This window comes from Mesocricetus auratus, unplaced genomic scaffold (genome assembly GCF_017639785.1).
Source record: "Mesocricetus auratus isolate SY011 unplaced genomic scaffold, BCM_Maur_2.0 Super-Scaffold_6731, whole genome shotgun sequence".
Taxonomy (NCBI): Eukaryota; Metazoa; Chordata; class Mammalia; order Rodentia; family Cricetidae; genus Mesocricetus; species Mesocricetus auratus.
In genome coordinates, this window is record NW_024429185.1 from 7,061,771 (window position 1) to 7,205,949 (window position 144,179).

The 144,179-nt window shown below is 39.7% G+C and overlaps 1 protein-coding gene across 1 annotated transcript; it reads right to left on the reverse strand.

Annotated features, from left to right (window-relative positions):
- Positions 1-55,807: 55,807 nt before the first annotated feature.
- On the reverse strand, positions 55,808-87,776 carry Naf1 (nuclear assembly factor 1 ribonucleoprotein). Its single transcript, XM_021230184.2, has 8 exons — positions 87,374-87,776; positions 83,038-83,203; positions 66,934-67,027; positions 64,948-65,030; positions 62,176-62,336; positions 59,891-59,942; positions 57,910-58,012; positions 55,808-56,683 (listed from the first exon to the last, which is right to left on the reverse strand). Exons 1-8 carry the CDS (start codon positions 87,652-87,654, stop codon positions 56,247-56,249), a joined length of 1,377 nt encoding a protein of 458 aa, XP_021085843.1. The 5' UTR covers positions 87,655-87,776; the 3' UTR covers positions 55,808-56,246.
- Between the last annotated feature and the right edge of the window lie 56,403 nt (positions 87,777-144,179).

Genomic DNA, 144,179 nt, shown 5'->3' on the forward strand with positions numbered 1-144,179 from the left:
CAAATACAGAGACCCACAGCCAAGCATCATGAAGAGTGAGAGAGCTCAGAACACTCAACCCTTAATTGTCTTTCTCCATCAAATACCTCCCCTGTGGGCTCAGGGAACCCTGGAGAAAAGGAGACAGAAAGAGTGGAAAAGATGAAAGACACCAAGAAAACAAAGCCCCCTAAATCAACGCTCATATGAACTCACAGACACTGAGGCAGCATGCAGAGGCATGCGTGGGGTTCATTGTGAATACATTATGTCTTCCAGCTCAGTGTTTGTATGTGATTGCTGAGTGTGCCAACAAATGGGCCTTCTACTGGGCTCTTTTCCTTCTGTTTGTTTGTTTTGTCCAATTCCTATATGTTAGTTTTTGTTTTATCTTGTATTTTATTATTAATCCTTCAGTGCCTGTTTTTTGTTGTTGTTGTTGCTATTCTTACTGTTTTTCTAACAAGAGACTGAAAGGAAATAGATTCCCCACACCATATGGGAGGAGATATGGGGAGAAACTGGGAGAAGTGGAGTGAGGGGAAACTGCAATGGGGATATATTATTCAAGAGAAAAAAAATCTTTTTTTCAATAAAAGGAAAATAATAAAGTACACGTAAAGAAAGAAAAAACAAAGTGGAGAGGCAGCCCACACAATGGGAGCAAATGTCTACAAACAATTCCTATACCAAGAAGTTTGTATCTGGACTGCATAAGGAACTCAAAGTAGTTAATAAATAATAATAATATTAATGATACTTTAATTTTGAATGTGAAAGGAACATTTCTCCAATGTAATTAGCCATTAATAATGTGAAAAAATATGCTTGACTGTATATTTCCTTGATTAGTTTTAATTGTCAATGTCACAATCTAGAATCAGCTGGAAAGGGTGTCTGAGTGAGGGATTGTCTAGATTATGTTGTCCTGTGGTCATGTCTGAGACAGGAAGATAACAAGGTACCACGCCAGCCTGGGTTTCAAGACTTGTTTCAAATCAGAAAAATCCTACAAATGAAGTTCAAATTTACCTTAAACGCATATTAGTAAAGGAAAGAAACTGTTTTCAAAGACTATATTCATTAAGGGTGTAGCTCAGTGTGTAGAGTGCTTTCCAGGAATACACAAAGGCCTGCTGGGGCTCAAGCCTGAGCAGCCCAGAAACTGGCTATCATGATCCATGTCTGTAATCCCAAACACTGGGGATGTGGAGACAGGAAGATCAGAAGGGCAGTCACTCTTATCTCATAGTGAGTTCAAAGCCGGCCTGGGCTATGAGAGAATTTGTACAAAAAACAAAAACAACTGTTGCTGCTCACCATATGACTCCAACCATGTGACAGTCTGGAAAATGGTAAGGTATGAAGACTATAAAAATACCAGTGACTTTCAGGAGTTAGATGGAGGATGGAATAAATAGAAGACCAGAGGTTTGCCCCAACCAGTTAAAATACTGTTTTAAACTATAGTGGTAGGTTTATGGCATCCCATCTTTGTCTACACTGACTTCGCAGTTTGCTTGAATGAGTATAACAAAATACTTTAAAATTACTAATTTACAAAGGGAAATATATTGCTTAGAGTTTTAGAGGCTGAGAAGTTCATGGTCAAGGTGTTAGCTGATTCCTTGTATGGTTAAGAACTTCATAGGTGGTGATTTTTGGAAAAAATATTTATTTATCTTATTATACATTTAAAATAATATATACATGAGTGTTTTGTCTACATGTATGTCTGTGTGTGTGTATGTGTGCGTGTGTGTGTGTATGTGTGTGTGTGTTTGTGTGTGTGTGTGTGTATGTGTGTGTGTGTGTGTGTGTGTGTGTGTCTAGTGCCAATAGAAGCCAGAAGAGGGAATCAGATCCCCTGGAATTTGAGTTACAGATAATTGTGAACCACTATGTAGATACTGGGAACCAAACCAAGGGTCCTCCGCAAGAGCCCCAAGTATTCTAAACTGCCAAGCTATCTCTGCAGACTAGTGGTGACTTTTTGTTATCACATGCTGGAAGAGATAGCCTCTTTTTTTTCTTTTTTCTTCTTGTGGCTCCAGGAATTGAACCTAGGACTCCATGTGTGCCAGAAAAGTGCTCCACCACTGAATCACTCTGCAGCTGCTCTGCCTTCTTTTCAAGGGCACTAACTCCATACATGAAGGCACATCACTTGTGAAGCCATTCTTCACAAATGTCCACCACCACCACCACTACACTAGAGAAAATGTGTATCTGCATTTGATTTCAGGGAAATGCAAACATCAAACCTTAGAATGCATTTTACGCATAAGAATAGAGGGGACTTCAGTAGGAACTAAGCTAGTGAGTGATTATGATGTGTCTGGACAAGGTCATCGCTTGTCACAAGTGGCACCTGATATGATGGCACATGCCTGTTATCCCAGTCCAATTGAAGGCTGGCCTGAGTAAGATCCTGTGTAAAGTACAATTATAAGAAATGTACCACTTTGGTGAGAGCAAAACCTGCTGAGAGAGTAAAGACTATATGATGGTTTGGTCCAAAATGTAGCCAAAAGGTTGTATGGTAAAGACATGGTCACCAGAATATAGCATACTTGGCTGTGGCAGAACTCTGGAGTGGGGCCCACTTGAGGAAATAGCTGCTTTGAATCATTCCTTTCAATCTGTGATTTGTCCTGAAGTTCTCCCATTCCTTTATTCTTCTCTCCTACTTATGGAACTTTATTCCACCATGCCCTCCATGATGCTGAGTCTTGCCACTAGCTTAGAAACAACAGAATCAAGCAACCACTCACAACACCTTTGAAAACCACAAGCTAAATTAACTCTTTCTTTCCCTATGCTGCTTTTCTCAGGTATTTTGTCACTGTGATATGAAATTATACCCAGGAAGGAACAGGAGGTAGAAAAGGCCACTAGGTAATTTTTTTTCCTCTTGAAAAGAAAAGTGAGAGCGAGGGAGTAAGTCTGGTATGGGTTTTTTAAGCCTGATAATACAGAGTCACTTTGTCAAGCATTGTATAAATAGTAATGTGTTGGTGGAATGGGACTCTAGCCAACAAAAATATCTAGGAACAAGTACAGTATATCCACCAAGACTGACTAAAACTTTAATACAACAGGAGAAAGAGCAGACTCTTTAGCAAGAGGTGACCGGTAGTAGAACTTGCATAAGCAAGAGGTCTTGGTAATTTCCTGAATGTGGTGGTGGAGACAAAGGACTGAAGGACATCATCTCCTGGGCCTACCCCCCTCTATTTGTACCCTGGATCTGAATATCATCACATGAAGCTGTTAGGTCAAAGGACTTGAACTTACTCAAGTTCAATGAGCTATGGGTGAAACATCAAATCTAGCCACATGAACAGGCAAGATAATTATCTGGGCACTTGTTTTCAGCTTAAATCCTTTTCACCCATGAACAAAACCAGTATCTTGGGGTTCTGATGTATCCAGCACTAGCTCCCTTCCTTGGGTCTTGTGAGGAATCAAGGAAGGAAAACTCTAGAATAATCCTCCTCCTAGAGAAACAAAACAATGACTTGAAAGTCAGGCCCCTGGCATCAGACTTAAACACAGCTCCCCAAAGATGCCTGGAGAGGATGTCACAGGAAAGTTCAAAACTCTCTTTTCTCCTTCTCTCCATCTACTGTCCTGTCCTGTGTGGAAGACCATGAGTGTACCACCAGCGCTGGTCTGTTTTGTCTTCCAGTTCGTTCAGCCTTACTAGCAATCAAAGACAATTATATACAAAGCAAATCAGCACTTTGAGCACTTTTTTGGTAGCTTATTCAATTTGATCATTTTAACTTCATTATTCCTATGCTGGTATTGATCATAATCTGTACTCAAACACAGGTCAAAAATTAGAATTAAGACCTTTTATGTTAAAGGAAAACAGAGTTTGCTACTTTGAACATATGAAATGTTTTATTTCTTCTTGGAACTCTCTTTTGTCAGTGTGATAGCTTGAATGTGATTGGCTCCCAGAAGCCCAAAGGGAGTGGCACTATTAGGAAGTGTGGCTTTGTTGGAGTAGGTGTGCCCTTGTTGGAGGAAGAGTGTCAGTGTTGGGGTGAGCTCTGAGGTCTCTTTTGCTCAAGCTTCACTTGGTGTGACACTCAGACCACATCTTGTTGCCTGCAGGTCAACATGTAGAATTCTCAGGTCCTTCTCCAGTATGATGTCTGCCTGTATGCCAACATGCCACACCATTATGACAATGAGCTAAGTCTCTGAAAATGTAAGCTACCCCAATTACACGTTTTCCTTTGTAAGAGTTATGGTAACGGTGTCTCTTCATAGCAATAGAACCCTAACTAAAACAGTCATTCTTCTTTTATTCAATAATGAGTTGAGTGCTTCTCTCTCTCTCTCTCTCTCTCTCTCTCTCTCTCTCTCTCTCTCTCTCTCTCTCTCTCAAACAAACAAACAAAACAGGGTCTTTCTGTGCAGATCTGACCTGGAAATCACTATGAAGACTAGGTTGACCTGAAACTAATAGAAATACATGGTCTCTGCCTTTTGAGTGCTGGGTTTAAAGGTGTGCACATCTATGCCTGGTTTGGATTAATTATTTTATTAATCAGGTTTACATAAGGCCATTTTGATGAATATATAATGTATTTTGAGTATATCCACCCTCCACCTTGCCCTTCTACCCATTAGTCATTTACTCCTTAGACAGTTTCCCCTACACTTTTTTAAAAATGTTATCAGACTCAAGCAATACATATCCACTAACCCAGCCCTACAGAAAGTTCTGGAACAAAAACTCCAACCCAAGGAAGTTAACTACAACCAGAAAACCATAGGCATTACATAATCCCATTTTACCAACAGCCAAAAAGAAAAAAGGGGTGGAATTCCACACATAATTCCACCACCACCAAACATTCCAAATCAAAGAAGAATGAGCAATCAATGGTCATAAATATCCCTCAATATTAATGGTCTTAACTCACCCATAAAAATACACAGGCTACCAGAATGGATTCGAAGACAGAACCTATCCTTTTGCTGCACACAAGAAACACACCTCACCCTCAAAGACAAGCATTACCTGAGAGTTAAAGGTTGGGAAAAGATTTCCCAATCAAATGGACCCAAGAAACAAGCAGGGGTAGCAATCCTAGTATCTAACGAATTAGACTTTAAACTAAAATCAATCAAAAGAGATGAAGGAGGTCATTATGTACTCATCAAAGGAGAAATCCACCAAGATGAAGTTTCAATTCTGAACATCTATGCCCCAAATACAAAGGCATCCATGTTCGTAAAAGAAACATTACTAAAACTCAAAACACATATAAAGCCACACACACTTATAGTGGGAGACTTCATCACCCCACTCTCACTACTAGACAGGAATGCCAGACAGAAACTTAACTAAGAAGCAAAGGGTCTAATAGAAGTTATGACCCAATTGGGATTAACAGACATCTATAGAACATTCCATCCACATAAAAAAGAATATAGCTTCTTCTTACCACCACATGGAACCTTCTCAAAAATCAACCAAATACTTGGCAACATATTAAAACTCAGCAGGTACAAAAAATAACTCCATGGATCTTATCAGACCACCATGTATTAAAATTAGAATTCAACAACAACACAAATTGCAGAAACCCCACAAATTCATGGAAATTGAATAATGCACAATTGCAACTTTCCTGAGTGAGTCAAAGAAGAAATAAAAAAAAAGAAATTAAAGAATTCCTAGAATTCAATGAGAATGAAGATACAACATACCCAAACCTATGGGACACTTTGATTTGAAATCAGTGCTACGGGGGAAGTTCATAGCACTAAGTACCCACATGAAGAAACTGGAGAATAGTTATACTAGAGAATTAACAGCACAGCTGAAAGCCCTTAGAATACAAAGAAGCAAACTCCCCCAGGAGGAGTAGACACCAGGAAATAATCAAACTAAGGGCTGAAATCAATAATGTAGAAACTAGGAAAACAATACAAAGAATCAATGCAACGAAGAGTTGGTTCTTTGAGAAAATCAAAAAGATGGGCAAATCTTTGTCCAAACTTACCAAACAGCAGAGTGTGAACATGTAAATTAACAAAATCAGAAATGAAAAGGGAGACATAACAACTGATTCTGAGGAAATTCAGAGAATCATCAGGTCATACTTTGAAAGCCTGTACTGCACAAACTTTGAAAATCTAAAGGAAATGGACGACTTCCTGGATAGCTGTCACTTGCCAAAATTAAATCAAGAACAGATAAACAATTTAAAGAGACCTATAACCCCTATGGAAACAGAAGCAGTCATCAAAAGTCTCTTAGCCAAAAAAAGCCCAGGTCCAGATGGCCTCAGTGAAGAATTCTACCACAAATTCAAAGAGCAGCTTATACCAATACTTCTCAAAGTATTCCATATAATAGAAGCAGAAGGGTCTTTGCCAAACTCTTTCTATGAGGCTTCAATAACCTTGATCCCCAAGCCACACAAAGACACAACTAAGAAAGAGAACTTCAGACCAATATCCCTCATGAACATTGATGCAAAAATACTCAATAAAATACTGGCAAATCAGATTCAAGAACACATCAAAACAATCATTCACCACGAACAAATAGGTTTCATCCCAGGGATGCAGGGATGATTCAACATACGAAAATCCATCAACGTAATCCACCATATAAACAAGCTGAGAAACAAAAATCACATGATCATCTCACTAGATGCTGAAAAAGCCTTTGACAAAATCCAGCACCCCTTCATGATAAAGATCTTGGACAGATCTGGGATAACAGGAACATAACTAAACATAATAAAAGCTATATACAGCAAACCAACAGCCAACATCAAACTACATGGACAGAAACTCAAAAGAATTCCTCTAAAATCAGGAACAAGACAAGGCTGTCCACTCTCTCCATACGTTTTCAATATTGTATTTGAAGTTCCAGCTAGAGCCATACGACAACAAAGGGAGATCAAGGGGATACAAATTGGGAATGAAGAGGTCAAACTTTCACTATTTGCAGATGATATGATAGCTTACATAAAAGACCCAAAGAACTCTGCCAGGGAACTCTTACAGCTGATTAACACCTTCAACAACGTGACAGGCTACAATATCAACTCAAGAAAATCAGTAGCCCTACTATACACAGATGATAAAAGGGCTGAGAAAGAAATCAGAGAAACATCACCCTTTACAATTGCCACAAACAACATAAAATACCTTGGGGTAACGCTAACCAAACAAGTGAAAGACATTTATCGCAAGAACTTTGAGTCTTTAAAGAAAGAAATTAAAGTAGCCCTCAAAAAAAAAATGGAAAGATCTCCCATGCTCTTGGATAGGTAGGATCAATGTAGTAAAAATGGAAATCTTGCCAAAAGCAATCTACAGTTTCAATGCAGTCCCCATTAAAATACCATCACAACTCTTCACAGACCTTGAAAGAACAATAATCAATTTTGTATAGAAAACCAAAAGACTCAGGATAGGCAAAACAACCTTACTCAACAAAGCAACATCTGGAGGCATCACCATCCCTGACTTCAAGCTCTATTGTAGCGCTGTAGTCCTGAAAACAGTTTGGTATTGGCACAAAAATAGACAGGAAGACCAATGGAATCGAATTGAACACCCTGATATTAACCTATACATGTATGAACATCTGATCTTCAACAAAGAAGCTAAAAATATGCAATGGAAAAAAGAAGCATATTCAACAAATGGTGCTGGAATAACTGGGCAGCTAACCTGACAAGGGTTAGCTCTTGAATCCCAGACTGATGGCTGGGAACCCAGCATGAGAGTGATCAAGACCCCCTGAATGTGGGTATCAGTGAGGAGGCCTAGGTAATCTATCTGGCCTTGGGTAGTAGATCATTATTTATCCCGCATATACAAATGGATTTCGGGCACCCATCCAACAATGAGAGATACACTCTTACCCTGGACTCTTGGGGGAGGGTCTAGGCCCTTCCCTGTATGAAATGACAGACTATGGACACTCCCATGGAGGGCCTTACCCTCACTGGGGAAAAGAGGTGATATTGTAGGGGTTGATGGTAGGGTGTGGGAGGAGGGGAGGGAAAGGGAGAGTGACCTGGAATTGACATGTGAAGCAACATTTTAAAAAAGTCATCAGGATTTTATCTCAATTATTGTGCATGTGTATGTGGAATGCTTACGGAGGTCAGAGACCAACTTTCAGGAGTTGGATCCCTCCTTTCACAAGTGGTACCTGGGGCTGAACTCAGACTGTAAAGCACATTTAACTGCTGTCTTCCTGGCCTTTGTTTCTACTTTCAGGTCATCTGTACATATATGATTTTATGTGTGTCCCTGTAAAATCTAGGGCACATAAATGAGAGAAAACACAAAGTTTGTCTCTTTTGAGACTGACTTCAGTTAATGTGATCTCTAACTACATCCATTTTCTTGCATATGACATAACATTAGTGTATGAAAACAATCCCGTTGTGTATGTAAACTCCATTCCTTTGTCCTCAATTGTCTGTCTGTTAAGAGACGATGAAGTTGGTTCTATAACGTAGATATTGTGAATAGTGCCACTCATACAAAATGATGAAAATACTTTTAATGTTTTTAAAACTTCTTATTTTAAAAACAAATTAAAAGGTTTTTATTTCATTCACCTAATAAAACTCAAATTTGTTATGTCCAAATAGGGTCAAAGTTCCAGGTGATAATCCAACTGATAGACGCAAGAGAAGACTTTAAAATTAGTATGTCTTCCCTCTAGTGTATTAGCAACCAATTTTGAAGGAGCAAGTACACAGAAAAGTTTATGTTACACAGACTTGACTACCGGGTATCATTAGTCAGCAGAACCCCTGGAAGCCTCACAGCCTTTAGGAGGATGATCCAAAAAAGGAGGTGAACAATGAAATCGAGACAGTATCTTCTTTGCAAGCACTGAGGCAAAATCAGCCAGAGACCGACCTTTCCTTAGACATTTCAATGTAGTAGAAGTTGTGACCCATGACCCTACAATAAGAGCAAATTTTATTGGCTTACAAACACAGATCAGGATTAGAGCCTAAGGATCTGTGTGATATATTCTATCCCTATAGGATTGGGGCCTGGAAAACTCTCAGAATACTAGGGGATTCAAATGGAGGCTGGCTCCTAATAGAAAAGCAAAGAATCACCAGGATTACTGACCACTTTTCACTCTGGCATTCCAGGGGACTAAGTGTCATTTATTTCTTCCCATTGAAGAAAACAGGCCCACCTGATTGACAGTCCTGGTTTCTCTCATGTCTATTCTAAGCTGTGCATCCTACAAATTAATTAGTGAGAGCCAGAAGAATGGGGCAGAGTCAGAAGGAACCCTTAAAGACAATTTGACTACAAAGGGGTGGGCTAGGAGGAGGAAAGAGCAAGTAAAAACAAAGGTGGAAAAAAATGTACTAACGCATTTGAATCTATGTCATGTATTAGTGAAAGTAGTAATATTAAAACTGCTACAAAATAGGGGGAAAAGCAATACACCCACCTGCACACACGTGCAAGACGGAAATCACTTTCTTTCTCTCCTTGTTCTCTACCCAGGCCCGGCTGTGCCAAAATGAACTCAGCAGCTTGACATTTAAGGCTCATGAGTCACTCAGTACTAGTTTTTAAGAGATTTTGCTTAAGAAAAACTTTATATTTTGGAGGTACTTTCAGTACAACTAAAGAATGATGATTGACAAGCAGGACCTTGGATCTAAGCCCAGGAAAGGGACAAAATAGACATATGAGGCTACAGTGCCTTGTCTAGGTGATAGGTAAGCTGACTTCTCTATTGTTCTTTTGTAAATTATAGACATTTTAAAGCTATATAAATACATGGAATTCAAAGTAGCACTATGATATTGGAATACAATGTGAACAAATTAATCAAGCTAACATACCAATCACCTCAAATCTTCAACAATTTTGATATAAGAACATTTGAAATTTACTTTTGGTAGTTTGGAAATGTACAATTCTCTTATGATTAGCTCCATACACCATGCTGTGAAACTTTTCCTCACTGAGACTTTTTGCCCTTAAATCATCTTTGCCCACTTCCTTAATTCTCTCACTCTGTAATCACCATTCTACCCTCTGTATCTGTCAGTTTGATTATTTGAGACACCACAAATGAGAGACAGGTTATAGTGCTTGGCTCTCTGTGTTGAGCTTATATAACTTACAATAATATTTTGTACTTCCATCCACATTATGTCTTTTTATGGTTGACCTGTACTCCACATCATATGCATACATTTTGTTTATCTATTCATATATTTCAGGACACTTATACTGATGTTGATCCCATAAGTTAGGCTGTGTGAGCACTTCCAAAATGAATGTAACACTTCAGCACATCCCCATTGTGTGTATGTGTGTGTGTGTGTGCATGTGTGTGTGTCTGTGTCTTTGTGTCTGCGTGTGTGGTGTGTGTGTGTGTGTGTGTGTGTGTGTGTGTGTGTGTGTGTGTATACCTTTATCCAATGAACCTTTTCACTAGCCCATTAATCCAATTTTTCAGGTATTGTTTGGTGGGTAATGCTCAGGACCGATCCTAAGACCTTTCTCATGTCAGGTACGTCTGTGCCATGGACTTAAACTCCTACCTATAACTTTTAGTTTCAAGGATGCTATACAGTTGCTAATAATAATGTTCTTGATTTGCATTCCTACCCACAGTATGCAAGCCTTCTCTTCTCCCCACATCCTCAACATTTATCTTCCACTTTCCAATAATGGCTTCAGTGACTGGAGATTATGACACATCTCATTACAGCTTGAATTTACATAACAAATAGTTACTTCCAAAGAACTGTTGTTCACTCTTGGTCATTCAGGTATCTTTGTAAAGGAAAATGTCTATTCAAAGGGTTCTTTTCCCTTCTCTTCTTCCTCACTTCTCTGCTTTTCTGCAAAGTGCTGTAGTCTGTGGTAATTAACCCTTTAGTGACTATATACCTTGCCAATATTTTGTTCCAACTGCAAGCTGTCTCTGAGCAATTTTGTTCTGTGAAGTTTTTATTTATATGTTGTCACATTTCCCTGTGCTTACTTTTGCTTACTTACTGTATATTTGGAGTCAAATTTTAATGAAAGAAAAGAATACCTTGTCCAGATCAATAACATATAATAATTCCACTATGGTTTCTTCTAATAGGTTCACAGTGTTTAACCTTCTGTTTAAACATTTAATTGACTTTGTTTCCACTGTGGGATAGAGTCTAATTTCATTATTCTGCATGGGAACAATATAATGCTTTGAAGAGTGGGCCTGTTTCTGGCCCATTTTCTGGTGCCCAGCTTGCAGCTGCCTGAGGCCTGGGAACTGAGCACTGGGGATCCCATCCTAGCAGTCCAGCACACTCAGAGACTGCCATCATCCTAGTCCCTTTCTCCATCCACTGGATGAGGTAAATGTAGACCTGTTTCCAGCCCACCTTCTGCTGCTCCTTCTCAGAGCCACCTGAAGCCTGGGGACTGTACACTGAGGATCCTGTCCTGGTGGTCCAACCCACACAGAGACTGCCAAGGCCACAGTATTAGTCCCGCTTCTACCCATAATAAGGTGTGAGCCATCAGAGCATTGGATCTGCTTGCACCCACTGGAAGGGAACCCTGGTACCATACCCACCAGGAAAGGAAGGACTCCTCCTGCATCCACTGGAAGGAGGATATGAAGAAGACAATATAAAAACATATTCAACAACAGAAAAACCAGTATGACACCACCAGAGCCAAGGGACTCTACACCAGCAAGACCTGAAGACAGACCTGCATGACCTTAAAAACAACTTCATGAAAATGATAGAGGTCCTCAAAGAGGATATTAGAAAATCACTTAAAGAAAAGGAAAAAAACAAACCAAAAATTACAATAAATCAACAAATATTTTAGAGAAAGCCAAGGTAAAACAATCAAATAGATGAAGGAAACAGTTAAAGACCTAAAAACTGAAATTGAGATAATAAAGAAAGCACAAACTGAGGGAATGCTGGAAATTGAAAAGCTGGATAAATGATCAAGAACTACAGATGCAAGCATATCCAACAGAATACAAGAGATGGAAGAGAGGATCTCAGGTGTTGAAAATATACTAGGAGAAATAGATTCATCAACCAAAGAAAATCTTAAGTCCAACAAATCCCTAACACAAAATATCCAGGAAATATGGGACACCTTGAAAAGACCAAACATAAGAATAACAGGTATAGAAGAAGGTGAAGAAACCACATCAAAGGGGCAGAAAACATATTCAACAAAATCATAGAAGAAAAATTTCCCAACATAAAGAAAGACATGCCAATGAAAGTGCAAGAAGCCTACAGAACATCAAATAGAACAGACCACAAAAAAGTTCTCTTGCCACATAATAACCAAAACCACAGACATACAGAATAAAGAACAAATATTAAGAGCAGCAAAGGAAAACGTCCAAGTAACATATAAAGGCAAACCTATCAGAATCACACTTGACTTCTCCATGGAAACTCTGAAAGCTAGAAGGTCCTGGAGAGATATTCCAGGATGCCATCCCAGACTACTATACACAGTGAAGTTTTCAATCACTATAGATGGAGAAAACATGATATTCCATAATAAAACCAGATTTAAGCAATACCTATCCACTAATCTAGCCCAGCAGAAAGTTCTGGAAGGAAAACTCCAACCCAAGGAAGTTAACTACACCCACAGAAACATAGACAATAGATAATCTCACTTCACCAACAGCCAAAAGCAAAAAGGGTGAAACCCACACAATTCTGCCAATAACAACAAATCCAAAACACATAAGAATGAACAATATCTGTCAATATTAAGGGTATTAACTCACCTATAAAAAGACACAGGCTAACAGAAGGAATACAAAGACAGAATCCATCCTTGTGCTGCATACAAGAAATACACCTCAAGTTCAAAGACAGATGGTACCTCAGAGTTAAGGGTTGGGAAAAGATTTTCCAATCAAATGAACCCAAGAAACAAGCTGGTGTAGCAATCCTAATATCTAACAAATTAGACTTTAAACTAAAATCAATCAAAAGATATGAAAAAGGTAATTTCATATTCATCACAGGAGAAATCCATCAAGATGAAGCCTGAATTCTGAATATCTATGCCCCAAAAGCAAAGGCATCCACATTTGTAAAAGGAGCATTCTAAAATTCAAATCACACATAAAACCTCACACACTTAATATTGGAGACTTTAAAACCCCACTCTCAACAATAGACAGGACTACCAGACAGAAACTTAACAAAGAAACAAAGGAAATAATAGAAGTTATGGCCCAATTGGATTTAACAGACATCTATAGAATATTCCATCCAAACACAAAAGAACATACCTTCTTTTCAGCGCTACATGGAACCTCCTCTAAAATTGACCACATAGCAACATAGCAAACCCCAACAGATACAAAAAAAATTGGAATAATCCCCTGTATCCTATCAGATCACCATGGTTTAAAGTTAGAATTCAGCAACAACACAAATTGCAGAAACCCCACAAACTCATAGAATTGAACAATGTACAATTGCACCTTTCCTGGGTCAAGAAAGAAGTAAAAATGAAATTAAAGACTGCCTAGAATTCAATGAAAATAAAGAAACAACATACCCAAACCTATGGGACACTTTGAAAGCAGTGCTAAGAGGAAAGTTCATAGCACTAAGTGTCCACATGAAGAAACTAGAAAATAGTCACACTAGAAACCTCTGGAACAAAAAGAAGCAAACTCACCACTTTGAAGTAGACACCAGGAAATAATCAAATTGAGGGCTGAAATCAATAAAGTAGAAAGTAGGAAAAAATGCAAAGAATCAATGTAACTAAGAGTTGATTCTTTGAGAAAATTAATATGATAGGCAAACCTTTATCCAAACTTACCAAACACCAGAGAGTGAACATGCAAATTAACAAAATCAGAAATGAAAAGTGGGCTTTAACAATGGACATTGAGGAAATCCACAAAATCATCAGGTCATACTTAGAAACATGTATTCCTCAAAATTAGAAAATCTAAAGGAAATGGAAATTTTTCTGGATAGATATCACTTGCCAAAATTAAATCAAGAACAGATAAGCGATTTAAATAAACCTATAACCCCTAATGAAATAGAAGCAGTCATCAAAAGGCTCCCAACCAAAAAAAAAAGCCCAAAGCCACATGGCTTCAGGGCAGAATTCTTCCAGAAATTCAAAGAACAGCTAATACCAATTCTCCTCAAACTATTCTACACAATAGAAGCAGAAGGGTCATTGCCAAACTCTTTTTACAAGGCTTCAATAACCTTGGTACAAAAGTCACACAAAGATATAACTAAGAAAGAGAACTACAGATCAATAATTCTCATGAACATTGGTGCAAAAATACTCAATAAAATACTGGGAAATTGAATCTCAGAAAACTAATCCACCATGATGAAGGTGATGATTCCATGATTCCAGGGATGCACGGATGGTTCAACATACGAAAATCCATCAATGTAATCCACTATATAGAAAAACTGAGAAACAAAAATCACATGATCATTTCACTAGATGCTGAAAAAGCCTTTGACAAAATCCAACACCACTTCATGGTAAAGGTCTTGGACAGATCTGGGATAACAGGAACATACCTAAACATAATAAAAGCTATATACAGCAAACTGACAGTCAACGTCAAAGTAAATGGAGAGAAACTCAATGTGATTCCTCTAAAATCAGGAACAAGACAATGCTGTCCCCTGTCTCCATATCTCTTCAGTATTGTACTTGAAGTTCTAGCTAGAGAAATAAAACAATAAGAACATCAAGGGCATAGAAATTGGAAAAGAAGTCAAACTTTCGCTGTTTGCAGATAATATGATAGTTTACGTAAGTGATCCAAAAAACTCTACCAGGGAATGCCTACAGCTGATAAACACCTTCAGCAAAGTGGCAGTATACAAGATTAACTCAAAAAAATCAGTAGCCCTACTATATACAGAAGATAAATGGGCTGAGTAAGAAATCAGAGAAACATCACCCTTTAAAATTGCCACTAGATACATAAAATACCTTGGGCTAACGCTGGCCAAACATGTGAAGGAACTGGATAGCAGAATGTGATGTTATTCGGGGTCGGTGGGGGGCAGGGAGGAGGTAAGGGAGAGGGAATTGGGATTGGCATGTGAAACAAGCTTGTTTCTCCTTTAAATAGAAAAAAGAAGAAGAATGTTTTGAAGAAGCTGCTTTTCTGTTGTATATTATTGGCTATCCACGAGGATTCGCTCCTGCACTTCATTGTTTTCTATCTGTTGGTGTGTCTGTTTTATCAGGGTTCAGATATCTTGATTACTATAGTTGCTATTCAATGACATTTTGGTTATTTTGAAATCACTTAATATAGCTTTGAAACCAACTGTTAGTATTCAGGCATCTGCACTGGCCTGTCCTTGGGGTTCTGACAGGATACATCCTCCACTGCAGCCACTAAGAGCACCACCTGTGCACATTCACTATGTTCCCTTTTAAAAGTGCCCTGCCCATCTTTCTCCCTTTCTCTCTGCTTCTCTGCCTGTCTCTCTGTCTCTGTCTCTGTCTCTCTGTCTCTGTCTCTCTCTGCGTGTATGTGAATGTGTGTGTGTGTGTGTGTGTGTGTGTGTGTGTGTGTGTGTGTGTGTGTGTGTGTTCCCTTCTGCTGCTCCGGTCCACAGAGACCAGTCCCCCTTCTCCCCTGGCCCCCTTTCCCATTGACTTTCCCCCAATAAAAGACCCTCCACCCAAGCTCTGTCACATGGTGTCTTTCTCTCATGTTTAAATTACAATGTCAGCATTGTTTTTGTTTGTTGTCTGTGTTCTTGATTGCCTTGGACATTTAGGAATTATCTTTATTTGTGATTTCCTATGAATTTTATGGTCTTTTCATTTCTATGAATATTTATAACATGGTTTTAACTGAGGTGACATTTAATCTGTAGCTACTTTGGATGATGTGGACATTTTGATATTCATTCTTTGAATTCACAAGCATGGGATAGCTTGCCATTTCCCTTCAGTTTCTCTTCAAGAACAAGCTTCCATTTCCCTTAACTTCACCACTAAATTGTTTCATTCTACAGTTATTTCAAATTGAATTTCTGTCTTTAGAAAGTTCATTTTCACTGTTTAGAAATCCTACCAGCTTTTGTGTGTTTATTTTGTGTCCTAAAACTTTTTTTCATTTGTGTATTATTTCTATGAGGTTTACATTTAGATACCCAGGGCTTTCTACACATAAGGTTATATTATTAGCCAACATGCTCAACTTCACTTTTTCGATTTTTATGTGGATGTGCTTCATTTGTTTCCTTCCCTGCTTGGGTGCTGCCACAGGAACTTACATTATGACTCATGGAAGTCCTATAGTTCCTGTGGAAGCACTTTAATCAATTGCAGATTGTACATATGATGCTGGCCCAATCAGCTAGACCTATTAGTGACTTTGTCGCCATCTTTGTGTAGGCACATTCAATAATGGCCACTCAATGACAAAGTCACTCTGTGGGGCTTTTCTCAATACACCTTGACCAGTAGCATGCACTTATATTAACACTGTGCTGAATAAAAATGGCAAAACGGGGCATCCTTGATGAGATCTTCAGTTTTTCAACATTGAGTATAATGTTAACCTACGATTTCTTATATCTTGTCTCCCTTTTGTTGAGACACATTGTTTCTATATACAATTTTTATGAGAATTTTCATTGTAAAAGAATGCTGAATTTTGCCAAAAGCTTGGTCTTTTGGGATTTTGTTGTTGTTATTTATTTTGTCTGATTTTCTTTTGGTTTGTTGCTGTTGTTGTTTATCTGTATACAATGAAATGATCCTATGGGAGTTTTCTCTTTTTTGTGTTAAGGGTTAAATAATGTTGATTAATTTGCTTACATTGAGCCATCCTTGTACCTCAGAGATAAACATACCACTGAATTTAATTATTTTAGTATTTCTCGTTGAGGAGTTTTACAACTGTTTTCATCAACACTGGCCTATACTTTTCTTTTTCTGAAATATTCTTGTTTGCCTTTCATATCAAATTCATACTGGCTTTGGAAAAGAGTAGAAATGTTTCTTCCTCTTTAATTTTTGAAAGTCTAAAAATGTGGACTTTAAGGCAATTTCAGGGCCTTTCTTTGATGGGAGAATATTACTTTTTTGTTGTTTTGTTTTGTTGGAGACAAGGTACCTAAACTGAACTCAGACTCACTCAGTCATTCTGTCTTCAAACCTACAACTCATCAGTCTCAACCTCTTTAATGCTGGGATGGCAGAGGTGTTGATGTCACACCACAAACAGCAACTTCAACTCCTGCTCAGTCTTCTGTTTACATTTTCTATTCCTTCATGTTTCCAAGAATCAGCCCATTTTTTTTTCAAGGTGTCTGTCCAATTTATTGGTGTGTAATTGCTCAGACTACTCTAGTATAGTCTTTCTTTCCTTGGCATAAATGATGTCTCCTTTATTTGTTTGAGTCCTTGCTTAGTTTCTAATTCAAGGTCAAAGTTTGATGGGTTTTTTCCTCATAAATTCCACTTTTCATTAGATTGATCTTCTCCAATACCTTTCTAGTCTCCACTTGGTGTCTAATCACAAATGATGTTCCTACATTCGGCTACCTTCAGACTTAGTTCTACTTTCTTCTGGTACCTTAGTGTATAAAGTTGGGACGTATCTATGACCTTTCCTATTCGCTTTTGTTGGCTGAGCATATGGGAGCTCACACTCTACAACCAGCACTCAAGAGAATGAGGAAAGAGGTTTCCAAGTTTGAGGTTATGCTGAGCTGCACAGTTCCAAGGAAACCTGGACTATATAGCAGGACAGAGACAAAGATAGAGGGAGGAAGAGGAAGAAGAATGGAGATGGATGGGATCGTTTGCATATCCGTAATTTCACTTGTGTTTCTGTTTTCATTTTTCTGGCTTTCAAGTTTCCTCGGTAACACATTAAAACCATAGTTCCAGGGAATCTTCCATATCTGAGGTTGTGCCAGCTCAGGAGCTGGTGAGGCGCCTCCTGGCTCTACTTATCCCTCTAATCCGGACCTCAGTGACTTCACAGCCCATCTGAAGTCTTGAGAGCAGGCCGGTTTCTGCAGGTGTTCCCACCTGGAGCTGGCTGCTGCTGGAGTTGGGGACTTACTCTTCACTTGTGTCACATTGTGTGCCTGAAATCTCTTACGTTTTCAGAGATAAATAAATAAATAAAGAGCCTTCACTGAACCTAGCCTGTTTAAATACAAGTCACCTTCCAAGGAAAACAAACTAAGAAACCTCAAAATCCACCTTTATGGGCTAGAGAGGTGGTTCAGCACTTAGGAACAAACACTGCTCCGGCGGAAGACCTTAATTGGGTCCCCAGGACCCACATCAGATTACATGACCTTTGACTCCAGCACCAAGAGGTACAATGCCCACTTCCGCCCCCTGAGGGCATTGCACAAAAACATTAAAAACAAATCCTTAAAAACAAATAGAAAGGGTGTCTTCCCTTAGCTTTTGTTTGTGTTTCTCATTGTAAACCACATTTCTTTTCAGCTTCCAAGAAACGATTCCTGGCAGATCTGCAGTTCTGACCTGTCTGGCTCAGCAGGAGCTGGAGACTCCTTCCAGAGGGAATCCATTCCTCAGGGCTTCATTCACAATGCAGGCTATGACTTGAAACTCCATTTCTTCCTCATCTGTAACAGGGTGACCCTGCGAAGAAAATGACTTGGATCTTCCTGATTATTTCTCTCTAGAGTATTGCCTCCAGTGTATTATGAAGAAGAGTGACATGAATGGGTAAGTGATGTAACCCGAGTCAGTGAGACGGTGCAGTGGGTAAGGGTTCGGGCCACAAAGCCTGGCAGCCTCAGTTCTGAGCCCAGAACACTCTGGAAGTGAAAGGAGAGAAGAGACTGCCTAGCCTTGTCCTCTGACCTCCATGTGTGCACCGTGGTGCACGTGGTCACACTCAGCGTGCACTCCCGCATGATAATAACAAACAATGAAAGGTTTTAAATGAAAGAAGCTACATGGCTTCTATACTAAAAGGTCCAACCATTGCAAGCCTAACCTGCAATAATCTAAATTTTAAATGGCTCGTGTATTCACAACTTTGTATTTTTTTTTTCTTTGTCAAAATTCTACCTCACTGAAGTCTTTGTCATCGATTCTGCCAACAAAACAACAGGCTTTCTTCTTTGACCAAACTCTGGAAGTTGAGACTTTTATAACCTTTGTATGTTTACTTCCAGTTTTCCTCTAATCATTTTTTTAGCTATTTGTTTACAAAGAGATTGAAACTTAAGGACTCTGGATTTTGTCAAGCATTTGCTCACGACAATAATTTAATAAGCTCCTTTGACATATGAATAAACACCATGTGGTTTAGACTGTGGCTTCTGTTGCTGCTGTATTTTGTGTGCTTAGCATTGTGCAGAGGCGTATTTTTAATGAAACTGATACTGTTGGAGGGTCTGGGGAAATGGCTCACTGGTAAAGTGCCTCCATGCTCGTGTGAGGACCTGAGTTCACATACACTGCACCCACATACACAAATCTGGGTGTGGTAGCACGTACCTGTAAGTCCAGTGCTGGGAAGGCAGATGGAGGAGGCTACCAGTCTGGCAAACAAGTTCAATGAGAGAGACCCTATTTTTAAAAATAGAAAGATGGAGAATTGCTAAAGAAGACTCCAGCCATCTACCTTCTGCTTCCACATATGTGCTCACGCACACGTATATGCATCTACATGTACTTGCGAACACAGTCATGAATATGTCCATATACTGAAAACATACACTAAAGAAAGATTGTAAAGACATCTGTGGTAGCTAATTGTCCAGAATTTTGTTGTATTTCATGTATGTGGTTTCATTTTGTTACATAAAAGATACTGATATTTTTATTCCTACAGTTATTCACCTGCGTTTCAGTGGCAAGGATGGACATTTTTATTTAAGGAGATTTATTCATCCTACATTCCAACTCATTGATTTATTAGCCAGTGTTATAATGAAAGACCACTAAGAACAATAAATGGTCCCTGAGCAGAACCACCAGAGACCTGGGGACGGAGAAAGGCAGATCCCATCCCGACAGGATTCAACCCGCCTAGAGACTGACAGTGTCCAAGTCCCATTCTCCACCCATGGGACAGGCGAGGGTCCAGCCTACCCAGAGATTGCCAAGGCCCTAATACTAAGACGGCCTCCATCCACACAAGAGGAAAGCCACCAGGGTATTGGACCTGCTCCAACCCACTGGAAAGTAACCATAGTCACATACCCACCATGAGAGGGAGAGACTCATTTTGCACCCACAGAAAGAAATGAGTAGAAGGAGATAATATAAAAACACACCCAGCAACAGAAAAACCAATATGATACCGCCAGAGTCCAGAGACCCTACACCAACAAGACTGGAACACCCCAACACAAATGAACTAGAAGAGAATGACCAAAAAAAAAAAAAAAAAACAACCTCATGGAAATGATAGAGGCCCTCAAAGAGTATATGAGAAAATCGCTTAAAGAGATGGAAGAAAAAACAATCCAGAAAATGCAAGAAATGGAGCAAAGGACAAAACAAAAATTGCAAGAAACAATTCAAACAGTGCAAGGGCTGAAATCTGAAATAGAAACAATTAAAAAAAAAACAAGTCTAAAGGAATGCTGGAAATAGAAAAGCTGGGAAAACGGTCAGGTACTACAGATGCAAGCATAACCAACAGAATAAAAGAGATGGAAGAAAGAGGCTCAGGTGTTGAAGATACAGTAGGAGAATTAGATTCATCGACCAAAGGAAATTTTAAGTCCAACAAATCCTTAACACAAACTATGCAGGAAATATGGGACACCGTGAAAAGACCAAACCTAAGAATAATAGGCATAGAAGAAGGTGGAGAAAACCACTTCAAAGGAGAAGAAAACATATTCAGCAAAATCATAGAAGAAAACTTTCCCAACCTAAAGAAAGACATGCCAATGAAGGTACAAGAAGCCGACAGAACACCAAATATAGTGGACCCCCCAAAAAAAACATCCCCGCAATACATAATAATCAAAACCCCAAACATACAGAATAAAGAAAGAATACTAAGAGCACCTAGGGAGAAAAGGTCAAGCTATATATAAAGGTAAATCTATCAGAACTACACATGACTTCTCCATGGAAATTATGAAAGATAGAAGGTCCTGGATAGATATTCTACCAACATTAAGAGTCCATGGATGCAAGCCAAGACTGCTATACCCAGAAAAGCTTTCAATCAATATAGATGGAGAAAACACGATATTTCATGACAAAAAAAAAAAACAGATTTAAACAATACATATCCACTAACCCAGCCCTACAGAAAATTCTGGAAGGAAAACTACAACCAAAGGAAGGTACTACAACCAGAAAAACATAGGCAATAGATAATCCCACTTTAGCAACAGGCAAAAGAAAAAGTAGTGGAAATCCACATAAAATTCCACCAACAACAACCATTCCAAAACAAACAAGAATGAGCTACCAATGGTCATTAATTTCCCTCAATATTAATGGTCTTAACTCACCCATAAAAATACACAGGCTACCAGAATGGATTTGAAGAGAGAACCCATCCTTCTGCCGCATACAAGAAACACACCTCACCCTCAAAGACAGTAAAGGGTTGGGAAAGGTTTTTTCCAATCAAATGGACCCAAGAAACAAGCGGGGGTAGCAATCTTAGTATCTAACAAATTAGACTTTAAACTAATCAAAAGAGATGAAGGAGGTTACTTCATACTCATCACAGGAGAAATCAATGAAGATGAAGTCTCAGTTCTGAACATCTTTGCCCCAAATACAAAGGCATCCACGTTCGTAAAAGAAACATTACTAAAACTCAAAGCACATATAAAACCTCACACACTTGTAGTAGGAGACTTCAACACCTCACTCTCACCACTAGACAGGACCACAAGACAGAAACTTAACAAGGACCTAATAGAAGTTATGACCCAATTGGGTTTAACAGACATCTATAGAACACTCCATCCAAACACAAAAGAATATACCTTCTTCTCAGCTCCATACAGAACCTTCTCAAAAATCGACCAATACTTGGCAACATATCAAACCTCAACAGGTACAAAAAAATTGGAGTGACTCTGTGTATTTTATCAGACCATCATGCCTTAAAGATAGAATTCAACAATAACACAAACTGCAGAAATCCTGCAAACTCATGGAAATTGAATAATACACTATTGCACCACTCCTGTGTCAAAGAAGAAATAAAAAAAGAAATTAAAGATTTCCTAGAATTCAATTAGAATGAAGACACAACATACCCAAACCTATGGGACACTTTGAAAGCAGTGCTAAGAGGAAAGTACATAGCACTAAGTTCCCACATGAAGAAACTGGAAAATAATCACACTAGTGAAGTAACAGCACAATTGAAAGCTCTAGAACAAAAGGAAGCAAACTCACCCCAGAGGAGCAGAAGCCAAGAAATAATTAAATTGAGGGCTGAAATCAATACAGTAGAAACTAGGAAAATGATACAAAGAATCAATGTAACAAAGAGTTGGTTCTTTGAGAAAATCAACTAGATAGACATACCTTTACCCAAATTTACCAAAAGACAGAGTATGAAAATGTAAATTAACAAAATCAGAAATGAAAACGGAGACATAACAACGGACACTGAGGAAATCCAGAGAATCATCAGGTCAGATTTTGAAAAGCTGTACTCCACAAAATTTGAAAATTTGAAGGAAATGAACAATTTTCTAGATAAATATCACTTACCAAAATTAAATCAAGAACAGATAACCAATTTAAATAGTCCTATAACACCTATGGAAATAGAAGCAGCCATCAAAAGTTTCCCAACCAAAGAAAGCCAGGGCCAGATGGCTTCAGTGCAGAATTTTACCAGAAATTCAAAGAATAGGTTATACCAATTCTTCTCAAATTATTCAATGCAATAGAAGCAGAAGGGTCTTTGCCAAACTCTTTTTACAAGACTTCAATAACATTGATCCCCAAGCCACACAAAGACACAACTAAGAAAGAGAACTTCAGACCAATATCCCTCATGAACATTGATGCAAAAATACTCAATAAAATGATGGCAAATCAGATCCAAGAACACATCAGAAACCTCATCCACCATGGTCAAGTAGGCTTCATTCCAGGGATGCAGGGATGGTTCAACATATGAAAATCCATCAATGTAATCCACCATATAAACAAACTGAGAAACAAAAATCACATGATCATCTCACTAGATGCTGAAAAAGCCTTTGACAAAATCCAACACCCATTCATGATAAAGGTCTTGGAGATATCTGGGATAAGAGGTACATACCTTGACATCATAAAAGCTATATACAGAAAAACAAAAGCCAACATCACACTGAATGGAGAGAAACTCAAGGCAATTCTGCTAAAATCAGGAACAAGGGAAGGCTGTCCTCTCTCCCCATATCTCTTCAATATTGTACTGGAAGTTCTAGCTAGAGCAATAAGACAGCAAAAGGAGATCAACGGGATACAAAGTGGAAAGAAAGAAGTAAAATGTTCACTATTTGCAGATGATAAGATAGTTTATATAAGTGACCCAAAAATCTCTACCAGGGAACTCTTGCAGCTGATAAACACCTTTAGCAACATGGCAGGATACAAGATCAACTCAAGAAAACCAGTAGCCCTACTATATGCAGATGATAAAAGGACTGAGAAAGAAATCAGAGGAGCATCACCCTTTACAATAGCCACAAACAACATAAAATACCTGGGGGTAACCCTAACCAAACAAGGGAAAGACCTGTATCACAAGAAATTTGAGTCTTTAAAGAAAGAAATTAAAGACACCAGGAAATGGAAAGATCTCCCATGCTCTTGGATAGGTAGAATCAATGTAATAAAAATGGAAATCCTGTCAAAAGCAATCTACAGACTCAATAAAATCCCCATCAAAATTCCAGCACAATTCTTCACAGAAAGAATAATTCTCACCTTTATATGAAAAAACAGAACACTCAGCATAGCCAAGACAACCCTGCTCAACAAAGCAATGTCTGGAGGCATCACCATCCCTAACTTCAAGCTCTATTATAGAGCTATAATCCTGAAAACAGCTTCGGATTGGCACAAAAATAGACAAGAAGACCAATGGAATCAAATTGAACACCATGAGATTAATCCACAAATCTGTGAACACTTGATTTTTGACAAAGAAGCTAAAATTATACAATGGCAAAAAGAAGCATCTTCAACAAATTGTGCTGGAATAACTGGATATTGGCATGTAGAAGACTGGAGATAGATCCATGTCTATCACCATGCACAAAACTTAAGTCTAAATGGATGAAAGACCTCAACATAAACCCAGCCAAACTGAACCTCTTAAAAGAGAAAGTGGGTGGTACCCTTGAATGAATTGGTATAGCAGACAGCTTCCTGAACATAACATGAGTAGCACAAACACTGATATTGACAATTAATAAATGGGACCTCCTGAAATGGAGAAGCTTCTGTAAGGCAAGACAAAAAGGCACCGCACAGATTGGGAAAAGATATTCACTAACCCCACATCTGACAGAGGACTGATATCCAAAATTTACAAAGAACTCAAGAAGCAAATCTCCATAATACCAAAGGATCCAGTTAAACAGTGGGGGACTGAACTAAATAGAGAAATCTCAATTGAGGAATATAAAATGGCTGAGAGACACTTGAGAAAGTGCTCAACATCACTAGCCACCAAGGAAATGCAAATCAAAACAACTCTGAGATATCATCTTACTCCAGTCATAATGGCTAAAATCAAAAACACCAATGACATATTGTGCTGGAGAGGATGTGGAGAAAGGGATACACTCATCCACTGCTGGTGGGAGTGCCAACTCATATAGCCACTATGGAAATCAGTATGGAGATTCCTCAGGAAAATGGGACTCAGTCTACCACAAGACCCAGCAATTCCACGCTTAGGCATATACCCAAAAGATGCCCATTCATACAACAAGGATGTCTGCTCCACTATGTTCATAGCAGCATTATTTGTAATAGCTGGAAGCAACCTAGATGCCCCACAACGGAAGAGTAGATAGAGAAAATGTGATACATTTACACAATGGAGTACTACTCAGTGGAGAAAAACAATGGAATCTTTAAATTTGCAGGCAAGTGGATGGTACTAGAGGAAACCATCCTGAATGAGGTAACACAGACACAAAAAGACAAACATGATATGTACTCACTCATATATGGATTTTAGATATGGATCAGGGGAGTGTTAGCCTACAATCCCAGTGCCAGTGAGTCTGGGAAACAAGAAGGTTCCCAAAGGGATGCATCCACCCTAGAGAAATGGAATGAGGCAAGATATCCTGAGCAGATTGGGAACATCAGGAGAGAGGAGAGGGAACTTTGAAAAAGAGGGGGATAAGAGGAGGGGAGAAGAAGGCATGGGGGAGCAGAAGGTTGAGTTGAGTTAAGAATAGAAGAGAGCAGGATGAGTGATACCATAATAGATCAAGTCATTATAGGCTTGAGGAGAGAGCTGACACTAGTGATATCTCCAGAGATCTACCAGGATAACACCAACTGGAAAACTAAGCAATAGTGGAGAGACGACACTAATAGCTCCTCCTTGATGATAGGGTTGATGACTACCTTATATGCCATCCTAGAACCTTCATCCAGGGACTGATGGAAGCAGAGACAGATATCCATGGCTAAACACTGAAAAAACTCTTGGAATCTAGTGACAGAGATGGAGGAGTGATTTGCAAAGGGGTCAAGACCATGATGTTGAAACCCACAAAGACAGCTGACCAGATAAAGGGGAGCTCTTGAATTCTAGACTGATGGCTGAGAGGCCAACAGTGGATTGATCCAGACATCATGAATGTAGTGTCAGGGAAGAGGTCACAGAAATCACTGGGGCCTTAGATAGTAGATCAGTGTTTACCATGGTTTATGAATGAGCTTTGGGGGCCCATTCCAAATAGAGGAATGCTCTCTTAGCCTGGACACATGGGGAAGGGCCTAGGTCCAGCCCTGGATGAAATGACAGACTTTAGAGATTCCCCCCAAGGAGGGCCTCACTCCCCCTGGGGAATGATGTCAGGATTGGGTAGGGAGCTCGGGGACTGGTGGAAGGAAAAGGAAGGAGGGGGGCAGAGGGAGCTGGGATTGACATGTGGAGCATTCATGTTTCTAATTTAAATAAAAACATATATTGAGAAAAAAAACAACTTCCTGAAAATGATAGAGGCCCTCAAAGAAGATACAAGAAAATCCCATAAAGAAATGGAGGAAAAACAAACCAAAAAATATAAAAAATAAAAGAAATAGAAAAAGCAACATACCAAAAGAAATGGAAGAAAAGACAAACCAAAAAATCCAACAAAGGTAAGAAAGAGAGGAATGACAAAGCAAAAATTTCAAGAAACAATTCAAACAGTGCAAGGGTTAAAAGCTGAAACAGAGACAATAAAACAAACAGTCTGGAGGAATGCTGGAAATAGAAAAGCTGGGCAAATGGTCAGGTATTACATATGCAAGCATAACCAACACAATATAAGAGATGGAAGAGAGAATCTCAGGTGTTGAAGATACACTCGGGGAAATAGATTCATAGACCAAAGAAAATCTTAAGTCCAACAAATCCCTAACACAAAACATCAAGGAAATATGGGACACCGTGAAAAGACCAAACTTAAGAATAATAGGTATAAAAGAAGGTGAAGAAAAACACTTCAAAGAGGCAGAAAACATATTCAGCAAAATCATAGAAGAAAACTTTCCCAAATGAAAGAAAGACACGCCAATCAATGTACAAGAAGCCTACAGAACATCAAAAAGAGTGGGCCACAAAAGGAAGTCCCCTTGCCACATAATAGTAAAAATCCTGAACATACAGAATGAAGAAAGAATATTAAGAGCAGCTAGGGAAAAACGCCAAGTTACATATAAAGGCAAACCTTTTCAAATAACACCTGACTTCTCCATGCAAATTATGAAAGCCAGAAGGTCTTGAATAGATATTCTACCAACATTAAGAGTTCACGGATGCCAGCCAAGACTGCTATACCCAGAAAAGCTTTCAATCAATATAGCTGGAGAAAACACGATATTTCATGACAAAAAAAACAGATTTAAACAATATGTAATCACTAACCCAGCACTACAGAAAGTGCTGGAAGGAAAACTCCAACCCAAGGAAGTTAACTACAACCAGGAAAACATAGGCAATAGATAATCCCACTTTACCAACAGCCAAAAAAAAAAAAAAAAAAAGAGGTGGAAATCCACCATCACCATTCCATTCCAGAAGAAACAAGAATGGTCATTAATATCCCTCAATATTAATGGTATTATTTCACCCATAAAAAGACACAGGCTAACAGAATGGATTCAAAGACAGAACCCATCCTTCTGCTGCATACAAGTAACACACCTCAGCCTCAAAGAAAAACACTACCTCAGAGTTAAGGGATGGGAAAAGATTTTCCAATCAAATTGACCCAAGAAACAAGCAGGGGTATCAATCCTAATATCTAACAAATTAGATTTTAAAATAAAATAATTTTAAAATAAAACCAATAAAAAGAGATGAAGGAGGTTACTTCATACCCATCAGAGAAGAAATCCACCAAGATGAAATTTCAATTCTGATTATCTAAACCCCAAATACAAAGGCATCCATGTTCGTAAAAGAAAAATTACTAAAACTCAAATCACATATAAATGCCCACACACTTATAGTGGGAGACTTTAACATCCCACTCTCACCACTAGACAGGAAAACCAGACAGAAACTTAACAAAGAAGCAAAGGAAATAAAGAAGTTATGGCCCAATTGAGATGAACAGACATCTATAGAATATTCCATCCAATAAAAAAAGAATATACCTTCTTCTCAGAGCTCAAAAATTGAGCACATACTTGCCCACATATCAAACCTCAACAAGTACAAAAAAATTGGAATGACTCTATGCACCTTATCAAACTATACCATGTGTTAAAATTAGAATTCATCAACAACCCAAATTTCAGAAACCCTACAAACTCATGGAAATTGAATAATGCACAATTGCACCATTCCAGGGTCAAAGAAGAAATAAAAAAAGAAATAAAGACTTCCCAGAATTAAATGAGAATGAAGACACAACACACCCAATCTTAGAGGATATTTTGAAAGCAGTGCTACGAGGGAAGTGCATAGCACTAAGTGACCACATGAAGAAACTGGTGAGTAGTTACACTAAAATATTAACAGCACAGCTGAAAGCTCTAGAACACAAAGAAGCAAACTCACCCAGGGGGAGCAGACGACAGGAAATAATCAACTTGAGGGCTGAAATCAATAAAGTAGAAACTAGGTAAACAATACAAAGAATTAATGTAACAAAGAGTTGGTCCTTTGAGAAAATCAACAAGATAGACAAACCTTTATCGAAACTTACAAACCAGCAGAGTGTGAACATGCAAATTAACAAAATCATCAGGTCATACTTTGAAAATCTGTACTCCAAGAACTTTGAAAATGTAAAGGAAATGGACCATTTTCTGGATAGATATCACTTGCCATAATTACATTAAGAACAGATAAGAAATTTAAATAGACTTATAACACTTAAGGAAATAGAAGCAGTCATTAAAAGTCTCCCAACCAAGAAAAAGCCCCAGGGCCAGATAGCCTCAGTGCAGAATTCTATCAGAAATTCAAAGAACAGCTTATACCAATTCTTCTCAAATTATTCCATGCAATAGAAGCAGAAGGGTCTTTGCCAAACTCTTTCTACAAGGCTTCAATAACCTTGATCCCCAAGCCACACAAAGACACAACTAAGAAAGAGAACTTCAAACCAATATCACTCATTAACATTGATGCAAAAATACTGGCAAATCAGATCCAAGAACACATCAGAAAACTCATCCACCATGATGAAGTAGGCTTCATTCCAGGAATGCAGGAATGGTTCAACATACTAAAATCGATCAATGTAATCCACCATATAAACAAGCTGAGAAACAAAAATCACATGATCACCTCACTAGATGGAGAAAAAGTCTTTGACAAAGAGAGATCCAGGATAATAGGAACTTACCTTAACATAATAAAACCTACATACAGCAAACCAACAGTCAACATCAAATTGAATGAACAGAAACTCAACGTGATTTCTCTAAAATCAGGAACAAGACAAGGCTGTCCATTCTCTCCATACCTTTTCAATATTGTACTTGAAGTTCTAGCTAGAGCAATAAGACAACAAAAGGGGATCAAAGGGATACAAATTGTAAGGGAAGAGGTCAAACTTTCACTTTGCAGATGATAATTGACCCAAAAAACTCTACCAGGGAATTACTACAGCTGATGAATACCTTCAGCAACGTGGCAGGCTACAAGATCAACTCAAGAAAACCAGTAGCCCTACTATATACAGATGATAAAAGGGCTGAGAAAGAAATCAGAGAAACATCGCTCTTTACAATAGCCACCAACAACATAAAATACCTTGGGGTAAGGCTAACCAAACAAGTGAAAGACCTGTATACAAAGAACTTTGTGTCTTTAAAGGAAGAAATTAAAGAAGACACCAGAAAATTGAAAGATGTCCCATACTTTTGGAAAGGTAGGATCAACATAATAAAAATGCCAATTATTTTTCAGGGCATTTGTCATCTTGATTTATTTTTTTTCTTTTTTTAATTTTAAATAGCTTGTTTTACATGTAAATCCCAGTTCCCTCTCCCTCCCCTCCTCCCGCACCCCCACCATCCCCCCATCCTCCCACCCTATTGCCAATTCCTTCAGCATAGGGGATATCTAGAGTCTATCATTTCATTCAGGGAAGGTTCCAGGCACTTCCCTAAGAGTCCAGGCAGAGAGAGCAACCCTCTTTGTGTTACGGACACACGATGTCTGTTAGTATTCGAGGGATAAACACTGATCCACTGCTCAGGACCCCATAGGTAGCTCAGGCCTCCTCATTGACTCTCACATTCAGGGGATATGGATCGATCCCATGCTGGCCTCCCAGCTGTCGGTCTGGGGTCCAAGAGCTCTCCCCTGTTCGGATCAGCTGTCTCTGCTGGTTTTGCCAGCCCATTCTTTGCCAATTTGCTCTTTGCTCCTCTCTCTCTGTCGCTGGGTTCCTTGGGGTCTGTTCAGTATTTAACTGTGGGTGCTTGCCTCTGCTTCCATCAGTCACTGGATGAAAGCTCCAGGATGGTTATAGACATCAAGTTCCTTTCAGGAATAGGCATTCGAAGTGGTCTCTACACTATTGCTTAGCTTGCCAATTGGTGTCATCCGTTTAGATCACTAGAGGTCACAATGGTGCCTGATCTGTCTTCTAACCTATGATTCCCTCTTCCCCCATCCTACCCCCCCCCAGTCGACCTTCCTGTTCCTCCAAGTCCTACTCTCTCTTCCACTTCTCCCCCTCTCTATTTCCCAGGTCCCCCTCCCCCCACCCCATCTGTTCAGAGGATTTTGCCTCATTTCTCTTCTCTTGGGTACCATGTATATCCTTTAGGTTGTTTCCTGTTTCCCAGACTCTCTGTCAGTGGAAGTGCAGACTGGCACTCTCCTGATCCATGTTTAAAATCCATATATGAGTGAGTATATACCATGTTTGTCTTTTTGTGACTGGGTTATCTCTCTCAGGATGGTTTCTTCCAGTGCTATCCATTTACATGCGAATTTCAAGATTCCATTGTTTTTTTTTTCTGCTGAGTAATACTCCATTGTGTAAATGTACCACATTTTCTCTATCCACTCTTCAGTTAAGGGACATCTATGTTGCTTCCAAGTTCTGGCTATTACAAATAATGCTGCTATGAACATAGTGGAAGAGATGTCCTTGTATGAATGTGTATCTTTTGGGTATATGCCTAAGAGTGGAATTGCTGGGTCTTGTGGTAGATTGATTCCCATTTTCCTGAGGAATCTCCATACTGCTTTCCAAAGTGGCTGTATGAGTTGGCACTCCCACCAGCAGTGGAGGAGTGTTCCCCTCTCTCCTCATCCTCTCCAGCATAAATTGTCTTTGGTGTTTTTGATTTTAGCCATTCTGACAGGAGTAACATGGTATCTCAGAGTTGTTTTGATTTGCATTTCCCTGATGGCTAAGGATGTTGAGCACTTTCTTAGGTGCCTCTTGGCCATTTTAGCCTCCTCTATTGAGAATTCTCTGTTTAGTTCTGTACCTCACCTTTTAATTGGATCCTTTGGTGTTTTGGAGACTTGCTTCTTGAGTTCTTTGTAAATTTTGGAGATAGCCGTCTGTCAGATGTGGGATTAGTGAATATCTTTTCCCATTCTGTGGAATGCCTTTCCGTCTTGTTGACTGTGTCCTTTGCCTTACAGAAGCTTTTTAGTTTCATGAGGTCCCATTTGTTAATTGTCGATCTCAGTGTCTGTGCCACTGGTGTTATGTTCAGGAAGTGGTCTCCTGAACCAACTCGTTGAAGAGTATCTCCCACTTTCTCTTCTAAAAGTTTCAGTGTAGCTGGATTTATGTTGAGATCTTTGATCCATTTGGACTTAAGTTTTGTACAAGGCGATAAACATGGATCTATCTGCAGTCTTCTGCAAACCAGTACCCAGTTATGCCAGCACCATTTGTTGAAGATGCTTTCTTTTTTTCATTGTATAGTTTTAGCTACTTTGTCAAAAATCAAGTGTTCATAGGTGTGTGGGTTAAAATCAGGGTTTTTAATTTGGTTCCATTGGTCTACCTGCCTATTTTTGTGCCAATACCAAGCTGTTTTCAGGACTAGAGCTCTATAATAGAGCTTGAAGTCAGGTATGGTGATGCCTCCTGAAGTTCCTTTATTGTATAGGGTTGTTTTGGCTATCCTGGGCCTTTTGTTTTTCCATATAAAGTTGATTAATGTTCTTTCCAGGTCTGTGAAGAATTGTGCCGGAATTTTGATAAGGATTGCATTGAATCTGTAGACTGCTTTTGGCAAGATTGACATTTTTATTATGTTGATCCTACCAATCCAAGAGCATGGGAGATCTTTCCATTTTCTGGTATCCTCTTTGATTTCTTTCTTTAAAGAGTTAAAGTTCTTGATATGCAGGTCTTTCACTTCCTTGGTTAACATTATCCCCAGATATTTGATGCTGTTTAGGGCTATTGTAAAGGGTGAGGTTTCTCTGATTTCTTTCTCAGACACTTCATCATCTGTATATAATAGGGCCACTGATTTTTTGAGTTTACCTTGTATCCTGCCTCTTTGTTGAAGGTGTTCATCAGCTCTAGGAGTTCCCTTGCAGAGTTTTTCGGGTCACTTAAGTAAACTATCATATCATCTGCAAATAGTGAAAGCTTGACTTCTTCTTTTCCTATTTGTATCCCCTTTATCTCCTTTTGTTGTCTTATTGCTGTAGCTAGAACTTCAAGTACAATGTTGAAGAGATATGGAGAGAGTGGACAGCCTTGTCTTGTTCCTGATTTTAGAGGAATTGCTTTGAGTTTCTCTCCATTTAGTTTGATGTTAGCTGTTGGTTTACTGTATATTTCTTTTCTTATGTTCAGGTATGTTCCTGTTAACCCTGATCTCTCTAGGACCTTTATCATGAAGGGATGCTGGATTTTGTTAAAGGCTTTTTCAGCATCTAGTGAGATGATCATGTGGTTTTTCTTTCGCAGTTTGTTAATATGATGGATTACATTGATAGATTTTCTAATGTTGAACCATCCCTGCGTTCCTGGGATGAAGCCTACTTGATCATGGTGGGTGATTTTTCTGATGTGTTCTTGAATCTGGATTGCTAGTATTTTATTGAGTATTTTCGCATCGATGTTCATGAGGGAAATTGCTCTATACTTTTCTTTCTTGGTTGTGTCTTTGTGTGGCTTGGGTATCAAGGAAATTGTAGCCTCGTAAAAAGAGTTTGGCAGTGAGCCTCCTGCTTCTATTGTGTGGAATACTTTGAGGAGTATTAGAGTTAACTCTTCTTTGAATTTCTGGTAGAATTCTGCACTGAAGCCATCTGGGCCTGGGCTTTTTTTTGTTTGGGAGACTTTTGATGACTGCTTCTATTTCATTAAGGGTCATAGGTCTGTTTAGATTGTTTATCTGCTCTTAGTTTTGTCAAGTGATACCTATCCAGGAAATTGTCCATTTCCTTTAAATTTTCAAATTTTGTGGAGTACAGATATTCAAATTATGCCCTGATGATTCTCTGGATTTCCTCAGAATCCATTGTTATGTCCTCTTTTTCATTTCTGATTTTGTTAATTAGCATGCTCTCTCTCTGTCTTTTGGTTACTGGAGAACAGACATATTAGAGAATTAATAGCACAGCTGAACATTCTAGAACAAAAAGAAGCAAACTCACCCAGGAGGAGCAGACGCCAGGAAATAATCAAATTGAAGGCTGAAATCAATCAAGTAGAAACCAGGAGAACATTGAGAAGAATCAATGGAACAAAGAGTTGGTTCTTGGAGAAAATCAACAAAATAGAGAAACCTCTGTCCAAACTAAAAATGCCAATCTTACTGAAAGCAATATACAGATTTAATTCAATCCCCATTAAAATTCCAGCACAACTCTTCACAGACCTTGAAAGAATAATACTCAACTTTATACAGAAAAACAGAAAACCTAGGACAGCCAAAATAACCCTGTTCAACACGGCAACATCCAGAGACATCACCATCCCTGACTTCAAGCTGTGTTACAGAGCTATAGCCCTGAAAACAGCTTGATATTGGAACAAAAATAGACAGGAAGACCAATGGAATCGAATTCATCTCCCTGGCATTAACCCATACATGTATGAACATCTGAGCTTTAACAAAGAAGCTAAAATTATACAATGGAAAAAAGAAGCAACTTCAACAAATGGTGCTGGCATAACTGGAGGCTGATTTGTAGAAGACTGCAGATAGATCCATGTCTATCACCATGCACAAAACTTAAATCCAAATGGACCAAAGACCTCGACATAAACCCAGCCACACTGGGTTCAAAGAGAGAGTGGGAGGTACTCTCGAACAAATTGGTACAGGAAACCACTTCATGAACATGACTCCAATAGCACAAGCACTGAGATTGACAATTAATAAATGGGACCTCCTGAAACTTAGAAGCTTTTGTAAGGCAAAGGACACAGTCAGCAAGACAAAAAGGCACCCCACAGATTGGGAAAAGGTATTCACTTACTCCACATCTGATAGAGGGCTGATCTCCAATATTTACAAAGAACTCAATAAGCAAGTCTCCAAAACACCAAAAGAGCCAATTAAAAAGTGGGGTACAGAACTAAATAGAGAGTTCTCGGTAGAGGAGTATAAAACAGCTGAGAGACACTTGAGAAAGTGCTCAACATTCCTAGCCATCAGGGAAATGCAAATCAAAACAACTCTGAGATATTATCTTACTCCTATCAGAATGGCTAAAATCAAAAACTCCAATGACAGTTTATGCTGGAAAGGATGTGGGGAAAGGGGAACACTCCTCCACTGCTGGTGGGAGTGCTGACTCGTATAGCCACTTTGGAAATCAGTATGAAGATTTCTCAGGAGAATATGAATCAGTCTACCACAAGACCCAGCAATTCCACACTTAGGCATATACCCAAAAGATTCCCATTCATACAACAAGGATGTCTGTTCCACTATGTTCATAGCAGCATTATTTGTAATAGCTAGAACCCAGAAGCAACCTAGATGCCCCTCAACCGAAGAGTGGATAAAGAAAATGTACATTTACATAATGGAGTATTACTCAGTGGAGAAAAACAATGGAATCTTGAAATTTGCAGGCAAATGGATGGCACTCAAGGAAACCATCCTGAATGAGGTAACTCAGTCACAAAAAGACAAACATGGTATGTACTCACTCATATATGGATTTTAGACATGAATCAGAGGAGTACCAGTATACAATCCCACTACCAGAGAATGAGAAACAGAACCTTCATCCAGCGATATATGGAGGCAGAGGCAGACCCCCACAGCTAAACACTGAACTGAACTCCTGGAATCCAGTGACAGAAAGGGAGAACTGATGAGCAAAGGAGCTAAGACTGGGTTGGTTTAACCCACAGAAACAGTTGACCTGAACAAGGGTCAACTTGGACCCCAGATTGATGGCTGTGTGGAAAGCATTGGACTGACCCAGACCCCATGAATATGGCTGTCAGTGAGGAGGTCTAGGTAATCTATGGGGTTTGCGTAGTATTTATCACTGGCGTACAAATAGACTTTGAGTGCTCATCCCACAATGAGGGATGCTCTCTCAGCCTGGACTCTTGTGGGAGTGCATAGGCCCTGCCCTGGATGAAATGACTGTCACTGGAGACCCAATATAGAGGGCCTCACCCTCCCTGGGGATCAGAGTGGAGATTGGGTGGGGAACTGGGGGGCCTGGTGGGGAGGTTGGGAGAGGAGGTGAGGGAGAGGGAGCTAGGATTGGCATGTGAAACAAGCTTGTTTCTAAATTACATTTAGAAAATCAAAAAAAGAATAATCAATGTAATGAGATTAAGTGTTTCTATTTCTGAATGATGTCAGTATGAGGGCTCCTATCAGAATACTCGTAGAGTGTACTTTCCAGTTTACATAGTGACCACTTGGGACTTGTGAAAATTCTAGTGATTTGGTATAAATAACCAGGAAATCTTTTGTATATAAAATAAATCCACTTTAATTATATCTTCAGCTCAACAAATTGTTGAGCATTTTTGTTGGGAAATTCCATGTCTCAGAGAACCAAATAACACAAAAGGCAGCAGTTGAAATTTTCATTAGGCTCAATAAAAATCTTGCTTTATTCTGATATTATTAAAAGTTACATTCTTGCAGTGCTATAGGATGATTCCTCAGAGGCATTGCTACCCCTCCCTTTTAATCACTGGTTTGCATAGTCCCCATGGCTATTCCTGGTATGTACTGTTGCATAATGGGAAGCTCTTCAGGGTTGTTGCTCCTGAGGTTCAGATTTGAGCCATGGGATCTGGAATGAGATAAAAGCTTATGTAGGTCTCAACTCTGCAATTTGCTAGCTGTGCGAGCACTGGAAAATTATTCACTATGAGCCACAGCTAAGAATAGCTCTTTGATATTAGCATTCTAATAAGTATTGAGAAACTCTCTATTAAATTGCAGTTAGAAGAATACCCAATGTATAGCCTTGAATGCTTACTAAATGTTACCAATAATTAAACTACTGAGTAGAAATTGGAGCAAAGCAAGAAGAATACTTACGAACTGAAATTTATAGCTTTTGAACCTGTTCTGTTATTCTTAACTATGTGCTCAATATTTAGTATTAAACATATACTCTGAATATTCTTTCTCATGCTATCTCTGGACTTTAGAAAACAGCCTTTTATATTGCTACAAAGTTCTGTCAGAAATAATTATTTTTCTTTTTAACTTTTTTTGATTTGCAGACAGAATTTAGTAAGGCAACTAATACACTGCCTGGCAATTTTGTTTTATCATTCCCACAAAATGAAATACTAAAAGGAAAGTAAAAATAAGATGTTCTCCTTTGTCTAGAGTTAGGCATGGCTGAGCCCCAAAGTGGAAACCATTGTGTTCACTTGCTATGGTCAGACTGTGCCCAGAGCTGGCTGCTTGAACCTGTGCCTTCGGTCTAGGAGTCCAGGTACACCAAGCTCTCACTGCAATTTTCCATTGAGGACACAGATTTCTTCTTTCTGCCTTGGATTTAGATAGTCCTGCAGAAATGAGTGGACTTCAATTCCAGGAAATAATCAAATTGAGGGCTGAAATCAATAAAGTAGAAACCAGGAAAACAATACAAAGAATCAATGCAATGAAGAGTTGGTTCTTTGAGAAAATCAACAAGATAGACAAACCTTTGTCCAAACTTACCAAACAGCAGAGAGTGAACACGCAAATTAACAAAATCAGAAATGAAAGGGGGGACATAACAACAGACTCTGAGGAAATCCAGAGAATCATTAGGTCATACTTTGAAAACCTGTACTCCACAAAATTCGAAAATTTAAAGGAAATGGATGACTTCCTGGACAGCTACCATTTGCCAAAACTAAATCAAGAACAGATAAGCAATTTAAATGACCTATAACCCCTATGGAAATAGAAGCTGTCATCAAAAGTCTCCCAACCAAAAAAAGTCCAGGTCCAGATGGCCTCAGTGCAGAATTCTACCAGAAATTCAAAGAACAGCTTATACCAATTCTTCTCAAAGTGTTCCACACAATAGAAGCAGAAGGGTCTTTGCCAAACTCTTTCTATGAGGCTTCAATAACCTTGATCCCCAAGCCACACAAAGATACAACCAAGAAAGAGAACTTCAGACCAATATCCCTCATGAACATTGATGCAAAAATACTCAATAAAATACTGGCAAATCGGATCCAAGAACACATCAAAACAATCATTCACCACGATCAAGTAGGTTTCATCCCAGGGATGCAGGGATGGTTCAACATACGAAAATCCATCAACGTAATCCACCATATAAACAAGCTGAAAAACAAAAATCACATGATCATCTCACTAGATGCTGAAAAAGCCTTTGACAAAATCCAACACCCCTTCATGATAAAGATCTTGGAGAGATCTGGGATAACAGGAACATACTTAAACATAATAAAAGCTATATGCAGTAAACCAACAGCCAACATCAAACTAAATGGACAGAAACTCAATGCAATTCCTCTAAAATCAGGAACAAAACAAGGCTGTCCACTCTCTCCATACCTTTTCAACATGGTACTTGAAGTTCTAGCTATTGCCATACGACAACCAAGGGGGATCAAGAGGATACAAATTGGGAAGGAAGAGGTCAGACTTTCACTGTTTGCAGACGATATGATAGTTTACATCAATGACCCAAAGAACTCTACCAGGGAACTCTTACAGCTGATTGACACCTTCAGCAAAGTGGCAGGCTACAAGATCAACTCAAGAAAATCAGTAGCCCTACTATATACAGATGATAAAAGGGCTGAAAGAGAAATCAGAGAAACATCACCCTTTACAATTGCCACAAACAACATAAAATACCTTGGGGTAACGCTAACCAAACAAGTGAAAGACCTGTATCGTAAGAACTTTGAATTTTTAAAGAAAGAAATTAAAGAAGCCCTCAGAAAATGGAAAGATCTCCCATGCTCTTGGATAGGTAGGATCAATGTAGTAAAAATGGCAATCCTGCCAAAAGCAATCTCAGATTCAATGCAATCCCCATTAAAATCCCAGCACAATTCTTCACAGACCTTGAAAGAACAATAATCAATTTTGTATGGAAAAACAAAAGACCCAGGATAGCCAAAACAACCCTGTTCAACAAGGCAACGTCTGGAGGCATCACCATCCCTGACCTCAAGCTCTACTATAGAGCTATAGTCCTGAAAACAGCTTGGTATTGGCACAAAAATAGACAGGTAGACCAACGGAATTGAATTGAAAACCCGGGTATTAACCCACACACGTACGAACATCTGATCTTTGACAAAGAAGCTAAAAATATACAATGGAATAAAGAAAGCATCTTCAACAAATGGTGCTGGCATAACTGGAGACTGGCATGTAGAAGAATGCGGATTGATACATGTTTATCTCCATGCACAAAACTTAAGTCCAAATGGATCAAAGACCTCAACATAAATCCAGACACACTGAACCTCTTAGAAGAGAAAGTGGGAGGTACCCTTGAACGAATTGGTACAGGAGACAGCTTCCTGAACATAACACCAGTAGCACAGACAGTGAGATCAGCAATTAATAAATGGGACCTACTGAAACTGAGAAACTTCTGTAAGGCAAAGGACACAGTCAGCAAGACAAAAAGGCAGCCCACAGAATGGGAAAAAATATTCACTAATCCCACATCTGACAGAGGGTTGATCTCCAAAATTTACAAAGAACTCAAGAAGCAAGTCTCCAAAACACCAAAGGACCCCATTAAAAAGTGGGCTGCAGAACTAAATAGAGAGTTTTCAATAGAGGAGTCTAAAATGGCTGAGAGGCACTTGAGAAAGTGCTCAACATCCTTAGCCATCCGGGAAATGCAAATCAAAACAACTCTGAGATACCATCTCACTCCTGTCAGAATGGCTAAAATCAAAAATACCAATGACAATTTATGCTGGAGAGGATGTGGTGAAAGGGGGGATACTCCTCCATTGCTGGTGGGAGTGCCAACTGGTTCAGCCACTTTGGAAAGCAGTATGGAGATTCCTCAGAAAAATGGCAATAAACCTACCACAAGACCCAGCAACTCCACTCTTAGGCATATATCCAAAAGATGCCCATTCATACAACAAAGATGTCTGTTCCACTATGTTCATAGCAGCTTTATTTGTAATAGCCAGAACTTGGAAGCAACCTAGATGTCCCTCACCCAAAGAGTGGATAGAGAAAATGTGGTACATCTACACAATGGAGTACTATTCAGCAGAAAAAAATAATGGAATCATGAGATTCGCAGGCAAATGGATGACACTAAAAGAAACCATCCTGAGTGAGGTAACCCAGTCACAAAAAGAGAAACATGGCATGTACTCTCTCATATATGGATTTTAGACATAGATCTGGGGAGTGCCAGCCTACAATCCTATGGCCAGAGAGTCTGGGAAACAGAAACTTCATTTAGTGGCTGATCGAAGAAGAGGCAGACTCCCTTGGTTAAGTACTGAGCTGAGCTCAAGAAAGCCAGTAACAGAGAGGGAGGACTGATGATCAAAGGGATTAAGACTGGGCTGGTTTAACCCCCAGAAACAGCTGACCAGACAAAGGTTAACTCATGAATCCCAGGCATCAGCCCAGGAATCCAGCATGGGACTGATCAAGACCCCCCTGAATCTGGGTGTCAGTGAGGAGGCCTAGGTAATCTATTGAGCCTTGGGCAGCAGATCAGCACCCATCCCAGGTATACACACGGACTTTGGACTCCCATAGAACAATGTGAGGTGCACTCTCACCCTGAACTCTTGGGGAAGGGTCTAGGCCCTGCCCTATATGAAATGACAGACTATGGACACCCCCATGGAGGGCCTCACCCTCCCTGGGGGAATGAGGGGATAACGGGGGGGTGGGGGGAGGGCACAGGAGGAGGGGAGGGAATGAGAGCGGGACCTGGAACTGACTTGTGAAGCAACCTCGTTTCTTATCTAAATTTAAACTGGAAAATAAAATATTAAAAAAAAAAAGACTGGGCACAAATCCTCATATCAAAGCGGATGAGGCAACACAAGAGGAGGAAAAGGGTCCCAAGAGCAGGCAAAAGAGTCAGAGATAGCAGTGCGTTAGTGACTCATGCCTTTAATCCCAGAACTGGGAAGGCAAAGGCAGGTGGATCTCTGTGAGTTCGTGGTCAGTCTTGTCTACAGATAGAGTTCCAGGACAACCACCAAAGAAATACAGGAAAGCCCTGTCTCAAAAACAAAAACAACAAAAAAATAGAAAAGAAACAAAAGAGTTAGAGCTATCCCCACTCCGACTATTACGAGTCCCATAGAAACACCAAACTAAACAACCATCACATCACATCACATGACCTAGCACAGTCCCATGCAGTCTCCATGGTTATTCATTCCTTCTCTGTGAGCCCCTATCAGCTCTGCTTAGTTGATTCTGTGGGCCAGTGTTCTCATGGTACTCTCAAAACCTTTGGTTCCTAAAATCTTTCCTCACCTGGTCCCGACTAGTGTTTGACAGTGGGTCTCTGCATCTACTCCCATCAGCTGCTGGGATTATGGGTGTATTTGAATTGTTTATATGACCTTCATTTAACTTTGGTAAATCGTATGTGTTTAGAGAATGAGTTATTTGTTTTAGATTTTTCAATTTTGTGGAGTACAGGTTTTTAAAGTATGACCTAATGAGTCTCCAGATTTCCTTGGTGTCTGTTGTTATATCCCTCTTTTTATTTCTGATTTTGTTAGTTTGAATGTTCTCTCTTCTTCTTTTATTTAGTTTGGATAATGATTTGTCCATCTTGTTGATTTCCTCAAAAACCAATTCTTTCTTGTATCAATTCCTTGCATTGTTTTCTTTGTTTTTCTTTTATTAATTTCAGCCCTCAGTTTGATTATTTCCTGACATCTACTCCTATTGGGTGAACTTGCTTCTTTTTGTTCTAGAGCTTTCAAGTGCTCTGTTAAGTTGCTAGTATAATATCTCTTAGCATTGGTTTCTCTGTGACCCATAAGTTAGGGCATATTGTGTATTGATCTTCATTGAATTTTATAGTCTTTAATTTCTTTATTGATTTCTGCCTTGACCAAGTGGTAACTCAGTAGAAAGTTGTTCAGTTTTCATGATTTTGTATGCTTTCTGTTTCTGTTGTTGTTGAAACACAGCTTTAATCCGTGTTGCTCTGGCAGGATGTAGGGGGTTATTTTAATTTTATTTTATCTGTGAGACTTGCTTTGTGACTGAGTATGTAGTCAGTTTTGGAGAAGATTCTATGAGGTACTGAGAGGAAGGTGTATTCTTTTGTGTTTTGTAGATATGTAAGGTCCATTTGAGTTATAGCACATGTTAGCTCTGTTAGTTTCTGTCTGAATGACCTGCCCATTGTTGAGAGTGGGGTATTAAAGTCTCCCACTTAATTTAAGGTTTAGTAATGTTTCCTTTGCAAGCGTGGGAGCCCTTACATTTGGGGCACAGATGTTAAGATCAAAAGATCATTTTCTGTATTTTCTTCTTTGATGAGTATGAGTTGTCTTTCACCATCTCTTTTGGTAAATTTTGGGTTGGTATCTAGTTTGCTAGATATTAAAACAGATATATGAGCTTGTTTCTTTGGTCCATTTGCTTGGAAAAAAATTTTTACAACCCTTTACTCTAAGGTAATGTCTGTCATTGATGTTGAAGTGTGTTTCTTACATGTAATAGAAGGATGGATCCTGTTTTCACATTAATTCTGTTAGTCTGTGTCTTTTTATTGGGGAAATGAGTTCATTGAGATTATGAAATTTCAATGACCAATAATTGTTAATTCCTGTTATTTTGTTGTTGTTGTTGGTGATAGTGTGTGTGTGTGTGTGTGTGTGTGTGTGTGTGTGTGTGCATGTGTGCATGTGTTTCCCTTCTTTTGGTTTTGCTGGTGTGAGATTATTCATTTCCTGTGAATTCCGGTTGGAATTCTCTTTCTAATACCTTCAATAGGGCTAGATTTGTGGATAATTATTGTTCAGTTTTACTGTATTATGGAATTGTTTTGTTCATCTACAGAGATTGACAGTTTTACTGAATATACTAGTCTGGGCTGGCATCTATGGTCTCTTAGAGTCTATAGAATATCTGTCCAGGCCCTTCCGGCTTTTAGAGTCTCCACTGAGAATTAGGTGTTCTTCTAATAGGTTTGTCTTCACATGTTACTTGCTCTCTTTCCCTTTCAGCTGTTAATGTTCTTTCTTTGTTCTGTATGTTTAATGTTTTGATTATGTGGCAAAGGGACATTCTTTTCTGGTCCAATCTTATTTGGTGTTCTGTGAGCTTCTTCTACCTTTGTAGATGTGTCCTTCTTTAGGTTAGGGAAATTTTCTTCTGATTTTTGTTATGAACATTTTCTGGGCCTTTGAACTGAAATAATTCTTCTTCCTCTTCCTCCTCTTCCTTCCCCTCCTCCTCCTCCTCCTCCTCTTCTACTATTATTATTCTTAGGTTTGGTCTTTTCATGATATCCCAGACTTCCTATGTTTTGTGTCAGGGTTTTTTTAGATTTAACGTTTTCTTTGACTGATGAATCTATTTCTTTCTATTGTATCTTCAACGCCCAAGATTCTCTCTCCTCCATCTCTTGTGTGTGTGTAGTTCCTGTTTGCTTACCTAGATTTTTCCATTTCCAGATTTCCCTCAGTTTGTGGGGTTTTTGTTGTTGCTTCTTTGGTTTTGGGTGTTTTTGTTTTGTTTTGTTTTTTGCTTTTTGCTTCTATTTCCATTTTTCATGTATTGAACAGTTTTGTTTGTTTCCTTTAATTGTTCATTTTTTTTCTTGGCTGCTTGCCTTTCTTTAAGGAATTTAGTTATTTTCTTCAATTTTTGTTTTATTTTTCTTAATTTCCTTAAGGGATTTATTCGTTTCCACTTTCAGGACCTCTATCTTCTTCATAAAGTCACATTTAAGGTAGTTTTCTTGTACTTTAGCTGTGTTAGAATAGTTAGGGCTTGCTGTACTATAATATCTTGGCTCTGGTGGTGACAATTGCCCTGGCTTTTGTTGATTATGTTCTTACATTGGCCTCTAGGCATCTGTATCTGGGGTAATTATAGGTCTAGGTGCCCATTTCTGAGTTTGTCTTTGTTGGATGGATGCTTTCTTCCTTGGTTTCTTTATCCTCTTTGGTATTCTGGCAGGAGTGGCCTGTGGTTGAACAGTGGGTCTCCACCCAAGTTTGGGGCTGAACTTCTAATGGCCTGGGTGACCTTTGGTTAAGCATGGGTTCAGCCACAGTTAGGAGCAGGAGTTCTGGCAGTTGGTGTAGCATCTATTGCGATGGAGACTCCTCCGCAGGAAATGGGGCCGGGACATGGTGACAGGGAGGGGTGGAGCGATTGGAAGAAGGCTAGTTGGGCAGTGAGTAGGGACAGTGCTTGGGTGGGAAAGATTACCTGTGGTTCTGTTAGCTGCTGTGACCTCTGGTCAAGCAGGGTGTGCCGCTGCAGGAGCTGGCAGATGGGATACCTTGACAATGAGCTGGTTGGGGTGGGCTGGGCAGGCACTGAGAAAATCCTGGCATTCTGGTGGCCTGCATGGCCTCTGCTGGGCCAGGGACCCCCAACACAGTCATGGGCCATGATATGGTGATGAGGAGAGCAGGAGTGATTGGGGGTAGATTGAGCAGCACTGAGGGATTATTGGTGGTCTGTGGGTGTGAGGGGGTGATTGTCTGGAGTTCTGGGTACCAGCATGGCCTCTGATGGACAAGGTGTTATATGATATATTCTTAAGGTTTATCCAGTCAAAATAACACAGACAACACTGTACTGCCTAATTTGTTCTATCATTCATCCATTCAGCAGTCATTCAATGAGACCTTTGGATTCTTTCTCATTTAGGTTAGCACATTATGAGAGAAGAATTAGTGGCCCAACTCCACCTCCATTAGTGTCCCTTACTGAAACTGGACCCAATTTCCTGTTTTCTCCTTTCTCTCCCCACATCTAACTATATATATTGACAAATTATTTAAAACTCCCTATCTGTACTTGTGCATTTGAAAGCATGTCTGTTTTAATTGAACCAAGCCAAGCTACACAAAGGAATAGGGCTTAGTGCTTTCTTTCCCCTTTTTGCAAAGCCTGCCCCAGTGAAAACAGTCTTGCCAGGCATGAGAGAATACAGCTAGACTAAACTACGTTCACATACAACTCAAGAATAGTTCTCTTTCCTCATTCCCATTTACCTTCACATTGTTTATGACAACACAGACTGCATAGGAAACTCATGCCACAAATTAACTCAAGATGAACTAGTTAAAGTCATGCTCTAAAAATACAAATATAATTCTGCTTGGCTATACTGAAATGATGACCCATACTTGTTACTTACTTATTTGGAGGAAAAAGAAACAAAGCATTTCAGTTCATCTCAGAAGAAAAAAGTAGCCTGATTGCACAGTTAGTGCTTGTTTGTGAGTTATTTGATAGATACAGATAAGGCATGCAGGTGCTTGCAAGAAGGAGATAATGATGCAGCTCTGTCTTGCAGAACCTAGACGGCACAGTGGAACATCTTTCTGTGAACTCTACTGATGGAAGGGGACAGTCTTCTGTAAGAAGTTAAAACCTGCCTTCCTTTAACAGAGAGGTATCTCTCAGAGTCATCTCACACTCGACATATATTTAGAAGTTACTTTTTGTCCTTGACAAGTCTGAGAAGAATCTATAACATGTTTAGGTCTGAATGGACAATAACGCATGCCTGGTCTCCTGATCCCACACGAAATGAAAATCATTCAAACACTGTGTTTTTTAAATGCCTAGGTGCAACACGTGCATTGCTTTTGCCCTTTCTTACTGCAAATGTAATGTGCGTAGCATCCTCCCTGTTTTCTGTGCAGACACAGTGGTCGTTAATTTGGATTGTGAAACTGCTGCAGTACATTGCCAGGCTCCTATGGCAGCTGCTGCATACAGCATCTTAACTTGAAGAGTGAAGGAGTAGGGTCTGTTCTCCTCCTGGTCTGCACCTTTGAGAGTCAGCCAAAGTGGAGTGTCTGTGTTTCAGTGTTACTTCTGGAATGAAAGGATGGGTTTGAAGCTGCCTTTCACTTTTGCTTTGGGTTTTTCCTGATGTGTTTCCATCACATTAGACTCTAGTATACATTTTAGGAGCCCACCACTGATGGCCTCTGCTCACCTCATAACACAGATGCTTTCATTTGCAGTCCTAGAAACTGACCACCACAATCTCTGTACCCACTTAAAGGTGGAAGGAAATAACTGATGCCATCCGGTTGTCCTTTGGTCTCCATGTGTGTATACACAATCATTTATTTTTTTCCTGCAGAACAACAACCTCAGGAGATTGAGTCATATTTGGAAAAACAGATTAAACCCTTATATTGTGGAGCTGTCTGAGTCCACTTCTCCCTGGACAGTAACTAGGCTTTATATTCCTTTTCAGTTATTGACAGAATAAAACATTTAAGGTAAATCCCGGAAATTACTTTCTGAAGACTCCTAAGAAAACTCCTTTACCTAAATTTATTTGGAAGAGTCTGGGCATCACTGACTGCTGCTAGTCTCTTCTCGGAAGTGCCAAGTGCCAAGTACATTCTTCTACACATAATACCAACATGATGATGAACAAAATGAAGCATATCAGCCAAGCGAGGAGGGGAGACATGGGAGAAGCGGATGGTGTTCTGCCGCTGCGATAAAAGCAACTTGGGGAAGAAAAGGCTTATTTCATCTCACTGGTTACAGTTCATTGAAGGAGGGCAGGGCAGGAGTTCGAGCAGAAACTCGGAGCAGACACCATGGAGGAGCACTGCTCACACACTCACATGCTGCTCCCTTTCTCACTCAGGCAGCCCACCTGCCTAGGAATGATACCAGTCACAGCGGACTGGAACCTCCTCCATCAGTTAGCACAAACGCTCCCCATCTAATACACACGGCAGCCTATCTAATGGAGGCAGCCTATCTATCTAATGGAGGCTGCCCTTCAGCTGGGGTTCCCTTTTCTCAAGTGTGACAAGTTGACAACCAAGACTAGCCATCACCGACAGTGAGTGACTTGCTTTGGTGGCTAAGGACTCATATAAAATATTTAATTCATAGACTGACTTCTGAAATTCTGGAAAATCGGCCAGTTTTCTACTTTAATCGCCGCTCTTCGCTCTCAATGTGAAAACACATGGTAAGAGGAAAAGGCAGTCTTTATTGTTTCTCCATTTTGCGTTGCTTTGATTCAGGGGCCTAAGACTCTAGCAACTGAAAAGACGCAGTTACAAACCATGAGAGCAAAAAAATTCTACTGAAGCAAATTTTAGATCGAAGTTTCTGGTTCTACTTTGGGCATGAAAAGGCCTCCTAGAACACCATTACAAATCCTTGCTTTTCTTTTCCTGTAAGGTAATAATCATTTTTTTAACCTTATGAAATTATTGGGAAGCTTAAAATAAGACCTATGCAAAATATATCCCTTTCTTCTGAAGGATGTCCTACCTGGTAACTCAAACCACAAACCTGAATGTCCTTTTGTGTCTTTCTTCTCATTCCCCTAAACTCCTATCACCCTTGTCCCTTCGTCTTAATCACTGTAGTCAGCCTTCACCAGCGCCTCTATGAGGCTTTCCTCAATAATTTCTGATTGATCTCCTTTCATTCGTTTCCTTCCCATCTCATTCTCTGGGCAAGTTATGTTTCTAGGTCATGAGTAAAACCTGTCAACAACCCAGTGTGGATCTGTGTGTGGCTCCTCATTCCTTCTGGATAAATTCTCACTGCTCAGCTGGGATCCCCAGAGGTCCTGGTCATACTTCTTATAGTCCTTTCCAACTTCAGGTATTTGTTTCTTCATCTTCAACCTTTCTTATTCCAGCCACACTTAGGTTTGTTGAGAAATTCAATGAGGTTTTTTTGTTTGTTTATTTATAAATTTACTTACTTATTTGTTGGTTATTTACTGAGACAGAGCTTAACTCTGTACCCCAGGTAGGTACTGAACTCAGTCAGCCTAGGCCAGGCTTGAACTCTAGGTCCGTCTGCCACGGCCTCTGCAGTTGGAATACAAGACTGCATCCCCAAGTCTGGATTCTTGGTCTCTTGATTTTGGCAATGCTTCCCAAACTTATTTTATTTTCAGCAAGGATCCTGTTTTCTGTGAACTAATCCCCTGCCTTCTTCCTCTTCCGGTCCCTCCCCAAGGCAGAACTGCTCACTCTCACTTCCTGTTCCCACTATAGCTCACACAAACATATTGTATGATGGCGCCTGATGTCCTTTTGTGTGCAGTTTCTACTAGTGAACTCTAAGAGCTGCACACTAGCATCAGACAAGGAGGTGACCGTGCAAAGGCACTCTAAACCACCTTTACTAGGGTGACTCGTTAAAAGAAACATTAACAAGAAATTATATGTACTCCTCCAGTGGTTGCTCCAGGAGACTTACAGATTAGTTTTTCTAATATTTCTTTTTCATATTTTCACAAGTAAATCTACTGTATTGCCTCCAATCTTCCTCATCCTGAAGCTACTGTACAAAATAGAGAAAATCTGGAGGGAAAAACAATCTCTTGGAATACATCCTCTGATCCTTTAAAGTCCCCCAGAAGCTCAATATATATATAGCATCCATAATTCTTCACCAACTCTAAAGGTCAGGACTCTAGAAGGCATCGTTAAATGTCAGCTGTCCCAGAGGTTTCCTTAAAAATACAGCAGTTTGGGTAGTCTTTCTGGATTTCTATGTCAGAGATGATAAAGTCCTCTCAAAACTAGTCCCAGCCCATGGCATTAAGCAAAATAGACCAAGCACACTGATCTTAACATTGACCACAGAAGAGCTGAAGCTGAGTACAAGAGGCTGGGACAAGTAAGGGGTAGAGTAGAAGGACAGGTTGGTCACCTTGACCTGGATTATAGACAGGAACAGAAAGTTCTGGAGTACTTAGAGGTAACTATTACTACTGTATGTTGTGAAAAGGGGTAGCAGAAAGGGTCTCAAATGATTGCATCATAAATAATAAATGTGCAAGGAGATAGTCTGAACCAAACTCAGACATGACACAAAGAATACACTGATACAGCACCCTGTGCTCTATAAATATGGACAACTTTCATATATAATTTAAAAGCAAATTTAAACATTCAAAAAGAGTAAAGAAGATCAGCAACAAAGTGAAACCACTTCTATTGGTCTAAGTCAGTTTTGAGAAACAACTGACCTGAATTCTATACTAAAATAGGCTTATGATGCCCTAGAAATATCTCCAGTCATTAAACAGACCGCCACCTGTGCTTCTGGTACTGTTCTGGAATCAGCACATGTAAAGTTCTATACTTAGGAACACAAAGGAGACCCTGGGGCAACAGTCAGCAAAGGATGACTAGATAAGGGAGTCCAGTGGCTGTCTAGGCCTAGATATTCACTAATAGTGCTGTGTAACGTGTAGTTTTCCCTGCAAGTCACCTGGACCCTGCTACAGTTTCAGTCCCCAAGTAACACACAAGACACTATATTAATTATGAAGCTGTTGGTCATTTGCTTGTTTCTTACTAGCTAGCATAATTGTTAATCTAAGTTTTTCTCTTACCGGAGAAAAGGATCGGGACCTCTTACTCCTCTGGCGGCCTACATTGCGTCTGTCTGTGTCTCTCTTTCCCAGAATCCTCCTCAACTCCTAGTCCCACCTATCTTGCTTCCCTATTGGCCAACAGTGCTTTGTTCAATAACCAATAAGAGAGACAGATTTACAGAATGACATCTCCCATCAGAGCTGGCCCTGGAGGAGCCTCCAAAGGGAAGGTCAGTACTGAGGACAGCAACAGTGGAAGATCAGCACACCAACAGAATTGCCCTAGTCACATTTACAGGAAGAAATGAAATCTTTTCTAACAGACCTTGCTGGATGTCCACACTGGCCATAGCCATGGTGTCTTATCAAGTGCAGACAACTTCATGTAAAAAGGTTTGCCTAAAAGTTGTGTTGGTTAGCACAACTTCTAGGCAAAGGAAATCTGCGTATGATCGTGTAGTTCTGTGGGAATGGCTGTTCTCAGAGCTACTGTTTGTATGTAGCTTGTTTTTACCAATCAAGCTTGACTATACCAGTCACCAAGCTAATGCCATGTCTGGGGATCATTGACAGCTGTGTATTCTGCTTCCATGCTGTGAACTCAAGCTGTTTAGAATTAACTGACCTTTACGAAAATCAATGTAATCAATCCTACTATACTTAGAGTAAGGATTCAGGAATTATGCTGGCCTGCCCCTGTCACCTGGTCGAATGTATGTACTTAGGCAGTACCCTGGTCAGCCCAGGTGCAAAGGACCCCTTTAAAAGAAAGACCTCTGCCCATTTACTCTTCCCCTGGGGCAAACAGGACTTTTCCTGTCTCCCTCTTCTGTCCTCTCTGTCTCGTTACTTTTCTCTTTCCTTCCCCCTTCCCAATAAAATTTCTCCCTAAGCTCTGTCTGTCTGACATGTTTGTCTCCCACCTCAGTCACCCTCACCTGTCATGGAATCTGCGAAGGTCACCCATGTGCTTTATCTTAACACTTGGAACTCACAATGTTATTAATGGCTACAAGCTAAGCTGAAACCATAGCTTTGATCTCACACCTTGATCTTCATGCCTGATTCAGAACAACACATCTATGCTATAAAGACATGCTGACCAATTACTTGAAGTACCAAGTGACAATGCCCTCCCCACCCCTGACCCCTAGAATTTTGAAAACCTGTGGGCATACATAGGTTGATAATGTTTGTGGCTTTGTGTGCTGTTCTGAGTCGATATGGTGAGAACAATTTCCTCTCTTGTGAAACTCGCGTTAAGACTCATTAAGACACAAATTCCTCCTTCCTTTTTACATACTGTATCTTCTAGGTTATTCAACAGAGAAGATGCCTTTGTTCAGATCAAAGCAGAACCACTGGAACTCTTCTGAAAAACCAGGCTCTCTTGGGTAAACGACACCAAGGGTTAATTTCTTTCTTTGTGGAAGCACTTTATACATCTTCTTCATTGGCCAATCAGGCTCCGGAGAGTGGCCTCACCCCCATTTCTGTTCTTCCAGAAACTTTCCTGATTTCCCATACTCCAAGTCTTTTCCTTTGCCTCCCTCCCTCCCTCCCTTTCTTCTTTCATCTGTAAATGTCCATAGACTTTGGGAACTTGCCTCAGTTTCATCCTTTACCACAGTCTGTCTGGGATCAGTTCTCAACCATGGAGAAAGACAATGAAATGTATTAAGCTGAAGCTGGTATCCCTTTCTTATAAGAAAGAATTCCAGTTACAGTCTAGAATTAAGTTCCCTTCAGGAAGAAACATTCATGTTGGGCATTCTTAGATGTCTGAGATATCAAGTATTTCTTCTGCTTCTCACCCTCCCTTCTCTCCTCTCCGTCCCCTCTACCACTGTCTCCCTCTGTCCATCTACCCATATAGTAGGATTTTAGTTCCTTTAAAAAAAGGACAGAAAAGAGGGGTGGGTTGAAGAGGGGGGAAGTGGAAAGTGAATATTGTAAAGACACAAGTTTTAAGATGCCATTGTTTCCCAAATGGTTTCACAGACAGTCAGGTATCCATGACAATTATTTTTAAATTATTATTGTAAAAACGTGGCAAAAACTATAGAGAAAAGGCATGTTCTTTAATAAATGGTGTTAGGAAAACCAAGTATGCACAGATAAAAGACCAAAATTACTTACCTTTTATGCTGTAAGAAAAATCACCTCAAAATGGAGCAAAGGCCTTCATGCAAAAATTTAAATTGCTACGAGACACCAAGAGAAATGCTTCAAGATACTGGCACAGATTGTGATTTCCTGAGCAGGACACTTAACAGCTCAGAAAATGAAAGTGAGAACTAACATTTGGAAGTGTATCAAATTAAAAAGCTTTTACATGGCAAAAGGAACAAGAGAGAGAAGAGGCCACTTACAGAAGGGGAGAGAACCCCGACCAGCCATTCCTCCAGCAGAGGACTAGCATGTAGACTCTGAAGGACTCAAGCTGGGGGCATGGCTCAGTGGTAGAGTGTTTGCCTGACACTCTAGAGATTTTGGGTTAGAATTTGCTTCCCCCAGACACAGATAGGGATGGAGAGGAGGGAAGGACAAAGAGGGGGATGAATGAAGAAAGGAAAATTGAACAACCTGCGAATAGATTCTCAAACATGTACTAGGAGCCAACGGCTACACAAAAATGCTGAACATCTTTAGTTATGAGAGAGAAAAAAAATCACAAAAGGAAGGCAAATCAAAGCTAAGCTGAAGTCCCATCTCAGTCGGGTCAGAATGGCTTCATCAGAAAGCAAAAAACAAAAATCCACTTCTGCCAAAAACTTGTGAACTGAATTCATTTGAACCTGTATGATTACCAACAATTTTATCAACATTTGTAGTCAAAATCCAAAGCATCAAAATTATCTACATCGAATGAATTATAACTGAGGCAGCTTCCATAATTGAGTCTGAAGGTGCCAAATCACGTCTGAGACAAAACACTGCATGATAGATACATCATCACACATATTTTCAAGGGCTGTTGGAGGGGGAAAGAACAAATGGCCCCCAGCACTTCTGTATGTCATAGGGGCGCGCCATAAAAGCTTTAGAGAGGTATGCTAACAGGTTTTGCCCAATGATTGGTAATTAGTACTGAGAACATTTTAGTCCATCTCTGCCATCGCCACACTACAGACTACCATCATCTATTTGCCAAATTTCAATGGGCAGTACCTGCTAAGAGACTCTATCCCTTTGTATCTGTTCTAGTTTGTTATCTTTCAGGTCATAGCTCTTGTTCGGAAAAACATTTGGCTCCTCTATCCTCAACATAAATGAAAGCTTTTACCACATGAACAAGGTTAATCTGTTCTATTTGGGGGATGAAGTAATGAGATGAACTATAAGGTAATGCAGTGCAAAATGTATTTGCCTTTCATCAACCTTACAAAAGAGAAGTGAGAGGCAATGAACACTGAGCAGTATGTCATGGTGAGGCTTTTCATACTAGCTTTCAAATAACAAATATGGGTAGCATAGAAACAGAGTACACAGTGGTATTTTATTCAATTTGCAGAAAAGAGTATTGTCATTTTTATTTGCAATATTCCTTTACCAATGGATACTCAAATTTGCACCTTGTTCCCAGGACACTAAATAGTTGTACATGTCTAATTCACTACAACAATTTAGGTGAATAGTATAGAGTCTATTGCTGTTAGAAGCTTTAAACAAATATCTGCTAGAAAATACTGGAGATAATCCAACTTTGGTTTCAACTATAGTATGTTCTTAACTCCGCAGGATACAACTGCATAAAACCTTGTCTGTTACATGCTAATCCATATTCACATACATAAAAAAAGTAATGAAAACAAGCATAGGACTAGCTAGCACTCCAATGGCTATAAAGGACACACTGCCCTGTGATTTCCTTTAGAATACTGAATGCATTGTCATAAATAGCTCAGCTTTAACATTACCTAATACGTTTTTGTAAGATTTTCTGTATTTTACATTTTCAGCCTACACTATACTGAGAAAATTGTGTGTGTATGTGTGTGTGTGAGGTATTCTCTGATGTCAAACAGCAGTGTCTGAGCATGTATTTTAGAAGGAATATAAAATGAATTCATTCTGCAAATGTCAAATTTTGAATTTTAAGGGCTCTTATTTAAGAAGGCATTAACTTCCAGTCCCTAGCATATAATTATAGCAATGACAACTATTTTAAAGTTCTAATGATATAGAGTATATAATGACAGCACTCTATGTAAAGAATTTGCTCAAATTTTAGGACCTTAACTAAGATGGGGAAATGAAGAACACAGGTACAAACGGTAACTTTTCTCAGCTTGTATTCCCGGATTTTTCTCATTTGGAGATGAGGGAAACTATAGTGTAGGACAGTGCTCAATAGTGAAAATTCAACAGTGGAATACTGTGTGAAAGAACAGATACATCAAAACGAGTCCAACACAGTAAAATGTGTAAATCCATAAAATCAAATAAAAACCAGTCAGTACTGTTCAAAGGAATCATAAATGATATACACTGATACAATAGGGTACACTATGCCTGAGCTGGGGTCTTTTAAAAAACAAAAAACAAAAAAACAAAAGTGCTTGACAATATTGCTTCCATGAAGTAAGAACTTTAAACACGGGGGCCTTAAATCCCTTTTCATATTAGAAGCTAAAATGACAACACTCAGATGCTCAGCAAATGGTGTTTATTAGCAAAAGCGGTAACCCATAAAGGAATGAATAAAAAGCATACAGAGAAATGGGGGGAGTGCAGTCCTGTTCCTAGGGCTCTGTCCCTTCTCCATTTCACACTGATGAACAGTTACTAACAATCTCACTACAGAGTGACATGAACACATTTCGGCACTTTGTCAGTCACTTTTACACAATGTTCTGCTATGGTCTGACCGTCCTCTCCCAAACTCACGCTGAAATTTGTTATTGGAACAGAACTGGTAAGTGGGGTCTTCAAAGATGGGCTTAAGCCTATGGTATAAAGTGGTACGATAACAAAACATCCATTCTCCCCAATAGCTGTCACTGTGTGATAAAGCAGCAAGAAGGCCCTTGCCAGCTGTTGGCACCTGACATTGGGCTTTCACAGCAAAGTGCCATTTTGTTTGATACAAATTACCCAGCATGTGGCATCCCATTATAGCAGTGCACTGCCAAATAAGGCATGCCCCTTGGTAAAATTTCAAGCTGCTTTTTATTCCAGATGTTCAAAAGGCAATCTCACACCGGTTCTTTAAATATACATGTTGAAAACTATTTGTCTGTGGATGTCAAGAGGCCAGAAGAGGGCATCAATGCATGAGAGTTCCAGTTGGTTTTGAGCAGCAAACATGGGTTCTGGTCCACACTCTGGTCCTCTAGAAGAGCTACAAATGGTAGCCACTAATCTTTCCAGCCCTCAAACAGCCGTTTCTAGTCAGTGCACATCTGATGACTATGAGCTGTACTATCTTTTTTTCTAAAACAGAATTCAGCTTAAGAAAACAAACATAGCAGCTTAGTCAACAACAGTACTTCCATTCACCGGAGAGACAATTATCTGCATATAACCCTGTGACTATCCTGACTTAGTGCAGGAAAAGATTAAGGATTTTCTATTTGAAGTAAGAAACGATGAACACATAACACATTTACCTTCTTTTCAGGTTGGAGTTTCACAAACCTGCACCATTTCTCTTTGGTCTGTTAGCTTGTGCACTGCTCCAAAATCCACAAATTCATGTTTTTAGTTCTGATGTTGGAAAACGCAGCAGCTTCTCTGGTGTGTGCCCACGTCTACACCAATGGCAGTCCAGTGTTCCCAGCTCTTCCGAGGGAAGAGACTTAACTTCTCACACAGTGAAGCAGAAGAGCTAGCAGCCTAACGCTGGAAGTCTTCTCCAGCCACATCACGGGGCGCTCATCCACTGACAGAGAGCTTCTTTCATGAGAAGTCAGGTCTCCTTGAAGGCACCACAGCTAATACCACCCACAGCCGATTGCTAACTAACCACTCATATTGGAAGGAGAACAGTAAAACCATTAGTAGTCAGGGTCTACTCCAAAGATGAAGGCTTGATTACAAAACAAACACTTCAAAGAAATAATTCTGAGATGCCAAGGATATTTGTAGATAGTTTTTCTCACTGGTACAACCTCACCTCCAGTGCTACCCAAACTAGCTTACCCAAGTCAAAGTGTATTGTCAAGAAAACTGTAGTAATGTGTTTACCCTGAAATACTTGCAGATTGAGATGAAATTTTGTGCCAAAATAGTATGCACTCTTAACTGCTAAGCCATCTCTTCAATCCAAACACCATCTTACTCTCAGTTCTATCAACCAAAAACATTCTACAAACCAGAAACATACTACCAAGTCTAAAAAGCTCTTCCTAAGGAGAAATCTTTAGAGAATAATGAAGAAACTCCACATGATAAAGATGATATGCACACTTTCCCACAGACTCAGAAGTGGTTGCATGCCGAGGCAGAGCTCTGTAGCTGTCTACCACAAATGCTGTAGGGAGTACAGCGGGACCTCGATGCAAACAGCGTTGACAAACCTGGAACAAGTGATCTGCAAATTCCCCACGTGCTATACACACACAGTATTGTAAGGATGTCAGGGAATGAAAGATTAGGAAGCACCAGCTGAGCAGAAAGTACTGAGGAAGAAAAAAAACCTGGATTCAACTGTCACTGTAACAGCTAAGTGGCCTCAGGTAAATGAGTTCCTCTAATGAGCACACAGGCTTCTCAGTTAATAAGTGGGAATGGAGAGACTTCAGTGAAGGACTAGGCAAGATCCCAAACTCCTTGATTACTCTTAGCATTTACACCAGTGCTAGAAAACAACTCATTTAGTTAAAAACTCAATTCATTCGGTCATTCACTATGCATTTATAAGCCATGTCACTCATGTCAGATACTGGAGAGCCTAGGAACAGACAGAGAAGACATACATACGCCCCCACACACCTTAATGTCCAAGTGATTCCCCACTAGAGCATTCTACATATGTGAAAGCAATGAAGACCTAGACAATGTGTTTGTCAACGCAAAGTTCACCCTAACCTGCTAGCAAGAGCTTCTGTCCATAGTATGTATCTTGCTTCTCCACACTTAACTTGCTTAAGGAAAGTACGTTTAAGGAATTCTTGCACTCATAATCACTCCCAAGTATCAAGTTTATAAAAAATACTTTATTTTAAAGACACTTAGTAGGACTTCAACATCTTAAGATTATACTAAAAAGACAATCAGTGTGCAGCATATTATACAGGCATATTTAATAGCCACGACAAAACCTCCTCCATAACCACGACTATGCATGTTGCTTACTGGATGGGAATAGTGGAGGACATGATTCAACATTTTACTTAAATATTACATAAATTGAATTTTTCTCCAAGAATGAGATTAACTGTTCCTATGAACACCATTTCACACAAGTACAAATATATATGAACTTAGTTATTTAAAATATATATGAACATTCAACTGAGTCATTTATTATTTTACAATTTTTTAAAAAGATCTAGCTCAATAATACTTTCCTTTAAAAAAAACCTTTAACATATAATCTGAACAGTTTACATTTTTCTGAAATAAAAGCATATACCTAATAGTAAGGTCCAAAATGAGAATTACCCTCTCCAGGAGAGGGAGGGGGAGGAGGTGGGGGAGGGGGTGGTGGGGGCAGGGAATATGGTAAATTCAGCAAGGGATGAGAGGCCATGTTAGGTGCAGCCCACCCCATGCTTACAGGTGGGGGTGGGGGAGGCAGTGAAAAGTTATGCATATCAAACATAGGAGGGGGATAGGGGTAGTGGGGCATGACAGGATTATCTTGTCTCTGAGGTGGAAATCCCAAAGTCTCTTGAGATACCATATGATCTGAGCTATATAACTGTTGAGGTGGAGGTCTGCTGTGGCTTCCTCGGGGATATCTACCCCTGGGAAAGCCTCTTGTGAATTCTCTGTTGTGATAGCCTTTTGAATACTCTGAAGAAGAGTGATAAGCATTCCAATTCTGATGCACTTCACCACAATCCTCACCTTTGATGGCAGAAACACATAAAAGCAAAATTAAAATTCGGTTTACTATATCAAGATCAGTGTTAAAATTATTTCTATTCCTTAAGTTACTGACACGACAGACAACTCAATTTAAAATGAATTTAAAAGGCCCAACTTAACGCTTAAGGATTAGAAAAGGCCAGCAAGGCAGAAAATATTTACCCATAAATGCATGCAAACACCACAAAACACTGGAGTACCATCCCCACCTACCCTCAAGACTGAGAAAGAAGGCTGCATTCCTGCTTAGCATTTGTCCCACAGAAATGAAAATTTATTTTAGAAAACCTGTACAAACATATTAGTAGAAGATTTACTCCTGACAAAAATGGAAATAAGCCAGATGTTCCTTAATGGAACAATGTATGATCTAATTTACCCCACAGGACAGGACTCTGTAAAAAAAAGGAACAATCTATGAATCTACAAACTTAGATGGATTTATTTCCAAGCAAGTGTGATCAGCAGTAAATGTGTGATTTTAAACACTCATGTCATACGCTACAAGATTCTGTCTTATGTAACATTACTAAAATGATCACATTAAAGAAATGGAGAGCAGCACTGTAATGCCACACAGGGGCAGAGCACTTGCATGTGCAAAGTCTTGACCTTGATCTCTATCTAGCATTATAAGATAGAAGGGAGGAGGGAACAGAAAAAGATAGACAGAGAGACAGACACACAGATACTTGTCATGAACTGAGGTGAAAAAGATGCAGAGTCACAACTGGAAAACAAATGAAGGAACATTCTGTTCTGGTCACAGAAATATTAAGCTTTGAGGATATCACGGCAATAATTACAGATATGACACAGCAAGCTTTACATGGGTAAAGGACATAGAATAAATATATGTGAATCTACAATTATCTCAAAAGTTTAATTCTTGAAGAGAAAACAGATTTTAAAAGGGAAAGTCAAAATAAACAGTGTGATGTGGGTACCACACTACCAATTCTAAACATGGGCAAATGGCAAATCTATTTCTTAGGAAACCACACTGTAAGCACAGCTGCCTCTAACAGACTCAGTTACCCTAGAAGACAATTTCAGATTGAGCTCAAACAACCCAAGTAATCCTGGGGTTCTCAACATAGCCTATGCTGTGTAATGGGGGGGGAGGATGATCCAGATGTTTTCTGTTATTTTTGCTTGCATATTTGTAAAAACCAAAAATGACTATACAAAAACAATATACTCACTTGATTCATTCAATTCTGACTTGAGCTTTTTCCGCCCTTGAATCTGAGATTTTTTCCTCTGTTTGGCTTCTTTTTCTTTTTCATCATCACTGAAATCCAAGGCCTTGCAGATAAAAGTAGAAATTCAACTGTCACTTGTTTGCTGACGGAACAGTAGGCACTTGCAGGTGAAGCTCAAGCTACTACTTACCTACTAACCCCGAGAAAAGGTTGCTCATTTCAGCTTAATGCTACCTATTAATATGTTCATTAATATCTAAAGTAACAACAGAAAAAACTGTGCTTTTGTTTGTTGGTCGGTTTTTAAGCCCTAATTAGTTTAATAAGCTGGCTACCTAAAATTTTCCTTTTTAAAAATTTGCCTATTTAATTCTTAGAAAGCGTCAGATAAATAACTTTAAAATGCCAAAAATGAGCAATCTTAAAATATAGAATACATGTTCCCTGGCCAGAAACCTAACTTCCCACTTAGATTTAAGATTCATTGTCACGCCAACTGTCAAAGAAAACAGTAATGAAGACTAAGCTATTTTTACCCATCACCAGATCCAAAATCAAATCAAAGACATCATTCCATCACTCAAAATCAGACACACATTTTGTCCGTTAATCTTGTCAAAATCTCAAATTTCATTCTTTACAACAAGTAATACAACAAATACTATGACTTTGTGTTAAGAGGAGTGTGGGGCTGGGTAAGGAAAAAGTAGAAAAGGAAGACTTGCTAGCAGAACAGGGAATGGGAATAATATGCATATAGTAAAAAAAAAGACAAAACAGAATATATAGAAGCAAAAATGCTCTGGAAGGCAAACCAAAGCTTCTCTTTCCTACAGCAGAATCAGAAAAATTCATTGGAAGCAGCTTTAAAGTTTGCTTTGAGTAAATTTTGCTATCTCTTAAAATCATTTTTCTTTTACAAATTCAATTTTGTATTCATGGAATACTTAAGTCAACTATAAATTTTTCATATATACATCAGAATTGTAGATAAAGATGAGATTTAAGAAATCTAGAAATCTTTAGGTCTTTTATGTACATCCAGAATTTTACCATGGAGTAAAATTAGAGAATTGTCCTGGACTATAAAATGTCATTAAGGACTGTATAAAATTAAATCCAAACATTTTTCATGAGATAGTCTACCACCACTGCCCCCCCAATCATACAGCATATGGGATTTATTTCTGTAAAAACAATCAAATCAAACCAAACCAATTTCACAAGAATGTAACATTAGCAAAATTATTAACTTTAATCTTCAGACCTAAAACAAGGTTTAACATGATCAGTTTTAAGACTTGAATAAAGGACCAAACACTTTCAAACATGTAATGTCATTGTGAAGATGCTCTAAGCATAACAGAGAACTTGAGTAGATATCAACATCACTAGACAACATCTCGGTATATACCAAAACAGACTAATACCCTGAGCTAAGTGATCAGTGTATGTAAAATCTCCTTAAGTAGGTATAAACCTGAAATTAAATCTCCAATTAAATCAAAGCCACAACACTAAAATCTTTAGAACACCCAACTGTTCACCTGGAGTGGGACCAATCTTGACACATTTGCATGCAATTCAAAAATAAATTACACAGCTCTAGACAGATTAAATTATTAGCCCACCTTAGGAGATAAGACTAAGGTACCAGTGACATGAACACAAATCATAAAATCAAGGGATAGTTTCAAAAGAGTAACTGCATTACACAAGCATTAGGAAGTAAGAGTTGGCAGTTGCCATGACTCTATCCCCAACCCCAAATATCAACTTATTAAATGCATTACAGCAAATGCTATCATGTACCACACATTCACTAAACTTAAGAATAAACTCAATTTATGTAATAACATCTACCAACAAAGTTGATAAAAATGAGAATTATAAGGTAAATAAGTTGGAATTAGTTAACAATGTGTATGATTAAGGCATGTGCTGCTTTTTGAATTATTAAGTAAAAAAGGTTCCTACTAACTTCTGGAGGTGGTTCCTGATCATTCTTCCAGGATGCATCCGATCCTCTGTCCCTAGAAAAGATTAGATTTTGTTAAGGGCTTACAGAACCTAAAGCTATGGAAAATTAGATGAGCTCTACTTTTATATGGAAACAGGCAGAAACTAAAAGACTATTTTTTGTGTCCTCTACCGATTTCAAATAATGTCGGCATCATGTAAGAAAAACACTAGAAACAGAGATACAAAAACACATGCAGCTGTCAGCACTGGGGGATTGAGACAAGAAGAAGGCTGTGTAATTTTTTTTTTTTTTGCACTTTTGATTTTCACTTCAAGATGCCTGACCTTTGTGGAAAACTATGTTCCACACCCACACATGAGAAGATGTTTCAGCTGCTACAGACATGAAAAACAACTGAACAATTCCCTTTCTGGGGTTCACATGAACAGGCAAAGACACAAGCTCTTGTTCCTTACTCCAACAATTCTCCATGAGTTTGGGGAGGAGGAGGAACACTGAGTACTCTGATGGATGGTGTAGTAAGTGTATCAGACACTTGCATGAAATACGTCACTAGAAACGAAATTAGTAACTTGGTGGGAAGTTTAACAATGTAAAAAAAAGTATCAGAGTATAATCATAATTTCTGAAACCTCATTTTTAAATCTGTTTAACTATTTCATGGTTTCAGCCATCTTTGTTATTCACCTATTCACAAACTATTCTGACCTGATGTCCTTACTACTTTAAATTAGATCTTTAAAAAATAAATGAGTTTCTTTGGAATTAATTCCACTAAAACCAATATGCCAATGACACTGAGTTGTCACAAAATGAAAACTGAATTGCTTTAAATTTTTCACTGATATCTTTGAAATTATATGTGTATTTTATGAATGACTATCTTATCATCTGGTTGTCATTAACCTGTTCATTTGACATAAATCCAGTGTTCCCTTTTAACACAGTTACTACAAGAGTACCAGAAATGATATATAAAATCCTTAGTCTGGAGTCTATGGAGATTATCAGGAAAGTTCCTTAGCTACTTTGTCTACTACAAGAAACCTAAATTTGCCAAAGAATAACCAAGCAACAAGACACCAAGTAGACAATAAGCTAACTAACCTAGTCTTGCTAGGGGTTGAACTGTCAAAGGGCTGAACTACTCTACTCCAAAAGTCAAGTTCTGCACACAGTTAAGTACAAGGAGACAACAATATGAATGGATTGTAGGGTGCTACGGTTCAGCCTCACCGCTCACTCCTCTAGTTTACTCATATTTCTTCTCAGAATTGAAAATCAAAACTTAAAAATGTGCTTTTATTTAACTATTTTGTAAGCATTTTCAGAAAACTTTTTTTGGGTATGTGTTAAAGGCTACATATGGTACATATTGCACATAATCCCTGGGTATCACCTTAATATTCAAGGAAGAATGAAATGGTCACTGCTTAAGCATTATCTAAAATATAAAACCTTTATGACTTAATATCCATTTAAAACATTTATCCCATCACTTATTAATACAGGAAAATTAACTACACACAGCTGGAAAAATAATTAAGGCCAAATGGTTCTACTTTAAATTCTTAAACATGACTTGTCCTTTATGAAGACCAACACTTTCACCTCTGAAATTGTAAATGAAGTTGAGAAAACTGATTTAATATAAAGATGGCATAGAGACTAGTATTTTTTATAACTTGCAGAACAAACTTGTAAACTCAGCACTTGGAAGACGGAGGCAGGAGGATCAGGAATATGAATCGAACTGGGGATACATGACATCCTGTCTTACCAAAACAAACTAACAAAAACAGGTCTTTAAACTTTTAACTTTATTGGAAATAATTTTTCTTATGTAGTAACACTAATATTGAAGCAGTCTGGACACTAATAATGTATGTGATGGAAAAAAAACAGTTAACTAGAATTCAAAAGACTTCTATGTTATTCGAATGCTGTGATCCCAGTGGCTTATTTGGGTAAAGTACAGAAATACATAATTTCTACCTGCTAATGCTGATGACAAATCACAGCTCTCAAATACGTTCATAGGAAGAAAAATGAGCACTCTGGAATAAAGCCACCATTAACCTATAAGAAGTTGCCATCTATGGCAGTGGTTCTCAACCTTCCTAATGCTGTGGACCATTTAATACAGTTCCCCATGTTGTGGTGACCCCTGATAACAACATTATTTTGTTGCCACTTCTTAACTGTAATTTTGCGACTGTTCTGATATGTGACCCCCAAAGGGTCAGATTCTGACAATGAAGACCAAGCAATGAAACACTTACTGTTTGAGTTTTTCTGTGAATATATACTGAGTGAAGTCTTTCATTGATGGAGCAAAATACATAGTATCCTTTATTTTGATTTCTTTACTCTCAATGTGATCTGAAGAATTAAACCGCAACACATAAAATGGATGGGCAACAGGTCCAAATATCTCAAATATCTACAAAACAGAAGACATGGAATATGTTATCTTTCAATTATGATTTGAAAAGGTAGCAAGATTGTTTAAAACACTGATAATTACAAAAAGAAGGTGATCCTATACAAATACAATAGCCTTATTATAATTTTCTTTCAAATAAAAGAATATCAAGTTTGGGTTCTTGCCAATTCAAATAATTTTGGTGGTGCAAATAATGACTTTTCTTTCTCTCAATGTCCATGATTTATATGCTACACAAAATGCAGTCAAAAACTGGAATCGGATGATGGAAATACAAAAGCAAGCGTCTGAATCAAAAGACAAGGTCAGTTAATGCAACTGGCATTTTTGTAAGGTGAAGGCCTGGCCTTTCTAAGGTGACAAAGCAGGGCAGCTGGCACAGAGCTGCAAGGAGCTCAAGTGCTGGCGGAGTCAGAAGGCAGTCCGGCCTGCTCTCTATAGCTATAGCCAGTGGACACATGACCCTCCTGTGTGAGCCACCACGCTTGGTTTACCACTGTGACACTGAAATCCTCACACACATTTGAAGTAATCCTTTCCTCGGAATCTGAAGTATTTGAGGTTCACAGCTACAATTAACCCATTATAAAGTTTTTGAGTAAAACAGTATTACACAGCAAGTGAAAGGAAGGTTGGTTATGATAGACTCAGCATGCCTAAGGACTGGTAGGTGTTCATGGTCCTACCTTAATCACAGGAAAACTTGGCTGAGTTCAAATTAAGCAATTTACCTCATCAGGATTATTTAAAAGAAGGATACAGCAAGATTATTTTAAAACAAAGAAACAATAAAAAAAAAAAACACCTTATGATTCTCAGAGTATAGATCCAAGGCTGAACACCACTTGGGGGGGAAACTATGAGGAGTAACTCTACAAAGCAGGGTTCTGGGTAATACACCTTCTTTTACAGTCTCCTGTAAGTCCTCTGCACCCCTTCCTAACATCCTACTCAACTTAGCAAAGTTTGTAACTGCACATCATAATGGGAAATCTACAAAGGAAATTTTACTCTGTGAGAAAGCATCTCAAATCTGCTCAAACCATTGAATGCTGGGTGGGCATACCTTCCCCTTTTCAAGTTCACAAAGTTCTCTAAGTAAAATTTACACCCAGATATAATTTTTGCCTCCAATGCATTAACTTTCATCTAATGCATATCAAAGTTATTATTCTCACTTATAAGCCTAAAAATCACAAATATTTGCACTATAAAAATGCCGTTTTTTAAAGACCGAATTAGCAAAGCATGTATTCTTAAACTAAAATTGCCCAAGACAGCTACCTTGAGAAAAAAATTAGATGTCATAAAAACCATAATAATAAGAATTAGAGAAGCACTCACTTTTCAGTTTTATTTCAGATTAAAAGACTTTCTCATGCTCTTCCCCCTCCATTCTGTTACTAGTTCCTGGAGGACACCAACAAGCATTGCTTTTGCTGAGGCAAATTTGGTTTCTTCTAAAATAGTACAGTGGGCAGGGGGAGCTACCCACAGCCCATCTTGTAGCCTCTCCCACTCCTTTGCTCTTTCCAGCCCATGGTTGTTTTCTCCCACTGTATGGAGATGTGCACTGGCCTAAGTTTTCAAGGAGGAAAAGCACAGCATCATCCTACACACAAATCTGCCTCCCTTCATCACCTTCCCCCCAAATAAAAACAGTTCTCAATACCAACAAATCCTGCCAAAGTGCTTCATAATTAGTTGTGGCCAACAAGCTGGCCAAATTACACAGAAATTGCGTAGTGTACTTGGTAAAAGCTGATCCTTTCTAAGCTGTTAAAAAAAGCAGTGGGGAAAGCAGAGAGCCAGAGAAAAGTATGTGAGTTTGTCCACGAATATTTCCCTCTTCCTAACTCAACGTTACTTACTTTGATCTCCTAAAACAAACAAACAAACAAACAAAAAATCTATCTGGGAAGAACTAAATTCTAAAAGCATGTTGCAGAGAGCCACAGGTTTCTTATTCATGTTTTCAAGCAAGTATCTATATATTCAGTACATTTAATTTGAAAATGAACACTTGTTTAGTACTTGCAATCTTGAATTTGAGAGGTTCACAATCACCTTACTTACTGTGGTGTGGTTTTCAGATTAAGCATGGACATGCATGTTTACCCAGTAAGAGGATAAAAGGATCCAGTGAACCTGGCTACTAAATCCATATTCACAATCCCCTAAACTTGAGCATGGAGCAACACTGAATTTGCTGCTGAAATATTTTTCCATTTAAAAGATTCCACTCTGCACTTCTACCTCAAGAAACCAAAATCTGAAGAGTTGAAGTCACTAACTTACAAAATAAAAAACGATAGCCATTACTACCCTGTGGAAATCCTACTCACTGAGCTCTGCAATGCCACACTCAGGGTTTAGAACATCTGCCTTTAAAGTCTCCGACAAACACTGAGGAAAAAAAATCTTCTTATGTGAATTCACTGCTCCATACAGCAGAGAATTCTGAGAGATAGCAAGCCAATTTATAAGACACATGAAGAAATGAGAATGAATTAAAACTCGGTGACTTGCCTAGGTAAATTAAGAAACTCTGAAGACAAACTAGAAAACAATCAAGAAACAATGATTTGTATAATGAGCTTTTACAAACCTTCCCTGCTGCTTGTCGATCACTTTTGAAAATGACAGTATCTTCATTAACTGGAGGTATGTTAGTCAGAGACTCAATTATTACTGAAAAACAGACAAAGAACATATCACCATCTAGTCACAAACTTCCATTACAGAGCAGTGGAGCTCTTTCCTACCAACTTTTGCTTGTTTACTGACAAGTGAAACGTTTAATGATTTATGAAAACTTCTTCCTCTGAATAAATGAAAACAAGGTGACAATGGACCCACTGTAATTTCTATTACATACCTTTTGCAAAAAACAAACACAAACACATAGTATCCCACGGGCTTAGCATAAACCCCAATACAAGTAAATGCTGCAGACTTTAAACTGGTCTACACAGTAATGTGCCACACCCTTATGCAGAACATCACACTATACAGATAATGCCATGTTCACTGGAAAGGGAATTCGTATTATCAAAAGTAACTCATTTTTTTTTCCTTTTGTATCTCAATTTAGAGCTGCAATTAGTAGTTCTAAGTTCTAAATATAAATCCATGATGTCAAATTCAGGAGACCCCACACATATGCACATATACACAGTAAATAAATAAAATGTAAGTATATATCATGAAGTAAATGTAAATGCAATAAATGTGGCAATAGGATTAAGTTTTAGAACTATTAAAAAAATAAAAAAATAAAAAAAAGTTTTAGAACTATTTTTAGAAAAATAAAGATTTTGCTTTAATAAAAATTTAAATCAAAATATTATTTAGAAAAGGGTCAAAAGGTAAAGTTCCTTTGCAGACACTTACACAGCTGATCAGGAGAAAGACTTGAATTCTGTGTTATGTAGGCTCTATAAATTAAGAGGGCTTGTAAATTAGTTGCTTTCCCAAGTTCAAAAACCCTATGGCTTTCTCAACTCCTAACTGCAGTCTTAGATTTATCTCACTGTAAGAGTTACTGGTTGTTCTTAGTTGACTACCATAACTTTGCCATTACTAGATGTTAAGATCCAACTGTCAAAGACTCTAAAAGTTTGGTTGCGGGATAGAAAAATTAAGCCATATTCAATGAGTTGTGGAAGGGAAAACCTCTTGGCCCAGGGAGTTATAGGGTCGAACACTATATCCTTCAGTTGTTCATCTTTCGATGAAAATCTGCAAACTTCTGTCCTCAGCAAATCCAGGGTTAATGGGAAGATGGAGTTCAATTTCTTGTAGGCAAATCTCTATATTCTCCACACATAATACATGTTTAGAAAGAAGTACCAGTTTCCACACTTTCTCACAGTCAAAGAGAAGGGGCATGATATGAGGGGCTTACTGTGTAGTGAACCTTTCCAAGGGATAGGCAAAATCACATGTAATAATGGTGCAAGGCTCACACAGAGGATAGATTGCTGGCTTTAAGCATGAAGAAGCTGGGTGGTGTTGGCAGACGCCTTTAATCCCAGCACTAAATAGACAAAAGCAAGTGGATCTGAGTTTGAAGCCAACCTGGTCTACAGAGAGAATTTCAGGACAGCCAGAGCTACACATTGAGACCATGTCTCAAAAAGCCAGAAAAGAATGAAGAAGAGACAGGAGACAGGAAACATGTCAGCTGAGAAAACAAAAAGAACAAAAAAGTGGGGAAAGGAGCCAGGGGATCCTCAAAAGAGCCTAAGAATGGGGCTCATTCCTCTTGGACATCTGATTTTAGCCTACTATGATCAGACCTGTATCAGACTACAAGTCAACAAAGTTGTTAGATAGGAAATTTATGCTGGTGTATTGCACAAAAGTTCTGTCAACTTGTTACAGTCAATAAAGTAAACCAAATCAGAGGAAATTCTCAAAACTGTCAGCAAAGACAAGAAAAAATAAATGTAACTAAAAACTGATTATACTTCCCAGTTTAATGACTAAGATAAACTGCATATGTTTCATGAAAATTTACTACATTAAGTCTTTGACCTATTGTTAGTGTATGTTTGAACATAAATTTTGTTAATAAAAGTTACTTACATACCTAATTGTTCAATAATGCTTGAAACCTTCCCAAGAGGCTTTAGTTCAATGTCTTCAGGCAGAATAACAGTGAGTTCTTCAACAGAAGGCAGTTCCTATAATACAGGGGAAAGTATAAATCGTATTCCAGCTTCAATAACTTTAAAGAGAGAGAGAGAAATATTTCCCATTTAAAGTGAGACAAAGATTGTTAAAGATGTAACATTAAGGGCTTAAAGCATTCCTTTGATGTTTCCTTTGTATAGCTGATTGAACTTCTGATTGCACTCCTGCGTCTTATACGTCCAGTAAGATGAAGAATCCAACCTTAAGTACTATCAATCACATTTGACAAGAGGTGACCTCTTTAAACCAATTGAGGAGTTCTAAGAACTACAATTCTTCCCCAGCACAAGGACTCTCTCTTTGAGCTGTTTTATTCATTTGTCTAATTAATTAAGATGACTTTAATTATAGCAGAATAAACAATCAGCAATCTCTCTGGCACTATGTGAAGAGTAAAGTTTGACAATGATGTAGCCTGTAAACGCTGCAAAGGTATATACCTCATACCTTCTCTTCCCAAGTGAAAAAGTACATTTCTTAACATCTACAGATTTCTTTTTGACCCAACTGTTGTTATAAAAAATTTAGCAAAACCTAAGAATAAAACTGACACCAGTTTTCATATTAAATGAACAGATCGTGTTTGCTCTTGACCCAATGAGATCCCTCCTGAAAGAAACCTGAGAATGCAAAGGCCCTATCAATGACCTTTGTTATTGTTAGGAGCAGGATAATGTTTGGAGAATGTTGAAAAAACGAGAAAAATCAAAATAATGCAAAGTATAATGCAAATTGGATAGATTACGGGTAATCATTTTTCTCCATGGCAACTTAAATTTTTAAAAGAATCATTCATAGCAGTTTTATTCACAATAGTCAGAAACTAGAAACAACCTAAATGTCCCTCAACCAAAGAATGGATAAAGAAAATGTGGTATATTTACACAATGGAGTTGTGTGAATTCATCTGTTAAGAAATATTTAAAATTTACATTACAAAATTTGCAGGCAAATGGATGGAACTAGAAAAAAAAAATCACCCTGAATGAGGTAACCCAGACCCAGAAAGACAAATATGTATGTGCTCACTCATAAGTGGACATTAGCTGTTAAGGGATAATCTTGCTATAATCCGCAGACCCTGAGAGGTAAGTAACAAGCAGGACCCAAAGAGGGGGCACACATGTCTCCCTGGCATGGGGAAACAGACTACACAGGTGGACTGGGAGGCTCATGGTGGTGGCGGGGGTGGTGGAACAAGAGAGTATTGGGAGAGACTACTGGAATTGGGGAAGGGTCACTTTGGGGGCGATATGGTACCCTAGTGCAATGGAAATTTCCTGGCATCTATGAGAGTGACACCAGTGAAGACTCCTAGTAATAGGGATATGAAGTTTATGGGGATGTTAACAGCCGTCTTCTGTTACGAGGCAAGGCTTCCAGTGACTGGGATACCAAGCCAGCCATGAAACCTTTGAACTACAATTTGTCCTGCCTGACAAGATGTGCTAGAATAACAGTGACACAGATGTTGAAGGAATAGTCAACCAATGACTGGTCCAGCTTGAGATCCATGCCATGGCACGGAGTCCACCCCTGACACTGCCTGGGAGTTCAGAGTCTGAAAAACTTAGAGACCTAGGATAGAACCAAATATGATTGGCAAAAGAAAAGTCAAATGAAATGATTCAGAATGTTACTCTGCTACACTCAAACTAAGAGCCTAGCCCAATTGTCATCAGAGAGGCTTCATCTAGCAACTGATGCAAGTAGATGCAGAGACCCACAGCCAAACATTAGAGGCAACTTTGAGAAATACTATGGAAGAGGGAAGGAAGAATTAAAGGAGCCAGAGGGGTCAAGAAAAACATAATAACCCAGACCATGGAATCAACTAAACAGGGTTCACCAGGCTCACAGAGACTAAAGAGTCCGCATGGGTCTGTTCTAGGTCCTTGACATACACACTATGGTTGTGTATGGGAAAACTAAGCCTCAATGGGACTGATATGGGGCCTAGAGCATGTGCAGTTGATATTTCCTGGCAGCTGACCTAGACCAACAGTAAGAGCATGTGCAGTAGATATTTCTTGACAGCCCAGCCTAGGTCTGTCAGACGGTTTTGACAACAGTAGATGAGAGATGACGCGGACCTATGAACAGCGACCGCACCATGTCACATCAGCAGATGCAAGCTCAGTGGATCTCCTGACCTGGGGCAGGGTGGGGGAGTATATAAGGCTTACTCCTTCCTGGAATAAACAGAGCTTCTTGTTTCAACTTGTTCCCAATGCCTGTGTTGTTGGTGTTGCACCTACTTTTCCCCACCCCCAGGGGACACCTGTGGGGACCCTGCAACAGTTGTGTAGGAATAGGATGTCCCTGACTCTTTTGTCTACCCTTGGGACTCTTCCTACTGTGTTGCATCCTCTAGACCTGGTATGAGGGTATGTGCCTAGTCTTTTTGTAATTTCTTATACTGTGGTGCCTATGTGATATGCAGCATTATCAGCTGATATCCTTGGGACGGCTGCTCTTTTCTGAAGGGAAACAGAGGAGAAATGGATCTGAGAGAAGTAGAAGGACAGGAAACTACAGTGGGGATGTAATATATGAGAAAATAAATTAGAAATTTATTTAACCATATATCTAAAATACACTTTCCTTCTGGGATATGCTATTTTTTTTAATCAAAGATTACTTACAAAGAAGTACACTCAGGGTTGCAGGCAACGCAATGCAGCAATTTGCCTCAGCATGGCTAAAACATGCCTGTGTTAGATGACAATCACTTGCCATGTTTGAAATTACCTTTTTTTAAAATCAGTATGTGTTTTCCCTACATGTATATCTATTTACTATGTGTATGCTGTATGCTTGGTGCCCAAGGAGGCCAGAAGCAGGCATGAAATTCCTGGAACTTGATTTATAGATGGTACTGAGTCACCAAGTGGGTGCTGGGAATTGAACCTCTGAAGGGCTGAGCAATCTCTCCAGCTCACACTTGCCATTTTAACATAATAAAGGCAGAAGAAGGTTTTCTGGTAGAATGCTGTTTTCAAAGTGTTAGAATGTATATCAGACACCAAAAAGTCTTTGAAAGTAAAATTGTAAAATATGTTAAAAAACAAACAAACAGCACACCTTTAAAGGCAGATACCTTGAATCCCAGCACTCAGGAGGTAGAGAAGGGCAGATTTCTGTGAGCTCAAGGCCAACCTGGTCTACAGAGTGAGGTCCAGGACAGCCAGGGTTGTTACACAGAGAAACCCTGTCTTGATCCCCGGCAAAACAAACAAACAAACAAGTCTGTGTTTCTTTCAAATACAGTCACTGTGCAGACACAAGCTTTCTCTAACTTGAAACTTTTCCCTCTCCTGAAATATTCTTGCTGTATAGGCAAGCTATTTCCTTTACAGCCTGCATATTTTCCTACACAAAATACAAATATCTACCCAATTGTACTTAACACCTACTGTATGGTCCTATAGAGGTGTGCCACAATCTCAGTGCCACAGTAATCAAGTAATTATTTATATGCTCCCTAAAAATATCAAGTTTTTTCTTTTTCTTTCTTTCTTTTTTTTTGGTTTTGGTTTTGGTTTTTCGAGACAGGATTTCTCTTTGGCTTTTTTCTTTTTTTTTCTTGAGGCAGGGTTTCTCTGTGGCTTTGGAGGCTGTCCTGTAGCTCACTCTGTAGACCAGGCTGGTCTTAACTCACAGAGATCCGCCTGCCTCTGCTGGGATTAAAGGCCTGTGCCACCAATGCTTGGCACCACCAGACTTTTCTAAGGCAAGTGCTAGTCTTGTTGTCAGAAGGGAGTCAAGCATGCCTCTCACTACCTTGTTTCAACCATTACTGTAACAATGAAGAATTCCAGCTAAACCCGTGCAAGGCATGTGACTGCATCCAGAAACACAGGGGAAAACACTGATATCTGTTATTGTCACCACACTTCAATTTCAGCCGAGTCATCCTGAGGCGCCTGTAACATGAGAGAATGTGTATTTTCTCAGCATTAAATCACGTGTGTGTGTGTGTGTGTGTGTGTGTGTGTGTGTGTGTGTGTGTGTGTGTGTGTGTGTGTGTGTAAAAGCCAGGGATTGACACAGGTGTCTTTATCATTCTCCCCTTGTTTTTTGAGACAGAGTATCTCTGCTAAACCTGAAGCTCAGGGTTTCAGCGACACTGACACTGACTGGTCTGTGAGTTCCAGACCTGTACTCACACCTTTCCTCCCCAGTGCTGGAGCTACAGAGCCACTGCATCTACCTATGAAGTGCAGTAAATAGTTTCTAGTCTAAGGAACTGCAGAACACAGAACATACACAATGAACTAAACAGTGTACACCAAAAATGCAATAGATAAGTAATAAACTAGTGTCACACAATTCAAGTTTGAAGAATTATTACAAAGCAAGCAGGCCTTGGAAAGTCAGCTAAATTAAGCTGTACAAAGTTACTTTCAGAATGGCAGACATTTTTCTGACAAAAATCAAGGGAAGATAGATGTTTATTTCCTTCAGATAAACAGGCTAGGAGACAGAAAAGAGGAAAAAGTATTTCAAGTTCTATCAGCTAGAATTCACCCAACTGTCCATGAGAATTCTTGGTCTAAGGAAGTAAAACTTTGAAAGGGTAGCATGGGATAGATCCCTAGAAAATTCCAACTACTGGATCTAAAGAGCAATACACCACTACCAAGCTAGTTCTCCCTTACAGATGACTCCTTTTCCTCCTTCAAAAGGCACTAATAGTCTATCTTTCCATCCCCAGGAACGAGTGCCCAGCTGAAGCATGCACAACGATGACTAGCAAATTCACTGCACAGTTATTTAGTGAGCTGATCCATATTACCACTCCAGGCTAATCAAAGATCTCACAAGTCAGGGTTCATTTTACTCAGAGGAAAAAAAATCAGAAAATGAAAATACAATTTAATATACAAGCCTTAAGGAAGGAAAAACACCTGAACCCAATCACCTGAAACTAAAATAAAGCTGCCCACGAAAGTTGACTTCCAAGAATGATGCACAGAACCTCTAGCCGCAGCAAAAAGCATTACTACAATTAGGTTAATACCTGGCTGCCCTGGTAACACTGCAGTTGCCCTAGTAAGACAATATGTAAATGTCCTCAGAGGCATATTGTCCTCATTAAAGGAAAGAGAAGCCAATCACTTTATTTTTTCATAGATGGCAAAAGATAAACAGTGTCAAGAAATAAAAACACACAAACATCAACAATAGGGGAAAACCAGCTTGAATGCAAACTGATGGTATGGCTATTTTGACTACATACATGATTTAAATAATTTAATTATTTTATGCAGAGATAACGAAAAGGAAGCAGGGTAGAAAGACTTTCAACATGTAATGAACAAAATACCAGGACACTGAAAAGGCAAGGATACTTAGCTGCAGATTAGGAAAATTAAATGCACAGAGATTGCCCTACATCCACCGTGAAACAACTATAAATAATCCCATTCATTTTTACATATCCAAATAGGAAGAAACTAACTACATTTAGTTAGGTTTAAATGTAACTGATTAAAATTAAATTTAAGTAAGGAGCCAATCTCAAGTCAGAATGACCACATTTAAAATGTTCAAAAGCTTTAGTGTTAAGATGACATGGCTAGATCATCCTCATCACTACATGTAAGTCTTCTACGTAACCTCATAACCTCACTTTACATTCTCTCACAGAAACAGAGCCTCCAACTGTAAGACACATACACACACAGGCAATTCACATGGGTCTACTTCCAGCTACCACCACAGGTAAAAATTTAAAATTACATCACAATAGTATGTGCCTACAACATTACTGAACTGTCATAATTCGAACTTAAATATTCCACTTGGGAAATGAAAATGTGTGACTAATCTATACTTCAGTTCCCAAAACTGAAATAAAAATTTATTTTAAATATACATTTTCTGTAACTAAACACAAATATTTATGTTGTCACTTATCTAAGTATATAATGTCCACTACCTCAAAATTCAAGAACAGTGAAAATATTTCCTAGACACAGTTCATATTTCCATATTTGATAATATAGAATATGGTAAGGACTGACATTGTCAGACTGACACTGTCAGTCAAAAGGCTATCTGGGCATACAATACAGCAGGCACTTCCGACAAAGGAATGATTAAAATTCAATATACTAAATGAATTCAGATCATCTATTTCCTACACACTCTGCAGCTGAGTCAAAGGTTTTTCTGGGACAAATGATAAAAATACAACTTAAGAAAGCTGTCATGCAACATAGATCCTTCGCCACTACTATTCAGAAGCAGCTAAGTAATAATCAGTAACTTAGACCAGATGTCAATGTGGCTAGGCACTCTGCTATTAATCTTATCACTTAACAGATTCTCAGGAAAGTCTTCTGCTATCAGCATCCCTCCATTAGCAATGCAGAAACTGAGCAAAAGCTCTTAGTACAAATGTCTAACAACATAATGTATAACACGCTGAGGAATCAACACCAAAGAGGCAACATAATGAATATGGAAACTACATACCATACTGGAACAAAATTACTATGACTTTCTGATAAGTTGTTTATAAGCAAGTCATGAGAAAATTACAAGACTTGGGGACAGTGTGAAGATACCTGTCATTAATAATAGCACTTAGGAGGCAGAGGCAGAGGCAGATGGCTCTTATGAGTTTGAGCTCAGCATGGTCTACATTGAGAGTTCCAGACTAGGCAGAGCTAAACAGCAAAACAAAGCAAAATAGACCCTAATAACACTTCTGAAATAGTTATGAAATAATAGTTGTAAGAATATTGTGCTCTGATTCCCTAAACATCCGGAGTTATACAAGGTATCTGTTCAACAGACAGTCAATGAACAACACAATATTCAAAATGTGTCCTATTAAAAAATGAAACTTCCAGAACAAAAATGTAAGGAGCTAGTTCCAAAAGCAGGCCTCTGAGAAGATAGCATTCATCTTTAAAATGCCTTTGACTTTTCTAGCTTTTTTGAAGGTTTACTATTAAAAAAGGAAAAAAAAAAAAGGCGATTTGATGAAAAATTATGTAAAGACTCTTTCTTATGTTTTTAACTCACAAAAATGGAGGAAGAGCAGCATAGGGTTCTGGGAAAAAGAAGCAAACATTCCAAACAGAAACTAATTCCGCCTGGTACTAGATTGGGCAGAACTGAGAAAAGCATGGAAAATGGAATACATTATCTGGCCACTTTTCTCTCATTACCCAAGAAGAATGCATGCATCATGCCAACAATTACCTGATGCTATTAGGTGAGCATTCCCTTTTCAGATATAGTTGTAAAGTAGGATCCAATCTCTGGAGTACTGAGAGCCATAATTGAATTTTTATTTTCCTATATCTGGCAAAACATATTGGAAAAAGAATGAATTAGGTCTGTATAGTTTGTGTCAACCATGACCACCTTTAATATTTCGTTCATAATTTTTCAACTTCTCCAGAAGCTCCAGAGATTTCTATAGAATTCAGCCATCTCTGTATTGCACCATTAGTGCCCTCATTCACTGTTTTTATATGATACAAAACAGTCTCAGGCCAGCACCTAAGAAAGTCAATGATTCTTGCCAAAGTCTTTTAGTTTTTCTTTTTTCAACAATTATGTTTTCATTCTGTTTTTCTCTAAAATGGTCTTCAATAAAAACAAGGTTCAAGAGTGGGCATGGTGGCACACACCTTTAATCTCAGGGAAAGGCAGAAGTTCTCTGAGAATTCAGGGCCAGCCTAGTCTACATAGGGTTTGAGGCCAAACAGGGCTATACAGTGAGACCGTGTCTCAACAAAGAAAAATCAAGCATGCAAACAAACAAAAAACCCAGACTTCATTAAAACTCTGCAAAAGACTCAAAATAGAAAACTGAATTAAAATTATACTTCAGAATGAAAAATCTTAAAATAACAACCAACTCTAAGCATACCTGTTACCTGAGGACCGTATAAAGGCACTGTCAAATAACTGTGAATGACACAGGCCACGTTTCTAAAAGTTTTAAAGATGAAAAGCTCAGTTTGGAAAGAACATTACCTGTTTTTGATTAATAAACAAACCATCTTCTGAGTTCCTGGCTCTGAGACTACAACTGGATTGTGACAGAACCATCCTTCCTTGGGCAAGTTCACAGCTCTTTACCTCCGTCCTCACTCTGCCAGGTCTCTTCAACCCTGATGCCCTCCCCTGACACTGCTGAGACAGTCTGCCTTCCCCTCTTCTCAGTCCCAGGCACACAGCACTCCCCTGACATCTGTCACTGTCCTCACACTTCAGCCGGACAAACGTACTCACTCAAGTCTACCAGGAAAAGAGTATGGAATGGTTCCATGCAATTACCAAATATAAGTACATACATACGAAATGTATGGATTCTCCAGTGCATAAAATCTTCATTTGAAGCCTAACAAATCTTTCATTCACTACCTTGAACAACTGTGTATGGTGCTAGATGGAACCCAGAACTTGGTGGATGTTAAGACAGGTGCATTAGCACAGCACATTATGCTGCTTATGGGCTTTATGTACAGCAAAAGACAAATTCCTCCTTTTCAAAACATTCTGAGTACTGTATAACATCAAATACTCATGTAAACTACATCTTCCTCCAAGTGTATATGACACTATTTAAACATCTGGCATTGTGTTAAATTTCATTAGTATCCAGATTAGAACGTCTTAAACTTAAAAAGAATCCTTTCTCTATATTTAGGAGAAAATAACAAACAACTCAGCCCTCGCAAAACAACATATTCAACTAGTAATGATTAGTGTAGACTAGGGGACATCAAGCAGGTACGAAATATTTCACTGCAACTATCTTCTAACCATCTGAAGTAGCACGGGTATTTCTTTCCTTCATGTAAAGATGTTCTGGATGTGTCTGCATTAATTAAATCAGGTGAATAAGTGTTCTCAACCCAAACACAAAGTACACTTCTTTTTTTTTAAACAAAAGGCTGTCTTGATGAGAAAGTTGTATTTCTCATGAACTGATGACCAGCATTTAACATTTTTTTGGTCATGCTGTATCATAAGCATAAATACGCATGATTATCCCTTTTGAGTATTGCCCACTTTTTATCCCCATAAACACTGAAGTCATAATTTTAAAATGTAAATGTCTTTCAGGTTTTCTGACAAGAAAATAAGCAATAATGTCTAAAACTCATTTCTAGTTCATAGATAGGATTATCACCATCCCTAATGTTTTTAAGAATTCAAATTTTCATTTACATTTATTTCACTTGAATGAAAAGCTCAGAGCATTAGTTTCTGAGAAGTTTTTCAAAAGTAATCTAATTTTCCAATTCAGTGACACAATCAATGCTATAGGGCCTAACATAACTCCAAGGCTGCAATGCATACGGTGCTCTACATTCATGCAAGTTCCATAGAAGGCTCTCAGCATTCAAAGGTTTATAATGAAGAAATGCAATCTGCCAAATCACACATCAGAGCCTGTAACTCATCGAGGAGGTCAATCGGGACTCCTTTTTCAGTTTCTCAATGGCTCACTCATAATCTCCTTTTCCCTGTTCCTTCAGCACCTCACCTCTCTCCTCAGGTTTTGTTTATGACACAGAGTATCTGTACAGCTCAGGGTGACTTAGGATTATGTACTACTATGTCTGACTTCCTTTATTTTTAATTTTCTTTGGATAACAGGATTTGGTTACAATACAATTTTAAAAAATGCCCATAAGGTCTAGTTTTGAAAGAATAATTTCCAAGTTACTTGGCTGTAATTCCCAGATACCTGTAACTAATAAGCCACACAAACACAGCAAAGACCCAGTGTCCCTCACAAGAAACTCTTGGCAACAGAAACACCCCGGCTTTTGGATTTCTGACAATTTGCATACACATAATGAAATATTCTGTGTTGGGGAAGTCCTGTGCATTTGTCAATAAAGAATAAAGCACTGTCTGGCCAATAGGGAATCTAGATAGGAGGGACTAGGAGTCCAGAAGGACTCTGGGTAGGAGAAACACAAAATTCAAGATGTAACGCCATGGGGTAGGAGCCTGGAACTACTCTCCGGTAAGAAACATACTTAGATTAACAATTATGGGGTAATTACTTAAGTCAGAGCTAGCCAGTAAGAAACAAGCAAGGCCAACAGCTTCATAATTAATATAGCCTCCTGTGTGTTTATTTGGGAGTGATGCGGCTCTAGAACCGGGCTGGCGGGAAGGCTTCTCTCAAGGAAAAACTTCTCTTTACAATTCTGGAGATGGAACTAAAACCTAAACATGAAATTCATTTGCTTAATGTATACCTTATATACATAGAATAAATGCAATCTTACACAATATTTCAAATAACTTTGTAAATGAGACATAAGTTTCATGTCAATACTCAAAAAGGTTCAGATTTCAGATTTTCATGGGAAGTATACTCAACCTACAACCAGATTACTGAGTTGAGTTTTCAATGGGAAAGACTTAAGGAGACAGCATTCTTGCTTGAAAGTAGACTGACAGGAAGTAAAGAGGAAGCTCTGCACACTAAAGAGAGCACTCCTAAAAGATGAAGTATGTCAAAAAGCAGATAGGAAATACCATTGCAAGGAAGAGGGCATATCAAAAATCCAGACATCCCTAAATCCTACACAATCTGAAAGCTGCCATTAACTGTTTGGAGCAATTAACAAAAACAACCGATTTTCTTCAGAATTTCATTAGGTATTAAATTAATAAACAACCTGCATATATCAGGGAGCTTCATGGTAAGACATGCAATTAACCCTGCCTAGGAGTACAAGTGACCCATCCACAGTCTTAAAACAGCCCACAGCATATGGAATTAGCTGTAGCAAAGATGGAATATTTCACAGAAGAATGAATTGTTACTTAATAAATGAACAGAACAAAAACCTAACAAAAGTACTGTCCTAAAATAAAGAAATTATTAGCTACTTCAAGGGAATCTATATAAGAAAATGCCATATTTAGAGGCAGAGATAAAAAGTCCATAGAGCTAGGATGAAAAAGTTCATCATAGAGGTGAACAGAAGAAGTCAGTGTGGAAAGACAGAATCACAGGACAGGCATTGAAACTGGAGCATTCAGAAGGCATGGGAAACAATGGCTGAATAGCAGCCTTAGCTCCTGTGACTTTCCACCTCACATTTACAGTAAATCTTTCTATTCTCTTTGAGTCTTTTCTTCTCACTATACTGAGTCCAACCTTAGCCAAGCATCACAATCACTTTCAAGTACTTGTCTCCATCAGTTAACACTGATACTACAACTGGTTGGCATCCCTTTGTCAGAAAAACCATCCCACATGGCTTATATGGTAAATAACCTCCCGCCTCAAAATACACATTCACACTCCTGTCCTGCCAACTGGCTCACAGGCACTCCTACTATCAACACTAGTCCATGTGCTTTGCAAGCTTTCACTTTTCTACATTCTCACCTCCTACAGACTTGCCCACACAAACAGGAATGACCATGAGGCTCATTGTCCAAACTCATATGATTCCACTGGCTCCATTATTCAAGGCTGTGAGACAAGATTTAGGTTGCAGGTTAAACCCCTCATAAAAATACATATTGTTGGCCAAACTGACACCCCTACAGAGCAACACAGAGGCAGAACAGGAAGGTCATACTATCCTTGGAATTCAGGATCAAGTTACTTACTCTCTCCTCTCTTTTCCAAGTTACTTTCATGTCTTGAACTTAATGAATTCTTTGAGAGAGTCATAAAGATCCTTCCAGAGTCAGGGATTTAGGACAAACCAGAGAAATTACAATGTCTCTCCTATCTCTAGTAACAAAGTGGTAGTGTTGTTTACCTAATACTGTTGATGTAAAAACAAGTTTACCACGAATTCCATTAACTTTACAATTAAAAACTTGTTAGGTGTGATGGAGTGTGCCTTTATCCTGGCACTAGGGAGGCAGAGGCAGGAAGATCTAAGTAAGCTCAAGACCAGCCTGGTCTACATAATGACGTAGGACAGCCAGAGCTAAGCAGAGAAACCCTCTCTCAAAACCCTAAGTAAATAGGGGCTGGAGAGGTGGCTCAGTGGATAAGAGCACTGGCTGCTCTTTCAGAGGACTCAATTCAATTCCCAGCATCTACACGGCAGCTCACACCTGTCTGTAACTCAAGTTCCAGGGCTTCCGACACCTTCACACAGACATACATGCAGGCAGAACACCACGAACATAAAATAAACTGCAGTTGCCTCTTCACACAGACATACATGCAGGCAGAACACCTGCGAACATAAACCACAATTGCCTCTTCACACAGACATACATGCAGGCAGAACACCTACGAACATAAAATAAACTGCAATTGCCTCTTCTGTCTTTCCCAAAAGATCCCTTAGAAATAAGACAAAAAAGACATCATTATTGAGTTCAGACGAGCCAAATATACACACTTCAACAGCACTCCTAGCAATTTAATTTGTTCCTGTTCTATTTACTGTCTTTCCATTAGATAATATGAAAGCAGAAACATGACTGGTATTGTTTAATGTATCTGGCATACATTTCAGATATGCTGCAATTTCTTAAAAGAACAAATGAAAAAGACACCTATTCACACATTCATTCTGTAATCACTACTGCTGACTATGAACCAACAATCAGAGTCAACTACTTCACTGAGTACTAAGGAGACACAAAACTCAGTTATGGACTCAGTCCTAAAATATGGCTCCTTAAGACCCTATGTGATTTTTCATGAATGTCTGAGTATTCTATTTAGAAAAACATCACCACCACCACCACCACCACTACCACAATACAGGGAGATTTTGCATTAAATTTCAAAGGACTCCCAATGTTAAGAAATTCAGACTTAAAAAGGCAGATAAAACTATATAGGTAAGTTTCTAAAATATCGTGATCTCCTATTTGTTGGTTTTATAATGGGAACTTCTGAAAGATGACATTGTGGTGGTCTGAATATAACTGACCCTCATAACTTCATAGGATTCTTAAAAATAATGCAAAGTTTCAAGTGATTAGGTATCCTAAAAAGCTTAAAACCCATTAAAGCCAGTGAATTTTGCATTCTTCTCTAAAAGCAATAATTAAAAAGGTTTCAATTACTATCAAAGAAACTCTCTAAACAAAGGACACAAGGCCATGAAACTACGAAAAGTAATTTTCTCATGTTTTGGTAGTCTGGGAATGAACACAGGTTCCCAGGTTTTTTGTGCATGCTAAGCAAGTCTTCTAAAGACTTGAAAACAGTCAGCTTCAGCAGCCAGCCAGCAGGTAAGAGCCCTGTAGGCAGGCTGTTCTGCCACTGTGGCCACCCATGGACACTGTTACCTACACGACACCACCCAAACCCACCAAACCCACCATGCGCCCTCTGGACAACCATCCCCTGCAAGATCAGCAGCCCCTAGAGGCACAAGCACCACCTGCACCAGTTGAAGAGTAGCCTCCCTTTGAACAGCCCTCTACAGAAACAGCAGCAGATTCTATAGGCACAAGAGCCATCCACACCAGTTGGAAGAACAGGCACAGGCAAAACCTACACCAGTTCAGCTGGAAGGACAGACACCATAGGTACAAGTAAGGCCCACACCAGCCAGAAGAACTAGATGATACAATGGATCTAGGCACCCAGACCCACACAAACCTCAGCTGAGACAACCCTACTGGACCTGACAACCAGCCAATTATCAGAACCATTGGCCACTTAGGCCAAAAGACAATGAAGGAACAAAACACCCATCCAACAAAAACAGCACAAGAGTCAACAACCAACCATACCTATGATTATCCCAAACCAGATGGGTAAGTGACAATGTAAGAATCCATTCAACAACATAAAGAGCAATACAGCACAAACAGAACCTAGTGGTTCCAAACATCCCAATGTTCAGAAAATGGCAGATCTCCCATGCTACTGGATAGGTAGGACTAACAATAAAAATGGCAATCTTACCAAAAGCAATCTACAGATTCAATGCAATCCCCATCAAAATCCCAACACAATTCTTCACAGACCTCAAAGGAACAATACTCAACTTCATATGGAAAAACAAAAAACCCAGGATAGCCAAATCAACCCTGTACAATAAAGGATCATCTGGGGGCATCACCATCCCTGACTTCAAATTTTACTATACAGCTACAGTAATGAAAACAGCTTGGTATTGGCACAAAAACAGATGGACCAATGTAATAGAACTGAAGTCCCTGACATAAATAAACCCACACACCTATGAATACCTGATTTTTGACAAAGAAGCTAAAATTATACAATGGAAAAAAGAAGGCATCTTCAACAAATGGTGGTAGCATAAATGGTTGCCAACATGTAGAAGAATGAAAATAGATCCCTAGCTATGGCCATGCACAAAATTCAAGTCCAAGTGGCTCAAAGACCTCAACATAAATCCAGTTACAATGAACTTAACAGAAAAAGAAGTGGGAAGTAGCCTTGAATGCATTGGCACAGGAGACTACTTCCTGAATATAACAGCGGTAGCACAGATACTGAGACTGACAATTAATAAATGGGACCTCCTGAAACTGCAAAGCTCAAGTAAGGCAAAGGACACTGTCAGTAAGACAAAATGGCAACCTACAGAGCAGGAAAAGATCTTCACCATCCCCACATCTGATAAAGGGCTGATCTTCAAAATATATTTAGAAACTCAAGAAACTAAACATCAAAATACCAAATAATCCAATTAAAAAATGAGGTACAGATCTAAACGGAGAATTCTCAGCAGAAGAATCTCAAATGGCCAAAAGACATTTAAGGAATTGCTCAACAGTCTTAAAGTCATCAGGGAAACAAATCAAAATGACTCTGAGATACCATCTTACACCTGTCAGAATGGCTAACATTAAAAACACTAATCACAGCTTATGTTGGAGAGGACGTGAAGTAAGGAGAACATTCTTCCACTGCTGGTGGGAGTGCAAACTTATACAGTCACGACAGCCACTATGGAAACCAATATGTCGGTTTCTCAGAAAATTGGGAATCCATCTACCTGGAGACCCAGTCATATTATTCTTGGGCATATAACCAAAGGATGCTCAAGGATACTTGCTTAACAATGTTCACAGCAGCATTATTTGTAACTGCCAGAAGCTGGAAACAACCTAGATGCCCCTCAACTAACGAATAAAGAAAATGTGGTACATTTACACAATGGAGTATCACTCAGCAATAAAAAACAATGATATCATGAAATTTGCAGGCAAATGGATGGAACTGGAAAAATCATCTTGTATGAGGTAACCCAGACCCAGAAAGACAAAGACATATGGTATGTACTCACTCATACATGGATGTTAGATGTGAAGCAGAAAATAACATGCTATAATTTATAGCCCCAGAGAAGCTAGGTGCCAAAGAACCTAAGAGGGATCACTCTGGAAAGGGAACTAGAGGAAGCTTCCTGGGTAAAATGGGGGAGGGTGCATATAGAGGAGGAGGGGGGGAATGGTTGGGAACATGAGGTATGAGGAGGGCTGAGTTGGGGGAGGGAAGGAGAGAAGGAGAGGGAGGACAATAAAAGAGGTATCTTGATTGGGGGGGAACATTATGGGATTAGGGAGAACCCTGGTGCTAGAGGAATTCCTATAAGTCAACAAGGAAGACCCCAGCTAGCTAAGACTCCTAGCATAGTGGAAAGGGTACCTGAACCAACCTTCTTCCTGTAATCAGATTGGTGACTACCCTAGTAGTTATCAGTCTTCAACCAGTAACTGATGGAAGCAGAGGCAGAGATTCATAGTCAAGCACTGGGCAGAGCTCAAAGAGTACAGGTGAAGAGAGAGGAGGGATTATATGAGCAAGGGGTGGGGATCAAGATCATGACAGGGAAACCCAGAGATAGCAGACCCACACTTGTGTCTGGGTTAGAAGCAACCACAGAAACTTTCTGCATGACTCTTTATAAATAAGTGTGAAAGCACAGGGGAGATACGTGCAAAAAGCTGAGAAGAGGCACTAGGTTTACGGAGCAATCAATACAAATAACAGAAATATGTAATATAAATAATATAAGTAACAAACCCAAGCACTTACATTAAGAAGCAACTCATCTTTTGTTTTAAGAGGAAAATTCTTATTGTCCTTCTCAACTTGTACATCTTCCTCTCCATCTGACAGCACTGGAGGAAGTGATACACAGGAGGAAGATGAGGAGGAGGAAGAGGAAGAACTTGAACTATCTGAATCTGAATCCGTTTCACTGTAAAGGCAAAGTTGAAAACTTGGTCAAGTACTATCATAATTAAAATAAAATCCTGTTTCAAGTAGGAAACAATTCACTTCCTCTTTCTTCTATTGCTTGTCTAAATCAAAAGGACTAGTTGAATACTAGTTTTTTGTTTGTTTGTTTCTTGTTGTTGTTGTTGTTGTTTTGAGACAGGGTTTCTTTTTGTAGCCTTGCTTGTCTGGGAACTCAGTCTGTATACCAGATTGACCTTGAACCAGAGAGCCTCCTGCCTCTGCCTCCCTGGGATTAAAGGTGTGTGCCTCTCCACTGGGCTTATCCTGTCTATTTTAAAATCCAGTGGAAGAATAATTATGGAGAGAGGCCACTTTTGACATTGAATATATATTATTATACAGACATATAAATCTGGACCCTCTCTGGGCTAATAGTGTCACCTTATAAATGTCTGACTACAATTAAGCATGTGATGATCAGTGACTAATGGTAACTCTAGGCAAAGCACCTGCTGGAGTCACCTATGATGAGACCACCTAATTCAGTAAGTTTACTCTGTCATCACCATGGGATTCTTCAAAGTTGCCATGGTGACCATTTAACTCTAAAAACTTCTTTGGTTCTTGACTCAATCAGCCCACTAACTTTGGCCCATTTTATGTGCTATTTTTAAGTGTTTTACCCATAGACACCTTGTCTCTACACTCTTCAGGCAGGTAACATTCATTCCTATGATCTCAATCATCATTCACTTGCTGATAAATACCTCCATTTTCAGCTCTAACATAACTATTCTAGGGTCCTAACGCCTAGGTACAAACCAATCCCAACTGTATGAAGAGTACATACTTCATATTTCTAACAAGTTAAAATCGAGGGAGGAAAAAAGAAGATTCCATGTCTTTCCCTGAACATCTATGTTTATTTCACTACCCAGTCTTCGATCCAGTCGCGGTGGGTGGGACCCTGGCATCATTTGAAAACTACTTCATCCTAGGTCAATCATCCAAGTCCAATCTCCTAACTAATCCTATGTATGACACTTCCTAATCTTCCTCACCATTTCAGGATACCGTTTCTCACCTTTTCTATAATAGCTTATCAACACCAACAAAGCAGCTCTCCCTACAACTATTCATCCACTGATGTTACTTTTACCTTCTCATGACCTTTCACCCAAATGAGCTCCTGCCCTTGCTTTAAAAAAAAAAGAGGATTGGAAAAGAGATCACAATAATTTTGTAAGACGGCACTTAAGATTTTGGTTGGTAACGGTGTTGTATGTATAAACCAATGTCCACTTTAAGTCAAGCACTGTGGTACATGCTTGAAGTCTCAACTCTCCTGGAAGCGGGAGAATCAGAACTTCGAGGTCATCCTTGGCTACACTGTAAGTCTGAAGCCACTCCTGGCTAACTGAGATCCTGGAGAGAATAGTCTCCATTAGCCTGTTTGTTTTCTACAGACAGAGAGAAGGTGTGAACTTGGTCAGGGGAGGAGAAACTGGCAGGAGATGAGAGAGGGGTGTAAGGATTCAGGCATTATGCTGGCCTGCCCGTCCCCTGCCAGAAGGCACTCAGGCAGTGCCCTGGTCAGTCCAGGGTTCCATGATTATGTAGTCTGCCCACAGGTGCAAAGGACCCCTTTAAAGGAAAGATCCCCACCCAATTAAGCTCTCTTTCCTGCTGGCCCCTTGGGCAGACAGAACTTTTCTTCTCTCCGTCTCTGTGTCTCTGTTTCTCTGTGTCTCTTTATCTCTTTTTCTCTTTCCTTTCCCTTTCCCTCCGCTTTCTAATAAAACTTTTCACATAAGCTCTGTCTGCCTGACCTGCCTGTCTCTCCGGCTCGGTCACCCTCACCTGCCATGGAACCCAACAAGGTCCCCTTCAAGATTTATCATAAGGAGGGGAACTATGTTCATGATATGTTATATGAAAAATAATATTTTCAATTACAAAAAGAACGCTGTGCTGATATATTTAAATGCCATGATGTCTGCAGCAAATTAGTTTTAAATGGTCCAATAACATTTAACTAGTAGTATCAAAATACTAATAGTTGTTAAATCAAGATGGTAGCTGTATGGATTTGCATTTTTCGCTAATACAATATTCAAACATACAGAAAAATGTTAATTTTCCCCCACAAACATCTTTACTGTGACAAGATAAAAATACATGCTCTTTAATGTCAGCCTTACTGCCTGAAAATCAGGTTTCTAGTAACCTCCAGACCACTAACTAGCTCCTCCCACTCCCCACAGAACCTAACTCCATCCTCATATTCATTATTGTGAAATTATGCTACCTGATCTGCCTGAAAAACCTCAACCTAGACAACATGAGTTCATTAAAGACTCAACAAAAATACTACCCTCCTCTGAAGCTGCCCCCATTCACCAAATTACTTTCCTTCCCTACTCCCTACTCCCCAGCACTTTTCAAACTGCTACTGGAGGCTGTTCACAACTTCTTAAAAAGCATTTTGGGGTACTGCAGTACAGCTATTTCCTCCCAGTTGAAACACAGCCTCTTAGATGCAGGAGAGAGGCCTAGAAGACTCAAGAAACTGGTGAAACCCACAAGTCTGGTACCTAAAGTTATAAAAACAGTAAACTGCTTGGCAGGGACTTCTGGTAGACCAGTCACCACAGCAAGGAGCTCCAGGGATACAGCTTTTGTCACCCAAGAGTCATGTCACCCATGAGACAGCTGCCTTTGCTCCTGTGAACAAACCAATAAATGCACTGTCTCACTAAGCTAGACTTGGGTGGAACTCTTTCTTTGGCCTGTTACTGGTGCACTATCTGAGATGAAGAGATGTCTGTTCCTGTCTCCTCAGAAAAAGCCACACAATTAATAAAAACTTGAAATCAGTATCTATTACCAAAACACTACTTAAGCTGGGGGGCGGAGCAGGACAGGCAGATCTTGGGGTGGGGGGAGCAGGAGACACAACAGACAGATCTGTGAGTTTGAGGCCAACCTGGTCTACAGAGAGAGAGTTCCAGAACAGCCAAGGCTACACAGAGAAACCGTCTTGAAAAACAAAACAGCAAAAACAAAATCTAGCACACAGGCAAAGAGTTGTACCTTTTTTCATTTCTTCAAATATCTGGAACCCTCTGCCACAAAGGGTCAGAAGTCATTTCCCAGCACTAAGTTGTTGCATGTTTCACTTAAAATGGGGCTCCTGATCTGCCTGTATCTCTAACAGTTTCCCAGCAGCACGCATGGGCTCTGATTACAAGATCACTACCATCTTAAAACTGCCAAGGAAACCAATGGGTTCACACCTGGCTTAGCTCCCCGCCCCCCACCTCCTATGGCTCTCCCTCTACTAGAAACCATTCTCCCGCCTCTTAGTGGTTTCCAAAAAAAAAAAAAAAAAAAAAGGCACAGCTCCCCATCATAGGTCTATCTTGTCCGCCTCTCAGAACCCCGTCACCCTGTGCTTATTCAACTAGTTGTGCCCAACGTAGTTTGAAAACATTCTATATTTTGGATCTTCTTCCACCAGGGCTGCGGAGAGGAAAAGTCTGTGTTAAAGCATAGTGTCCCAAAGACCAAGAACCTGGTTAGCAAATTGTATAGAATCCTGCTCCCTATAAAGATTCTCTGGAGTCACAGGAACTGTCCAGAAACAACTATGAGAGGAGAATGCTGGTGGGTACGTGCTCAACCTGCACTTGGGAGGTGGAGGCAGGAGGATCACCGGCATCCTCCCAGGCTACCGTTTGAGACCAGCCCGAAAGAAGTCAACTTTGAAACGTAGAACAATCCTTTTCCTGACCACCAAAATCCTAAGATTTGGAAGGGGGTGGGGGTCGGGAAGCAGCAACTCTCAACGGAAACAAACTTCATGCCGTAACCCTAGAGTCCATGCTAAACGTGGATGGCATGAAGATAACCTACAAAGGTCGGGTTTCCCGACAGCGTGAACAGGTTACGACCTCTCGGTGTAACTCTGCCGGCTATCAAGTTGGGGAGGGAGGTGGGAACTCTCTGAACTGAGCGGACAGGCACCCAGGGGAGGCGATGCTCCCAGAGCGAGCGCACGTGCGCAGCACCGAGCATCCGCGGCGCCCCCCGGCCGACCAGGGCCGCACCGCGCGGGCGCTGACGACCCAGGCCCCTACCCCCGTCCCCCGGTCCCGCCCGGCAGCCCCCGGGCCCGCGTGCACTCCACCTGTCCGAATCCGAGTCCGAGTCCGAGGAGTCCGAGGCCGGCAGGGCTGGCGGCGGCTCCGCGGCGTCCGGGCCGGTGGCGCGGGCCTCGCTCGGAGGCGGCGGGTCGGGCTGCGCCGGGCTTCCGCCGGCCTCGGCGCTCGGGGCTGGCGGCTGCTCCCCGGCCTCCGGGCCCTGCTCGGCCTGGTCGGTGTCCCCGCGCTCCTCCGACGCCGCGGGCCCCTGGCCGGAGCTGCCGAACTGCAGCGTCTGCAGCTGCGCCGCGGCCTCCACCACCTCCATGGCGCCGCGCGGGCCGGAGCCGGCTCCCGGGGTCTCCTAACTGGACGCGCTCGCCCCCGCGGAACCCACACCCCCGCGGCTCTCGGGTGACGGCACGAGGACCGACCCGGAGACACGCCCCCGGCGCTACGCGGTACGTCCGGGAACGGTGACGTCACGGGACGCGACGCCGGTGCTCGGGAGCTAGAGGAGCAGAAAACTTGTCTTCCAGGCGGTCCTAAGTCCGCCGGGTTCTTGCCCTGCTGCTGATGGCTATGACTGAACCCAGGGTTTCCAGGCACGGTTATGAAGCGAGGGTTGTAGTACTAGCTTCTGTGCAGAAGAATCTTCACAACCTGACAGTGATGGCAGCGCCTTTAATCCCAGCACTCGGGAGATAGAGACAGGCGAATCTCTGTGAGTTTGAGACCAGCCTGGTCTACAGAGATGGGCTCCAAAGCCTCAGAGAAACCCTGTCTCGAAAAACCAAACCAATAAATAAATAAATGAAAGAAAAAAAAAAACAGAAAGAAAGAAAAGACATTTTTAGTGATTTGTTGAAAGAGCAGTGAAGATGAAAAGAATATTTACGTTCTCACCATAAAAGAAAGAAAAAAATACAGCTATTTCATTTTTCTTTCTCCAGTACACTGAGAAGACAACAGCAGTGGCGAAGGGATTTTGCTGTTTGTGTTAAGGCAGTGTCTGTATCATAGTTGATGCTGCTTCATAGGAAGGGGTGGGGTGACCCAAAAATGTAGCATTCAAATCTGGGTATCCTTGAGTGAGTGTTATAGTGGGAGTTCCACCCAACCCCCTCCCCCATCTCTCTCTAAACCACGCTGCACCTCAGAAAGCCCACCAAATGATGACCCCTCCCCCAGAGAACCTCAAGATCCCCCCAGGGGGTATTTAAACTGCCTCCCAGACAAGACTCAAGAGTTTTTCCTGACTCCCTTTCCCACCTCCTTTCTGGGCGATTGGAAGCCCACCCAGGAGCGTTGTATCCATTAAATGGGGCTGTTTCTAATTCGGTTTGATTTGGTCTGATTTGGATTGCTGGATCAGCCGAGAGGCTTATCGGGTGTAGAAACTTTTCAATCAGATTATAAGGTACTGAAGCACAAACTTCTTCAATTTGATGCATCAATAAAAGTAATGTTATCTGGGCGTTGGTGGTGCATGACTTTAATCCCAGCACTCGGGAGGCAAAAGCAGGTGGATCTCTATGAGTTCGAGACCAGCCTGGTCTACAGAGCTGGTTCCTGGACAGCCTCTAAAACAATACAGAGAAACCCTGTCTCGAAAAAAAACAACAATAATAATAGTAATATTATAACAATTTATTAGATATATGTATTGATGAAAGACTGTGTAAAGTTTTATATATTACTGACAATATATTTCTGAGGTACCATAGAAGACTCTCAGTTAAATTAAAGGAAGATGTAACCCAGACATCCCTGTGTATTAAAGTGTTGATAATCCAACAGAATTTTTAAAAGTCGAGGGAAATCTCTAGGAGGAGATAATTGAAGTATGGCATCAAAGATTCAAGAACACAACAATGGGAAATGAAGATTGTTGGACTATGCCATGGAAATTCTTCCAGATGAAGCAAGAATTCAGGGTGTTACTAAGACAATAATTAGGCAGTGTTCAGATTTCCTAAGTAAATAGATATGTGTTAAAATCTCAATTCTACCATTTTTCTTGAAATATACAACTTGTTGTAACTAAATCTCAGTTTTCTTATTTGTAAAATACAAAAATATTGTCTCATTTAGTTTATGGAACATTGAATAAGGCTGTATGGAGAAGAATGACTTGTCTAACATATATCCAGTGTGCAGAAATACCTTCAAAGTGGACCAAAACATAGATTTATGAATAAGATGTATCATTGATCATGACTGATATTGCAGAGAGACACAGCTGAATTTTAGAAGGGAGTATATTTTACTCAGAATAACCCTCTAGGTGACAAAACGTCTATTATTTTTTTCAAAAATCAGATAATGCTCTAAACTAAGGATTAAATCAATAAGGTGGAGTAAATGACAATTCAAAATATTGTGACTGAAACTAGGTATGATACAATGTATGGCTTAGGAAAGAACAAAGAAGTTGACATTGTCTATAAAACAGGAGAAGTTGGAAAGGCTCATGAGTGTGTGAAATTCAGTCTGAGGGAAAACAATCATCAATTGAAAATGCCAAAAGGAATTTAAAACTAAGAGACCGGCATTCAATAGAAAGTTTAGGATGAGAAGAATGGTCCAAGGATGCTTCCAGAACTCATCTGTGCATTCCAGACTTGTTTACTTGGCATTATTGTGAGCAATGCACTGCTCTATAACCTGTGTGTACAAGCAGATAAATAGAAAATTTTATTTCAAGGTGTGTTATATTTGTTTATGCTGTAGAACATTTGTTTTAATGATGCAAAGATGTGCTGTATTCTTTTATATTGTATTTGCTTAACTCTGGGAAGCTGTGACTCGTTCGTTGCCTGTCTAAAACACCTGATGGTCTAATAAAGAGACGAATGGCCAATAGCAAGGCAAGAGAGAGGATAGGCGGGGCTGGCAGGCAGAGAGAATAAATAGAAACAGAGATGGGGGAAGGAGGGAGGAGCAAGAGAACAAGGAGAGGAGGACATCAGGAGCCAGCCACCTCGCCACTCAACCAGTCACAGAGTAAGAGTGAAAGTAAGATATACATAAGTGAAAAAGGGAAAATCCCAGAAGCAAAAGGTATCAGGATAATTAAAGTTTAGAAAAGCTGGCAAGAAACAAGTCAAGCTGAGGCCAGGCATTTATAAACATAAGCCTCTGTGTATTATTTATTTGGGAGCTGAATGGCAGCCCCCCCCAGCATCGAAGAGTAAAAAGGGTAAGAAAGAACAACTACAGCCTACTCTGAAGTAATTAATAGTTCAGTAGAAAAGATAAATTGGAAAAGAAGAGATGTTTGTGTATGTAGAGGAAAGAACTATAGAAATGCACACTATACATTTTAATCAAGAATAGAGAAGACACTAGGTAAGGAAAAACATTGATAACAAGACCTCTTCCAAACAGATACAACCTTCTTGAACCTTAAGACAAAGCCAGCCCTTATGAGAAGAGCTTCAACTTTTCTCTGTGAAGCCGCCATTTTGTAACCTACCCACAGCAAATCCAAAAATAAGAAAGGGACACGGGATCACAAAGCCTGAGTGGTCTCCAGGTAGAGACCCTACTAATCTGTAGCTCAGCATATCTGACTGTCTGCCCAAGCTGCTGGCCTCCCAGTGTCCTTCTTTGCAATGGGAGTGATGAGGACAGTACCTCAAATTGGTAACCCAGGCTCTCTACCCATGAGACACACCTCCAGCCTCACACTACTCATCCTGCCATACCAGAAGAAGATGATGAGGTTCAGCCAGTCAGTGCCTAAGGTCATCTTTGATAGAAATGGAAACCAAGTGAAGAATTGGCCCCCAGGATAGTCCTGGGCTCACCCAATACCCACCTAGTGTTACAGAATCCTTTCCCTTGAATTTAAGTGGGCTAGGCCTTTAAAGAGATCCATGAATATGTTAATCTGGGATAACTTAACAAGGAAGAATTCAAAAGAATCGATTTCCTGCTTCAAACCCTAGAGATTAGCACTAAACTTTTTTAAAAATAAAATCTGAAGGCCCCGCTTAGGTTTCAGGCTCTACTTGATCGAGATGCTACCTCTTCTCTTTTATTGGGGGGGGTGGGGAGTTGAGACAGGGTTTCTCTGTGGCTTTGGAGGCTGTCCTGGAACTAACTCTTGTAGACCAGGCTGGTCTCGAACTCACAGGGATCCGCCTGCCTCTGCCTCCCAAGTGCTGGGATTAAAGGTGTGCGCCACCAATGCCCCTCAATACCTCTTCTCTTATTTTCACCTTCTACTCTCTCCCTGTCCCCTGTGCCCTATGGTTCCTGCTTGTGACGTCCTTCAGCCTACAGGATTTATTCTCCATATGTAACTTTTTCTCTTTGCTGTTATCTCTTCTCTACATAGTAACAAGAATTTTTTACTCACTTTACCCAGGTAACTGGGACACTCTGGAAGAAACCACTCAAGTTATTCAGCCTTAGTACTCAAGTGTCTGCCTAGATTATTGCTCATCATTTCCCAAATGTACTTATCTTCATTTTACTTCTGAGATTATAGTATACTTACTGTAGTTACTATTCTTTATTGTCCCTTTTTCTCCTTAAAGAATGAAGTCTCAGCCAGGCAGTGGTGGCGCATGCATGCCTTTAATCCCAGCACTTAGGAGGCAGAGGCAGGTGGATCTCTGTGAGTTTGAGATTAGCCTGGTCTACAAGAGCTAGTTCTAGGACAGGCTCCAAAGCCACAGAGAAACCCTGTCTTGAAAAACAAAAAAACAAACAAACAAACAAACAAAAAGAAGTCTCATGAATCTAAGAATATCTTGTCCAGATTATAACAAATATTATGAACACTTTTTTTTTTTGGCTTTTTAAAACAGGATTTTTCTGTGTAGCACCATGACTCTCCTGGAACATAAGTGTAGGCTACCATGCCCACCTTTTTGAAATAGCGACTTTGTGTGTACCTGTGTGCGGGCAGGTGCCTATGGAGGTCAAAGGAAACTCGAAAGAGCCCATTTCCCTCTTCCACCCTGTGGGTTCTGGGCATTGAACTCAGCTCACCAGGCTTGACAGCAAAGGAATTACACACTATGCCTTCTTCTCAGCCCCCATGAAGATTTTTGAATGGAAGAAGGAAAGAAAGTGTAAAATTTATGAGGCAATCACAGTAAGAAAGATGGCTCACAGAAAACTCCTAAGATGAACCACTGTTACTCATTCCACTTTAAATTAATAAAGCAAAATGATAACTAAGAAAGCCGCTGTTGCTACTAAAACTCTGTTTCTGGGGTAGGGACAGTCTGGGTTTTTAGTATAAGAATGACTAACTGTACCTGTGCCTAGCTTGAAATAGGTCAGTCTTTCACAATTGTTTCTTTTTCTAAGTGCTTGAATGTTTCAAAATGTCCTGAATTTACCTCCAGTACTTCCAGAACCTTCCTGCCTACTGCATTATTTCTAATAGCTGCTAAACTTAGCTTGAAGTGTTTAGCCCAAGGCTAACTCTAACTTTCAAAAGTTGGAATAACTGACAGAATCACCAGTAAAATTTAGAGGATTTTTCTTGTGTTGAATTATAGGTCAAAGATCAAATCCCGGTTCAAAATGGCACATTATTAATGTGTGAAAATAAAGTTTAGGACAGTTTAGACTGAAAAATTACATTACAAAGAAATAAAATACAAACTAACACATCCCTAACTAGTTTTTAAGGTCATTTACCTGGACTGTTTATCTTGCTGTTCGAAAATGTAGAAGGTTAGCAGCTGTCACAGGATATTGCTAGAACCTTGGGCCTTGCCCAGATCTTTTGCATTTAAATCTGCATTTTAATTGATCCTCCTCACTCCTGCCTGTAATCCCAGCACTCACTGGGGAGATTAAGGAAGCAGGAGCATCCTTGGGAGGTGAAGGAAGCAGGACCATCCTGGGGATTTTAAAACTGGTTAGGGCCAGTAACTTTAGTAAGAGCCTGCTTCAAAACCAAAACCCAGGGCTAGAGGAATAGCTCAATTGCTAAAGTGCTGCTAACACAATTATGGAGGTCTGAGTGCCATACCTGAAACCGACTTTTAAAAGAACCAGATGCCAAATAAATAAATAAATAAATAAATAAATAAATAAATAAATAAATAAGGAAGAGAGAGAAGATGAGGGAAGGATGTCAGGTTTGGTGTCATGCACATTAATGATTTCTCTAAGGATATGGGCAGATCCTGTGCTCAGCTGCCCAGCAGCCTAGCTCTGCACAGTAAGTTCCATGCTAGTGAGAATTCCTCTCTCAAAACACAAAGTGGGTGCCCAGCCAGTGAGTAGACTAGGGGTAGTTATATCTTACTGTTGGTTAACTCCTGTGCTCGGGTTAGCTGCAAACTCCCATGGCCAAAGTACTCAGAGTCTCTTTCTCATACTTCTCCTTTGGTCCCCTTTCTGGTAATGATTCCACTGTCTTCTAGTCACTCTACGAAGTCTCAGCCTCACACATGGACTGAGTGATTGGGTCTGAGTCACTTAGTTTTCTCTGTCTGCTATTTAGTCAATCGATGAGCAAATCAACAAGTGTGCTGAGTGTTATCCTAGATACTGGGAAGAAAGTGATTAAATAAATTTAAAAGCTCATGTGTGTAACGTGGAAAATAAAAGATCCAGAGACTGATACTGGGGTTCAAGCTTCAAGCTGAAGATCAGAGAAGCAAAGCAGCCAAGCCAGTAGATCTTATCTCTACCAGCTGGAATGGCAATCCTGTCCCCAAGAATCCTCAGAAGCAAAATCTCTCAGTTCCTGTCTCCTCTTCCTTTTATTCCTTTCTCTGCCCAGCTATATCCTCTGCTTCCACCTTCCTAGTGCTGGGATTAAAGGCATGTGTTCCCAAGTGCTGAGATCACTTATGTGTGAGCTGTTTCTTTTAGGACTGGATCAATTTTGTGTAGTCAGTTTGGCCTTGCACTAACAGAGCTCTGTCTACCTCTTAATCCTGAGTCCTGGGATTAAAGGGGTGTGCCTGGCTTCTGTGGCTAACTGGTTTGGTTGCTTTGTTATTCTGATCTCCAGTGGCTTTTTTAAATCATAAACAATGTATCATCACACATGCCCTCACAGAACCCCCAATGTAATGTTCAGTTGGGACATTGATGGGAAATGATGTCCTTAGGTGCCAGGAAAGGACTAGAGTCACGGGAGGCTGAGAGATTGAAGAAATGGTGAGGAACTTTGAACAGATAAAACATATTGTACTCACCAACACACTGAACCCTAGGCAGGCAGCCTCCGGAAGGAACCCAGGCACCTGTCAACACACAGGCAGGACAGGCACAAGACATACACAGACAGGCACATGGGCCTCAAGGAAGTAGGCCCTAGACCTTCAGACATACTCACACAGGCAGGCTGGAAAAGTAAAGGCCTCTGACCTTGAGGTCATGTTTATACAGAATCACAAAAGTGCCACTCTGCCCAAAACAGTTCTATAACAGGTCCAATCATTAATGACTCTCATCCTTAGATGGCCGGTGTTTGCCATTTTGTGCTGACTCATTCATGTCAGTACACTGACAGCCTGTGTTTCCAGGATTAATAAATGTAGTAGAATGTCTCAGGAACCTACCTAGGAGAAGATTTAAAAAGGGGGGTGGGGGACTTCAAGTTCCCAAACATCCTGTATACTTTGGGGCTCTAGTAAGACTTCATTTGCATCAAGTATTTAATCACAAATGTGCAGGAACATTGACAAGTTGATGTCCGAGTCCACGTCTAGAAATTTCCTGGGTTCTGGTTTTAATTTCCTTGTTTTTTAAGTCAGAAACATTTGGAAATGACACTTCTTGCTTCCCATTCATTTCAGTGTATATAAGGACATGGGTGGATGTGTGTACAGTTCAGATTGAATCCTATGCTGTCTTTAATCGCAATGAGAGGTTTTCTAATACTTATCCCCTAATGCTAAGAACAGGTTGTGTGATGTCTTAACTGTGTTTGTACTTTGATGCACTCCATCACTAAATTGAAGTCAAGTTATGATTTTTGCCACAGAATAGTAAAGTAAGGCACAAATGTTGGTTTTTTTCCCTAAACATTTTATTGGATATGATCATTAGTGTTAATTGTCAACTCAGCAGAAGTTAGCATGACCTGGAAGACAGGTTTCTGGGCATGCTTGTGGGGAATATCTTCATTACTTTAATGGAAGTGGGAAAACATTCACCACAGGTTCCTGAGTAGGAGGGTCAGGACATAAGATAGAAAGTTCAGGATGAACAGGCTCGTGCAAGCAAGTTTATTAAGTGTACTATTTTCAGGGGAAATATGAGACGGTCAGGGGAACACTGTCACACAGTGAGATGAAATCAGCAGGAGGCTGGTCAAGCAATGTGTATAAAGGGAACACTAATATCCCAAGAGCACAGCAGTCTTGTGATTGATGACTCCAGTCTCTTCATGGGGAAAAACCAAGTTCCCAGGAACTGAAACCTGAACTCCTTCCAGGCTCAGGCCTCAGACCCAGGGCAGGGACACAGAACTAGGAGACCCAGGGCAGGGACACAGAACTAGGAGACCCAGGGCAGGGACACAGAACTAGGAGACCCAGGGCAGGGACACAGAACTAGGAGACCCTGGGCAGGGACACAGAGCTAGGTTCCTTTTGTCCTTTCAATGGTGCCTCTGAGAAGCCTCAATGGTGGTGGCTTTCAGCAAGCTCCAGTCTTCATGTTTTCACAGAAAAACTCCCACTCCATTACTCAAGACTGAGCAGTGACTCACTATGGGCTCACTGGTTAAGGAATGCTTGCTGCGTTTTCAGAGAATCAGAACTCAGTCTCTAGCACCCATCCCAGGCAGCTCACAACTACCTGTAACTCCAGCTCCGGGGGATCTGGTGCCCTCTTGTGATATCCAATAGTACCTCCATGCAGCACACACACACACACACACACACACACACACACACGCACGCACGCACGCACGCACGCAAGCACGCACGCACGCACGCGCGCCTTTAAAAAAAAGTAACTCCCTAACTTTCTACTCTTCTCTAACCACCATAGAGTAGCAAATGACTCATCTGACTGATGAGCTTGGAGTAACAATTGAACATGTTGGCCAAGGCACTCCTTAAACTCTGAGTCTGTAGGAAGAGATCTTACAAACCCATAGTGCTGACCACGCCCGTTTGGGTGTGGTCACAGGTATGTAGAACATACAGGGGATAAAAGAGCTGGGGGGAAGGAGAAGCTCTTTCTTTGGGTTCTAGTTGTGTCCTGGAGAGCAGCGTGCAGACCTTTGGTTCTCGGTTTTCTTGGCTTCTCACATAAGTGATTTCTCCCTCAATAATCTTTGTGTAGCTTATTATTTCCATGACATCTGGTGTAAGAAGTGTAAGATCTCTCCCTACACAGTCCTTGAATTTGGTTCCCAGTATATAACAGAACATTAACAAGTGCAAATATGTGACAGCAGTTTTCTGTGCGCCAGGCATTGTTCTAAATATTTCATTCATTTTACTTTTCTCCAAAAATACGAAATAGGTAGAATTACTATCTGTGTTTTATGAATAAGGAAACTGAAACTTAGGGAGGCTTAATTAGGTTTAATTGGCTTCACAAAACTATATAGTCAGAAAAGATGTTTGAATAATCCTCCAGAGGAATTTTGGAAATTCTAACTGGTAGAGTGATTGAGTAAAGAAGTCTGGCTAATCTCAAAAAGGCCATTTTGTTGCGGATCTAAAATCAGGTTTTCCTCCTTTTCCACCTTCCCCTCCCCCTCCTCCCTCTCCTCCCCCTCCTCTGTGTACGTGTGTGTGTGTTCTTGTGTCTGTGTGTTCAGAGTACGTTCATGTGGAGGTGAGAGGTTGACAACTCTAGGCATAGTCCACCCTCTTATATGAAACAGGGTCCTCAATAGATTCCTATGGTTGGCTTCAAACTTGACCTCCTTCTGTTTAAGCATTCTGAGTAACTGGAATTAAGAGTATGTGTACTTGCTGTAAAACAATTTTAACAATAATTTAGGTAATTTTTCCCATCCAAACACTCCTGGATCGTATTCCTAGATTGCTCTGTACTCCAGTGGAAAACAAATCTGTGGTATTTATTGGAAACCCCAGGATCTACCACTGATGACCAGGTTCCATGAAGAAAAAAAACTACACACAAAATGAATTTGTCAGTGCTAAATATAAACACCTCTTCCCTTTAGAAATAAATGGTCCATATGAATGTACCATTGTCCAAAGAGCTTGTTGTGAGCTTACATTACCTGTTCGTTGAAATCTCTGCATTTATGGAAATGGCTTTTATCTGTCATTGATCAAGGAAGAACCCACCAGGCACACTTAGCCCCTGAGAACTTGAAATGTGGATAAAGCAGCTAAAACTGAAAAAAATAGTTGACTGCCATTTAATATTAATGAGTTTCAATTTACACATTCCTCCAAGTGAGGTATGGGGAGTCTATATATACAAAATGACCTGGTGCAGACCCGTGTAGACCCTATGCATGCTTCCTCACTCTCCGTGTATTCATAGGAGATTTGATGGTGTTGATTTAGGGGCTTTGCTTTCTTGGTGTCCTTCATCTGCTCAATTACCCTCATTTTGCCTTCCTCTTCCACAGGGTTCCCTGAGATCTGAGGGAAGAGATTTGGTGGAGACGTTCCATTTAGGACTGAGTGTTCTAAGGTCTCTCATCCTCTGCATAATATCTGACTGTGGGTCTCTGTATTTGTTCCCATCTGCTGCAGGAGGGAGCTCCTCTGACGATGGCTGAGCAAGGCACTGAACAATGAGTACACCAAAATGCAATCAGCAGTTACTGTGTGCTACAATGTTTATTCTTTCTTATACCAGTATCCTTAGTTTTTACCCTAGGTCTCTAGGCTTCCTAGTCTCTGGTTCTTGGTCACCCAAGTTGGGTGTGGTTTCCATCTTGTGGAGTGGGCCTTAAGTCAAATCTGATATTGGTTGGTGACTCCAACAGGTTGTGCCACCATTGCCCTAGCATATCTTGAAGGCAGGACATGATTGTGGGTCAAAGAGCCTGTGGCTGGGTTGGTGCTTATGCTTTACTTTTGGTAGTCTGCAGAGTACCTTCCTGTAACAAAGACAGCAGCAAATAGTGGTGAAGGCTCTACGTAGGCACCAGCTCAAATTCTCCATGTACAATAGGTGGTGTAGGCATTGTCATAAGCAATGGGGCCTTGCTGTCAGTTTATGGAGAGTAAGCTATAGTGTTGGCAACAACTTAGGTTGTTTGGCCAACAACTCAATTAGATGTACCCCAATTGCAGTACTGGAAGTTTCATTTGGTGGCAAGAGATGACCAGTTGGGACTCTGCATCCCCGATTGCTTGGCAATTTCATTTACATGTATATTAGGAAATGGGAAAATATTTTTTATCAACTATGCATCTGATAGAGGTCTACTAGCCAAAATATATAAAGAACTCAATAAGCTAGATATAAAAAAGAACCCAATTTAAAAATGATGTACAGATCTAAACAAATAATTCTCAAAAGAGGAACCTGAAATGGCTGAGAAACACTTACAGAAATGTTCAACATCGTAAACCATCACGGAAATGCAAATAGAAACTACTTTGAGATTCCATCTTATATCAGTAAGAATAGCTACAATCCATAAAACATGCTGGTGAGGATGTGGAATAAGGGGAATACCCCTCCATTGCTGGTGGGAGTGCAAACTTTCACAACCACCGTGGAAATCAGTGTTGGCAGTTTCTCGGGAAGATGGGAATTCATCTACCTCAAGATCCATCTATACCACTCTTGTTCCTAGCATCCTTGCTCCTACCACAGAGACACCCCCTCAACCATGTTTATTGCTACTGTTTTCATAATGACCAGAAATCAGAAACAACCTAGATGTCCTTCAGCAGATGAATGTGTAAAGACAATGTGGTACATTTACAGGATGGAGTATTACTCAGCATATGAATATATATGGGTGTTTCGTCTACATGTATGCCTGCACACCAGAAAACACATCAGTTCCCTTGGGACTTCAGTTATAGATGTTTGTGAGCCAATATGTGGGTGCTTGATAACACCAAAGTTAATGAGAAAGGGTGCTCAAAATGAGTAGTCTGCATTGCTTTATTTAATATCAAGTTGAATAAAATAGGCTTTAGTCACTTCAAAGTCTAACCTACAGATTTTGAATACATGCATGTTTGATACTATTTTTAACTCACTCTAGTCCAACAGTTACTAAGTTCCTAGAACAGACCCCTGTGACCTGCACAAGTCCCAAAACTGGCAGTATAGAACCAAAATATGCTATCTTAAAGTCTTAAGATAGGAAACCTTGATATTTTAAATTAATAAGAGGATTCAGCTATTAGTATTGAGGCCTCTGATTCTAGCTTTCTATTCAGAAGTAGAGATGGGTTTAGTGGTAGAGCAGTTGCCCTAATGGCCCCGGGCTTAGGTTCAGTCCCTGATACTACAAAAGGAGAACAAAAACTCAAAATGTAATTTACATTTGGAGAGTAAATTAAGGGAGTACTTTCAAATTGAATTGTTTGCTGTGTTTTAGCCCTAACAAGTGTAGAGCGATGATATACATAACCTTAATTAAGAAAAATCAGATTGGATCAACTAATTAGTAGGGTAGATAATTTTTCTGTTTTTCATATTTAAAACAAAAGCTTTTTCTTCATTCCCAACTCCTTTATAATTAGCTAGAGAAACAAATAGTTTTTGTATTTTTAAAGTGTTATGCATATTAAAGAGTTTCATTGTAGTCTTTCATGAAAAAAACAAAACAAAACATGAAATTTGCTGGTAAATGGATGGACCCAGAGAGCAATCATTGTGAGTGAGGTATCCCTCACCCAGAAAGACAAGTATGGTGTGTAATCTCTCACACTTGGGTATTAGCTGTGAAGTCAATAATAACCCAACTTCAATCCTTAGAACCACAGAGGTCGGATCACAGAGGAAGGAACTTGTGGAGACAGATAGATCCTTTTAGGAAAGTGAATTAGCACAGATAGTTATCAATGAATGGGGCCAGAGCTGGAGCAGGAGAATCAACCAAGTAAGGATTGTGGGGAGAGGGGAGAAAAAGGGGAGGGAACGAGGGCATACATGGCTAAAATAAGGGTCCATTTGATGGGTAGTATGGAAATCTAATAGGGATTCTTTTATGTCCTGGGAATAGGCCAATTTAATTCCACCGGTATGTAAATTTGGCATCCATTTGGGATACATGTGGCCAGTTAACTTGAATGCTCATGAGAGATTCTGATTGGTCAGTGGGTCCCTGCCAGCAAGGGAAGACCCCATTAAAAAGCTCCAAGGAGTAAGCAAAACCAGGTGATTAAATAAGCAGAGCCTTGAATTCTAGTTTCTTACCTCAGACTAGGTTTTACAAGTTCATTGCAAAGCCTGGCTATCTCTGAGCTGAATGCAGCCTCCCTGGGAATATTTATAGGCAATTTGCTGTCTTTGGTGCTGTGATCCTCAACTGCCTACAGAGACAGACTGCCTTGCTCCTCTCTCCTCTCACTACTTGGCTAATCCTGTCTCTTAAATTATTAAGCTTAGGCTGTTTGTTAGCCTGGCCACCACTCACCTGTCTCACTTATGATGGGACAGTAGGAGACAAGTCACCAAAGAGGACCACGCTCATCTGGGCTTCACCAACACAGGGCAGACACCAGATAATGTAGTTGGCATTTTCTTTGGGTCACCAACCAACTCCCCAATAAAGACATAGAGACTTAATAATAATTATGAATGTTCGGCCTTAGTTTAGCTCATCCCACTAGCTCTTTTAAGTTAATTTAACCAGGTTCTACTCATCTATGTTTTGCCTAAGAGCTTTTTACCTTACTTTCTGTATATACTACTTTCCCGCTTCCTCCTTGTCTGACAGACCCCCAGCATCTCCCAGGCACCTTTTTTTATTTCTCTGTCATACCTAAATTTCTCCTCCTCCTTACTCTCCCTGCCTGGCAGTTCTGTCTATGTCTCCTCTCTCACTACTGACTATTTCAGTTTTTTATTAGACCAATCAGGTGCCTTAGGCAGGCATAGGAAAACAGCAATACATCTTTACATAATTAAACAAGTATTCCAAAATATAAACAAATGCAACACACCTTAATATAGTTAAACCATTGCAACACATCTTTGCATAGTTAAACAAATATTCTGCAACAAGATAACTAACTCATTCATCACCTTGGTTGTGTTTTGGGGTTTTATTTATTTTTTATATATTTATTGCTCATTTTCAGTTATCCAGGGTTAATCCCCTTTTCTAAATATTAGTTTGCAGAATAACCTGAGTTTTTCCACGTGTTGACAATAATTCAGTGTTGGAGTTACTAAAATTGATTTTTCCTTTTCCAAGCAAAATATAAAACCACATCAAAGTTAAACAGAAGTCAATCAATAGTTGAATGGTTTCACAAAACAGCAAAAGTAGCTGCTGTCAACATTTCCAGTCTGGGAAAGATGCAATCAAAACAGATGTTTTGTCATTGTTTTCTGGGTGGGAGAAAATTGTTTTCATCCTGATTTATTGAGATTTGCTGATGATTGGGTGAAAGTTCTTATAGGAAACATCATATTTTCTCTTGTATTCAAAGATCAAATATGTTCCTTATTCTCAGAAATAGATTATGAAGCTAATCAGTAGATTAGTTAGTGCAGCTATCACTGGAAATGTAATTCTTGAATGACAGAGAGAAGAAAATATACTTAGGCCTATTTTTTTGGAATCTGAATGTAGTTTTAGTCTGTTTCAGTGGAATTTAATAGAGAATTGAAGTTACCTTTCTGATTCCCAGGGCATTGTTGCTCTCTTTTGTTTAAATGTGTTTGCACCTCATCAGAAAGCAATTTGGAAATGTATACTACTGTGATAAACAGGTTCATTTACTTAATTATATAAATGCTTAATTATATAAATATTATGTTAAGCTAAAATTTATAACAAAAATAAAAAGCAAAACTGACTAATTTTAGAGACTGATTTTCCAGTAATGCAACCAGGGCTAAATAACAAGAACTTGGGTGTTTATTAAAACTAAGAAAGAAACATGAGTTTGAGGCTGGGCTGGACCGATAGCCTCCAAAACAATACAGAGAAACCCTGTCTCGAAAAACCAAAAAAAAAAAAAAAAAACTAAGAAAGAAAGAAAGAAACAAAGAGGAGAGTGAGAAGGAGAGAGGGAGGGAGGGAGAGAGAGAGAGAGAGAGAGAGAGAGAGAGAGAGAGAGAGAGAGAGAGAGAGAGCAAGAAAGAGGGGGTAGTAAAAGAAGAAAAAAAATAACCAGTTTGATGAGAATTTTCCAAATGTAGTTTAAAAGAAATGATAATTTTCATAGTGATATTGGAATTCCAATTTCCAAATCATAAAGGTAATAAAAATTAATAATGAGCTATGTCTGAAATCCAAGCCCTGTACATTGGTATGTATATTTCCCAATTACTTTAGCCAAGCTTTTTCCCCATGTTTTATTGCTAAAATGTGTGTACATTTATTACAGACTCAAGGTTAATTGAAATATGCATACATTTAGAGGGGCTGAATTGGGTTAACTAATGCAAAGCATCCCTATCTTTCCAATTCAATGAGAGCGCCACTAGAAATCATAGTTAATGTTCTTATTTCTTTGGAATATTTTATTATATAATTCAGTAAAGTTTTTAAACATTGTATAGATTCTTTAACAATTTTATAGAATGCATTTAAACATATTCACACCTACTCCTCCCAAGCCCACCCCACTCTTCCTCACACACCTCCAATTTTCTATGTACCTTTTTCTTTGTTTCTTGATAACCAACTGAGTCCAATTTGTGCTGCCCATAGACCAGTGGGTGTGAGGTCATCTAAAAGAGTGTGGCTGCCTACTAGGAACCACACTTTTAAAGAAAACTGATTCTCCATTCCCCAGAAGCATTAACTGGTAGCAGCTCATCAGTTAGCAGTGGGGCCTGTGAGCCCCTCCCCTTCATGCTAGACCACTGACTGGCTTGCTCTTGTGTAGGTCTTATACAGGCAACCGTACGCACTGTGAATTCCTGAAGGCAGCTTTCCTGTCATGTCCAGAAGACAATGTTTTGTTCCCAACCTTCATTTACTATAAGGTGAAATTTGAAATTAAGGTTTTCCTCTTTCTCATGATGAAAAAATTTTAGTAGGGAATAGAGGAAGGCTGGTGCCGAGTCAGTGGGTAAAACGCTTGCTGTGCAAGGCAAGTATAAGGAGTTTGGATCTCCACCACCCACATTAAAAAAAAAGCTGGATGTGTTGGTGAGAGTTTATGACCATAGTGCTCAAGGTGGGAGTGGGGGTGGGGGACAGAGACTGGTGCATCCTGGAGGCTCACTGGCTAGTAAATCCAGCCAAAATTTCTAGAGATTTTCTTGATTAGATAGTTTGAGGCAGGAAGACCCACCTTAAGTCTGGGCTACACCTTCTAGTGGCAGCCCACATAAAAGAACATGCAAAAAGAAAGCCTTTGCTTTTTTTCCTGCTTACTGCCACTCTCACTGGCAAGTTCATCTGTCCTGTTACTGAGACATTCCTTCACCTGTAGTGACATGAGCTGCCTCAGGATGCCAGGGCAGACTGAAGATCAGCTCCCCGGGCACCATCCAGGACTCCAGCACCAGACTGGGACTGCTCAGACATCCCGTCTTGAGAGCTGAACAAATACCAGGTTCTCAGCCTTCCCATTGTGAGACAGTCACCACATCATGTAAGCCAGTCTAATAAATCCCATATATACATATATATGTTCCTTTAGAGAAATCTGACTGATAACACCCAAGTTGACCTCTGTCTTCTCAAGTGCACATAGTAAGGATCATGACAACACACACACACACACACACACACACACACACACACACACACAGTACCATACACAAATAAAAATAGAGAAAAGTACAGGAAACATCAGAATAATTCCTCTATGTATTTAATCAGTTTTAATCATTACATCAGGTCTGTCTTTGTTGTGTTCAGTTGTTGCTTTAAGGTAGGATCTTACTGTGTAGTCCAGGATGACACTGAGTTCAAGATCCTCATGCCTCAGTGCTGAAAGGGCTAGGATTGTGGTTGTCCATGATGCAAACCCAATGAATGGCTTTTTTTCCATATCATTATTCTCCCTAGCCATTGTCTTGACATATTTTGGGAGAATACAGATATCAAAAATTTTTAGCCAGGGGTGATGGTGCATACCTTTAATCCCAGCACTCAGGAAGCAGAGGAAAGGGCCTCTCTGAGTTCCAGGACATCCTTGTCTACAGAGTGAGTTCCAGGACAGCCAGAGTTGCACAGAGAAACCCTGTTTGAGAAAAGGCATGTGACTATTTTAATCTCCCCACTCCTGCCAGGATTTCTCTGTTGCTAGCCCTGACAATCCTGCAACTCCCTCTGTAGACTAGACTGGCCTGAACTACCATCACTCAGAATCTATTTCTTTTCTCTTTTTAAAGATTTATTTTATTTATTACATAAACAGGGTTCTATCTACATGTTTGTCTACATACTAGAAGAGGGCATCAGATTTCCTTATAGATGGTTGTGAGCCACCATGTGGTTGCTGGGAATTGAACACCGGACCTCTGAAAGAGCAGTCAATGCTCTTAGCCCCTGAGTCATCTTTCCAATCCCCAGAATCTATTTCTTAAAATATGCATATTAAAAGCAGTCATACAACAATTAACTGACAAACATTCCTAAGCATTGTCAAAGACCCAAGTCATTCATTATTTTAGCCAGTTAAATTTCTAGTTTGTTTTTTGTTGCTTGATTTTTGTTTTAAAGACATGAATTTCTCCTCTTGCCTCTACCTCTGGGACATGGTGCTGAGGTTACAGGAATGTTCCAACACACCTGGTTTAAATTTTATTTTGATACTCGGTTTTAAAGTATATGATAGAGGAAAAAGAGAGGGCAGGGGAGTCTAACCTAAACAGTACGTTGTCTGTTTGAAGAAGTTGAGTTAGGAAGGACAGCGGTTATGAAAGCATGTCGCTGAGCCTCTGATCCTTTGACCCTTTTTGCCTGGCCTTTGTAGGGTCGCCTCAGACTTTCTTTGCTATAGAGCAGAGCCATGATCCTCAGCTGCTTTGTGGCTTCCTTGCTCAGTTTACTAAAGTCATTTCCAAACTTGGGCTCCTGTAATCTCTTGAAGTCATTTACACAAATGGTAAGAGCTTCTTCAGTTCAAACTGAAACCGATAGTCAACTTATGTTCTGTGCTCCAGTAGGGCTCTGTCCCTGTGTGCTGTGGAGATGTCCCCAAATGCCCCTCTTATACGGAACTTTTGGCCAATCTAAAAACAGAATGAGAATACTGGGTCAATCCATAATCTTATCAAGTTTGGTCTCCCTCCCGCAGTTTTCTTTTTTCCCCTCTCTCTCATTAAAAAACAAATGCAGGGGCTAGAGAGATGGCTCAGAAGTTTAGAGCACTGGCTGCTCTTCCAGAGGATCCAGGTTCAATTTCCAGCACCCACATGGTGCTTTACAAACATGTGTTAACTCTAGAACCTGGGGATCTGATACCCTTTTCTGGCATCTGTGGGCACCAGGCACATGTATGGTGCATAGATACATATACATGCAAGCGAAACAATCATCCATGTAAAAGAAATCGTTTTAAAAAAATAATTTCAGTGTGGGGTTCACGACTGTCATCCTAGCATCTGGGAGGCTGCCCAGGCGATTAAAGGATGGTAGTTGTAAAACTGTCTTCCTGTTTGGTGGGTTGCCACACATGAATCTCTTTAAACAAATACAAAATGAGCGTTGGTGTTCTGTGAGCTTTCTGGACAGGTGACTTCTGTCGGTACTTAGTAATTGACTCATGGATCATATTATTTCAATCACTTCTTCTATTCCAATCTCTCTTTTCCATATGGCATTAAATCCAACTATACCTTTCACAACTTTTGAAAGTGTCCCACAATGCTTGCTTGTTTGCTTGCTTTTTGTCTTTGCATTTCCTTTGGGGAAGTATTTATCAATTGTCTTTAAGTTTATGGGTCACATCCAGCACACGGATAAGCCTGGCGGTGGAAGTCTTTGTTTTGTTATTGGGTTTCTCATTTCTCGCTTATCAGCGTAACTTGTTCTTCTAGCTTCCAAATCCTCTCAATACTACCAGTCTGTTATCGCCTATTGTCTACTTCTTCCAATTTATTATCTTATGATTTCAAAGCCTTATCTAAATCTGTCTCTGATGCTTGTTTTATCTCTTCTGGATGATTCCCTTCCTTTTGGTATGCCTTATCGTTTGTTGTTAAAAGCCAGACAGGCTTTACTTCTGTGATAGAGCAGGTAAACAGATTTCTAGGGGGACTAGGATTTTGTCCATGCTCAAGGTCACCTATAAATGCTAAAGCTTCGTTTTCCTCAGGTCTCTGGTGCTTTCCTCTCCTTGTTGGTCTTGAGGTTTCTTTTAGTCTTCTGTGTCTCTTCCCTTGAGTTAATATAGAGGAGTTTTGTTGGTGGTTGGGAAGAGTTAGGAAAGGTTAGTGCTCAATGACTTTATGAATATTATCTCACAATCTTTTAATTGTTGTCCATGTGTTCTGAGGCTGTTCCTGCTCTTTCCTACAGCACTTTATGTGAGCTAGAGAAACTAGAAGGGACTGAAGTGAAATGACTCCCCGCCCCCCCAGCCACCCAGCATAGTGCTCTGCTAAAGTCATTTCTTCATGGAGGAGGTCTTGCAATGGACAACCTGCTGGCTATGTCCCATAATTACTCTACCTTTTCTCTGCCAAAGTCACAAGAAGAGCTTTCTCAGCTTCATGCTGAGAACCACTTGGGGAAAGTACCTGAGGCATTATCATTACAAATATCGATTCTGTCCATGGCCTTCCTCTACTCTAAGAGTCCAGTTTCCTATTCGATAAGACCATTTTATTATGTCATGTTTCTTGTGCTCTTTTATGTCTCTCTTTTATTTGGTGTGTGTGTGTGTGTGTGTGTGTGTGTAGTGCATGCACATGAGGGTGTGGGTACATGCATGTAAATACATGTGGAGGCCACAGGCAGTTGTCTGGTATCTTTTATTGCTCTTATTCTCTTGAGATAGGGTCTTTCACCAAACAAGCTTACCATTTCAGCTTGGCTGGCTGGTCAGTGAGACCCTGTGGTCTGCCTTTCCCCACCCCCAGAATTATAATCATGCCCAGTTTTTTAAGTGAGTTCTAGGGACTTGAACTCAAGTCTTCATGCTTATGGAGCAAGCACTGTTACTCATGAGATTCTCCCTAGTCCTTTTAAATATTTCCTGTTTTATGTCTCCCATACTTCAGTCTAGGCTTTTGTATGATCTATATTACAATGTATTTATTTGGCTTCAACTGTACTTAACCTGTTGTTAACCCTGACCACTGAGTTCTTGAACTTGGTTGCAATATTTTTAATCTCAGAGTTTAACTTTTGTTTCTTTGTAGATTACATTACTCTGTTAAGATGACTATGATATGTATTTTAATGTATTAACAATAGTTATTTCTAACTTTGTGCCTAATAACTATAATATCTGGATTTCTTGGCTATTTTGCTCTCCATATTATGTTAGGTTTTTGTTGTTGTTTGTTTATTTTGGTACAGATAGTAAATTTTTAATGTTAGAAATCATAATCCTGTGATGTTTAATCTTGGCATTTAGATTTAGCTAGCTGACAAACCTCTGGGTCTGTCTCTTAAGTATGTTTCTCAGTAGGTCTAGCTGAGGTGGAAGGACCCATCTGGCTGTGGTTAGCACCCTACTGCTTGGGGTCTGAGACTGAATGAAAAGAGAATGGGTGGGATTGCAGTACTTAGCCCTGTCTGCTTTCTGACTGGGACTTCAGTGGGAGCAGCAGTCTCAGCTCCTTCAGTCATGATGGATAGCACCCTCAATCCATGAGCCAAAATAAGCCTTCCTGTAATGAGTCTCTCTCTCTGTACTGCCAGCTCCCAAATAGTAACATTATTAATTATGAATGCTCAGTCTTAGCATAGGCTTGTCACACTAGCTCTTATAACTTAAATTAATCCATTTATTTTCATCTATGTTCTGTCAAGTGTCTTGGTTACCTCCTATCTCTCCATATTGCTCATGCTGCTTCCTCCATGTCTGACTGGTGACTCCACCATCTTCTTCCCAGAGTTCTTTCTCTGCCCTAAAGTCCCACCTATACCTCCTGCCTAGCTATTGGCCATTCAGCTTTTTCTTACACCAATCACAGTAGTACATTTTCACAAAGCGTACAAATGTCCCACAACACCTTCCTTAAGTTGTGTTTCAGATATCTGTCAAATGGGAAAAGTAATACTGAATGGGTCAAGCTGAAGCCTCATTTCTAATTCACGATTGGTTCCTAAGGTGTGGCCCTTAAGATGTCACATGCCTGGTTACTCCCTGAGACAGTATGGTCTTTCCTTGCATTTCAGCTTCTGTAGTCATATTAGACATAGCAGATCTTGAGTTAACCTCTCATAACATACCCTTTGGGATCTTAGTGCGGCAAATCTGTCACCTGGCAGCTTTTCTTGTGGCTTCAAATAGACTTTATTTTTACCTAGAACTTTTAGTTTTGGGTTGGATTGGAATTACTAACCCCTCCCCATTTTTTTCCAGTAGGACCATAGGAAATAAAACCATTTATTTACCTTTTGTTTCTTTGTTTCTTAGTAATCAGAAGTTTGGGTCTCATAGCAATTACCTTATCAGTTAAAGGCTGGATTAGAATTGAGAGGTCTAGTTTTGGGAGAATACTAGAATTTTCTCTTTTCTTTTCTTCTTCTTTTCTTCCTTCTTCCTTCCTTCCTTCCTTCCTTCCTTCCTTCCTTCCTTCCTTCCTTCCTTCCTTGAGACAATGCCCACTCTGAGTGTGAATCTGACATAGTGCTTGCTATTTAGTGCAGGAGTATCTCCAACTCATAACAATCCAGCTGTCTCTACTTCCTAAGCACTGGGATTACAGATATACACCACCACACCTGACTAAAATACCACAAAAACTAAATCAGCTTGTTTTTATAGCATATCTGTGATGGCTAAACTTGGTTATCATCTTGACAAACCTGGGAAGAGGGAACCTTAATTGAAGAATGGCCTCCATTGGATTGGCCTGTGAACATGTCTGTGTGTGCATTTTCTTGATTGCTAATTGATGTAAGAGAGCCCAGCCTACTGTGGGTGGTACAACCCCTTGGCAAGTAGGCCTGGGTATGTAAGAAAGGTTGTTGAATGTAAGCCTAGAAGCAAGCCAATAAGCAGTGTTCCTCCATGCCTCTGCTTTGGTTCCTGTTTTCATGTTCCTGTCTTGAACACCTGTCCTAGCTTCCCTCAAGGAGGATCTGTAACTTGTAAACTGAAATAAAAACTTTCTTCCTCAAGTTGCGCTTGATCAGAATATTTTATCACAGCCATAGAAATGCAAACTAGGATAGTCACCTTTAAATTTTGTATTGAATGTTTATAGTTGTTATCACATGCATGAAGTTTCTTTTTGTTATTTTCCATGCAAGCTGCAGTTCTGGTTGAGGCAGAAAAAAATTATGACATTTAGCAACTACAAAGTAGTTTATGAAGTAAACTATAGCTTTCAGGGAATTTTGTGGTTGAGTAAGCCCTGTAGGTGACAGCTACAGCTGATTTTCTTGGTGTCTTGAGTCTACAAACCCTGCTATTCGTCTTAATAGCTTTATATATTACTGAGGTCATATCAGGGGGAAACAAACAGGCTTTCTGAGCTGCCATGTGTATTAATCAGGGTTATCTAGAGTAACAAAGAATTATTAGAATTGTTAGAATGATTACAGGCTTCAGTCCAGCTACTCCAACAATGGCTGCCTATGAATGGAAAGTCAAATAATTCAGTAGTTGCTTAGTCCACAAGACTGGATATGTCAGCTGGTCTTCTTCAGCAGATGCTGGAATACCAAGAAGTAGGCTACTATGGCAGTGAAGGAATGGACTTTCTAGCAAGGCCAGGGTAAGCATAAGCTTTTTCCTCCATGTCCTAATATAGGCTTCCAGCAGAAGGTGTGGCCCAGATTAAAGGTGCTTCTTCCTACCTCAAGGTCTAGATTAAAGGCCTGTGTCTGATGGGGTAAGTGATTTGTACTCATGTTTCTCTTATTGGTTGATGAATAAAACACTGTTAGCCAGTAGGGAAGCAAGATAGATGGGACTAGGAGACAGGGAGGATTCTGGGAGGTGTAGGCACAGTGAGTCACAATGTAGGGCCTACCTGAGAGGAGTAACATGTCTCAGGACATTTCTCTGGTAAGAGAAGGCCACGTAGAAATACTTAGATTGATAGAAATGGGTTAGAAATTAAGTCAGAGCTAGTCAATAAGAAGCCCTAGACATTGGCCAACAGTTTCATAATTAATATGGTGTCTCGTGTGTTATTTGGGGGCTCTGAGGTGGCTGTAGAATCTGGCGGGAATCCCGTAACATGTGTCCTCTTCTTTCAAAGATCAAGATTAAAGTGAATATTCCTATTCAAATTAAGCAAAAATCCCTCACAGATGCGCCTTCCATTTTTGGATTTTAATTAGGTCCAGATGTCGTCAAATTGACAATCAAGAGTAGTCACCACACCACAAAAAATTTCTGAACTTTTAGAAAGGATGTCTTCCTGCCATTTACGCTCCCTAGACCATGCAAATACCTAGTCTGTATTTAACATATACATAGGGAGTGAGCAGATGGAGACTGTGGTAGTTTGTGTGGCTTTGTAGGAGTGGGTAAGACCTTATTGGAGGCAGTGTGTACTGTGGGGGTGGACTTAGAGGTTTCCTATGCTTGGAATACCTCAAAGTTAGTTGGTCGACTTCCTGTGGCCTGTAAATGAAGATGTAGGACTTTCAGCTACTCCAGTACTACGTCTTCTTGCATGCTGCCATTTTCCCCATCATGATAATGTATTGCACCTCTGAAACTGTAAGTAAGCCAACACAATTAAGTGTTTTCCTTCTAAGAGTTGTCATGGTCATGGTGTCTCTTCACAGCAATAAAAACCCTAAGACACCTACACCAGTGCTTTTTTTCAGCATGTTCTACTTACTCTCTAAAACGTCTTAAAAGTCATGAAAATAATAATGGCTAATGAAGAACTGATTCTTTGACACATTGTATTTAGAATAGTTGATTATTTCTTTACATTTTTATGGAGGATGTCCTCTGTATGTTGTAGGAGTGAACCCCACAAAGCTACCCGCCCAACAGGGCGGGGTCAAGGTAGAGATAAAAGGTAGTGAAAGGAAAAGGGGCCTCCCTTTTTTCTCCTGGAAGCCAGCCACGCTTCTAACTCCTGGTATGTGCGACTCTCTCTCTCCCTGATAAATAAATATATTGTTTTTCCCTATATAGCCTCGATTACCGCGATAGTATGTTGTGACTATGTATATCCCTTATTGGTTGATGAATAAAGCTGTTTTGGCCAATAGACAGGCAGAATTTAGCTAGGCAGGAATTTTCAACACAGAGGCAGGGAGGAGGAAGACAGAATGAAGAGATGCCATGTATCCGATGGGCATTATCAGAAAGCAAAGTCCACATGGTGATACACAGATAAATAGAAATGGGTTAATAATTAAGAGAGAGCTAGCCAGTAAGAAGCCTAAGTCATTGGCCAAACAATTATAAATAAATATTGTCTCTGAGTGATTATTTCATAGTGACTGTGGGGACCGGTGGGTGGAGAGAAACCTGTGCAGTGGGATTGAGATAGATGGACAAAGTCTCCCTTTACACATTTTGTGATGCTTATTAAGGGAATTTTGCTTTTAAAAGTTCTAGTAAGTAACCAATCTGTGAACTGTGAGCTTTCCAATTAGTTTAAATATATAGAAAATGTATAAATTGTACTCCCCTTTTTAAAATACAACATGGGTTTTCTACTTCTAAAAGGAAATCTTTCAATTGGATACTCTCTGAATATACAGAATACTGTGTGTGTGTGTGTGTGTGTGTGTGTGTGTGTGTGTGTGTGTGTGTGTGTGTAAGTGCAGGTATATGTATGTCAGATCTCCCTTGGAGATGGCATTACAGGTGCCTGTGAGCTGCCCAACTTTGGTTCTTGGAACCAAACTCATCCTCTGCAAAAGCAGGACTTATTTCCAACTACTGAGTCAATTCTCCAGTGCAAGACCCAGATTTCCAATAGTTACTTTTAAGAGAAATTTGGTTAATATTAGGAACTGTCTGAACAGTTAAACACCTTCAGCATTTCAAATTGAATTTATATTTAATATACTGGATTTCTTTCTTAAATGCTTCAGTTGCCTCCAGACAGCTCCAGTGTAACTACTTAAATAACTCATAAATCAAGTTATTGCATGCAGTGTGCCTCTGGTTCTTTTAGACCTCATAACACGATTCACAAGTTTAGCAATACCTCCACTTAAAAACCACTAGTCTAAGAAAAAGAGTCCCAAGAAAAGGCAAAAGAGACAGAGACACACTTGTTCCTGCTGTTGAGTCCCCCCCGCCACGCACACAAAATCAAGCTAACAGCCATAACATATATGCAGAGGACCTGGTGTAGACCCATGCAGGCCTCATGCTTTCCACATCAGTCTCTGCGAGGCCCTGCTTAGTTGATTCAGTGAGCCATGTTCTTCTGGTATCCTCCATCCCCTCTGACTCCTTCATTCTTTCCTCTCCCACTTCTGTATGCTGTCCTGAGAGGAGGGACCCGATAGAGACCTCTAATTTAGACTCTCTCTCCACACAATGTCTGGCTGTGAGTCTCTGCATTCACTCCCATCTGTTGATGACTGGACAAGGCACTGGTTTGCAAGTACTCATTAGAAATCATGTCACTGATTTTTCTTTGACAAGTTATATTTAGTTCTATCGGAGGTCTCTGGGCTATCCAGTCTCTAGTTTCTGATCATTTAAGGAGTACACTGGATTCCTTCTTGTTGCAGCGTTCATCAAGTTAAACCAGGCATTAGATGGTTACTTCAAAGAGTTCTGATCCATCATTGCCCCAGCACATCTTGCAGGCAGGACAGATTATAGGTCAAAGGCTTTGAAGCTGGGTTGGGCTCTACATTTGTCTTTCAGTAGCCTATAGAGTACCTTCGTATACCCTGGAGACTAGACCATGGTGGTAAAGGACCCAGGCAGGCACCAGCTCAATCTTTTTACATTCACACTCCGTGAGCTGATGGATGTGGTTCTTACAATCAGGCTCTGCTGTACATTTTTAGAGAACAACAGTCTGTACTAACATCAGCCTGGGTTGTTTGGGGGATCTCCACAAGAAAACCTTGGCTAACCAAGGAGATGTTGTTTATCAAAAACCAAGTGTCTGAAAGTGTGTAGATTTGTGTCTGTGTCTTCAATTTGGTTCTGTTGATCAATGTGTATGTTTCTATGCCAATTCAGTGCAGTTTTCATGACTTTAGCTCTGTAATACAGCTTGAAATCAGGGGTTGTGATACTTCCAGCAGTTCCTTTCTTGTTCAGGATTGTTTTAGCTGCCCTGGGTTTCTTGTTTTTCCAGATAAAGTTGATAATTGTTCAAGATCTGCAAAGAATTATGTTGGAATTTGATGGAGATTTTATTGAATTTATAGATCGAGTTTGGTAAGATGGCCATTTTCATTATGCTTATCTTACTGATCCATGAGCATGGGAGATCTTTCCATCTTCTGATAGCTTCTTTAGTTTCTTTATTCAAAGTCATGAAGTTTTATTATATAGGTCTTTCACTTGCTTGGATAGAGACATTACAAGGTATTTTATATTATTTGAAGCTATTGTAAAGGGTGTTGTTTCTAATGATTTTTTAGTTAATCTTGTATCTAGCCACTTCACTGAAAATGCTTATCAGCTCTAGGAGTTCCCTAGTAGAATTTTAAAGGTCATTATGTATACTATTATATCATTTGCAAATAATGGTACTTTGACTTCTTCCTTTTAAATTTGTATCCCTTTGACCCCTTTCAGTTGTCTTATTGCTCTGGCTAAAATTTCAAGACTATATTGCATAGATATGGAAAAAGTAGGCAACCTTATATTGTTCCTGGCTTTAGTGGAATTGCTTTGAGTTTCTTTTCATTTAATTTGATGTTAGCTAAAGGTTTGTTGCAGTTGCCTTTATTATATTAAGGTATGTCTGTATTCCTAATCTCTTCAGGACTTTTATCATGAAGGAGTATTTTGTTGAAGGATTTTTTAATTGGCATTTGATGAGATGATCATGTGGTTTTTCTTTCTTTTGTTTATTTATATGATTAATTACATTTACTGAATCTGAAATGTTGGGCTATTCCTGTATGTGTGGGATGAATCCTACTTGGTCAAGGTGGATGATTTGTTAGGTGTTTTTGGATTAGTTTTCAAGTATTTTATTGATTTTTTCCATCATAATTCATAATGGAAATTGATCTGTAATTCTCTTTTTTGTTGAATCTTTGTGTTGTTTTGGTGTCAGTGTAACTGTGATTTCATAAAATGACTCTGGAAATCTTCCTTCTGCTTCTGTTTGGTGTAATAATTTGAGGAGTACTGGAATTAACTATTCTTTGAAAGTCTGTTAGAATTCTGTACTAAAACCATCTTGTCCTTTGGTGGAAAGGGGGGTTATACCTGGTTTTCTGTTGCAGCTCTGGTGACACCCTGAGGATTGTGTTTGGGGAAACAGAGAAAGTGGAGAAGGTCTTCAGGCAGCCTGCCTGGTCTTCTGGCAGGTATGGCCTATATCATCTACATCTGTAATTGCTTCATCATCTTAACATCTTATTGTTGTTGTTAAGAAAATAAGACTCTAATTCAATTCATTGACTCCCTCATCCAACAAATATTTTCTGCACAGCTGCCACACTGTTGTAGGCACTGTGTAGCATAATGAACGAAGCAGGAGAAAATGCCTGCTCTTGTGAGGCTTAACTTCAAAAGGAAGAGAACAAATACTAAGACACACAAGTACAACTCATATTATACAAAAGGATAATGCATTTCATGGGTTGGGGGGGCAAGCTTAGAGAGGGGAATGGAACAATTTAAATTATGGTCTCCAGAGGCCCAAGAATAGAAGTCACTTAAAATTGAAGTTAGGAGTGGAAAGGAAGTTGGATTGGCAGATGTCCAGAAACTTTGGGCTTAGGGTCAATGGACACTGAGCCTCTATCTTGATCTTTGTGCCATAAACAACTAATTCATATAGGGTTTGGTCTCAAAGCTTTGCTTTACCTAAGATTCCTGTGGTGGTTTGAATGTAATTGGCCCCCATAATCTCATAGGAAGTAGCATGTTTAGGAGATGTGGCTTTGTTGGAGTTGGTATGTCCTTGTTGGAGGAAGTGTGTCACTGTGGGAATGAGCTTTGAGGTTTCCTATGCTCAGAATACCACCCAGTGTCTCAGTTGACTTCCTGTTGCCTGCAGGATGTAGGACTTCAGCTACTTTCCCAGCACTATGTCTGCCTACATGCCACCATGCTCCCCACCATAATGATAATGGGCTTAACCTCTGAAACTGTAAGTGAGCCCCTCAATTAAATGTTTTTCTTATAAGAATTGTCATGGTCATGGTGTCTCTTCACAGCAATAAAAAAACCCACTAAAACAGTTCCTTTCACACACTTTTAATGGTTTTTGCATATCTTCAGGTGGCACACACCTTTAATCCCAGCACTTGGGAGGCAGAGACAGGCGGATCTTTGTGAGTTCGAGACCAGCCTGGTCTACAAGAGTTAGGTCCAGGACAGCCTCCAAAGCCACAGAGAAACCCTGTCTCGAAAAACCAAAAAAAAAAAAAAAAAAAAAAAAAAAAAGGGGGGGAAGTTGCCCCTTACAGAGTTAAAGAATTCTTTCCATACTTCTAGGACCTATGGTTACAACTATGAAATTATTTTACCTTTACAAACATAATTTTCTTCTGAAGAATGTGTCTTAGTTAGTTAGGGTTTCTTCTGCTGCAAAGAGACAGCATGACCATGGAAATTCCAGGAAATCATTTAATTGGGGTGGCTTACATCTTCAGAGTTTCAGTCCATTGTCATTATAATGAGGTATTGTGACATGCAGGCAGGCATGGTGTTGGAGCTGAAAGTACTTACACTTTGACTCAGAGTCAACAGAAAGTGATCTGTCCTACTGGGCATACCTTGAACAAATATGAGACCTCAAAGCCTGCCTCCACAGTGACACACTTTCTTCACTGAAACCATACCTACTCCTACAAAGTCATATCTCCTAATAGTACCACTTCCTTTGGGGACCATTTTTTCCAAACAACCACAGCACATAAAGTACAAATGTTACTTAAGTTTATATTAATAGATTTTTTCCTGAGAAAAATCTATTTATTTCCTTTATAAAGTGACACTTGGAATATATTTAGAATGCTAATGGTTCCACAGGGTAATTATGTTACTCTCAAATAGACAAAAGTTGAAGGAATTCTGATAATTTGTATCTAGAAATTACATGAACAGATTTTTAATTTGATTTGGCTACTTTCATTGAACTCAGCAATATCTGCTTCCACCAATGATGCTTAATAAAAGAAATACCGTAATGTACTAATTTAGCAAATGGAAATTGCCAGTATTTCTAGCTGTATTTTTTTTTCGAGACAGGGTTTCTCTGTGGCTTTGGAGGCTTTCCTGGAACTAGCTTTTGTAGACTAGGCTGGTCTCGAACTCACAGAGATCCACCTGCCTCTGCCTCCCGAGTGCTGGGATTAAAGGTGTGTGCCACCAACGCCCAGCTGTCTAGCTGCATTTTAAAGTTTGACAATTAATTTACCTTAAGAAACATTCTAGATTTATTTATTCTATATACAGGGTTCTGCCTGTGTGCATGCCTGTAGGCCAGAAGAGATCACCAAACCTCATTACAGATGGTTGTGAGCCACCATGTGACTGGTGGGAATTGAATTCAGGATCTCTGGAAGAGCAGCCAGTGCTCTTAACAACTGAGATATCTCTCCAGACTATATTGACTACTCATGGAAGCCCTTACCTTTGAGGAGTGGACTGGGGCTGGGTTAGAGGGGAGGTGAGGAATGGAGGGAGGAGGCAGGAGAGGAGGGAGGAGGGGTGGAAGGGAGAGCTGTGGTTGGAAGGTAAAATGAAATAAAATAAAATACACCTACAGTTAGCAGGGAAAGGAATGAAGAAAACAATTAAAGAGGAAGAGAGAAGAGGGAAGAGGTGCAAGTAATAAACAAATAGGTGTGGATAAAGCCCTGGGCTTGGTCTCCAGCACTACAAATAAATAAATAATTAATGATGATAATATTGTAAGATAAGAGAAATGAAATATCCCCTGGAACAATATATATCTACTCAGATCCAGTTTAGAAAACGAAAACTGTATATTAAAAAGATGAAGAAGAGTATTCTCATCCTTCAAAATTATTTCTATTATTAGTTTCATGAAAGAAAATATACTCAGAAGTAAATTTTCAGAAAAGATGGGACAGTTGAAGTAATGTTAGGTTCCTGTGATAACACAATGTCCAATTACAATACTGGACAAAAAAGTGATCAATTTCCAGTCTCTATGCTAACTGCTAGTTTGGGAACAGATTCATTTAAAAGGGCAGCTATGAAATTACAGTCTTTCTGTTGCTGCACTCCAAGCATGTCCCCAGTCATAAATAGTATTCCCTTCTGCATCCACATGTAATCTTATTTTAACCAGCAGGGCATTCTATTCTCTTGTCGCTCTAGCTGTAATGCCTGCAGATCTGGTTTCTATGTGATTGTTCTAGACTAGCAGACGCTCTTGGCTTGATTTGTGTATTAGATGTTAAGGATGAAGGAAATCATAGAGTAAAACATAACTTAGACACATCAGACAAGATTTTCCCTCAAGGAAATGTGACAATTTGCTTTTTTGTTGTTTTGTGCTTAAATTGTTTCTTAATTAATTAATTGGGGGTGGTTATACTTTCAGAGATTTAGTCTATTATCATCATGACAGGACATAGGCCATGCAAGCAGACGTGGAGCTAGAGAGGATCTGAGCGAGGGCTCTACATCTTGATCCCCAGGCAGCAGAAGGAGCCTGAGTTCTGCACTGGGTATAGCTTGAGCATATAAAAATTCAAAGCCCACCTCCATAATGACATACTTTCTCCAACAAAGCCAAACCTATTCCAACAGTCACACCTCCTAATAGTGGAACTCCCTATGGGTCAAATCCTCAAACACATGATTCTGTGGAGGCTGTACATATCCACCCCCCACTACCTGTTTGGTATGTCTTAGAGTAACAATAAGTGAATTATATGACAAAAACACCAAGTCTTAGAAGAAAAAAATAGAAGAAATCAGAAGATGGAAAGATCTCCCATGCTCTTGGATCAGTAGGATTAACATAGAAAAATGACCATCCTATAGAAGGCAATCTACAAATTCAGTGAAGTCACCATTACAATTACAAACAATTCTTTAAAGATTTAAAATGACATTGCTCAACTTCATATAGGAAAAAAATCCAGGGCAGCTAAAACAATAATGACTAATAAAAGAACTCCTGGAGTTATGTATCACCATCCCAGATTTCAAGTTGTACTATGGATCTATAGTAATATAAACTACATACTATCAGCACAAAAACAGATGAATATAATCAAATTGAAGACCCGGACATAAATCCACACACCTATGGGCATTTGATTTTGATGATAAAGAAGACAGAAGTACACATTAGAAAAAAAGAAAACATCTTATGGTGCTGATCAAACTGAATATTTTTGTGGATCAAAAACAATGTAAAACCAGATACACTGAATCTGATAGAAGACAAAGAAGTGTATAACCTTTAACATATTGGCATACCCATTTTTAAAAATTTCATCTTTTAGTCCAACCACAGTTCTCCTTCTCACACGTCCCCCCCACCTCCTACCAATCCCACCTTCCCCTAGCCCACCACCAGTCCACTCCTCCTCACAAGTGAGGGCTCCCATGAAGAGTCAGCATAGTCTGGCATAATAGGTTGGGGCAGGGCCAGACCTCCGTCCCATGCATTAAGACTGAGCATGGCGTCCCACCATAGGGAATGAACTCCAATAAGCAAGCTCATGTACCAGGATTATATCGTGGTCCTACTGCCACTAAGCATGGCATCCCACCCCCAAGGAATGGGCTCCAACAAAATAGCTCATGTACGATGTTTGTATCGTGGTCCTCCTGCCAAGCTTCACAACTGTCACTCACATATGGACGGCCTAGTTCAGTCCGCTGAAGTCTTCACAGTTGTATGTCTAGAGTTCATGACTTTCCCTGAGCTTGGTTCAGCTGTCTCTGTAGATTTATCCATCATGACCTTGACCTCCCTTGATCATATATTCCCTCTTTCCTCTCTTCAAATTGGATTCCCAGATCTCAGCCTGGTTCTTGTTTGTGGATCTCTGCATCCGGTTCTATCAATTACTGGATGAGCATTCTCTGACTATAGTTGGAGTATTCATCAATTTGATTACAGAGGTAGACCAGTTCAGGCATCCTCTTACTATTATTAGCAGTCTTAGCTGGGGTCCTCCTTGTGGATTCTTGGGAGTTACCCTAGTACCATGTTTTTCCCTAAGCCCACAGTGGTTCTCTCCTCTTTCATTGCTCTTTCACTTTATTTCTCCCTGCCTAGGCCATCTCATTTCCTCCTGTTCTCATTCCTCTCCCCTCCTCCTTACTACCTCTTAGCCCTAGTTTGTCCCATTGATATAATATAGTTTCCCTTACCAGAGTGATCCATGTGCTTCTCTTAGGGTCCTCCTTGTTACCTAACTTCTCTGGAGCCATGGAATTTAGTCTTGTTATCCTTTGCTTTACATCTAACATCCACTTATGAGTGAATACAAACAGTGTTTGTCTTTCTGTGTCTGGGTGACCTCACTCAGGATGTTTTTTTTTCTAGTTCTGTCCATTTACCTGAAAATGTTATGAGGTCATCATTTTTTACCATCGAGTAATACTGCATTGTGTAAATGTGCCACATTTTCTTTACCCATTCTTTAGCTGAGGGATATCTAGATTGTTTCCAGGTTCTCCATATTATGGATAATACTGCTATGAACATTGTTGAGTAAATGCCCTTGTGTATGATTGAGTATCCTTTGGGTGAATGCCCAAGAGTGGTATTACTGGGTCTTAATGTAGACTGATTTCCAATTTTCTTAAAAACTACCATATTGATTTCCAAAATGGCTGTACAAGTTTGCACTCCCACCAGCAGTGGTGAAGTGTTCCACTGAATCCACATTCTCTCCAACATAAGCTGTCTTTGGTATTTTTGATCTCAGCCATTCTGACAAGTGTAAAATAGTATCTCAGAGTCATTTTGATTTGCATTTCTCTGATGATTAAGGATGTTAAGCACTTCCTTAAATGTCTTTTGGACATTTGAGATTCTTCTGGTGAAAATTCTTTTCTTAGCTCTGTACCCCATTTTTCAATTGGGTTATTTTATAATTTGATATCTAATTTCTTGAGTTCTTTACAAATTTTGGTGATCATCCCTCTGTCAGATGTGGGGTTAGTGAAGATCATTTCCCATTCTGTAGGCTGTCATTTTGTCTTACTGACAGTGTCCTTTGCCTTACATAAGGTTTTCAGTTTCAGGAGGTCCCATTTATTGATTGTTACTTTCAGTGTCTGTGCTACTGGGGTTATATTTAGGAAGTGGTCTCCTGTGCCAATGCATTCCAGGCTACTTCCCACTTTCTCTTCTATCAGGTTCAATGTAGCTGGATTTATGTTGAGGTCCTTGATTTACTTGTATTTGAGTTTTGTGCATGGTGATGGATATGGAACTATTTGCAATGTTCTGCGTGTTAACATCCAGTTCTGCCAGAACCATTTGTTAAAGAGGTTTTCCTTTTTCTATTGTACCATTTTGGCTTCTTTGTCAAAAAAACCCTGTGTTCATAGGTGTGTGAATTGATATTGGGATCTTTGGTTTGATTCCGTTGATCTACCTGTCTGTTTTTATGCCAATACAAAGCTGTTTTTATTATTATAGCTCTATAGTAGAGTTTGAAGTCAGGGATGATGATGCCTCTGGAAGTTCCTTTACTGTACTAGGTTTTTAAAGCTATTCTGGGCTTTTTGTTTTTCCATATGAAGTTGAGTATTGTTCTTTCAAAGTCTCTGAAGAATTGTGTTGGGATTTTGATGGGGATTGCATTGAATCTGTAGATTGCTTTTGGTAGGACAATTTTCAGCATAGGCATCACATACCAGAATTAAATAAAAAACAGATAAACAAGTTAAATAGCCCTATAACCTCTAAGGAAATACAATCAAAATTCTTCCCACCAAAAAAAAAAGCCCAGGACCAGATTGTTTCAGCACAGAATTCTACCAGAACTTCAAAGAAGAGCTAATACCTATACTTCTCAAACTGTTCCCCACAATAGAAACAGAAGGAACAATGCCAAACTCCTTTTATGAGGCTACAGTAACCCTGATACCCAAGCTACACAAAGATGCAACAAAGAAAGAGAAATAGAGATCAATCTCTATCATGAACATTTCTGCAAAAATACTTAATAAAACACTGACAAACCAAATCCAAGAACATATCAAAAACACCATTCACCATGACCAAGTAGGCTTCATTGCAGAGATGAAGGGTTGACTCACCATATGGAGATCTGTCAATGTAATTTACCATATAAAGAAACTGAAAGAAAAAAAAACACATGGTCCTCTCATTAGATGCTGAAAAAGTCTTGGACAAAATCTCACACCCATTCATGATAAATGTCTTGGAGAGATCAAGATTATAAGGAACATACCTAAACATAATAAAGGCAATATATAGCAAGTCAACAGCCAACATCAAACTAAATGGAGAGAAACTCAAAGTGATTCCAATAATATTAGGAATAAGACAAGGCTTTCTATTCTTTCCTTATCTATTTAGTATAGTCCTCGAAGTTCTAGCTAGAGCAATAAGACAACCAAAAGAGATCAAGGGGATGCAAACCGGAAAGGAAGAAGTCAAACTGTCACTATTCACAGATGATATGATAGTACACTTAAGTGACCCCCAAAATTCTCTCTGGGAACTCTTACAGCTGATAAACACCTTCAGTAATATGGCAAGATACAAGATGAATTTTAAAAAAATCAGTAGCTCTCCTATATACAATGATAAATGGGATGAGAAAGAAATAAGAGAATTATCACTGTGTACAATAGACACAAATATACAATATCTTGGGATAACTCTAACCAAACAAGTGAAAGACCTGTATGAGAAGAACTTTAAGTCCCCAAAGAAAGAAACTGAAGAAGATATCAGGAAAGGGAAAGATCTCCCATGCTCTTTGATAGGTAGGGTCAACATAGTAAAAATGACAATCCTACCAAAAGCAATCTACAGATTCCATGCAATCCCCACCAAAATCCCAACACAATTCTTCACAGACCTTGAAAGAACAATACTCAACTTCATATGGAAAAAAAAGCAGAATACCTAAAAACAATCCTGTACAACAAAGGAGCTTCCAGAGACATCACCATCTCTGACTTGAAACTCGACTATAGAGCTATATTAATAAAACCAGCTTGATATTGGCATAAAAACAGACAGGTGGATCAGTGGAATCAAATTTAAGACCCTGATATCAAGCCACACACCTATGAACACATGAGTTTTGACAAAGGAGACCACTTTCTGAACAGAACACTGATAGTTCAGGCACTAAGGTCAATATTTAATAAAGGGCACCTCATGAAACTGAAAAGCTTCTGTAATGAAAAAAAACCTGCAATAAGAGAAATCAGAAGCCTACAGAATGGGAAAGGTTTTTCTTACCAACTCCACATCAGATAGAAGATTAATATCTAAAATATATGATGAACTCAAGAAACTAGGTAACTCCCCCAAACAACCTCCTTTTAAAATGGGGGTACAGATTTAAACAATTCTCAATCATGGAATCCCAAATGACTGAGAAATCCTTATAGAAATATTCAGCATCCTTAGCCATCAGGGGGATGCAAATCAAAGTACTTTGAGATTACATCTTACACCTGTAAGAATGGCTAAGATCAGTAACTCAAGTGGAGCAAAGGGAACACTCCTCCATTGCTGGTGGAAGTGTAAACTTGTACTGCTGCTATGGAAATAAATATGGCAGTTCCTCAGAAAATTGGAAATCAATCTACTTGAATACCTAACTATATCATTCTTGAGCATATACCCAAAGGATACTCCATCAAACTACAAGGACACTTGCTCAACTATGTTCATTGCAACTTTATTCATAGTAGCCTGAAACTGGAAACAACCTAAATACTATTCAACCCAAGAACAGATAAAGAAAATTTGGGTGAATACATTTTTGTCTTTCTGGGTCTGGGTTACTGTGCTCAGTATGGTTTTCTCTAGTTGCATCCATTTCTCTGCAAATTTCATGTTGTTGTTTTAAAATTTATTTAACATCTGTGTAATACTCCATTGTATAAATGCACTACAGGTGAAAATTAGCTGTTAAGTAAATGGAAGCTAAGCTACAATCTATAGACCCAGAGAGGTCTTTGGGTGGGGTGCATGCATCTTCCTGGGAAGGTGAAACTGAATAAATTTTTGGGATGGACTGGGAGCAGTTGTGGATGGGAGCAGAAGGCATCAAGTTTCAGTGGAGATGGGATAAAATGAGAGTGCAGAAAGAGATGGATGCAATTGGGGGGCATTTGGGGACAGTGTGCAAACCTACTAGAGTGGAAACTTTCTGGAATCTATGAGGGTGACCTTTGTGAGGACTCCTAGTAGTTGAGGAAACAAGTCTGAACTGTGGACAGGGCTCTCAGTAGTGGGAATGGGTTATATTTACTTGAGTGGTTGATTGAGGGAGTCCCATGGAGAGCTCCAAACAGCCAAGGATGATACTAGGACAGAGGGTTGTCCTCCCCAAGTGGACAGTAGAGTATCATTGCTGAGAACAAAATCTACATCACTGAACAGGGACAGGTTGAAATGGTGCCTTCATGGAGCTTTCACCCCTGCATTCTAGTTCCTTGGGTGTGTGGTAAGGTACTCTGCAGGCAACTGAAAGAGAAATGTGGACACCAACCCAGTCACAAAACTTTTGACCTACAATCTGTTCTGCTTGCAAAAATTACTGGGGCAATAGTGGCATGGAATTTTAGGATGTGGCCAACCAATGTCTGATTTAACTTGAGGTTCTTTCAATGAGAAGGAATCCATACCTTACATAAAAGACCCAAAGAACTCTACCAGGGGACTCTTACAGATGATTAACACCTTCAGAAAAGTGGCAGGATACAAGATCAACTCAAGAAAATCAGTATCCCTACTATATAATATACAGACAATAAGAGGGCGAGAAAGAAATCAGAGAAATATCACCCTTTACAATTGCCACACACAACATAAAATACCTTGGGGTAACAGTAACCAAACAAGTGAAAGACCTGTATCAAAAGAACTTTGAGTCTTGAAAGAAAGAAATTAAAGAAGACACCAAAAAATGGAAAGATTCCCATGCTCTTGGATAGGTAGGATCAATGTAGTAAAAATGACAATCCTGCCAAAAGCAATCTAGAGACTCAGTGCAATAGAAATCAAAATTCCAGCACAATTCTTCACAGAACTTGAAAGAACAATTCTCAACTTTATATGAAAAAAAACCCAGGATAGCCAAAACAACCCTGCTCAACAAAGCAACATCTGGAGGCATCACCATTCCTGACTTCAAGCTCTTTTATAGAGCTATAGTCCTGAAAACAGCTTGGTATGGGCACAAAAATAGGCAGGTAGACCAAAGGAATTGAATCAAACACTCTGAGATTAATCCACAAACCTATGAACAGCTGATTTTCAATAAAGAAGCTAAAATCATAGCATGGAAAAAAGATAGCATCTTCAACAAATGGTGCTGGCATTACTGGATATTGGCATGTAGAAGACTGCAGATAGATCCATGTCTATCTCCATGCACAAAACTTAAATCCAAACAGATTAAAGGGGGAGAGTCATCTCCCTCTATAGCTGGAGACAGTAGGGGTATCTTTCCCTAGCTCCCACCCCTACATTGAAGTCAGGGGAGGCTGTACCCGCTTTGTCCCTCTCACACCCCAGGGCAGGCTCAGGCACACTTTGTGGGACTGACTCTTAACTGTGGGAGCAGTTATGTCTCTGACTCTTTTGTCTGATTTTGGGGCTTTTTTCCTCCTGTTGGGTTCCCTTGTGTGAAAGCTTTTGCTTTGTCTTATTGTGTTTTGTTTTGTTGTCTCTTGGAGGCCCTCTCTTTTCTGAAGGGAGCCAGAGGAGGAGTTAATTCCAGGAAGAAGGGAGGAGGGGGAGCTGGGAGGAGTGGAGGGAGAGGAAACTGGTCAGGATTTATTGTATGAGAGAAGAGTCTCTTTTCAATGTAAAAACTGTTTGATAATAGCTAATAAAGAGAATTTGATTTTCCCTCAAGTCACAATTGTTAGGTATTACTTCTGTTTTGAATTTTTGAGGCATGGTATCTTGCAGCCTAAGTTGACTTCAGAATGTATTATATTCAAGGGTGACCTTAAACTGCCCATCCTCCTGCCTTTGCATTCCAAGAGCTAGGATTACAATTATAAACTACCACACTCAGCAGAAAGATCTTTAAAATTGAACCATTTTTTGGTTTATATTTTATGTTTGTCACTTATTTGGAGAACTCTGAGACTTGCAAAATTTCTAAACTAAAAGACCTTTCATAAAAGCTTTGAGTCCATGATCAATAAAAAGTTAGTACATGAATGAAATAATTTGTAAGAAGCAGATGTTCATTCTACAGACCTATTTTACTCTACTTCATCTTTGTCTATTCCAACAATGGGAATATAATGTGCACACAATTTTTTCCCTGTCAAATATCATTGATCTCTTCAATACTGTCTAGGTAAATTTCTTGCCTCTAAAAATCCATATCATGAAGCTAAAGGTTCTAAAGTGTACCAGAAATCATCATTTGGATTACAAAAAAAGAATCAATAGATCATCATTCTACCTAATAAAATTATGGGAAAGTGAATAATGCATAATTCACTGTTGAGACTTGTGGTACCTATATATAATGTATAATATTTCACAGGAAATAAAAGCCAGCAAACCTTAAAATGGCAAAAAGCATGTCATTTGAGCCTAGAATGGATTGTTGACATTTTCATTGGGGAGACTCATTCATTCATGAGTCTGGGAAGAGTGAAATTTTCATTTCTTCATGTTTAATGTGAAGAAATACCATGTTATGTTTTTATTTATTCAGTGACATTTATTGGGCATCTATTATGTGCAATAAATATCCTAAAATTAGGAATAGGTGTATTAAGTAAGGCAAAGTTTTGCAGGAAGAAAATGAAACAAACTACATAAAGTAGCATTTGACAAGTTTGGCATTTTTCCCTGTCACCCTCCCTTGGCTCATTTGTTTGTGATTAACTCCCGTGTACCTTTCTGTCCTTCTTTGTATGTCTCTACCCACAGTTGCTCTGGGGATGATCTCAGTCAGGTAAGCATTTAAACACCTCTGCGTGTTTGTCACCCAAATGTAGCTCTCCAACTTTGAATCTCCCCCGTGAGCTGCACACTCTTAGTCAACCACTCTTGGATGTCTAAAATGTCAACCAAACATATCCGCAAAGCAAACACCATGACATAGTGGGAAGAAAAGAGGCTGGAAGATCATTTGGGTTGAGAAAAATAAAAGACTTTTAAAGTTACACCAAAGAATGGAAAACTCAGGGAGTCTTCATGAGTCTCACTTGACAGGAAGTGAGAAGACCCCGCTCTGCTGGCAGGTGAGCTGCTTCCTAAGGAGGATGGGATGCGGGCAGAGTTGTTAAGTCTAGATGGGGTTGAAGAGAACCAAGCACCTGTCAGATGTCACATGCTTGCTGACAGCATGCTTGCTAAATAGATAGTGGAGATTCAGAAATCAAAAAGGCCAGTTAAGTGGGGGAAAAAAGCAAAAAGCAAATCAAGGCAATATACCCTGTGCTGATAATGGCATTCATCATGCACAAATGTAATCTTGTTATTAGCTTCCCCAGCTGGACTGAAAAGAGCCCTCGGTCAAAGACCTTGGATATTTTGTATTTCTTTCTTTTTTAAATCTCTAGTTATGAGTATATGAACATGATATAGCATTACGTGAAAACCTGATGAATGAATAACCAAAAGTGGAAGCCATGATAGAGAAGGGAGGAGGAGGGTACATAGTCTGAGGACATGAAGGGAAGACACGTGAAGTTAAGATTTGAAAAAGTGGCCAATAAGTTCGTCATTCCAAGAAGACAGAGCAGCTCAGAAAATTCTGGAGCACTTCATTTGGGTTACAAAATACGACTTAAAATGTAAAACAAAAACAAAAACAAAAGAAAATAGGCGTAGATGGTAGGACACCATGTCAGGGATGGGTGCATTTGTAAGCCACCCTAAGATTTGTGTGCAACTGGGAGGCCACAGAGAACTTTCAGCAAAGAAGTGACATGTTTAGTCAAACATGCTAAGGGTGGGGCCTGGGGGTGGATTTGGCTATGCAACATAGGGTTTAAGAAAGTTAGCTATCGCTTGGCTTAACAGATGAGTGGTGAGATGTCTGCTGTGCATTAGTGTGGCATCTTGGAGTGGAATCAAGCTAGAACATTGACCCGAATATCTCCTGAATTACTTTGTTTGCTGTATTTGCACCATTTGACTCCTACCTACAGTTCTGCCTTTGCCCTGGCTTCCCAGCACTGGGCTGTTTATAGCAGTAATTACGAAGGAAGACCTAAGAGCCCAGAGCATTGAAAAACAAAGTCAGCCTTGCTGTACTCTCACCCTAACCGCATGTCCTGAATCCCCTATTCCAGATGCTGTCCCGGTTCTGTAATCATACGTCAAGTTCCAGCTGTGGGTTCAATAGAATTGAGACTGTGTCCCGTTGTGGCTAATTGTCCTGATTGCATAGTTACTGTTAGTCTATAATGTTTTGTATAAATTATAAAAGAGTCTTTAGACTCACAGAATTAGAATTTCACACTTACTTCCTGGCTGGGTACTTTATTTTCTTAGCCAACTGTGTAACATAGACAACTGTACTTGTAACATCATTGGATCTCAGCTTCCTGATCTTTATCTTGCTACCCACTGAGAATCTTCTGGCTGCAGGACAGTTTAGGGCTTTAAGAGAAAAAAGTTTTAGTTCAAGTTTCATTTTAGAGTGTCTATGCAAAAACATAGCTCTCACCTGAAAGAGAATGATAGACAGTTTGTTCTGAAGCCAAATGTCCGTGGTAAACACAGGTTCCAGTTGATCTATGTGCCATGTTGCATTGGGAATGAGGTTACCTGAGATTTGGGGCTTGAGTTAGAGGAGACATCAGGTAGGTGGGTTTTAGCAAAATGGGAAAACTGTTACTGATCTCTGGCATCACCTGATGATGTGCTCAAGCTTTTGGATTTTTAATACAGAATACTTTACTCAGAATACATTTGAAGGTTTTGATAGTTGGAAGGCTGTCAGGTCAGACATAGGTGTAGGTTTCAGAAGGGACTAAATATACCCCAAGGTCATTTGTCATTTATCTGTAACACTTCAGTTCTCCATAGTCACCTAGTTCAGTCAGTTGACCTTGTAGAATCTTTAATGCAAGTGTGAATTTTTCCCCGTTCTGGAATTGTTCATTCACAAGAGCAGCACTTACATTTTCATTTAGGATTTAGGAGTCATATTTAATTGCCTGTCTTGTGTAAGTTACTTACGAACAGTGTTATTAACATTTGGCATTAGCTAGGCATAGTGGCATGGAGACTGAAGCAGGAAGATCATGATCATGACAGCCTAGGCAAAATCAGATCCAGACTAGCCTGGCATACACAAAATATTTGATCTTAAAGAAATGTTACTGGGAATATCACTCAATCGGTAGAGGGCTTGCCTATCATGCCAAGGTCCTGGGTTTGAAGCCTTGGGGCAGATCTCCAGCACTACATAAATAGGACATAGTGGTTCACACCTAAAATCCTAGCACTTTGGAGCTGGAGGCAGCAGGGGTAACAGGAGTTTAAGATCATCTTGTTATCTTCCATTACGTAGTGAGGTCTAGGCCATGCTGGTCTACACAAGAACATGTTTAAAATAATTTTTAATTTTAGCAAAAAAAAAAGAAAGAAAAGTGTGGTGGTTTTGTCATATAATTAAGATGCTTTTCTGCAATTAATTGAAATCCGTTTGATTTTCTTCCTTAAGTATGCCATCTAAATCATAAATCTGATATTCAGGTGTGAGGAGGATCTTCCTCAATAATATGTACACATACATTTATTTTTAACCAGGACTATATTGCATTGGTTACTTACCTTTATAAAAATGGTAGTATGCATGAGACAGGCAAGCATAGGAATAGCTTAGCAAGCTTGGACTCTGCTTGGCTTGGGCTGTGCACAGATTCCTCTTCTCCGAAAGCTCCTGGCAATCTTGGATCCCCTACCCCTTCAGGCTGCAACACATCCAAATTCAAACAGCGGGGTAGGTTTCTCCTCCCCTAACCATCATTTAGTAACTCCCCTCTTGTGGTCTATTCAAACATATTCCAAAAGAGCAGTTAGTATGATAGGCAAGGCATAGCCAGATTGAACTAGAGTTTGGTGCATGAGCTATAGGCAAGCTGTGTCATCTGAGTGAACTTTTAAGGACAAATCTCTGTTTACTATCTCATGTTTATGCATAACTAGGCTTGCATGTGATAAATCAGGTGCATCGGGCAAGAGACATGTTCAGTGAGCAAAGGCTTATGTAAATATAAGCCTGTCAATCAAAACAAAGACCTGCCCATACTAAGCCTCTTGGCAGCAACTCCTGCTCCTAGACCCTAGGAAAGTAACCCAGATTTCAAGTACTGACAAGAGCTTATTGTTCTTTTACAGCTCAGCTGGTCTGTACCATCATTCTACTTTTAAATACAATTTTCTTGCTTTTAGTTTGCCATTTATGTACAAATCTTGAGTCCTTGGAATAAATACCAAGAACTTGGAAACACCCCAGTAGCAATAGATAGCAACCCCAGAAACAAAAATGTGAGAGATATGTGTGTGTGTGTGGCATGTGATATTTGTGTGTGTGTGTGTGTGTGTGTGTGTGGTATTTGTATGTGTGGTATTTGTATGTATGGTGTGTGCTATTTGTTTGTGATGTTTGTGTGTGTGTGGTTTGTGTGTAGTATTTGTATGTGTGTGTTCAGTATTTGTTTATGTGGTGTGTGGTATGTGTTTAGTATTTGTAAGTATGTGTGTAGTATTTGTATGTGTGGTATTTGTATGTGTGGTGTGTGGTATTTGTGTGTGTATGTGTGTGTGGTATGTTTGTGTGGTATTTGTATGTGTGGTTTGTGTGTATATATGCTATGAGGTATGCACTATTTGTGTGTGTGTATGGTGTGTGTGCATGTGGTGTGTCTATTTGTATGTGTGTGTTTGTGTAGTATTTATATGTGTGTGATATTTATATGTGGTGTGTGTGTATGCATGTGCATGCATGATGTATGTGTAACTGTGGGTATGCACATGACATGGCATATGTGTGGTTAGAGGACAAAGTTTTGGGAGTCAGCTTTGTCCGTCTGGGCACTGAACTTGGGCTGTCAGACTTGCACAGCTGCTGGAACATTTTGTTGGCCCTCTCTGTCATTTCTCATTAGTGATATATTTGCTTGATCTGTTCTTTGTTTGGCTCTCATGTACATCATCCAGCTGGTCCAAAAATGCAAGTTACTTTAGTAGGATCCCTTCACTGTAATACGAGTGTTCTTGAAATATAGGACTCATGGTTAGAGAGATATCTCAGTGGTTAAGAGCACTTATTCTTCCACAGGGCAAAAGTTTGGTTCCCAGTACCTATGTTTAGTCACTTATAACCACCTACAATGCTAGATCCAGAGAGCCTGACAGCCTCTGCTGGCCTCCAAAGACACCATAAACACATGCACATAAACAAAATAAGTATTTTAAAAAAGAAAATACAGGACAAACATAGCACACTCTGCATGAACAGGATGTAACATAATCAGGAGTTTGAGGAGACCAGACCTGGAAAAACAGTGGCTGTTAAGTTGTTAAGTAAATATTAAGAAAACATTAGTGTCTGTTGGTTTCTAGTATCAGAGGGGCCGGGTAACAGCTCTTAATTAAGAGTCTTTGTTAAGTGAGTTTTGTGGATACTTTGTTTATGTTCTAATAAAATTTGCCTGAAGACAGATTGCACTCTGAGGGTTCTTGGAGACAGGATCTCCCATTTTGGTCTGAGGTAGAGGTAAGAGCTAGTGGCTGGCTGCTTTGCTTCTCTGATCTTCAGCTTTAATCCCAATATCTGCCTCTGAGTTTTTATTATTTGTGTTACAGAGATGATTATCTACTATTGGCATTGGCTTGTTTGAACTCTGCATAAGACAACTGTATAATCATAGTATAGCAATATTTATTTTATGTTAAAGACCCTGTCGATAAACTTCTAGGCTTGTTATCAGAGGTGTTTTGACATATAGACATTTATTCTGTGGCCCTGAAAAACAGAACAAATACTTACTTTGGATAAGTTCTGACTTGCTTGCATACTGTCATTTCTATCCACATTCCAGTAAGGAAATAAAAAGTAGTACAGGGAAGAGAAACATCCCCAGAGCAAGGAAGGCTAAGGAACCATTATTTGCTAGACAGCTAACTCCTACAGATGCTCCTATAGAGACCATAATTTTTCTGTGCTTTCAGCTTATGTAGCAAAATTGTTACCCTTGGGCTTTTTATGAATTTTTAAATGAAATCTGGAGAGCAGCTGGATCTTTTCTTTAAAATTCAGCTTGAAGTAGACTATACATTTCAAAACTTGAAAATAAAATTGTATAAGTTATTGGTTCCTTTCCTCCTCTTCCAACAATGGGAAATTATACAGAGGCCCTCAGTTGGAAGGAATGTGTACTTCAGACAGTCTTAACTAGGTCCCATTCAATGCAGGAATCTACGGTTGGTCTTTGGAATGTTTGTAATTAGTGTCTGAATTTTTACTATTGTGAAGCTGATTAATAAAATGGGTATTATGATAGTACAAATGAATGTAAATATATGAATATTCATCTTATATACTTCATGTACTTGTTTTTTACCCTATCTTTATGTTGTACTTACTTTTTCTGCTTTGTAATCTACACATAATGTTTGTACATATTTAAGAGTACAGGAATTTAATTTATAATTTAATACAAGTGTCATAGCCATAAGAGTGACTGCTGTTTTATTACTTTAATCTTAGAAAAATATGACAAACATTTTCAGGAATATAGTCACAATATCATACTACATACTGCCAGGAATACAAATGTGATAACTCTGTGCATGAGAATCCTTTGAATTAAATATTAATACAATGTGTTACACAATTAAAAAATCATAAGAAAACTTTGTAGCAAAACCAGACAGTATAGGATACAATGTCAGAATGCTGGAGAATTCTCACAGTTACATAACAATGGTGGTTAATCTTGAATTCTGACTGGTGGGATTTAGAATTATCATGTGAACAAACTTCTGGGCATGTCTGTGAGGGACTTTGAAGATTCTGTTAACAGATGTGGAAATACCCACCCTAAATGTGGGCAGCATCTCTCCAAGGGCTGTAGGCCTGGACTGGAGATGAAGAAGAAAGTTAGCTGCATTCTAACATGCATTGCTCTCAACTTCCTGACCAACATGAGATGTGACCAGTGAGTGGCCTCAAACTCCTGCAACCATGCTTTCCCTACCATCATGGAGTCTACCCTTAAACTGTGGGCCAAGATAAACCCTTCTTACCTGGAGCTTTATCACAGCAATGAGAGAATTAACTAATGCAAATATTCTATGATAAAAAGGATTTGTGCCAGGTACATGAAAAAGTAAAAGAATAATAAAACTGCAGAACAGATATTTATCACAATATTAGAATTGTGCTCCTTTTTAATCCCCCCCCTCAAACAAAGCAAACTCAATTTTAGTGTGTGTGACTGACCTAGAAGGGCTAAGCCTTATGGATGTCAAGGAGTAAGAAGCAACAGAGCACATAGCAACTATCTAGACGGAAGGGAGGGTAGCAAAGAATTGAGAGATACAAGAAAAAGCAAACGTATTAGAAGAAGGGAGAGATGGAGAAATGACAGGAAGAAAGGGAGGCACAGAAGAGAGGGAAGAAGGAAGGCAGGAGGAAATAAACAATGGAAGGGAGGGAAGAAGGGAGAGAGAGAGACAGAGAGACAGAGAGACAGAGAGGCAGAGAGACAGAGAGAGAGAAGGGAGGAGAGGAAATGTCAGTCAGACCCCAAGCAATTATCAGCCTGAACGTTCATGAGCCCCAAACCTTCCTTGTTACTGTTTTTGTTATAGAGATTTTTCTCTCTTTTCTTTGTCCTCTCAGTGGATTTTTTCAGCTATATCCAGCATTCTACATGTGCTACATTAGAAAGTTTTATCCACCCACTGAGCTTCTCTACTGTCAGAAATAAAGTTATGAAAAATCCTTCAAAAGTTCAGGAAGGAAATTAGATGCCAACATTACCAAGTCATGTTGTTGTTGGCCTGAACAGCCTGGATTCTTTCCAATAAATTTCATTTATTTCAAGACAATTTGCACACATACATTTTAAAAATGCAATACATCAAATGCATCTATAAGGTGCCTACTATGGAGAAGGGCCATGGTGGGGTTGATACAGTAGCCCCCATAAGTTTTTTGAAAACAGTACATCTCTTATGAAAAATTAATTGAATTGATATACATGTTTTACTCTATTATGTTTAGTTTTGGACTCCTGATTTATGATACATAATACCCAAGATGTGTATTGTATCTCCAGGTCAGAATATGGTCATGGGCACTCTAACAATTTCTCCCTTCTTTAAAATCATAGATTCCTAGACACTCGTATGCTGATATACCCACCCACCTACATTGTTTCTACTACCCACCACTTACCGAGTCATTCTCCTTTGTTACTAGATAACTTGAAGTCCCTCTATTTCACATTGATCATTTTCAGAGTGAGCGATGTTAATTTCACTGCCAGTGCAATTACTGTAGTGCCCCCAATTCTTTTATTTTAGCCAATAAACCTATACAACATCAGTATTTCCTGCATCCTTCAATTTCGTTTTCACCCATGGTCAGTGATTACCACATTAATTTCAGATAAACACTCCAGAAGTCTTTCACTTTTTCTAGAACAAAACATGTCCCATCTTTTATGGATTCCAGCTGTTTATGCTCTGCTTTACCAAATCGGTACAGAAGAAAAGAGAAATGTATATCTCCCACCTGCTGTGATTGTACTATTATATGCATAAATACCAACGCTTGTAAAATGGCATTCAAAGATATTCCGAAATCCCTTCTACTTGGCTAGAACTTGCTCTTTTCTCTGAAATGACTAATACCATTCATAGCATCTCAGCCTGTTTGCCATTGCCTTCTATGATGATTTTACTTCTATTCTCATTTTATTAAAAAAATGTGATCAAGAAATAATCAAAGCTACATGCATCCATATTAATATTGTAGGTGCCTTCCTGTGAAAAAGAGCACTGGGTTTTTCTGCAGTTATAGTTAGTTGATTGTGTAGAAGTAGCACAAACAGAGCCAATTAATATTCTGTCATAGCTGGAGGAACAGCTCCTAGGACCCTAGCCCAGCCTGGGGAGATAGATGCACTCTAGGGCTTCTGGGGGGAACGGAAGTGATATAGTCACTTGTCTTCGATGATGTAGTTATTGGTGAGTACTCTGCTCTGGGGAATAGTTTTACACCCATACCCACACACGCAGCACTCTTTAAACCTAACGGGTCACAAAGCAAAATAAAAAAGACATGAAAATGAGATGGAAACTTGTTGAGGATGGGAGGAGATGAGAATAGAAAGATAAATGTGACCAGAATTATACATGCATAGAATTGTCAAGGAATGGATTAATGCAAAACAAATTAAAATGAATTTTAAATGTTATTCTTAATGATATCTAACACATTTTATGCTGATTTTAAAGATAAAAGTCACACAAATGTTATTCGTGTTAAACAGTCTATAACTTTTATAAATACTGTCATAATTCCTAATAGTTTTTTAAATCATATAAAATTATAATTGGTAAAGGTTCCCAATCATCTACAATACCACATTAAATGAGCTCATTTGTTTTCCTAAGGTGGCAATCATTTCCCTCAGCTTAAAAAATTGGCAATGATTAGATACTATTGATGTTCCATTTTCATAGTTCATAAATCTCATTGCATTTCAAACTGTCCCAAGACCAAACTACAGTAAAGTAAAATCAAACAAAAACCATGGTTCTGTTTTATTGGGAGCATGGCAGGAAGGTTCTTGTACCCACAATTCTTCAGGGAAACCAGGCATGGTAACATTACAGCGTGTTCCTTCCAATGGGAAAGATGCAAAACATGTTCTTCCATGCAGAAGCTGAGAATTGGAGATTAACATCCTGGTGATCTGTGTTATCTGTTGGGCCAGGCCATACCAAACTCTAACAACCAAGACTGGAGGTAACTAGTAATCTAAATGACCTTGATAACCAGAGGCTCCCTAATCTCCAACAACTACAACCAGGTCTAAATGACCTCTATGCTATCTGTATTGCTGAGACCAGGCCAAACTCTTAGGCCCTTGAGCTATACAAGTAGCCTATCTCTAGAATCCATTTTCTTGGAGGAAATGTCATGTACCCTGAGTTGACTTTCAATGTAATTATGCTTCCTTGTGCAATAGGAATTACACCATGAAACTTTTCTACAGACTGTACTGTGCTTAAATATATTGGTCATGAACAGCCTGTTATTAGACTCCCCGAAGTCTGGTTTGGGTTGAGGAAATCAATCTGTCCTTGGTTTTCATTCTTAGCTCTTTGTGTGGCTCGGTTCCTGTATTATATCTGCAGGGACCTCCCTCACCTGACACCACAACTTTGGGCACACAACCCTCAGAGAAGGTGAGAAAGGTTTGTTTTAAATGGAAAATAGGGTTAGGGAAACTTGGTCCACTCAATGAAAGGGGGTTGTGTCCATAAAGTGAGAGAGTAGAATTAAATATGGGCTCTTCTCAGTCTTCTGAGACAAAGCATTTTGTACAACTACTGAAATATTTGTTAAGATCCAAAGGAACAAAATATTCAGAGTTACACCTCTGCAACTTTATATGCATAGGAACTGAAGTAAAGAGAACCCATGAAACCAGGGATAATAAAGTCCCTCTCAATTATTAAAAAAGAGAGAAAATTTTCTGCTTGGCATATCTTGTCAGGTTGTGCAGAATGGATTCCAGATCCTATCTCTTCCAGATCAGCCATACATGTTCAGGGCTTGCCCTCCTGCATGATCTGACTGGAACTCAGAGCTCTCTGGCTGCAGGCTGCCTGTCAGCAGTGTCTGCCCAGGGCTTGCCAGTGCAAAGCCATAGATCTGAGTTACAAGAAAAGCCACGTGGGTCTCTGCTGCTGCAAGCTAGTTTAGCTGGCACAGAACATAGAATTTTCTTGTTTGCTTGTGTTGTTTTTGTTGAAAATTTTTCCCCCAGTAATGGGAATAATTCAGGATACAACTACTCAAAAACAATCAGTGACTTCTTCATGGGAAAAAAAACCTAAGCAAGCCCAACTTCTAGTGTGGAAACAGTCACAACCAGGACATAAAGCACTAAACCCACGCTGCTTAAATTTCCACCGTTACTAATTCATTATTATATGGAGGATGTGATTTGCTTTTCTCCTGGCCGTCTAATTAATGCTCAAGTGAATGCTTAATCTTCATAGTAAATTAGCTAAAAGAGTAAAATTCATAATTTTGAATACTATATCATTGGGTATTCTCTTGTTTATCGCTACTGAGCATTTGGTTGTGCTCTTTCAGTTGCTTTCTGGAAACCCTCTGTTAAATTCTATAAAAATGTAGCACCTGAAACATAGCAGGTTATTGGTGTGTTAAATAATGTGGTCGCTGTGGCTCATAGAAATAATCTCTTACTGATGAACAGCTTGCAAAAAGTATTTTTCCACTAAATAAAATTCAGGTAAATTATTTGTTTCACACTGCTAATAATTGGCAGGTCACATTAACATGTTACTTGGAATCTATTTTAAAAATTCTCCTTTTTATAAAAACACTCCATGGGTATTGCCTAGAGTTACAACCTAAAATCCTGCAGAGATTGTTTTCAATGCTTGTATAGATGGCTCTTTGAAAGGACAAAGAGCATGTTTACACACAAATTCCAAATGCTCCTCAGAAAGACTGTATTAACTCTGGGTTATACAGCTCAAAAGCCCAAACTCACTGTAATCCATCAGCTTTTATTATGTATTTCTCAGCTATTAACTATTCTGACTGACTCTGCTATTTATTTCTATCTGGTGGTAGTTGATTGGGTGGACTAAGAAGCATCAGAGTCCTATGGTCATAATGGATAGCTTGCAACCACAGTTTGCACATCCTCATCCAAAGTGGGTATCTTTAAAGATGACTGAGGTCCACATTAACTGACCTAATATATAAATTAGCACATAAAGGATAGAGACGCACTGAAAATGGAAAGTGACCTTGAGAGAAAAGGTTTCTGCATAAAAAATATGAACACAGAGAGGTTATACTGGCAGGAAATATTTAGAATGAGGTATTTGAGAATGGAGTCTAGTTAACAGACTGTTGGAATAGATGGGACATAAATAATTTGGAAATACAAATGGAAAGGAGACTGTTTTAGGATTATTATTGTTGTGAAAAGACAACATGACTATAGAAACTCTCATAAAGAAAACATTTCGTCAACTTCTGCTTGCTCTCTTTGGGATCACCAGGCCTGGGGACTTCGGGCATTCCAAGCAATTCACAGTCTGCTAACATTGCTGTGCCACTCCTGCCTCCACCCACCAGGAAAGGGAGTGTCTCAGACCTGCCTGCACACACCGTGAGACCTATCAGAGTATTAGACCTCTTTGTACCCACTGGAAGAGAACCTTGGACCAGTACTCACCAGGAGAGGAAGAGACCACACATGTACACACTGGAAAAAGGGATGGGAAGATGACAATATAAAAACACATCCAGAGATCTCCTAATTGGATGGGGGCGGAGAAGGGGAGGGCAGAAGGAGATGGGAGAAAGAGAGGGAGAAAAAGAGGAGGGGAGAGGAGGACATGGGAGAGCAGGAAGGTTGAGCCAGGGTAAGAACAGAAGAGAAAAGGATGGGAGATACCATAAAAGAGGGAGCCATTATAAGTTGGAGGAGAGATCTGGCACTAGTGAGGTCTTCACATATCTACAAGAATGACACCAACTGGCATTAAGGCTATTGGGGGTGGCTGTCCATGTAGCCAGTTGGCAAGTCTCTGTTATTCATTCTTAAACTCAGGTAAAATTTTATCCTTCTCAAAAACTCTGATGCTTTTTTCTGCTGAATAGTACACCATTGTGTAAATGTACCACATTTTCTCTATCCACTCTTCGGCTGAGGGACATCTAGGTTGCTTCCAAGTTCTGGCTATTACAAATAATGCTGCTATGAACATAGTGGAACAGATGTCCTTGTTTGTATGAATGGGCATCTTTTGGATATATGCCTAAGAGTGGAGTTGCTGGGTCTTGTGGTAGGTTTATTCCCATTTTCCTGAGGAATCTCCATACTGATTTCCAAAGTGGCTGAACAAGTTGTCACCCCCACCAGCGATGGAGGAGTGTTCCCCTTTCACCACATCATCTCCAGCATAAATTGTCGTTGGTGTTTTTGATTTTAGCCATTCTGACAGGAGTGAGATGGTATCTCAGAGTTGTTTTGATTTGCATTTCCCAGATGGCTAAGGATGTTGAGCACTTTCACAAGTGCCTCTCAGCCATTTTAGACTCCTCTATTGAAAATTCTCTATTATGGATGGCACTAGAAGAAACCATCCTGAGCGAGGTAACCCAGTCACAAAAAGAGAAACATGGCATGTACTCTCTCATATATGGATTTTAGACATAGATCTGGGGAGTGCCAGCCTACAATCCCATGGCCAAAGAGTCTGGGAAACAGAAACATCATTCAGTGGCTGATGGAAGAAGAGGCAGACTCCCATGGCTAAGCACTGAGCTGAGCTCAAGAAAGCCAGTAACAGAGAGGGAGGACTGATGACCAAAGGGATTAAGACTGGGCTGGTATAACCCCCAGAAACAGCTGACCTGACTCTTACCCTGAACTCTTGGGGGAGGGTCTAGGCCCTGCTCTGGATGAAATGACAGACTATGGACACCTCCATGGAGGGCCTCACCCTCCCTGGGAAAATGAGGGGATAATGGGGGAGTTGGGGGGAGGGCACGGGAGGAGGGGAGGGAAACGGAGGGGGACCTGGAACTGACTTGTGAAGCAACCTTGTTTCTAATTTAAATTTAAATTTAAAAATAAATTTAAAAAAAACTCTGATGCTTCTGATGACTTGTAGTTTTGCCTTCCCATGATAATGAGAATGATGACTACCTTATATGCCATCCTAGAACTCTCATCCCATGGCTAATGGAGTCAGAGGCAGACACCCACAGCTGTGAACAGAATTGAACTCTGGAACACAGTTGCAAAGAGGAGTGGTGACCAAAGGAATCAAGATCAGGATTGGGGGGTGGGGGATGAGGGGAGGGAGAGGGAACTGAGAGTGACATGTATAAAAAGTTAAATAAAAAATATGAAAAAAATAAAAACACAGCCAACAGAAAAACCAATATGATGCCACCAGAGTCTAGGGACTCTATACCAGCAAGACCTGAACATTCCAATGCAGATGAAAACGAAGACACAACATACCCAAACTTATGGGACACTTTGAAAGCAGTACAAAGAGGGAAGTTCATAGCACTAAATATGCACATAAAGAAACTGGAGAATAGTTACAGTAGAGAATTAACAACACACCTAAAGCTCTAGAACAAAAACAAGCAAACTCACCCCAGAGGAAATAACCAAATTGAGGGCTGAAATCAGTAAAGTCGAAGCAAAGAAAGCAATACAAAGAATCAATGTAACAAAGAGTTGGTCCTTTGAGAAAATCAATAAGATAGACAAACCTTTATCCAAACTAACCAAAAGGCAGAGGGAGAACATGCAAATTAAGAAAATCAGGAATGAAAAGGGGACATAAAAACAGACACTGTGTTGTCCTTTTGTTTAAGATTAGTAAGGTGAGACAGAACATGAACCATAGTGAGGACTCTTCCCTCAGGTTTCACTCCTCAACTGCTGCAAAGGACAAGGGGACAATGGAATTGACTTTCTGGGGTGAGTTTACAATTTATGAAATTACCATTTGTTGATTAAGATTTAAAGTACCCAATTGTACTAGAGAATTAATATTATTTTGGGAGCTTAAGGTAGAGGCAACCTGAGAGTTTATCTGGCATGCCTGCATGGCAACTGGCTAAAAGATAGTAAAGCCAGAACCTGCAGCCCCCGTGATGTCAAAGTCTCTGCTGTGTCATGTAAGGATAAGCTGATTCTCTCTGGAGTGTTCCACTGGCATAGGCATGATATCAGGAACATGGACCACCAAGGGTGATATTTCACTATTCCAACAGCTTCTCAAGCAGCATTCCTAGAGGAAATAATTAGACATTTCTCCAGAGGGAGTGTTACTGAATATAGCAAATGTCTAAGCAGGCACAAGGCCTCTGAAGGGACATACCTGAGAAGATTGGCGTTACCTAGCTTAAAAGAGGATCAATTAAGTAAGTGGCCCTGTCAACACCTAGGGTCAGGCAAAAGGGGTGATCTAAAGGTCAATAACAGAAGCATTAGAAAAAAATCAGCAATGGATGAATTGCTTAAAACTATGCAGCCATGTAAATATGAGGAAGTTTCATAAGAAGATAAAACACAAGTTATCCCAGGAATAAAATTTCCTTTTCTAAATCCTTCCTGAAGACTCCCTTTCCTAGGCTAAGGTTGAGGCTGAGTATAGCTGGGTATATCTGACTCTGAAGACCGGCTGGTATCAGGATAGTCAGGTTCCTCATTAAAGCCTAATGGGTCTATTGACGGCTGATGTGTATCAGCAGAAACAGAGTGCACACAACCCTCCAGAAACCAAATTGGGGACTCACCCTTCTGTAGGAAGACACAAACAGACCCCCAGGCCCAGACCAAAACTGGATCTGGCCCTTTCCAAAGGCCCAAGGTTAGGTCTTTCCATTTAACCAGAGGTTTTTGCTGTACAGTGGTCTGCCAATGACGGTCTGCTGTGGAGTTGCTAGAAGCATCCACAATTAAAAAATTTAAGATATAGAGGATAAGTGATAGAGTAGAGTGAGGGGAGCTAAGGTGACCCCCAAAGTCCCCTTCTTTATTTTAGCTAAATAGGCTTACAGAGTGAGATGGGCGTGTTCCACAATAGCCTGTTGTAAGGAATTCCAGTTTGGGGGGAAAATCTAGACAAAAGTGAATGAAATCTCTGCTGACATAGGCGGGGCCATTATTGGTCTTAATTTGTTTTGGGAGCCCCATGTAAGCAAAGGCCTGTAAACAGTGGCTTTTAACATCTTTCACTTTTTCACCAAAGTGGGCAGAGGTGAATATCAGGTGGGAAAAAGTATCTACAGAAACATGGACAAATTGTAATTTACCAAAGGATGGCACATGTGTTACATCCATTTGCCAAATGTGACTGGGCAAAAGTCCTAGGGGATTAACTCCCAAGTGAGGCACAGGAAGAAATTCTACACAACATGGGCAATCCTTAGCTATTTGAACAGATTGCTCTTTGGTTATCCCAGTATGAAAGCATAAGGATCCTGCGCTGAGATGAAAGTGCTTATGCAGGGATTGTGCTTTAGTGAGCCCTTGTAAAACCACACTGATTAGAGCATACCTGTCAGCCATGCGATTTCCTTCACTGAGGGACCCTGGCAAAGGGATATAGGCCCTAAGATGTCCCACAAATATAGGTTCACTCCATTGCCATAGCAGACCTTGTACCTGTAATAAACTCTCTTGTATCCTAGAGATGGGAGCAACATAGGTAGCAGTCTCCAAGGGTTGGATAATATGAGCAACATATTGACTACCAGTATAGATGTTCAATGCTTCCATAAGGAAGAGTTGTAGAGCCAAGGCCAGGGCTGAAAGTTCGGCCATTTGGACAAAAGTTGCAGACATTCTGGCTGTCTTAATGATGGGATAAGATATGACTACAGCTGTATCTTTAAAGGAACCATCTGTGAAAAACACTCGCCCCTTAGAAACAGGCTGAGAGACTACAATTTTTGGGAAAATCAAAGGATACATTTTAAAAAAGGAAGCCAAATTATTGGATGGGTAATGATTACCAAAATAACTCTGGGTAGCAGAGAGAAAAATGACCCAATCACAGTTATTATTTTGTAGCCACTCTATTTGTTGACAGGACAAAGGTGTAACAACCTGATCTGGCTCCTTACCAAGGGTTAGTAAGGCAACCTTTTGTGTTTTAAATAGAAGTGCAACTATAGCTTGGGGATAGGACACCACAGATTGAGATGGGGAGACTCGAGAATGAACCCAAAGAATGGTACTCTTGCCAAAAAACTGCTGTAGGAACATGAGCAGAACAAAAACACTAACAATTTTAGAGGCTGGGCATAGTCTGTATAGTCCAAATGAGGCCCTTCTAAGACTTTTTCAATCAAATGAATATACTTCTGTCCTGCCGTAGTGAGGATTCTAGTTGGGATCTGAATCTCCTTGTAATATAATCAAATATAGGTTTCAATTGCCCAGTAGTAATTTTTAAGCTAGGTCTGATCCAATTGATATCTCCCAGAAGCTTTTGAAAATCATTTAACATTTGAAGGGTGTCCAGGCGAAGACTGACTTTTTGAGGATGCACCGCGTTATGAAGCAAGCAGTGTCCTAGATAATGACATGGAAACTCCTTTTATACCTTCTCCGGTGCCACCCATAAGCCAGCCAATCCCAAGGTGGTTGAAAGACCCCGCTGAGGTCTGTGCACAAACAGCCGGGTCATAAAGAACCTGCTGGTCCAGAGCTGCATAGGCTCCCGTGCCAGCAAGCACCTCTAAATTCCCACTAGGGAAACTGGCAGTCATGATGCACCATGCCATCTGGCCACACAGTACCTGGCACTCACCCCAACATACCAAACAATCTCCCCCCAACAGCACAGCACAACATGATTGCAGCCAATAACTAGGGGCACAAATTAAGGCTACAAAGGATCCAAAAATGGCCAGATTGAAAAGGGCACAAGGCCCACATGCCACAACTGCCTCCTTTAACCGTTCCACATTCCCAAAGCCAAGAAGGGAATGTTCTCTCTGACCCCGGCCCGGAGGATGAAGACAGAGAGAACCGAACATTTAGGATTGCAGGCAGGGGGGTGCGGCTTAAGGGAGCATTTTTAAAGTTTATGTTTTAATTTGAGGACACCCTTCTCAAATTGAGGTTCTTTGTGTTCCTCAGTCTTATCCCTCGAAGAAGAGGGAGAGCACTCAGAAGAGGAAACATTGGAAGCTTGAGTTGATCTAACAGTCTCTTGGTCCTGAGACTCTGCAAAGGCATCTTTAGCTTTTTTGACCTGCTCTTTCACTACCGTATTATCACTAATAAGTGCATCCTTAACGAGATGCCACAGAGAAAAGGCAACAATTGGTATGGTATTTGGCCCTTCTTTATGTAAAGTTCTTTGCAGATCCACTCTAACCAGCTCGTAATCGAGGAAATTAAGGTCACCAGAGACCAAAAGCCAAGGGCTGACTTTATGTATAGTTTTTAAAAAGTCTTCTGCTGTCTTATGTCTAATATTGGTGACCTGTTCTTTCAGCAATTGGATCAATTGGTCCTCCATAAGAAGGTAAGAACTAGCAGCACCCATATTCAGTACACTCACTCCTAACCTTAATGAGAATGC

Coding starts and splice junctions, on each gene's coding strand:
- Naf1 (XM_021230184.2), bottom strand. CDS start 87,654: ATGGAGGTGGTGGAGGCCGCGGCGCAGCTGCAGACGCTGCAGTTCGGC. Junction 65,031..66,933: donor AAGCATTATTGAACAATTAG/GTATGTAAGTAA, acceptor TCTGTTTTTCAG/TAATAATTGAGTCTCTGACT. Junction 62,337..64,947: donor ATCGACAAGCAGCAGGGAAG/GTTTGTAAAAGC, acceptor TCTGTTTTGTAG/ATATTTGAGATATTTGGACC.